Source organism: Carex rostrata, chromosome 2, assembly GCF_964058835.1.
Source record: "Carex rostrata chromosome 2, lpCarRost1.2, whole genome shotgun sequence".
In the NCBI taxonomy this organism is placed as follows: domain Eukaryota; kingdom Viridiplantae; phylum Streptophyta; class Magnoliopsida; order Poales; family Cyperaceae; genus Carex; species Carex rostrata.
This window is the reverse complement of record NC_135919.1, coordinates 3,057,882-3,201,756: the sequence shown is the minus strand read 5'-3', so window position 1 is coordinate 3,201,756 and position 143,875 is coordinate 3,057,882. Positions and strand designations below refer to the sequence as shown.

At 33.7% G+C, this 143,875-nt stretch overlaps 12 protein-coding genes and 3 long non-coding RNA genes across 18 annotated transcripts; 6 read left to right on the top strand and 9 right to left on the bottom strand.

Moving 5' to 3' along the window:
• The first annotated feature begins 1,629 nt into the window (after positions 1-1,629).
• On the top strand, positions 1,630-2,023 carry LOC144567449 (uncharacterized). Its single transcript, XR_013515413.1, has 3 exons — positions 1,630-1,702; positions 1,756-1,867; positions 1,954-2,023. It is a non-coding gene; the product is annotated as an uncharacterized LOC144567449 (long non-coding RNA).
• A 17,096-nt stretch (positions 2,024-19,119) lies between these two features.
• On the top strand, positions 19,120-24,210 carry LOC144566952 (putative disease resistance RPP13-like protein 3). Its single transcript, XM_078316983.1, has 3 exons — positions 19,120-19,812; positions 21,270-22,037; positions 23,028-24,210. Exons 1-3 carry the CDS (start codon positions 19,181-19,183, stop codon positions 24,208-24,210), a joined length of 2,583 nt encoding a protein of 860 aa, XP_078173109.1. The 5' UTR covers positions 19,120-19,180.
• A 3,705-nt stretch (positions 24,211-27,915) lies between these two features.
• On the bottom strand, positions 27,916-32,633 carry LOC144566936 (uncharacterized). Its single transcript, XM_078316982.1, has 7 exons — positions 32,397-32,633; positions 32,059-32,202; positions 31,465-31,515; positions 28,805-28,882; positions 28,578-28,670; positions 28,400-28,501; positions 27,916-28,290 (listed from the first exon to the last, which is right to left on the bottom strand). Exons 1-7 carry the CDS (start codon positions 32,631-32,633, stop codon positions 27,916-27,918), a joined length of 1,080 nt encoding a protein of 359 aa, XP_078173108.1.
• Positions 32,634-39,309: 6,676 nt separating this feature from the next.
• LOC144569210 (N-terminal nucleophile aminohydrolases (Ntn hydrolases) superfamily protein) lies at positions 39,310-43,682 on the top strand. 2 transcript variants are annotated; one of them, XM_078319456.1, is made up of 11 exons: positions 39,310-39,541; positions 39,626-39,676; positions 40,122-40,242; positions 40,343-40,427; positions 40,517-40,598; positions 41,020-41,101; positions 41,229-41,356; positions 41,583-41,749; positions 42,152-42,272; positions 42,573-42,677; positions 43,396-43,682. In XM_078319456.1, the coding sequence occupies exons 1-11, from the start codon at positions 39,383-39,385 to the stop codon at positions 43,474-43,476; spliced, it is 1,182 nt and encodes a 393-aa protein (XP_078175582.1). In that variant the 5' UTR covers positions 39,310-39,382; the 3' UTR covers positions 43,477-43,682. The 2 variants fall into 2 exon arrangements, with proteins under 2 accessions (XP_078175582.1, XP_078175579.1); XM_078319453.1 differs by having other exon boundaries at positions 41,017-41,101.
• An 822-nt stretch (positions 43,683-44,504) lies between these two features.
• LOC144569209 (K(+) efflux antiporter 2, chloroplastic-like) lies at positions 44,505-57,983 on the bottom strand. Its single transcript, XM_078319439.1, has 22 exons — positions 57,669-57,983; positions 56,533-57,557; positions 55,876-56,312; positions 55,120-55,285; positions 54,763-54,853; positions 54,369-54,505; positions 54,040-54,099; positions 53,833-53,952; positions 53,672-53,740; positions 53,415-53,480; positions 53,219-53,308; positions 52,938-53,042; positions 52,727-52,855; positions 51,823-52,032; positions 51,267-51,416; positions 49,969-50,022; positions 49,817-49,875; positions 49,556-49,622; positions 49,119-49,295; positions 48,936-48,992; positions 48,522-48,596; positions 44,505-45,007 (listed from the first exon to the last, which is right to left on the bottom strand). The coding sequence occupies exons 2-22, from the start codon at positions 57,544-57,546 to the stop codon at positions 44,882-44,884; spliced, it is 3,459 nt and encodes a 1,152-aa protein (XP_078175565.1). The 5' UTR covers positions 57,547-57,557; positions 57,669-57,983; the 3' UTR covers positions 44,505-44,881.
• Positions 57,984-62,523: 4,540 nt separating this feature from the next.
• Positions 62,524-64,202, bottom strand: LOC144548840 (putative F-box/FBD/LRR-repeat protein At4g00315). Its single transcript, XM_078297555.1, has 3 exons — positions 63,482-64,202; positions 62,925-63,077; positions 62,524-62,832 (listed from the first exon to the last, which is right to left on the bottom strand). Exons 1-3 carry the CDS (start codon positions 64,055-64,057, stop codon positions 62,650-62,652), a joined length of 912 nt encoding a protein of 303 aa, XP_078153681.1. The 5' UTR covers positions 64,058-64,202; the 3' UTR covers positions 62,524-62,649.
• A 2,067-nt stretch (positions 64,203-66,269) lies between these two features.
• Positions 66,270-68,378, bottom strand: LOC144569196 (cyclin-dependent kinase B1-1-like). The gene is made up of 8 exons (XM_078319420.1): positions 68,103-68,378; positions 67,736-67,880; positions 67,580-67,641; positions 67,368-67,479; positions 67,182-67,275; positions 66,963-67,032; positions 66,634-66,772; positions 66,270-66,552 (listed from the first exon to the last, which is right to left on the bottom strand). Exons 1-8 carry the CDS (start codon positions 68,297-68,299, stop codon positions 66,460-66,462), a joined length of 912 nt encoding a protein of 303 aa, XP_078175546.1. The 5' UTR covers positions 68,300-68,378; the 3' UTR covers positions 66,270-66,459.
• A 2,359-nt stretch (positions 68,379-70,737) lies between these two features.
• On the bottom strand, positions 70,738-70,931 carry LOC144569204 (uncharacterized). Its single transcript, XR_013516021.1, has 2 exons — positions 70,836-70,931; positions 70,738-70,805 (listed from the first exon to the last, which is right to left on the bottom strand). It is a non-coding gene; the product is annotated as an uncharacterized LOC144569204 (long non-coding RNA).
• A 3,928-nt stretch (positions 70,932-74,859) lies between these two features.
• LOC144566919 (uncharacterized) lies at positions 74,860-101,748 on the bottom strand. The gene is made up of 13 exons (XM_078316967.1): positions 101,730-101,748; positions 101,544-101,615; positions 101,077-101,247; positions 100,691-100,812; positions 100,481-100,520; positions 100,280-100,419; positions 100,090-100,176; positions 99,735-99,863; positions 99,384-99,536; positions 99,085-99,276; positions 98,861-99,031; positions 98,323-98,402; positions 74,860-75,147 (listed from the first exon to the last, which is right to left on the bottom strand). Exons 1-13 carry the CDS (start codon positions 101,746-101,748, stop codon positions 75,108-75,110), a joined length of 1,416 nt encoding a protein of 471 aa, XP_078173093.1. The 3' UTR covers positions 74,860-75,107.
• On the bottom strand, positions 81,930-90,128 carry LOC144550635 (uncharacterized). Its single transcript, XM_078298622.1, has 10 exons — positions 89,993-90,128; positions 89,091-89,259; positions 88,727-88,858; positions 88,320-88,463; positions 88,126-88,212; positions 87,766-87,894; positions 87,363-87,515; positions 87,126-87,227; positions 86,961-87,010; positions 81,930-82,203 (listed from the first exon to the last, which is right to left on the bottom strand). Exons 5-10 carry the CDS (start codon positions 88,171-88,173, stop codon positions 81,930-81,932), a joined length of 756 nt encoding a protein of 251 aa, XP_078154748.1. The 5' UTR covers positions 88,174-88,212; positions 88,320-88,463; positions 88,727-88,858; positions 89,091-89,259; positions 89,993-90,128.
• Positions 101,749-110,470: 8,722 nt separating the features above from the next.
• LOC144569189 (uncharacterized) lies at positions 110,471-116,336 on the top strand. Of its 3 annotated transcripts, XR_013516001.1 has the most exons (7): positions 110,472-111,115; positions 111,526-111,703; positions 112,352-112,451; positions 113,240-113,306; positions 113,500-113,547; positions 114,380-114,498; positions 115,616-116,336. It is a non-coding gene; the product is annotated as an uncharacterized LOC144569189 (long non-coding RNA). The 3 variants fall into 3 exon arrangements; XR_013516000.1 differs by having other exon boundaries at positions 110,471-111,703; positions 113,500-113,543; XR_013515999.1 differs by having other exon boundaries at positions 110,471-111,703.
• A 1,130-nt stretch (positions 116,337-117,466) lies between these two features.
• Positions 117,467-118,894, top strand: LOC144566911 (uncharacterized). The gene is made up of 2 exons (XM_078316957.1): positions 117,467-117,843; positions 117,922-118,894. Exons 1-2 carry the CDS (start codon positions 117,530-117,532, stop codon positions 118,892-118,894), a joined length of 1,287 nt encoding a protein of 428 aa, XP_078173083.1. The 5' UTR covers positions 117,467-117,529.
• Positions 118,895-119,997: 1,103 nt separating this feature from the next.
• Positions 119,998-121,907, bottom strand: LOC144569180 (proliferating cell nuclear antigen-like). Its single transcript, XM_078319398.1, has 4 exons — positions 121,531-121,907; positions 121,299-121,451; positions 121,100-121,197; positions 119,998-120,358 (listed from the first exon to the last, which is right to left on the bottom strand). The coding sequence occupies exons 1-4, from the start codon at positions 121,853-121,855 to the stop codon at positions 120,140-120,142; spliced, it is 795 nt and encodes a 264-aa protein (XP_078175524.1). The 5' UTR covers positions 121,856-121,907; the 3' UTR covers positions 119,998-120,139.
• Positions 121,908-127,364: 5,457 nt separating this feature from the next.
• Positions 127,365-134,257, top strand: LOC144569159 (uncharacterized). Its single transcript, XM_078319370.1, has 4 exons — positions 127,365-127,664; positions 130,589-131,569; positions 132,324-132,967; positions 133,498-134,257. The coding sequence occupies exons 1-4, from the start codon at positions 127,451-127,453 to the stop codon at positions 134,224-134,226; spliced, it is 2,568 nt and encodes an 855-aa protein (XP_078175496.1). The 5' UTR covers positions 127,365-127,450; the 3' UTR covers positions 134,227-134,257.
• Positions 134,258-137,244: 2,987 nt separating this feature from the next.
• LOC144566901 (U-box domain-containing protein 33-like) lies at positions 137,245-139,264 on the bottom strand. The gene is made up of 2 exons (XM_078316947.1): positions 138,420-139,264; positions 137,245-137,949 (listed from the first exon to the last, which is right to left on the bottom strand). Exons 1-2 carry the CDS (start codon positions 139,089-139,091, stop codon positions 137,245-137,247), a joined length of 1,377 nt encoding a protein of 458 aa, XP_078173073.1. The 5' UTR covers positions 139,092-139,264.
• Positions 139,265-143,875: the final 4,611 nt, after the last annotated feature.

Genomic DNA, 143,875 nt, shown 5'->3' with positions numbered 1-143,875 from the left:
TCGGTGAACAAGACCGTGAAGTTTCATCCAAAATCTCTAAACAGATCGTGAGATATTATTACTCAAAAATTGCCTAGGCCATTTGAAAAAAGCAAAAAAAAAAAAAAAAAAAAAATTCGGACCGCAAATATTCTAGGCGGTCCGAATTTTTAAATCCAAAAAAAAAAAAATTTCGGACCGCATATATTCTATACGGTCCGAATTTTTAATTCGGGCCGCACAGAATATATGCGGTTTGGGTAGAAATAAAATTTTTCGAAAAACGTGATTATTTATAATAAAATTATTTATTTTTTGGGTAAAAATAAAATTATTTATTTTTTGGGTAAAAATAAAATTATTTATTTTTTGGGTAAAAATAAAATTATTTATTTTTTGGGTAAAAATAAAAATCTCAGTGAAACTCTAACCGTAGGTTAAAAACGCTACCGTAGGTATCTATATTTCAGGAAAAACGGAGCGGATATCCGCGCTATCCGGATTCAAATTTTCGACTTTTCTGGTGCTCGAATCCGCACCACAGCTACAATTATAGTTTTTCGCTTAGTATATAGAGCTTTCAAAATTATTTTCCTTTTAGTAGTGGGACAAACGTTAAAGCTTCGATCCGGAATTTCTCTGAGACCTGATTCCAATTTTGTCTTGGTCCGTGGGCTTTTTACTTTTTGAAAAGCTGATAGTGTGCTTTGAAAGTTTCAATGCTACATATGCAAGTCAATTTCATACGTCCTCAATCTACAATTATTTGTTTTACTCTTCTCCATTTAAATACTCATAGACATCTCCATTTATTTATATTTTTTAATATGTTTCAATTACAAAGAACAAATCAATATTTGTATAATTTTGTTTTAAAAATAATTTGGTATATACAACATAAACGGAAGGTATTATATTTGCATAAATAAGTTTTTTTTTTCCTGATTTCTTTTCTTAAAGTTCATATGACTTGATTATCCGACCATTATTCATTTTATATCGGTATTCAAATCCGTATCCGTGGACTATTCGTTTCGTATCCGTATCCGTTTAAGGCGGATTTAGTTTTGAATTTTGATATCCGTTTACTATCCGTATCTGTATTCATATCCACTCATTTTCTGACGGATGCGGATATGATATCAGCATTATCCGCTCCGTATCCGCTCCGTTTTCACCCCTAATACTTATGCCACCTCCAAAAATCAAATCCATTTTATAATCCTGGCTTCTGACAAAGAAAGATAGAAAAAATATAAATTTTAGTTCTAAGGTAAATTTTCATATAAATTAAAGATAGATAAAACTAGGCCCAGTCGTGGCCCAAAAAGTAAAACTTAAAACTCGTCTTTACAACTTTTTTCTTCTTCTCCAGCTGACAAAAAACAAATTCCACTTCTCCCATACTTCATTTCAGAAATTGAAATATTGTAACTGAAGTATCTGTAATTTGATTCTTCTTTAAAGCAAAACCCATGGCCCAAAATTAACGATAGATAAAACTAGGCCCAGGCCCAGCCGCAGCCCAAAAAGTAAAACCTAAAACCCTTTCTTCTCCAGCTGACAAAAAGTAAATTCCACCTCTCCAGTACTTCACTTCAGACCTTCTTTCTTGCCTTCCAAAAGGCTCATCAAACCAGAATTGTCAAATTGAGAAAGCAAAGGTCGGAGAGAAGATGACAGGAGAGGTTAAAGAAGAAAGCAACTCTAGTATGAATAAGAGGTACTTCGTTGCAATACGGGCCAGACCCATATTTTTCATCAAAAAAAAAAGAGGTACTTCGTTGCTGTTCATGTGGGAGCTGGATATCATTCCCCTTCTAACGAGAAGGCCTTTCGCCTTGTCATGAAGCGCGCCTGCCTTGCCGCTGCTTCAATTCTCCAAAAGGTTTCCCTTCTCTTTCTCCCGTCACTAGTCGATTCAATGGGGTTTTCAGTAATTGTTGCTAATAACAGCAAATTCTGTGAATTTAGGATGATGGTACAAGTCTCGATGCTGTTGCAGCTGCTATCCAAATGTTGGAGGTTTGTTAGATAGAACAATAGAACAATTCATCTAGGGTGTTCAAACAGTCGGTTCAGTTAAAATCAAATTCTAATAGTCAAATTAAATTTTTTATTGATTTTCAAAAATATTCCTGAACCAACCGAATTAAACTTACCAACCGAATAACAACCGAATAAAAAAAAATCGAAGTAATTTTCGGTTTGTTAATTGAACTAAAATAAAATAACTTTAACTTCAAAAATTCAAAACTCAATAAATAGTTAAATACACATATAATCTTAATAATTGTAGAAATAAATATCAACATATATGCCGGTCAACAAAAACTGTATGAACAGATATATTCTTCAAACTATCTCGATTCACCTTCTGATCCGCGGACCCACCTTTTGATATATACGGAGGGGTGCCACAATTCAGTCAAATGTTCTTACTACAATTATGGAGCAACTCTCAGACTAACATCATTTTTTTTTAAATAATCATATTATATTTAGTGTAATCTTTTGTCTTACCAATTTTTTTGACTAATTTTTTTTACTACTATTTTCCTATTATTTTTGACTAATAATATCCTTATTCGTATCTGTCCGATATATCCAATCCGTATCCGTTTAATATCTGATCGTATCCGTATCCGTATATAAAAAACTATAACGGATAAAAATACGATTTGATCACTATATGATCCATGATCCGTATCGGGCCGTTTACACCCTTATCCTTGCTAAATGCCCCTCTTATATGTTAACAACCCCACAGTTGACAGTGAATATTTTTTTTAGTTTTCACATGTTTGTCCCTGGCTTTGTAGGTAATCATTCCCGATTTTTTTAAAAATACCCACCAAAAAAAACATTTTATTAAAAATAACCATACTTCAGCCAAATTTTTAAAAATACCCAAACCGCGGATTTTTTCCGCCCTCCGGAATTTTTATTCCGGCCCACGGAAAAAATTCGCGCCCCGAAAATTTTTTTTTTTTTTTTCCGAACGCGGATATTATCCGCGCCCCGGATTTTTAAATAATTTTTTTTTTTTTTTTTTTTTAGAGTTTGGAGAAAAAAAAAGTTTTTTTGGTCCAACTTTGCAACTCTGGTTAACACATCAAAACACCTTCAAAAATCATGAAAATTTACCGACATGCATTCTTGACTTCATAGAATAACACTGTGAAGTTTCATTCAAAATCTCAAAACAGATCGTGAGATATCGGCTCTCAAAAATTGCCCGAACTGCTGAAGGAGTGCTTCTGAGCCCAACTTTGCACCTCTGATTAACATATCAAAACACCTTGAAAAATAATGAAAATTTACCTACATGCATTCTTGACTTCATAGAACAATACTGTGAAGTTTCATACAAAATCTCAAAACAGATCGTGAGATATCGGCTCTCAAAAATTGCCCGAACTGCTGAACGAGCGCTTCTGAGCCCAAATTTGCACCTCTGATTAACATATCAAAACACCTTCCAAAATCATGAAAATTTACCGACATGTATTATTGACTTCATAGAACAAGACTGTGAAGTTTCATACAAAATCTCAAAACAGATCGTGAGATATCGGCTCTCAAAAATTGCCCGAACTGCTGAACGAGTGCTTCTGAGCCCAAATTTGCACATTTGATTAACATATCAAAACACCTTCAAAAATCATGAAGCTTCAGAAGCACTCGTAAATCATGAAGCTTCAGAAGCTTCCAAAATCATGAACCAGAGGTGCAAAGTTGGGCTCAGAAGCACTCGTTCAGCAGTTCGGGCAATTTTTGAGAGCTGATATCTCACGATCTGTTTTGAGATTTTGTATGAAACTTCACAGTCTTGTTGTATGAAGTCAAGAATGCATGTCGGTAAATTTTTATGATTTTTGAAGGTGTTTTGATATGTTAATCAGAGGTGCAAAGTTGGGCTCAGAAGCACTCGTTCAGCAGTTCGGGCAATTTTTGAGAGCCGATATCTCACGATCTGTTTTGAGATTTTGAATGAAACTTCACAGTGTTATTCTATGATGTCAAGAATGCATGTCGGTAAATTTTCATTATTTTTGAAGTTGTTTTGATATGTTAACCAGAGTTGCAAAGTTGTACCAAAAAAACTTTTTTTTTCTCCAAACTCTAAAAAAAAAAAAAAAATTTAAAAATCCGGGGCGCGAATTTTTTTTTTTTTTCGGGGCGCGGAAAAAATCGGCGGTTTGGGTATTTTTAAAAATTTGGCTGAAGTCTGGTTATTTTTAATAAAATGTTTTTTTTTTGTGGGTATTTTTAAAAAAATCGGTAATCATTCTCTGTTGATGACAAAGTTTTGGATCAGATCAAATGCTCATTCCTGACAAAGGATCTTGAGCCAAGTAACTTCACATTCATATAACCAGCGCCTAGACATTGAAATTTTTTTAGAAACCATAATTAAAAAACAAAAAAAAATTTATCAAACCAACTTGATTGCTTTGGTTTTTACAAAAAAACTATAAGAACTGAGATATCATTTCAGTCTGAAGTATTTTTTTTTTTTTCATACCGAATTGTTATTTCGGTCCGAGGTGTTTTCACAAGTTTTACCCAAACATAAACATTTTTTTTCGAAATTTGTGAAAACAGCTCGGACTGAATGACAATTCAGTCCGAAATAAAAAAAACAATTCGGACCAAAATGACATGCATTTCGGTTCTTATGGTTTTCATAAAAAACGAAACAATCAAGTTGGTTTGATAAATTATTATTTTTATATATGGTTTCTAAAAAAAATTTCAGACATATCAAATAATGCATACCCTTTTTTATTTTATTTTATTTTATTTTAATTCACACAAGTATCAGTGGATGTGCATTCAGATTCTGGCACACCTCAACCAAACGCCACAATATTTCTGAGCTGAAGAGGCCAACTTTCTGCAAGTAGATGCAAGAAAATTCAACTTTGACAGTACTAGTACAGTACCATTTTGATCATTATGTATTATAATTAGATGGGACTAATAAAGGTAATGGAGAATTGGGTGCGAAGGGAGGTGAAGAGGAAGAGGAGCAGACACAAGGGTAAAACAGACATTTTAGTTTTTTTTGTTAATATTAATTTGTGTTTTTTTTGTTAATATAATTTGAAAAACAAACAGAACCTCTGAAATTGTTCTTGAGAACATTGAAAGAATTACGCTGGATTTTCTACCGCACTTTTAATTTTTAACACATGGGAAGACGTTAAAAAAATTATTGAAGGACAACCTTTTCTCTCCTCAATTCATTGAATATATAAACTAGAAATTAATCTCATAATTTTTTAGATGCAATTTAAATATTGGGTGTTGCGTTGCTCCAGAGTATGATCATTTAAAATTCTGTGCTCCACAAATTTTCTAAAACTCTTTTTCAAAATATATCAAGAATAGGGTTCTAATATCTCATCATATCTCATATTTTATATATTCATTTTCAAAGACCAAACTATCCATCCGAATGACTCGACATAATATTCATATTAAAATATGCTTGGGATAAAACTTTATAATTTTTAGAAACTTTTTATTATTTTTTAAGATAGGTACAAAATTAGTGTTTTTGGACCGTTCAAAAACAATGATTTTTTATCTATCTAAAAAAATAGCAAAAAATTTCAAAAAATTATAAAATTTCATACCTATGTATATTTTAGTATGGATATCATATTGAGCAGTTCAGATCAACAGTTTGAACTTTAGAAACAAAATTATAAAATATGAGGTATGATGAGATATATATGATCGAAAAGCATGAGTATGCATTGTGCCGGAGAGGATGAAAACTTCTTCGTCTTTGTGTCAGAACGCAAGCATTTTCACATAATGGAGAAAATAATTCGAGTAAATTTTGCTAGAGATAACTAAACTTTGTCATTTGTCACGAATTGGTTACTCAAGTTTGATTTGTCTCTTTTTAGCCACTCAACTTTGTCATTTGTCTCAATTAAGTCATTATATATTTTTCCGTCCAAAATCTTAACGGAATATTTTCATTTCGTCCAAAATATTAACAAAATATACCCATTCCGTCCAAAATAATAACGGAATGAGCATATTATATTCAAAATACTAACGGAATGATAATATTCTGTTAAGATTTTGGACGAAAAAATATAAAGTGGCTTGATTGTGACAAATAACAAAATTGAGTGACTAAAAATGAACAAATCAAACTTAAGTAATTAATTCGTGACAAATGACAAAGTCTAGTGACCTCCAACGAAATTTACTCAAATAATTCTAATACATAGTAAGTCAACTGGATGGCAGATGAGAGGTGCATTCATTTTATTTTGTTTAACTTGATATATATAGTCTAGTTTTTAGAGTTCATGACACAGTGCCAGCTGCTTAATTATATTTAATTCGTTAGTTAAAACTCAATGGCACATCTCGAGGTCCACCCTCCTTAATTTATTTGATTAATTAATTAATTCACTTGATTAATTAGTCGAGTTCAGTTCGCACATCTACATCCAGCTCCTCGTTTTTATTACTAAACAAGAATAGGAAATAGGGTGCAAACGGATCGGATATGGATCGGATCGATAGTGGTAAAATTATATCTATATTCGTTTTTAGTTTTTGGATACGGATACGAATCAAATATTAGACAGATACGGATCGGATATCGGATATCCATACATATATACATAAATATTTTCATAAAATATATTATACTAGAGTTTGGCTAGTATAACATCAGTGTCATTTCAACTTATATAACATCAACTCTAAAACTTATCAAATCGACTTCAAACGGTGAATCCAAACCGTTCAAACCAATCAACTTCATTATTAGTTGTGCGTTTACGTGCAAAATTTATAACTTTTCGAATTTATTTATTATTAAGTCAAGCGGTCAAATATGTGAGTTTTTAAATTAATTTTAATACATTCATTTTTTCAATATTTTTACCACTTGATTTGATACTAAAATAACTCGAAAATATAAAAATTTTGTATATAAACGCATCACTCATAATGTAAATCGGTTTGAACGGTTTGGATTAATCGTTCGAAATCGATTTGTTAGGTTTTAGACTTAGTGTTATATAGGCTAAAATGACACTAATGTTATATTAGTTATACTCATTATAATATATGGTATATATCTCACTCGTATAACTACAAATCTAGCACAAGATATTGATCTCAAGAACAACTAAGTTGATCAAACATACGATCAATGAGCGATCAACAAAACCTGGGCAATATATATATAAATATGAAATATCTAACCTTTTTACGAAATTCTCTGTATAGAACGAGGGAAGAGAGACGAGCAAATGAAGCCTTTTTGTTCTTTTCTTTGTTTTCTTTTTCTTTTTTGACAGAGAAATGAACTGACAAGGTTCAGTGCAGTCTAATTCACATCCTCTGAGATATCTCATATTTTGTGTGACTTTTTGGAGAATCACAACCGTTCAAATACATTCTGCATGAATCTCAAAGCTTACATAATACTGGCCCCCTGAGCTATCCCGAATAGGCACTGGACACATCGATCACGCAAAATATGAGATATCTCGGAGGATACGCACTCAAGTTTTAGAAGAGCGCGTCACAGTTAGTTTACAGAAAGAGAATCTATCTTGCGTTCTCCGTGTGACAATCCGTGAAACCGTTTGAGAAATGGTTCATGCAAGTATGTAACTTTTGGAAAAAGGGGAGGTAGCACAATTGGCTAGGAAGATCTCCTATAATTGTTATACCCAAAGGTCGAGAGTTCGATTTCCCTCACAAACCTAGGTAGCTACTACCAAGTTTTCAAAAAAAAGTATGTAACTTTGTTAATTCCAAAATATTTACTTTTTTGAAGATAGATAAAGGCCCATCTATGGCCCAAAAAGAATATAAAAGTTAAAGATAGATAAAACTAGGTCCAGATATGGCCCAAAAACTAAAAACCTAAAACTCGTCTTCACAACTCTCCAGCTGACAAAAATCAAGTTCCACTTCTCCAGTACTTCACTTCAGACCCTCTTACCGGAGAGAAGATGACAGGAGAGGTTAAAGAAGAAAGCAATTCTATCATAGCGGTAGCTATAACGGGTCTCATATAGCGGTAATAGCGGTCGTAGCTGAGTTAGCGCAATTTTATCTCATAGCTTAGCGTTTATGGTCCGGAAAAGCTATAGCGTAGCTATAACGCCGCTATAGCTAGCTATTTAGATGCTTGGATGGGACTAATAAAGGTAATGGAGAATTGGGTGCGAAGGGAGGTGAAGAAGAAGAGGAGCACGAAAAACTGATATTTTAGTTTTTTTTGGTTAATATTAACTTCTTCTTTTTTGTTAATATAATTTGAAAAACAAATGAACAACTTGAAGAGAATCGTGTTGATTAATTAGTTTACTTGATTTCTGATATAAAATATTATTATTTTGTGTTAATACGTACTCTTCAATCAATATTATTATTTTGTGTGCAAGAATGCAGATTCGAAATTAAACTCTAACTATGTACTAAAAAAGTAAAAGCGTGAGTTGAGTTTTAATTTCTTGAGGAGGTTCCAATAACTCATGCTTTTCATATTCATTATACCTCACATTTTATATCTTTGTTATTATAAAATAATAATAAACAAAAACAAAGTAGAGATGTTGTATTTTAGAAAATCTAAAGCAAATACATACTCCAACCAAGCTGCACAAAATTGAGATGTGAGATGTTGCCTTTATCATGTACGATAAAGATACAACTGTACAAAAATTTTTAAAATCTTAAAATTACAATATGCTTCTCCCTTTATATATATTTTATTATATTAATGGAGCTTCACATTTCAAAGAAAATGACACAAATATTCCGGCCATTTTTATTAATATCCCTAAAACAAATCAAAATTTTAAAAATGCCCCTGTGTACCATTTTTTTTTTAAAATGTCCTGACCGCCTGGGCCCAGGGCGGCCCAAAATACCCAGTGAGGCGCCATGCCCTGGGGCGCCCCATAAGGCAAGTGAGGCGCCAGTCCTTAGGGCGCCCCATGGTGTTTTTTTTTTTTTTTTTATATAGATCTTAGTATTTTGATTTGAAGAATTTTGTGAAGAAAAACGGATTAATCTGGACCGCACATCTTAATGGATAATTTGACTAATCTGGACCGTCGGTTAAAGGATTTTCGTAGCCTCAGACACCGCTCGCAGAGGCCTGCCGCCCCCCTGCCACCCCCTGCATACATAGACATACACACATACAGCCTATGTTCAAAAATTTCTAGCATATTCAAAAATAATGCAGCCCATGTTCAACCTAAATACTAGGAATTTAAAATTCATAAAATCCAAATACATTACTAAATAATACAGTACCGTCGAGTCCATAGAATAAGGTAACATAAAATGCATACAGCAACAACCAGTTCAAATAGCAATTATACAAACTGTTACAGTTAAAACATAAAATACTACAACAACATACAATTGGGGTCTAAGCCTTACGAGACGAGGAGCTTGCTCCCTTTTTTTCCTCAGCCCGACGGACGCACACAGGACACTCCCACGTAGTGAGACGAGCGTCATTCAGCAGATCTGCATGCGGGTCCATGCAATTGGGATGAACAGCTTTGCCACATTTATAACAGAAGAACATATCCACCATATCTCCGTTCAGCTCACATAAGCAGCACTGTCCCCATCCAGGTGGAGGGACCCTGTCCACCCAGCCTTCCATCAGCATTTTTCTAATTGATGGATCAAGAGTGCTCAGAAATTCTTCATTATTTTTGGGTGAAAACAATCTTTCCAAATTCCTCATCGCGTAGGCTTCAGCCGTCCAAAAATTATTAATGAGTGCTCTTTTTGCTTCGCGTTCGATTTCAGTTCTTCCTCTATTTTTTCCAACTTTGGGTGCCATTATAACTAGGGTTTCAAGTGACAGCAATTGATTAGGAAGGCTAATTATGTGCGTAATTAAATACTAACTGTACAGTAATCAACGGCTAATTAGAAAATAATTAGAAAATATATAAAAAATAATTGAAATAAATATTTTAAAAATAATTAAAAGAAATATTTAAAAAATAATTACAAAAAATATTTAAAAAATAATTAAAAAAATATTTAAATTACCTGTAGCTGTAGTAGCCCAAAAAATCGCCCGAAATCGCCTTGAGCGCTTTCTCCCTTCTCTCTGCCTTTGAGGTGGAAGGTAGACTGATGTTGGAGTGAGAAGAGAGAGAGAAAAAACGAATAAATAGGCATCCCTATAGGACCGCCCGTGGCCCAGGTGGTCAGGACCCTAGCAAACTGCCCTTGTCACAGGCGGTCTACTGGGAGTGTGGGTCGCAAATAGTGAAGAAATTGTAATTACTTGAATATAATTTCTTAGTTTGAATGTAATTACTTGAAGTATATTGTTAAGCTTTTAATTATATTGTTGAACTTTAATTGTATTGTTGAACTTTAATTGTATTGTTAAACTGTGTTATAATAATGAAATGTAAAGTGCAAACAACATAATACCAACATGAACATAAAATAAAAAAACGTAATGTCAACATAATACAGCAGTCCCATAGTCAAAATACTACAGTCAGAAATATATCACAATAAACAAAAACTCTACAATCATCATCTTCGTCTCCTTCCGGATAGAGACAACCTAGGAGCCGCTACGCCCTTGCCATGCCTGTGCGGCTGCACGCGCCTCTGCGGACTCACATCTGGATGGTCTGAGATGCCACCTATGGGGTCGCCCTCGATACGTAAACCCCATAAGGCGCTCACATCACCAAGGGTGACTGTCATCTCCCCGACCGGGAGATGAAATGTATGAGTCTCAGGTCGCCATCTCTCCGCTAGACCGTGCATCAGAGACACATCGATCTTACTCTGCGGCATGGTGGCAAGCTGGTACAACCCGAGGTTCAAGATGTATCGCTGCATTTCTTTATGGGGAACGAACGGAATCTCAGACCTGCGGTGCCTCACCGTAAGCATGACATCATCCTGTATTTATTATCAATTTGTCATACTCAAATCGTGCCATTTTTTTAGTAACTCAACAGAATGTCATTTTTTTAAGTATAAAAATTACGTACCTCAAGAGATGCCAATGAGACGCGGTGCTTAACATGATGGGTCCATAGAAGAGGACTAAATGTGTCAGGATCATGCACACCATCTGGAAAATCGGCCTGAGACGACGGATCCGCTCCAGTCGGATCCTCAAAACCCCTGCCAGTCGTATCATCATACGACGACGGGCCCTCTCCAGTCAGATCCACCGAGGACGTGCCAGCTCCACTCGGATCCACCGAAGACGTGCCAGCTCCACTCGGATCCACAGCATCTGCACCCTCTGCAGGCTCAGCTCGTACTCCCCACCGTCTAACTCTAGGCATACTACATTTGCCAAAAAATATTAATCAAAACATACAATTTATATAAAAAAATTTTAATAAGAAGCATATACAATTCTAGGTTTACTTTTTGGGTGTATATGCAATTTGTTTACAAAATTAATTTTGCATGTGCATGCATTTTTTTTGTAAACAAATAAACTTTACAAAAAAACAAAATTAATTTTTAAACAAAAAAATGCATATACATGCAATTTACATACAATTCTGGGTTTACTTTTTTTAGATTTATTGAAAATCATATACATGCAAACATACAATTTATATAATTTTTTTTAATAAGAATTGCATGTATATAATCCCAAAATAATTGTATGTAAATAAATTGCAAGTATATGATGTTAATGCATATACAGTTAATTTTGTTGCATGCATATGCATTTGCATGTATATACAATTAATTTACACTTTGCATGTAAGTAAATTGCATGCATATGATGTTAATGCATATACAGTTAATTTTGTTGCATGCATATGCATTTGCATGTATATACAATTAATTTACACTTTGCATGTAAGTAAATTGCATGCATATGCATTTTTTTTTTACAAAAATTAATTTTGTTGAAAATAAATAAACTTTACAAAAAAAAGGCATATACAATTCTGGGTTTATTTTTTGGGTGTATATGCAATTTGTTTACAAAATTAATTTTGCATGTACATGCATTTTTTTTTTGTAAACAAATGAACTTTACAAAAAACAAAATTAATTTTAAAATATTTGCAGACCTAAATTTTAAAATTAAAAAAATGAGATATACATGCAATTTACTTACAATAAAAATATATATATATTATTTTTAAACAAATATTGATATACTTCAAAATAATTAGTTTTACTTCAAATCTTTTATATTCATATATACATGTTTTTTATGAACTATCACAAAAATAATTTTCAAAAAATAAATATGCATATTTTTAAATCATAAACCCAACAACTAAATTCTTAAACAGTTCAACCATTTGAACCATAAATTCTAACCCTAAATTGAACCGTAAACCCTAAATTTTTAAGTAATTCATAATTCACAAACATAAACCCTAAATTTAATTATAAACCCTAAATTTTAAAAAAATTCACAATTCACAACTATAAACCCTAAATTGAACCATATGGCATTCAAGCAATTTTACCATAAATCATAATCCTAAATTCAAGCAATTGAACCAATTCAAGCAATTCAAGCATCTAATTCAAGCAATCAAGCAATTCAACCATCTAATTCAAGCAATCAAGCAATTCAACCATCTAATTGAACCATCTAATCGAACCAATTCGACCAATTCAAGCATCCAATAGAACCAATTTGAGCATCCAATCGAACCAATTTGACCAACCGAACCAATTCGAGCATCCAATCGAACCAATTCATGTCATTGCCACAATTCAAGCATCCAATCGAACCAATTCGACCAATTCAATCAATTCAACTAATTACTCACATTTAACCCTAAATATCGAATCGAATCAAACCGAATCACATTACACAATTCAATCACATTTAATCTAAAACCTAAACTCTAATCGAATCAAAAACAAATAAAACTTACTTGTTCAACCGAGGAAGAAGCGAATCGAGGCCGGACGTCGTGCGAGGTAGAGGTGCGTGGTGCGGAGCTAGGGCGGCGATTAGGGTGGCCGGTGGGGGGTGGGGTGGGGGCAGGGGGGGCTAGGGTTTTTCTTTTTGGGGGGGTTCTGGGCGGGTGAAACGCAGAAGGGAGACAGAGAGGGATGGGGCGCGGGGGGGGGGGGGGGGGGGGGGGGGGGGGGGGGGAGGGGGGGTTATGTTGGGTAGTGGGGCGCCTCACAGGGTATTTTTGGGCCGCCCGAAGCCCAGGCGGTCAGGGCACTTTTAAAAAAAAATGGTACACAGTTGTTTTAGGGATATTAATAAAAATGGCCGCAAATATCCAACTCTATATCTTAAACTATATAATTCTCATCAAAAAAAATTCATCAGAAATCTACTGTACTGATTTTCTTATTAACCTTCTAAATTTTTAATTAACTACATAAGAAATAAGACAGAAAGAAAAGTTAAATTTATTTTTCATCATTAATGAATCGTCCAAATTACAAGAATAAGTTAATTAAATATGTTAATCTTTCTTTCTATTACATTCCATTCTCTTCAATTCTTCACCTCCCCTCTCTTCCTTTACTCTCCATCCAAACAAGGTGTAACGTACGGATGCAAGTTGGATTTTCTTTCTAAATAGCCTATGATGATTCTATGAGACAATTAACTTATTTCTCAACAATTTTCCTTCCTAAGTGCTGAGTTGGTAGTTATACTTCGTTCCTTTTTTATGGTTAATTAATATTTGTTTCGTTTTATGTGTGTGGTTGGATCCACGTTTTTAGGCTCACCTCATGACAAGAAAAAACAAATTAACCATAAAAAAAAAAAATGAAGTGCAACTGCTAACTAACAATAATGGGAAACGATTGATCTAAAAAGTATGTTTAATTTATTCTTGCAGTTAGACTAAGTGAATCAGTTTGCTCAGCAATGATGCAATTCTGATGCAACTCCACAGTGATCTACTGCAACCCAGAACAGCTGGAAAGTATATATGCATATATATATATCCATGTGTGATCAGTATGATTCTCAAATTTATTCTTGATTTTGACATCTCTAATCTACTGCAACTCAGCACTGATGCAATTCTGATGGGAAGTATATATCCTAGAGTGCTCTGACTATGAAGAAGTGTCCCTTGTTTAAGTGCAACCTGAGAATATAACAATGATTAATTTGTCAAGAAAAAAATTACAGATGCCCACACAAAATAGAACAAAAAAGACTCTAGAGCTGTTTTACTTGCACAGTTCGTTCCTCTAGATTTCACACAGCTGAATAAAAACCAGACAATCCGTGTGCTATGCAACATGCGTTTGCCCCTCGCTGACTTTTCTCTTAAGATAACGTGCTAATTAAATAAATACAACAATATCTTAATTAGAAAAGAATTAATATAGGCAAATGCCAGCTCTAATCTATATTGGAGAGATTTTATTCTAATTAGTCGTAAGCTAGCTCTAATTATTGAGAGGAAAAAAATATAGGTAATACAGCTCTATTATCTTTTTCTTATTTGAAGGTTGTCGGGCATTGCCCATACAGCAATTGATTTCTCTATTAAAAAAGTGAAAGTTATTTACATCCCCTCATGGGCAGATCATACAATATATAGCTCTTAGCTCAAATTAATGGTAAATAATAAAGCTACCATATTTTATAAAATTAGCCATCTTGTCTGATCAAGATCGCCTCCTTGCATCTCCAGAACGCTTCATATCAGACAGAAATCTGCCAACACATTATTTGGTGTAACGTTTCATCTATTAATATTGGCACTGGTTCCGATTTATGAGACAATACACTTGAGTTCCTCCCCTTCCACAAGATACAGCTCTATTGCCATTTTCATCGTCACTTGTGAGATTTCATATACACCACTCAAAAACTATGAAATTATGTATTTATCACTCCAAATTCTATAATTATGTGTATATATATATATCATCCTAAATTCTAATAACTCACACATTTGCCCCATATAACTTAAATATATATTAAATATATTCAAAACTCAAATTAATTATGTTTAAGATTTTAGAAACTAAAATTAATCAAGAATTAATTAAAACTTGATTCATTCTCTCTGTGCCATGTTTCTCGGATCACCCCAACATGTCCTCTGTCACCATCTAATTCAAGCCCAATTGTGACAGTAGTCTTGGCCATGCCTTCTCCTACCACCCTGTATTGTAAGCTGCCAATGGAAACTGCTCACGCTCCTGCTCCTGTTGTCAGAAGCTGGCTGTAATAATGGGGGAGAGCGAGGGAGGTTATAAACATCATGCAATGGGCACATGCGAGAACTATAGAAGACAAAAGTCCAATCCAAATGTAGAGAATGATACTACCAAAATTTTGGTTTGTAGCACGGGTAGCAACAGTTAGTTGCATAGTTGTTAAGGGTTCATGTAAAATAATTTGCATTTCTGATTTCGTATACCTTTTTACATGGAATGTCTGCAAAACATAACTCTTGTAAATGTGTGTTGCTTATCCATGTAATTGTTTCTTATCGGCCCATGTAAATAATTTTGGGAGAGAGCTGCCAAATGACTCAGATATTATATTTTATTAAAGGTTCATGCAAATAGTTGATCATATGCCCATGCAAATAGGTATAAAATAGTGGGACATATTATTGGCATGGGCTAACCATGTAACTGTTTTGTTGATCCTTTTTTTATATTATTTTATATTAGAGGTTCATGTTAATACTGGGCCATCATGTCCATGTTAATAATCTGGAAAGTCGAGACTGGACATTGGCATGGATTGTCACATGTAAATAGTTTTGAATTAATGGACAGAGATTTCTATATATTTTATCTCCCGTGAATATTAATATCACAATCATTATATAAAAAATATCAGTTCGTTACTCTTCAGTTAAGAGCGGTATCTTTTGAAATTCTTGGTATATATATCTTTTGAAATTCTTCAGTTAAGTGCCAGAAATTCTTTTGAAAATTTCGTTACTCTTCAGTCAAGAAAAAGATAACAGATGCCCACACAAAATATAACAAAAAAGAAACTAGCTATAGCTAGAGCTCTTTTTACTTGCACAGTTCGTTCCTCTACATTTCATACAGCTGAATGAAAACCAATCCGTGTGCTATGCAACATGCGTTGCATCACTAGTGGAAAAACTGAAATCAGGATCGGCCTATTTGGATCGGCTGTATGAACCAACCGATACTAATACCTATCTGGATCGGTTTTATCAATAAAACCGATACTAAAAGCTAATGAAAACACAGCACATGAACTAATTGGATCGGTTCCTAGCTAAGAACCGATCTAGATAGTATCTGGATCGGTTCTAAGCTAAGAACCGATCCTAATACTTGATAATTAGGATTGGTTCTTAGCTTAGAACCGATCCAGATACTATCTGGATCGGTTCCTATATAAGAACCGATCCTGATACTATTTTTTTTCAAAGATGGGTCTGCAAAAAAAAAAAAATAGTATCAGGAACGGTTGTTTATAAACAACCGTTCCTGATACTATTTTTTTTTCAAAGCTGGTTCTGCAAAAAAAAAAAAAAAAAAAAAAAAAAATAGTATCAGGAACGGTTGTTTATAAACAACCGTTCCTGATACTTTTTTTTTTTTTTTTTTTCAAAGTTGGTTCTGCAAAAAAAAAAAAAAAAAAAAAAATAGTATCAGGATCGGCTGTTTATAAACAACCGTTCCTGATACTTTTTTTTTTTTTTTTGCAGACCCATCTTTGAAAAAAAAATAGTATCAGGATCGGTTCTTATATAGGAACCGATCCAGATAGTATCTGGATCGGTTCTAAGCTAAGAACCGATCCAAATAGTATCAGGAGAGTTGTATCTTTGAAAAAAAATAGTATTAGATTCGGTTGTTTCAAAAAACCGATCCAGATAGTCCATTTTAGGTTTTTATTTTTCCGCGCTCATCCCTTCTCTCCTTGCGTCTCTCCATTATTCAAAATTACAACTCTCTCAACTCCTTGTCTCCTCTAGCCGCAAGTCTCCTCCTCTCCCTCCGTCTTGCCGTCTCCTCTCAGTCCGATCGGCTCAATAAAAAGAGTGCTCGGTGCTCAACGCAAGTGTGCTCGGCGCAATAAATCCACTCACTCGCTCGGTGCTCGGGGATCGGTGCTCGGTGCTCGGTGCTTGGTGCTCGGCCCTCTCCTCTCAGTCCGCTCGCCTCTCAGTTTAGGTAAATTTGCTATATTAGTTTTGCTAGTTTAAGTAATTTCAAATTATCAAATCAATTCAATTCGGTTTCAAATCAATTCGGTTTCATTTAAATCAATTCGGCTAGTTTAGTTTTGGATTGAAATTACATGGGATGGTATTCTGTTTTATCAAATCAATCCGGTTTCAATTCTTTGGGTACCATAAATCCTAAAAGAATAATATTGCAATTTTTCTTCAATGAAATGACAAATGGAAGCAAGCCCGGTTGTGTGAATAAATGGATATGATATATGTTTTTGGGTAAATTGATATATATATCTCTGTGCTTAGATAAATTATGATCTATGTTTTTTGAAACAACTGATCCTCATACTATTTTTTTTCAAAGATGGTTCTGCAAAAAAAAAAAAAAAATAGTATCAGAATCAGTTATTTAACCGATCCAGATTATTGTAGTATCAGTGTCGCCTTCATCAGGATCGGTTGTATTCCGATACTGATATGCGTATATAACCGATCCTGATTCCATATTTTCCACTAGTGCATGTGCGGTAGAGGATGAGAAGTCCTCTGTCTTTGGCAAACATTCACATGGAGAATATAATTTTACTACATAGTAAAGTCAACTCTACGGCTGATCAGGGGTGAATTCGTTTTTTTTTTTTTTTTTTTTTTGCTTAATTAATTCAGTTGATAACTTGATATAGTGTACGTACTTTATTGTTAATGAATGTCATACATGTTTGCCCTCGCTGACTTTTCTCTTAAGATAGCGTGCTAATTAAATAAAAACAACAATATGTTAGAAAAGAATATCGGCAAATATATGCCAGCTCTAATCTATATTAGAAAGCAATACAGCTCTATTTGCCGAAATTTTTATTTGAAGGTTGTTGGGCGTTGCCCATACAGCAATTTTTCAATTAAAAAAGTGAAAGTTATTTACATCCCCTCATGGGTAGATCATACAATATACAGCTCTTAGCTCAAATTAATGGTAAATAATAAAGCTACAATATTTTATAAAATTAGCCATCTTGTCTGACCATGATCGCCGATCCTTACATCTCCAGAACGCTTCATATTAACGTTTCATCTATTAATATTGGCACTTGTTCCGATTTATGAGACAATACACTTGAGTTCCTCTCCTTCCACAATATACAGCTCTATTGTCACTTTCATCGTTACGTACAATTGAGATTTCATATATACCACTCAAAAACTATGAAATTACGTATTTATCACTCCAAATTCTATAATTACGCATATACCATCATAAATTCTAATAACTCACATATTTTCCCAATATAACTTAAATATGTATTAAATATATATACTCAAAACCCAAATTAATAATGTTTAAGATTTTGGAAACTAAAATTAATCAAGAATTAATTAAAATTGGATTCATTCTCTCTGTGCCTACTTAGATGATGGATACTATCATTAATTCATGTTTCTTCGATCACCCTAACGTGTCCTCTCTCACCATCTAATCTGAATGTAGAGAATGAGTCCAGTTTTAATTAATTTTTAATTAATTCTAATTTTTAGAATCTTAAACATAATTAATTTGAGTTTTGGGTATATTTGTAATATATTTAAAATATATTACATAAATACATGAGTTATTAGAATTTAGAATAGTAAATATGTAATTATAGAATTTAGAGTGGTAAATACGATAATTTAAATGTTTTGGGTGGTATATATGTATTAAATTCCCTCTAATATTAAATGCCAAGTCAATATCTGAAAAAGGAATATAATTAAATATATAATGGTTAGATGACTTATAAGATCCACGTTATTAGGGTCACCTCAGGATAAAAGGAAACAAAACATAAAAAAAAAAAAAAATACAATTGCCAAGCGGGCATTAATTTAAGAAATTAATTAAGTTTATTCTTGCTAGCTGTTAGACGAAGCATCGATCAGTTTGCTTTCCATCGCCTATATAATCAGACCATCTTTGCCTATGAGACAGACACCTGCGCTAGCTAATAATATCCTCTTATTTACACTGCTGAACATTTCCAAACAGAGAGAGAGAGAGAAAAATGACTGAGGCGGTTGTGGGATATGTGTTACGCAAGCTTGCCAATATCATTGAGGAAAAAATGGAGTACTTGGGTGGGGTTGGTAACAAAGTCCAATGGGTGCAGCGTGAGCTGACCCGAATCCAGTGTTGCCTGAGAGATGCTGATGCAAAACGCAAGGGAGATGCGAGAGTACAGAACTGGCTGAATGAGCTCCGTGATGTGGCCTATCGCATCGAGGATGCAATCGACACGCTCTTTATCGAAGTTGAAAATCACTGCCAAAAAGATCCCAGCTTTTTGCACAAATTGAAGAAACTGTGCCACATGCCTCTGGAGGTGCCTATCCTCCACAAGCTTGCGAATGAGCTTGGTGAAATTGAAAATGTACTCAAAGAGATCTCTAAGAGCAGGGTTGAGTATGGAATCGAACTACTGCAAGAAAAAGGCAAAGGAGAGGCTATCATACTGCCTTCCCGGAGAGCTGTTCATCAAGAAGTGGATGATGAAAGTGAAATCGTAGCCCTACAGGCTGACAAGAATAACATTCTAAAGTTATTGCGCCCAGAAGAAACACTTAGGCGGGTCGTGATAACCATTGTGGGTACCGGCGGTCTAGGAAAAACTACCCTTGCACATATGGTATATAGAAGGTAAGTGCAGATCTTCCTTCTTTTTTTTTAAATAAAAAAGGTCAAGGCCCATTTCATATTACTGAAATCATATAATTACATCAGTTCCTCGATCAGATCTAAAGCTCTGACAACAACAGTTTCTGCAAAAAAAAAAAACAAATTTTCCAATGGCCACATAGTAATGGACTGAGGTTATATATTTCTATAGTCAAAAAGTTGTTGTCTGTCTTCTTCTTCTTGAACATCTATGGAAGCTCAGGTGGATCAGCTAGCTGGTATACTACTACCTCCATTGGCATATACTAGTTGAGTGGTATTGCATCCTCAATAATAAGCATTCACTCCTCAGCAGCATCCTTGAACTTCTTCATATTACCTGTTCAATAATCAAGCAATGATTTTATTAACAAAATTATATTTCTAGCAGAAGTAATGTTACAACAGATCTTCCTTTTCAAGTATATAGTTTTTGTGAGATAAATAATTTCAACAATAATAATAAAATCTCTACGAAGTTGTTATGTATATTACCAATCAACTGATTTTACAATTATTTATAAATTACGATTTTGAAATTAATGGTTGTTGATCCTAACTGCTCAATTCATATAATAGTAGTAGTGATAACAATAAATAGTAGTAGTAGTATTAACACTGGTTTATACGAACATTTGGTGTTGATGTTAGATGTCAACGCAGCTATTATATTGTCTCCTAAATTATCTGTTACCTAATATATTCATAGAAATTACAAAGATGATAACAATGATTTTAAAAGATCCACATAATATGTACAAACATTAATAGTTTAGTTATTGACATCTATATATATATAGTGGTTTGCAAAATTTAGATACTCATTTTTGGGTAAAGCTAAGGGGTGCTATGGGTTGCATAGAGGGCTACGGTGCTACAGCTCAATATTCGAGTTTTCAAAATTCAAACGATCGATCCGAGCCGTTCATCTTGTTTTCCATATTAATATGTGTTTGAAGACAAAATTTTACATTTTTTGGAAATTTTTTACTATTTTTTTTTAGATAGGTAGAAAATCAAATATCTGAATGATGCGGAATTTTTTAGATGATTTTCTACCTATCTAAAAAAATAGTAAAAAATTTTCAAAAAATGTAAAATTTGATCTCCAAATACATATTAATATGGAGAACAAGATGAATGGTTCGGATCGATCGTTAGAATTTTGAAAACTCGAATATTAAGCCGTAGCCCTCTATGCAACCCATAGCACCTTAGCCTTACCCCTCATTTTTTAAGAAATAAGTAGGTGGATATATATTTATGTAGATAGTTATTGGATGGAGACGTCATCAACTTAAGTTTCCTTTAATTTATTGCTCAATAATTGCTTAGATCTTAATAATACATAGTTGCTTCACTTACTAAATATTGTTCAAAATTTAATATATCATGCTAGAAATCAATCTAATATATCTTTTCTTTGCTTATATATCCAGTGCGAAGGCAGAGTTCAAGTATCATATAATGCTCTCAGTCTCACAGCAGTTCAGTATAACTGATCTCTTGAGAAAGATGCTACGCCAGCTCAATTATTCTGTACCTAAGAACCAAGATGTGGGCAAATTAAGCAGCAAGCTCAAAAGTTTTTTGAGTACCAAAAGATATCTTATAATCCTTGATGATGTATGGGGGGTTGAGTTGTGGAGTCAGCTGAAAGATACATTGCCTGAAGTCCAGAACGGAAGTCGTGTTCTTATGACAAGCAGACTTATTGATGTTGCTTTGTCAGCTGACCCGAAAATGACACCATACAAACTCAACTTCTTAGATGATAAGGAGAGCCTAGATCTCCTCCTCAAAAAGGCTCTCTCTTATCAAGAACCTAATGAAGAATGTCCTAGCGATCTCCATGGGTTAGCATGCGAATTATCAAAAAAATGTAAGGGGTTACCTCTGGCTTTGATAGTACTAGGTGGTATCCTTTCAAATAAAGAATGCACGTACCCTGTTTGGAATAGGGTGTTGCAAACAATGGATTGGTACACAAAAGGCAAGGATTGCATGGAAGTTTTAGCCATGAGCTATGAAGATATGCCATATCATCTCAAAGCATGCTTTTTATATCTTGCTTCTTTTCCGGAAGACTATGAGATCTCTGCAAACCGTCTGATCAGAATGTGGGTCGCAGAGGGATTCATACCACACGAGGGGAGGGCAACAATGGAGGAAATAGCTGAGGACTGCCTTGAGGAACTTTTTCAAAGGTTATATTTTTTTTTTCCTTAAGTTAACTAGAACACATTTCATGAATTAATACTTGATATATATTCAAACCTTTTTTATAATAGAGTTGACGAAGTAGAGATCTTCCATAAGAAAGTATCCTAAAACTAAAAGAAAAATTCGAGTGAAATGAAATTTAAGATGAACAGCAATAAGCTACAAGACCTTATTAATACACTTTGCAACGAGATCAATCCTTTTCCCAAAAATACAAGTTCCTTCACCTGTTATCACAAGTATCATACACATTAAGTTTATTATTTCTTCTGTACTAAATAGCTTCTTCCTTGAAAACCTTCTACCAGTGTTCTCAATTTTTTAAAAATAGAGGGATCATAAGCTTCTTCTAAATTAGATATATCTTGACTTCCATAGCAAGAGAAATAGTTGATACCATTAATTTGATATTAAAACACAGCTCTAAGAATAAAACCAAAACTGTTGCTGACGAGATTTGAGGGTGCAAAATTATAATTTTGCATGAGGGATTAGGATTTCAAAAAATAGTTTGAATTTTATAATATTATTTCAAAATTTCAACCCCCATATATCTACATTTAAATGTTTCTCTTAATATATAGAACACAATTTACAAAAATTCTTATATAATATAGAATTACGTACAAAATTTATGAAGTCCATATTTTAATTTCATTAATTAATAATTAGCATAAATTTATTATATCTTTCAATTTATTAACTTATGACTCCAGTAAATTAGTATATATAATATTTGGAGTCGGGGCAGTCCAATGCCCGGTTGGAGTTGTTTGATCAGTATCAAAGTCCGTGCACACTTGATCCGCACAAATCTTAAAGTTGATCACACGGATCGAACAGATCCAACCGAGCATCAGACCGATTTCTATCTGATGCCCATCAGAATGCCCCCGTTTCCATAAACTTATATATATTATGCCTGCAATACTTACAATATTTTCTAACTTGTTTATAAACACAAATTAATTCAGGAGTATGATTCAAGTATTAAGTCGATCCACGAATGGTTCGATCAAGTGCTTCCAAGTGCATGATCTTCTCCGTGACTTAGCAATGCATGAAGCCGGGCAGGAAAACTTTGTTACGGTTTTATCACAAGCATCAGATGTCAACCAGCGCTATGGTGAAACTCGACGTGCTTCGCTGCAATGCTGCAAACCAGAATTTCTGGAATATATAGGTCCCAACACCCGTTCTTTACTATGGTTTGGCCTATGCTTACCCAAGTGTTATAATTTTAGGCTACTTAAAGTTTTAGAACTTGTGGGCATTAGAAATTACACTCCCGACTCGGTTAGGGGAATTGATAAATTGATTCACCTTAAATACTTGGGGTTTAGAAATTCCGGAATTGAACTAAAATCCTTATGTTCCTTTCGTCACATGAAGACCCTTGAAACCCTCGATATTCGAGGAACAGAAGCTACAGTACTACCTAATTCCTTGTGGAATATTAGAACATTGAGGCATGTACTGTGTGATGGCGTGGCTGCACCGACATCAGCAAGTAACTTAATAAATCTCCAGACCTTAAGATGGATACGGCCTATAGATTCATGGTTTAGGAAGTTGCCCATTTTAAACAACCTGCGTAACTTACATCTTTTAAACGAAGATGAAAAATATTGGGTTCCCGTGATCACTTTACTTCAAAGGCTGTATTTTCTGGTCACTTTAGATATCAGATTAAGGAGTTTCGTGGTGATTAGTTTACCTGTGGAGATTGTTTACCCAATAGTACTTCCAAATTACGAGAAGTTGCAATTTTTGTCCTTGAAAGGATCATGGTCTAAGAATGTTTCCTTAGAGGCTGACTTGTTTCCACCACATCTCGTTAAATTGACACTTATTAATTCCAAACTTGGTCGAAATCCAATGCCGGAACTTGGAAAGTTAAAGAGCCTAAAGAAACTTCGCTTAAAAGATGTGGTGGACAGGCTGGCTTCACTAAGAATGATCTGTCCAGCTGGATTCCCTGTCCTACAGCACTTGGAAATGGATAATAGCTGTAAGATGGATTTCACAGTGGCACAGGGAGTCATGCCAAGGCTTACATACCTCCTAGTGTGTGATAAAATAGAGCTCCACCTGCCTCCTGAGCTACAACACATTACCATTAAAATCGTTAATAGACCGATGCTCAAGTATTATTGACCACGTGCACTTTTTCCTTTCACTTTTTTTCTTTTTGGAACAAAATTAACGTCTTTTATTAATTTGTAATATGCATGGCGCATATATGTATGTCCTATGAATTCTTTCAAAAAAAAAAAAAAAAAAATTTAATCTTTCAATAAATATTGTATTGTACAACAATTTTACTTTTCTGAATAATAAAGAAAAACATTATTCTCAATCAGATCTGATTATAATAACAATATATTATAAGGGTGGAATTAAAAAAATTTAGATTTTTTTTTTTAGGGTAAGGTGGCAAGATGTCATCTTACGGTTTTTCATTGATTAAAAAAAGTATTTATATCGGCACTAAAAGACCGTAGTAACAAAACACAAAAATTCAAAATTAATTACAAAGGTTCTCTGCTCCCTAACAATATGTCAACCACTGTTGAATATCTCCGACTGTCTCGCCTAGAAGAATGCGGATCGTCTTTGTCTTTTGAGAAAAAAAAAAAATCTGTTGTTCCTCTCCCGCCAAAGAGCCCAAAGTCCCGCTGCCCAGACGACGTCCCATTCTTTTTTTTGTATCTTGTCCAAGGCCTGCAAATGTGCTATCCAAAAGGCCACGTGTGAAGCTATAACCCACAATGGAAGGGACCTCTGCAGTGATCGCATTAGTGCCCACCAGAATGCAACCGAGTAAGTACACTCCCAGAATAGATGTACACTTGATTCGACTATGTTTAGCCCACACATTACACATCCATCCATTGTGGGGCAGCCCCTTCTCATGAGCACTTCTCTTGTCAACAATTTGTCCTGAAATAAAACCCACATAAAGACACGGACCTTCGGTGGAGTTTTGAATTTCCATAGTCGACGAGCGAATTGACAATTTACTCCTTATGTGTAACACTTTGTATGTCAACGCCGCAGAGAAGAGACCTCCGGCTTCCCATTTCCACACCACCGATTCCGTCGGATGTTGAATCTCAGTTGATACCTCAACAAAAGGTACCAGAGATTTCAAATCCTTGAGGAAAAAAGAGTGGTTCGTGCTGATGCCCACTTGCGTGATGTCATCAATATCGTGTAAGAGTAATAGTGCCTCTGCCCAATTGCTCCTGCGGTCATGTTGAAGCACCTAGATCCATTTAGTGAGATCGATGTTCCTTGTTCTGTGTGTGTAGTTCTATAATTCCCAATCCTCCTTCCTGTTTTAGTGCACATGTTCTTTCCCAGTTAACCAGGCAGTTGATCGGTTTACACGGACCGTGTCCCTTCCATAGGAAGTTCCGTCTGATTTTGTCGATGTGTCTGATGACCATTTCGGTATGAGTAGTGCCTGCATGAAGTGCAACGGCATAGATGATAGGACGGATCTTATTAGTGTCAATCTACCACCATATGATAATAGTGATGATTTCCACCTCGCCAGTCTTCCTTCTACTGCCTGAATTAGCGGTAGATAGTCTATTTTTTAGGTTTCTTTACCGATAATGGTAAACCCAGATATCTGATGGGAAGTTCTGTACGTTGGCTCCCTAAAATTCTCTCAATTCCAAGTGTTAGGTGGTCTGGTATTGCTATCGGAACAAATGAGCTTTTAGATCTGTTGATCTTCAGGCCCGTCAGTTTTTCATATATTGAGAGAATTAGGGTCAAGATTTTCAAAGTTTCCGGGTGCGCTTCTGTGATAATTATCGTGTCATTCGCATACTGAATTGGCTGAGGTGGAAAATGGATTTGTGGATGCATTGCTGGTAGTGAGTTTTTGATTAGCCAATTCAATGAGTCCGCCACTAAAATGAATAATAGCGGAGATAACAGATCCCCCTGTCGCAACCCTCTCGTGTGTTTGAAATATCTCGTGTAATTACCGTTGACTCTTAACGCGGAGCTCAATAATTTCAGCATCTGTAGCACCCAAGCTATCCAATTTGGTGGAAACCAAGATTTGTTAGGAAGCACCAATCCACCAAATCAAAAGCTTTTTCAAAATCAACTTTGTACAAAACCGACGGAATCTTCCTCTTCGAACACGCCGACAAAAATTATCTAGCCACCAAAAAGGACTCCATAATCGACCTTCCTTTGACAAAAGTCGTTTGCTTATTTGAAATGAGCTCAGTAAGGAAAGGTTGTAGTCTATTAGCCAACACCTTAGTAATTATTTTGATGGTAGTGTTAATGACACTAATTGGTCTGACGTCGCCGATGACAACCGGGTTTTCCCTTTTTGGTATCAAGGTGATGGCCGTTCTGTTGAGCGAGCAAAAATCTGGCACTAATTAGTCTATTACCTCATGCAGACTTCGCACTGCGTTCATGAACTCTGTTTTAATGACATCCCAGAATCGCTGCAAAAATTCAATCGGGAAACCATCCGGACCGCAGGCCTTATTCTTTGGCATCTGTGAGATTTTGAGCGTACCTGAGCGGCGGATGTGGCTGATGGGAGCAGTTGTGGAGTTGTGGAGTTGTGCAGCTTAGTTCGTACTATTTCCGTCCAGCCATCTCCATTGGTGACCAGTCGAAATCGCCTTCCCATATTTCCTCTGGAAGCGTGCCCCTTAAAGTTTTTTGAATTTTGCTCCTTTTTGAGGAAACTTAGAAAAATTGAGATTGAGCTGAAAAATCTAATCTAATTTTATTTTATTTTATAAAGAGCCTGATAAGTATTGATACATATAAAATTACAAAATGTTAAGAATAAAATTATATTTATTTATTTATGGGGAGGATTAGTCTCCTTTTCTCAAATTGTGACTGTTCATCTATTATTCTACTTTTAATACTAAAAAACTATTATTTCAGCATCTAGTATTGAAGGTGAAACCCTAACCGTAAATATCTATATTTGAGGCTTGTCAATTTACTGGCTTTAGATCTTCAATTACTGAATCTATATCTTGTATCCATATACAACCTCCAAATTCTTCATTTAAACAAATCCATCCTATAACCCTGGGCCAGAAAGCTTGGAAGCTGTTAATTATCTAAGTTCATAAAATGACACATCAATCATACTACACCAAAATAGACTATTTGCAACAAATTATTGCAACGGTAAAAGAATTAGTAGCTATAAATTAAGGATTTTGCAACGAAAATAATCTGTTGCAATTAATGTTAAATATTGCAACCATTTTTTTTTGGCAACTAAATTAGATTGTTGCCCGAAAAATACTTTTTGCAACAAAATTATTTGATATGGCAACAGACAAATATGTTGCAAACAAAAATTCAAAACTTCCTAAAACATATAATAACATTCAACAGATAGCAACAATTTAGATATTATGAACTTTAATTGAATTACATGCATCAATTAACTAAATAAACAACACAAGAACAACCATAGCTATATAAATTGACAACAATATCCGTTTTTGCAGTGAAGCCCCTAGAGTTGTAAAAATATCCTAGCACACAAAAGAGCATGAAGTAGCCAATCTAAAACAGTAGCAGAATTAGAAAACATGAACAACATCATACAATAAAGCAAACAGACCCTACCGAAACAACAAAACAAATAAAAATCTTGGCATCCACAACAACAAAAAATCAGTACCAGTACCGGTACCACTACCCAGTACCAGTATCAATTGAACACATCTAACTCCCCATGCATTTAATTATTCTATAATACGCCTTGAACATACTTAACTTGTGAAAAGAAGAAACGAAAACCTGTTACTGTGATATCTTGACATACATTTAACTAATTATTTCACCTCATATTCTTTCTCGAAATGCAGCCCGAAGCTGCTCACGCACACTTTGACGGATTTGTTCTTGTATTAATTCCATTTGGCTTTCCATTTGCCTTTCTCTTGTGGCACGTTCTTCTATTACTAAATCTTCAAGTTTTCTCTCTCTCTCTCGGAGCTCCTCAACTAAAGCAGTAAGTTTTTCATTGGTTTCGTTTTGTTCCTTAAGTTGTTGAAGCAGATCTTCATTTGAATTGCATGATTTTTTCATGTAGCCACGGCCAGGAATATGACCCGACTCGTCACCGGCAAGATCCTGAAAAATTACAGTTCGTTCAACAGTGGACAATGGTTCTCGTGTTGCATCCTCTCTCTCTTTGATCATCTCGCAAACATTTTCCTAAGCAGTAGACGTTCAGGTTTAGTAAAAGTACATTGCATATGATTTTGAAAATTTTATAATCAAGTTTAACTAAATAGCCAAATGGATTTATAATTTATGTACTTACATATAATTCTTTGGATGCAGAATCCAACCATTTTCCATTCCTGCTATGGGTCAGTAACCATAAATCTATGTCATTGGGCTCCTCATTTGTTTCCTTGTCACGCTGTTATTAAAACATTTTTTAAGTTCAAACACAATTAATGGCTATAAACCAAAAGAAGAATAAAAATTGAACATACATTTTCATAACTTATTTGTGAAAAGGACTTGCTCCCACAACCGTGATTGAACTTCCTTTTTCCTCGATTTGCTGAGTTTGTTTCACTCTTCTTCTATAATAGATAAAAGTTAAATAATTAATATTATCAATTATGTGCTTTTTTATTATTCTAAAACAATATTTGTTTAAAAGAACTTCATACATTTAATTACTACTACATTAGTGATTTACAATTATCAGTAGTACCTTAAATTTATCTGTACCAAAAAAGTAAATGAGGTGCTTCCACACGTCCATATTGATTTCTTCAGGCTTTGTTACATTCTGTAAAATGCAGACGTGACAATTTCTCATTTAAAATTTAAAACACTAAATTCTCTAAGAATAAATCATTTCTAAATCAGTATGGTAATTAAACTATATATCCTTAATTTATTTATAGTACAATGTATCATTGAAATTTATTCAGCTAAAATAAATATATAATGTCAATTTCATGGTTGCAAATTATGTCGAATATTTTTTTTAGTGTAACAATGCATACAAGTACAAGAATTTAGCAATTGTGAAATTAACAATTTATATGATATGAAAATATTAGAATTAGAAACCGATAATGTTTACAAGTATCTTTTAATTATTTGTTTTAGGATTGATTTACAAAATCTAAAAGCTTAAAGGTTAACCATATAAAAATACAAAAGCTAACACGCGGCATCATGCATGAAGGCCAGCCTGTTTCTCATTTTTAATTTCCTTAATTATATATTTTTCTTTTCTCTATTATCCACGGTTTGACCTCTTTTCAACCCTTGACTTCCTTTCCACTTTGCTTTTATGTTTATTTGAACTTGAGTTAGGCTTTTTCCATCTCTCTCTGTTGCTTATATGCGCACGTAAAAAGAGTTTAATTTACTCTCAAATTATGGAGCATGATTCCAGTGGAAACTTGAGGAATTCATGGTAACCCTCTTCTCCTCTCAATTAGCGTTAATGACTATCTTTCCTTCTCTATGTGCTGCTAACTATTGCTATATAGGTTGTGATTTTGAATATGTGCATATATATATATAATAAGTTATTTGGTATGTTGTATTTTCAGTTTTTGATTTAAAATCTCAATCCATAGCAATTATATTTAGTACTGACCTCAAACGAAACTGCACCTGTACTTTATTGATCGTATTACCTATTGTGTTGCACAACCAAGTTATAAGGACTGATTTGAAAGAACAAAGAAAAGGAAGGGGTAACTTATTAAATTCCCATCCATGGGTAATCTTCTCTTGTCAGAGGGGTTAATTTGGATAACTATAAACATTTTAAACAAGGATGGAGATTATGAAAATGAAGATAATAATTGAATGAAATAGTAAAACTAAATTACTAATAGATTAACATGATAACAAAATTGTTCTCTTATGGGTATGTAGAATATCTTTATATTTTCTCATTCTTGTTTCTTTGAAAGGAGAAAGTTACTGACACTAGTGTTATCTTATAACCATATTTAACTAAATATTTGCATATCTGTTTAACAAGATACATATTAATTTTAAGGATGATGTTGAGTATCATATAAATTATATCTCTTATAAACCTTTATTCCTTGTACATTACATGTAAGCCAGTTGTATTGAAATATCATTTATCTATAGTTTCATATTACTTTGTACTAATCTGTTTATATAGAATAAGTCATTATGTTTTACTTATTTCTATATTTCAATAGTATATATTTGATGAAACTTTTATGCCCTATATGAAATAGAGGTAAACTGTATATATACATTTTTGACAACCTTTAATAATGAATAATGACTTTAAAGATGGGATTAAGGGTGGTTATGTTAATTGGTTTGGATTGCTGGGTTTATATCGAAACCCTCACACTTTATGAAATGGTTTATGTTGTAAATTAATTGTTATAAATTGAAATTATAAAGCTTATTTGTAACTAATATGTAAAAATCTGAGAGTTCATAAAAGAATTTGAATAATATATATTTTCTTCTTTGTATGATCTTGAGCTTATTTATTCCCTTCTCAATACTAGTATGGATATGTACCATATACATGTTATGAACCATATGCATATCCTTAGCTTCATTCTATTTTCCTTTAAGCTTTTCTTAAAATGAGTACCGGTTAGTATATACAGTTCTTCTTTGCTCTCTCGTGTGGAAACCTGCAATTTGAAATTATTAACTTCGACTCGCAATTATTTTTAGACGTGGACGTGAAAGATAGCGGAACTGAATTGAGTAACCTATAGGATGTGCTTGCGGAACGATGAACTTGATTTCGAGTCATATTGTGCCCTACGTTATCAGGTGCGGGGTTACTGGACTTGTTTGATATTACATTTTTAAGAATTAAATTGTTATTCCTTTGCCATGTCGAATGATTGTTTGCTGCATTATTTGAGATGTGTGAATCATGTGCATAGCCCAATCAAATTATAACTGAATTTTGTGTGATATTGTTGACCTATCATTTTGTACGGTTTACCGTTTGTATGAATCTCCTATTCTGAAATATGATTGAGTCACCACAAGTTTATGTTTATGGAAATCTGTTGAGCTCTGCAAAGTCTAGGAGCTATAGACTAGACTTTGGTTACGGAATCCTTATGCGCATATGGTGAACGGCCCTCGCTAATCCCAGTACCGGTTGGGAGGGGGAATCTGATTCTGATTCTGACGGTGAATATGGGTGACTATAAAGAGACGTCTGATTGATGTCATATCCAGTCTGGGACCGGAATGACAGGTTTGTTTAATGTGTTGAGAATTACCGATTCCGAGTTTATTGCATACGAAATATTATCTGACTATGAACCAGACTTTAAATAACGGTATAAGCCTAAGCACATCAAATGAGGGTCAGTGGATGGTACTGAGTACCAGCAGGTGTGGGTTTAGCGTGGCCACCTGCGTGACAAGCTGGTGGATCATCTGTTTGTGTTACCAGACATAATAATCTATGATTAAGCCAAATATATCTCTGTTGAGCTTCATTTGAGATTCTGTGAGTTGAGATTCGATTGAATACTGTGATTGAGCATTTGCATTCACTTATATATAAACTGAACTGTTAATGTCAAGTTGCAAGGATTTAATTCTAGATATGGATTGATTGCAAGTCCAGTGACCTGATTGTGGCAAATTCGCACTGGGAGATAATATTTATATTATTTCTCACCCCCACCCTTTGGGTTATTTTCAGGTTTATTACACGGATACGGAGAGATAGTTTTGGATTGCATCTGACAGCATAACCACATAATACTGAGGTTTTGGGTTGTTATAACTGACAGGATGCGGGAGACATTTCTAAAATATATAGTTTGCCGTATTATGTCAGATAATTTCATAAATATTGGGATGTGGTTAATATGTAATGGTGTTATTGGTAATGCATATAAAAGATCCACTGCCTTACGTATATGTTTTAATAAATATACGTGGCAGGCTGTTATACCCGATTTGGGGTGTGACAGTCTTGTTTTTAAGACGCTCCTCATCAGTTGCATATGCTCGGTATGTTGCTGCTAAGTTGGAGCGCCAAGTTTTGTACCTTTCACCGGCAATTTTTAATATTTTCTCTTTGGTACTTTCATCATCTTTCAATTCCCAATGATCCTGTAAAATGATATATTGGACAAAAAGCTTGCACAAACTTACATTTTACTAAGTAAAATTAGTCTATGACCTCCTTTTTTTTACTAGTAAAGAGTATGCACATCGATCACAAGTACAAATGTATATTTGAAAAAAAAAAAAAATTCTTACTAGAACTTTTTGTACTATCATCTCCTCTTGTTATTATTTGGTACTTGAGACCATGTTTCAACTCCTACAAGTGGAGCATTATGTCGCATTTGAACTACAATGTCATCAATGAAAGATCGTCGATTCGCACCAATCGCGCCACCAAGTGTTGTTGAGAACTGAATTGGGAGTTTATTTTGGTTATTTGCATGCCATTTTTTTACTGCCTTGTAGCCCTTAAGTGTTCCTCGTCCTTTTCTTACTGCTAAAATAAATAAATAAAAGATTGCATTGGATCTCATGTCGTTATAAATTAATCAATATACAAATACTAAACACCAATATAGAGTTTAATTTGCTGCATAGATATTTAACAAAGAACTGACGAATTTTAAATCTTAATTAATTAATGTTTGTATGATATATAGCAGATGTTTAGAAAATTGTATTTTTATGCCTTTTAAAATAGTAATAACAAAAAGGTCAATCAATTAGTCATTTTATGTGTATATGCTATTAATTTTTATAGCAAGGAAAAATAAGACGGAAAACAGTTGCTTGTGATAGATTAAAAACTCTAAATGTATATAATAAGAGAGAGAATACCAATTTCTTCGTCTTCTCGCGATTCTATTCTAGGCCGACGCGCATGTGAAGGCCGATTTGGTTCATCAATGAACATGTTGGCACCGTTATAATTTTGTTGAGCAATTGCAGAAATTGGAGATCAATTTGCCTCTGTGATATATTAGTACAATGATACTCCTGAATCTTAAATAGAGGATGATAAGTAACTTATGGTAATAAATTTCCGTTACTATTTGTATTTTCCAGTGGGCTCATTTGATTCTGCGCCAAAAATTTGATGTTGCGCCAAATTCTGTACATTGTAATCTTTTGTTAATATGTTATACGGGTCCACACCACAAATTCTTGGGTAAATTTCGCTGGAGGTCACTAAACTTTGATTTGTCCCTTTTGAGTCACTCAACTTTGTTATTTGTTCCAATCAAGTCACTCAACGTTTTCCATCCAAATTTTTAACGGAATATGCTAATTCCGTTAGTTTTTTGGATGAAATATGCTAATTCCGTTAAAATTTTGGAAGGAATGGGTATATTCCGTTAATTTTTTGGACGGAATAGGAATATTCCGTTAAAAATTTGGATGGAAAACGTTGAGTGACTTGATTGGGACAAATAACAAAGTTGAGTGACTCAAAAGGGACAAATCAAAGTTGAGTGACCAATTCGTGACAAATAACAAAATTTAGTGACCTCCAGCGAAATTTACCCCAAATTCTTTGGTATTAATTGCTCTCAGTGCCAAACTTAAAAAAATTTTGCCGCCAGAATTTTATTTGGCGCCAACATTAAAAGCCTCCAGCTCGTTTCCTTATTTCATAATATTTACTTTCCATATTTCATATATATGTGATATTGTGTTATTATCTTTTTTTGGTGAACAGCAAAGAGTAAAAAAAAAACTTTTTTTTTTTTTATATTCATTAGAAAGGATAAGCACAATTATTAGGCAAAAGTTTAAATATATCCATAGAAAATTTATAAGAATTATTTGACACATACAGTTCATACATGTCTATTAAAAATGTCACTTATATTGATAAATTGGTCATGACACTGTTCTCAAATAACTCCATGCTTTTGAGTAGATTAAAAAAAATTAGATTAAAAAAATGTCACTTATATTGATAAATTGGTCATGACACTGTTCGTAACTCAGCAATAATAAAAAAAATTAGATTAAAAAAAAATATATACATTTAAATCACTTAGTGTGATCAACAAAATATGAACTACTACTATTATTAATTATTATAGATATAAATCTCTTAGCAAGCTTAACTTCAAAACCTATCAAATTGACTTTAATAATAAATCTAAACAGTTGAAACCAATCTGCTGTACAAACAGTCGATATGAACCATTCAACATAATATTCATATTAAAATATGCTTGGAGACCAAGTTCATTTGTTTTGAAGATTTTGCACTATTTTCTTACAATAGCTACAAAATTATTATTTTAAGATAGTCTACAAATAGTGATTTTTAAATAGTTACATTTTTTTTTACTATTTAAATATGTTTGGGTCGATTTGTCTGATATTTGAAAATAGAGAAAAAAGATGTAAGGCATGATGAGACATGAAAGACATGAGGCATTTTAACTCTACTCTTTAACAAAAAAAGTTTAATATGAAGTTGATGCTATTAATTTTATTGAGTTGTATGAAGCAAAAAAGATTTAAGAGAAATATTTCGAATATATTATATGGTATTCGAAATATACTTGGTAATTAAATTATCAAAAATTTAGACATTTTTAATATACTTGCTAATACAACAATGTAATAATGAATCTTATATTTTAAAAAGATATTTAAGTACACTTTGAGCATGTATACTTAATCATTGGACATTTTTAACTAGCGGGGCTTAATTTTAAATTCATTTATAAAGGTTTCTATAACCATAAAACGCTATGTTTGATATGATGATAATGTTATTAATTCTATAGTGTACGAAAAACAAGGTTTAAAGATATATTTATAATCAAACTTAGTAATGTTATTTATAAAACTACATTTGACAGAATAATCAGTATCTTTAAGATTATTTATATGTCAAAAATATTGTGTCAGTACGTAAAAATTTAAAGAGATATTTAGAATCCACTTTAGTAACATTTATAATTAAAAACTATATCAACAATAATATTGTATTTTTAAGAATATTTATAAAAATCAGTATCAAATTTAGTAATATTTATATATCAAATGTTTTTTTTGGCAATATTATCAGTATCTATAAAATCAAATTTAGTAATATTTATAAGTAAATACTATATTATACTGTGTTCGAAATATACATAACTTGCTAATTAAATTTTCAACTAATTTGACACTTAAATATACATAGTTGATAATACAACAATAACTAAATATATATGAAGCAAGTCTTATTCAATTCAATGTTGGTCAACAAACGAAATACAATGCAACCCATTTATTTATAGGCATGATACATTTTTTATATAAATTATACTTACATTGTTAAATTTAATGTTTAAACTAGTATGGCTTAATTTTAAATTCATCAAAATGTTTGTATAGACGGTTGATCTTGTAAGCTTGGATATCAATAATCACATGATGAGTGAGGCTATTGTACTTCGCAATTCGCAGATCGTTATGTACATTGGACTCATATATATATATATATCCATCTTCAAAGTTCAAATAGTAGATCTGAACTGCTCAACATTATTATCATATGAAAATATACTTGGAGACCAAATTTTATATTTTTGGAAATTATTTTACTATTTTTTGAGACAATTAGAAAATCACTTGATCTAAAAATTTTGGACCATCCGAAAGTAGTGATTTTATACCTACCTCAAAAAATTGTAAAAAGTTTCTAAAAAATATAAAATTTGATCTCCAAGTATATTTTTATAGGATAATAATATTAAGTGATTCGGATCGACTATTTGAACTTTGAAAACGTAAATATTAATTCATTGCACAGAACGATCCCCGCATTGCAAAGTACCATAACCTCATAATATTGTCTAGCAATGATGTCGCACCGTTTTAATAAAACTACTGCCTATTCTTGTGGTTTCTGAGATATAATATATTCATGTGGTTTTAATATTGAGCTAAGTCTTATTAATTTCATATATCTAATATATTTATTAAATTATTGTATAAAATATATTTATAATAATATTAAAGATGTGATTAAATATTTTCATGAATTGGCAATGCGCCAGGTTGTACATCTTTCCATTAAATTCATTTAACCCAGCCAGAAACATCTTTCCATTAAATTCATTTAACCCAGCTAGAAATATCTTTCCATTTTATTGCATCTGGAAATGCGCCAGGTTGGTACAATATTTAGAAAGTGCATTTAAAATTGTTGCAAATTTAACAAGTCGCCTGGAGAAATTAAATGGTAAGAAAAATATCAACGGATGGGTCTCTGTCGCTCCATCAATCTCCCTAAAATCCTCTTTCCCCACTTACAAAGGTTTCTTTTTAAGTTCAAGTTCAGAGATATTTCTTTCTCATCAATTCCGGATATTTCTTTCTTAATTTCATTATTTATCACTGGTTTAGAGAAAGCACAACAACCTCCACGCCTTTAGGTAACATCTGTCATAATAAGGGCTGTAGAATTTTCTCCAAATTGTTTTTCATATTTCTATTTGTTATTCTAATGTGGTATATGTTTTTACAGATTAGGAGATCCCAACCTCGTCTAAATTTTTTGCAAAAGTGGGCTTCGTTCATATATGTGACAGGTTTGATTTTTTTTAAACAAGTTAATTTTGGTTTTATATTGTGTAAAAAAAATATTATATGTCATTACATGCAAAACAAGGTATTTGAAACAATAAAATATTTCTTTAAGTTAATTTCAAATGAGTTTATATAGTTAACATACTTTAATTTGTGCAGATGTGTCTGATGTATCCACTTATGAATATCTTCGGCAGAGATGACTACTGGTAAGGATTGGGGTGCGAGCCAATGTCGGGTACGACTTCCAGTATCACTGGTACGGTTCTGATAACGCAACTGGTCAGAGCCTAAGAGGTACTGACACTGGTACGGAGCCTGGAGATGAGATGAACCACACTCAAATTGGATAAGAGGCAAAGCAAGCAAATTTTCTGTTATATTTTCTAATTTTTTAGATTCATTTCATATTTTCCTTTTTCATGGGCTCCATAATGTCTCAATCCATTTTTTTCTTTTATCTATAAATGACATTGTAGTTTTAATTTATTATTATCAATGTAAATTATCTGATATATAAATGTTTAATGAAATTCATTTTGGAATTTATCTGTTTCTATTTTATATTATATTTACAGTTTGTGTTATAAATTGAGAATATTCATTTATATTAAATGAATCGAATGACGTACTAATCGTAACAAAATATTGATCAAAATAAATTGCATAGTAGCAACCATGTATTTGGTTGCAATAGATTTTTTCTAGACATTTCATGTAACTAAAATTTGGTTGCAAAAATTATACAAATTACAACCATGAATTTCGTTGTGATACACTATTTTATTGCTACTATTTTTCGGTTGTGTTAAATGCACATTACCAACCGTTTATTTGGTTGCAATATATTATTGCCACGCATTTCATGCAACTAGAATTTAGTTGCAAGAATTACACAAGTTGCAACCATTGATTTAGTTGTGATACACTATCTTATTGCTACTATTTTTCGGTTGTGTTAAATGCATAGTAGCAACTGTTTATTTGGTTGCAATAGGTTATTGTTATGCAACTCATGCAACTAAAATTTGGTTGCAAGAATTGCACATGTTACAACCATGAATTTTGTTGCGATACACTATCTTATTGCTACCATTTTTTGGTTGTGTTACATGCGCAATAGCAACCATTTATTTTGTTGCAATACCTTATTGCTACGCCGTTCTTGCAACCAAATTATGGTTGCAATAAAAAAAAATTATTGCAACCAAGCAATTGGTTGTGAACATATTGCAACGAGAGATATTGCAACCACCGGCAACCAATTTTCTTTGTTGTAAAATTATTTTATTGCAACCAATTTATGTCTATTGTAACCAATTTTTTGGTTGCCCGACATAAAAAATGGTGTACATATGTACTCTACAAAGAAAGTGCAATATGGAATTAAGCCTTTACACCTAATGACACCGCCAAGATCGCACCATATATATATTGCGATACTAAAATCCGGTAGGTCTCACCGTTCAATGACAAGTCATATATGGGACGCTTCAACAGGTCTTGAAAATATGGAGTTGTTAAAATAAAACAAAATATTTCCAGCAGTAGCAGTTTTATCCATCCAAAAGTGCACTTACTGACACGCTTCAATATTTCGGCCATAAGTTATTCATACAAGCTCCAATTAATTAAGGTGATTCAAAATTATATGAAAACCTGACAACAAGCTCTACAACATTTATGTGAACCAATATTTCAGATTCAGAATATATCATGGTCAAATAGGTGTGACAAGAGAACTGATCAGTTTGAATTATTAATTAGTTAAGTGAGAGTTTTGAGTGTGTTTTAATGTGATCAAAAAGGTGTTTGTATCTAGCTTTATTTTGTGGTTTCTAAATAGTCTTTTGAGTGTCTCTAATTAAGAAGTTAATTAAGGTGTATTTTGAGAGAATAAAAAGTAGTTGAAGTAATATTAATTGTTAGGTAACTCTTAGTGGAAAAATATGGCTATATAAGGGTCCAAACTCATTTTGTAAGAAAGCAATTGAATTAGAGGAGGGTTCTAATACCTCATCATGCTTCATGTTTTATATTTTTATTTTCAAAGTTCAAATTGTCAATCCGAACTGCTCAACATGATATCCATACTAAAATATGGTTGGAGGCCAAATTTTATAATTTTTAGTGATTTTTTTTACTATTTTTTAAGATAGGTACAAATCAATCTTTTCGTCTTCAAAATCGAAATAGTTGGTCTAAATCTTTCAACACGATTTCATATGAAAATGTGTTTGCAGACTAAATTATATATTGTTTAGAATATTTGACTATCTAAACAGAAAATCATTATTTTGAAATTAATGGTCTCTAATCTTTCGAATTGATCTTTTATATTTAAAACAAATTAATAAAAAATATAAATTTTAGTTTAAAGGTAAATTTTCATATAATTTAAAGACAGAACTAGGCCCAGTCGTGGCCCAAAGAGTAAAACCTCAAATTCGTCTTCACAACTTGTTTCTTCTTCTCCAGCTGAGAAAAAACAAATTCCACTTCTCCCATACTTCAGTTAAGAAATTGAAATATTGTAACTGAAGCATCTGTAATTTGATTCTTCTTTAAAGTAAAACCCATGGCCCAAAATTAACGATAGATAAAACTAGGCCCATCCACGGCCCAAAAAGTAAAACCTAAAACTCTTTCTTCTCCAGCTGACAAAAAGCAAATTCCACCTCTCCAGTACTTCACTTCAGACCCTCTTACCGGAGAGAAGATGACAGGAGAGGTTAAAGAAGAAAGCAACTCTAGTATGAATAAGAGGTACTTCGTTGCTGTTCATGTGGGAGCTGGATATCATTCCCCTTCTAACGAGAAGGCCTTTCGCCTTGTCATGAAGCGCGCCTGCCTTGCCGCTGCTTCAATTCTCCAAAAGGTTTCCCTTTTGTTTCTCCCGTTACTTGTTGATTCAGTGGGGTTTAGTAATTGTTGCTAATTACAGCAAAATCTGTGAATTTAGGATGATGGTACAAGTCTCGATGCTGTTGCAGCTGCTATTCAAGTTTTGGAGGTTTGTTTGTTAGATAGAACAATTCATCTAGGGTTATTCAAACAGTCGGTTCGGTTAAAATCTAATTGAAATAGTCAAACTAAAATTTTATTTGGTTTTCAAAAATCTAACCAAATGAAAAAGAAACGAAGTAAATTTAAGTTTGTTTGGTTGCGAAATAAGAGAAATTAAATTTCAAAAGGCCAAAACTCAATATCAAGAAATTAAGAGAGATTAAACTTAACCAAATGTAATAAACCGGAGTAATTCAAGTAAATATCAAGAAATAATTTGCTTGTTTGGTTGAACTGAAGTAATTCAAAATTTCAACCGAACTGAACCATTTAAACCAAAATTTGACAGTTTGGTTGAAAACCAAATAAACCGGATCCAATGAACACCTATAAATTCATCTACTGAATGTGCAAAAAGAAAGAAAAAAATTTATCTTATTTCTCTTATCTAGGATGACCCAATTACAAATGCGGGTAGAGGATCCAATTTAACAGAGGAGGGGCATGTAGAATGTGATGCAAGTATCATGGATGGTTACTCTGGCACATTTGGAGCTGTTGGATCTGTAAGAGGTACCTAAAAAACTAAATTGTGCAACCAAATTTTTTTTTACCGTCTCGTTCTCATTTATTACAAACCATTGGTCTGACCAAAGCTTCTATTGTAGATCAGGTGTAAAAAATGCCATCCAAATTGCAATGCTATTGGTCAAAGAGCAAATGACCGGGTCCTGCAAACTGGGTCGGATACCTCCAATGTAATTATTTTCTTTTGACATGTCTTTAGTTAGTTCTCTCATTAGTGAAATCTAATAATTGAAATGTCGGATTATGTATGTATTATCAGGTTTTTGGTTGGTGATGGTGCTCGTGATTGGGCAAAGTCAAAAGGGCTAAATGTACCGGCAACAGTACAAGAAGCAAATATGGTGTAGTTTTTATCCTTATCTTCTATTAGTAATTGATTTTCATAGTAGATGAAAATTTAGAACACCCCCATGTGATCATGAAATTGCAAAAGAAAGCCAACTTATTTATTATTTGCAAAGAGACCCTGATTTTTTGGGAAAATTAAAAGGTGTTTACTATCTGATGAATTTGGGCACAGTGGTCTTTTTTTTTTTGAGCTTGCTATTTCCTTGTGTTGTTTCAGATATGTGGCATTGAATGATGCTATAAAGCAATCAACTAGGTGGAATTATATTTTTTTTTTTAAATATTGGAAGTACAAGGTCTTCTCTATGATTTCAGGAAAACTTGGCTGTATATGCATGCCTCAATTAGAATTCATAGGAGTAAGATCAAGCATAGCGTTTATCTTTCCTTATAGTTTCTTTGGTGTAAAAGCAGTGGTTGGTGACAAAGAGAGCGAAAGAACAGTGGTCGAGATACAAATATATGCTTGCTAAGGCTACCTCATCTTCTCATTCAGGTTTCCTTATTGCTTTATGATAAAAAAAATGTGCATATGAACAAGTTCTTTTAAAGCTATCTATCTATATGTTATGTACTTGTGGTTACTTAGCATGAGAAATAATTCCCTGGTTTCACTGATACAGAGAAAATAGAGAACTCAAGTGCATCTACAAATGAAGAAGATATAACAATGGATACAGTTGGAGTAGTTTGTGTTGATAATTTAGGTCGTGTGGCCTCTGGGGCATCAAGTGGCGGTATTGCATTGAAGGTGCTTCTCGATTTTTTGTTTTTGTTTAAGCAACCTTCACTGCCTATTTCATTTTGACATTGACCTATGAATTTATTGTTTAATTATAAATTGATAAATTTGTGTGGTAAACTTAATACGGAAATAAACGCAAAAGTTGTGGAGGAAAAAATTGATGAATTTTTGAGGTAACTATTCTATTTCTGTATGTGTAATTAAAGTTTTTGTATTTTTCAAACCTCGTTAGATCAATGGTCGGGTCGGATTGGCAGCCATGTACGGATGCGGGTGCTGGGCATCATGCAAACCCGACCCATTTGGAGCTACATTTCCTGTTGGTTGCTGTGCAAGTGGGGCTGGGGAATACCTGATCAGAGGGTTTGCTTCGCGTGAATGTTGCATCTTAGCCACAATGTATGTTATTTCTCCACTCCCTTTAATGAACTACGCTACTATGCATTTTTTAAGGCTGTTGGTATTTTTCTGAAACCTTGATGTATATTTATTTAAAAAAATTATTAATAAGTTCTGTTAGAATTTGAGATGGAATTTGAAGAGGAAATATTTCATTTATTGAATTACATTGCTTATAAGAGTTTATATAAGCTAATTAGCCATTGTGATATTTTTCTAATTATTCTACTAGCTGTTTTGCTTTTCTAAAACACAAAATTCTAATCCAACAAATTGATTATAATTGATTGGATATTAATGTAATTGATATCGTAATTTTGGAAGTTAATATTGATAAGGTTTCATATAGCATATGCTGCTAAGTGTCTCCAAGTTTCTTATTTTTTTTCTCTCTCTGTTCAGGTCAGAGTCGGGCCCGTCGTCAGCATGCAGCAAAGTTCTACAGTCTATTGTGCTAAACAGTAGTCAGAATTCACATGATACAGGTGCCGGTTTATTATTGGTGCAAGCTGACCTTGTTAAGGTTGACCATCCTTTGTAGTTTTCAATTGTTAAAGATATTGATCACCTTATAACCATTAAAAAGTCGACTTACCATCCTCTGAGATATCTTAAACTTTGAGTTGATGTGGAAGATCTGGACCGTTCAAATCCTCTGCACAAATCTCAAAGCACAATAATTCTGTACTGCCCCTGCATTCCAAAGAGGCACTGAAAAAACATTGGCCTGGCTTTTGATAAACTGAAATTTTGAGATATCTCAGAGGATATGGACTCAAAAAGATTCACAGCTTTGATAGTGATAAGTTTATATTTTTATTAGGAAAATGAAAGTTATTCTCGACTTAAAGCAGTAGAACTCGCTGCGGCTTATTCATCTGCCTCATTTGGAGTTGGCTACATGGGAAGCTCTATGGACCGTCCCAAGGTCTCTCTCTCTCTCTCTCTCTCTCTCTAGAAAAATTGGATGTGGCTGTCAATGTTATATTAATAAAATAACATTACAACAGCAACAAGTTAAGACTTTAATTAAATTGAGAGAGAAAACAGCCAACAATTGAAACAGGTGCCTAGTACATGCTCTCACTCAATTTGTACCATATTGTCCAGCTTATCCTTTTTTGGTCATGTTTGATCCAAATTGCTATTTGGGCCCAATGGGCCGTGTATCCTGCTTATATGTACTATGTAATTTACTCTTGTAGAGAGAAAATTAATAAATTAAGTTTACTTCACATACATTGTCTCTCCTCTCTTCTTCCTCTTCGCACCGAAACCCTAACATATTTTTGGCATCTTATATAACTATAGGGGACCTTTTTTGCCATATGCATCTTGGGTCTAATTTGCATTTGTGAAATTTCAAGAGTGTTATATCTTGTTTCAACCATTCATGAATTAATGACATGTTTTTTTGCTTTGTCACTTGCCAGTGTTTTGATAAATTTTCTTATTTGGTCCTTGCAATTTTGTCCCTGGCTTTGTCACTTGCAATTTGGTCCTTGCAATTTTGTCCCTGGCTTTGTCACTTGCCAGTGTTATATCTTGTTTCACATACATTGTCTCTCCTCTCTTATGTTCACAACCCCACTGTAATCAGTAAATATATTTTAAAATTTCTTACAATTTTGTCCCTGGCTTTGTAGGTAATGATTCTCAGAGCTCCAGAACAAACGAGGGATGATCAGATAAATCATTTTGCAATTCGCATTAATCTTGATTATTAAAAACACAGCAGATGCATTATTTATCCTGGGGCCGAAGTTAACTGTTGTAGTGATTTTTTTTTCCATTCATTATTAGATTGTATTTGTTGCTCTTGCATATTAATTTCAAGTTCCTAGTCTTTTAAGCTCTATTAGTGGCTTTAGCTGTTAATTATTAGTTATTGCTGTTATGATATCTATTTGAGATTAACCGATCATAGCACTAATTATTATTAGTTCTTTTTAGCATTTAATAAGCTTATACTAATTAGTTGATAACTAGTAGATAACAGCTACCAGGATTTCCTTGTAAATACGTTTCTTATTAATACAATTGTTAGTGGCCAATCAGACCATTAACCTTCAAATAAAAAAAATTCATGTTCATCAGATGGTCATGTGTCAGAGGCCAGATGGGATTAATTTTTTTTTTTTCAAATTTGAGAAATATTTTTTTAGATATACCTTTTATGGAATCACCTTCCCTTTAGTTAATACAGCGAACAAGCACGAAAACTAACATCTAATTAGGTTGAACATTAGAGCAACTTCGTTTCCGTGATTGTTAAAAATAAATTTATTTGTCACACCAGTAATTTAACAATTCTTTTCACATTAATTTCAAAATATTTCCATCACTGCAATTTCAATTCCCGTCTCATAACCAAAAAAATAAAGTTAATTTTCAAATTAATTTAAACAATAATTTTTAGTAATTATAGAGATGGATATATTTATACTAATTACAAAACAATTGCAGAACATTATGTGATTCTTTCAAACATTTATAATTATTTTGCATGTAGAATGAAGATCCTTTTAGCCAGAACTACATCTTCGTACATACATTCACTCAAACGCAAAGTGGTCAGTTTAGTCAAAACATACTCCACACGTACAAATGTTGTAAACGGGGTAAAAAATTTAACACAGCAGTTTTGACTTCATGCAGCACACAAACCAGATGCAGCGATGTTTTGATTCTATAGGCCGTGCGATGCATGAAGTCAAAACTGCTCTGTTAAAATCATTACCCATGTAAACGTACCTTTAAATTTGACTTCCCACAAAAAACTGTGTTTGAAAATTTGCATATTAAAAGGTAAATCTGAGAAGCATAAAAATTTCAAATATATGTTGTACCCTATAACCCAGGGAATCTAAACTGGAGCAAAATCCAGAATCCAAAAAATACAAGGTTCCCTGAAAAAGCTATTAAATTTCTGACATGCAAAACTTTGCCAAAAATTGCTGGTATCAGAGAAAGAAAAGGGGCGCTCTTTTGCCAAATCAAATACCAAGCACCCCGGGAGAGGGGCTAATGATAACTAATTCCTATTATTATTATCATTATTATTACCACTACTAATCCCCTATTAATATGCTAAATTTTTGCAATGAATGTATCAACTATGTACTTTTCCCATTATACTGCAGCAAGCGTACCATCTACTGTACCATTTTCGTCAGAATCCAGGGCAGGTACTTTTGGAGACTTTGACATCACTCTTGAAAATCCATAACCTAGAGAGCTCCCACTAGTAGCACACAACTGTATTTAATGTACAAAGAAAAAGAAACAACAAACATTAAATCATTTAAATTCCAAATAGCCTAAACAAAGGTACTGTTACTGGTAATTTGGTATTACATGGTGTTTCAGTACAGTATAGCATCATCCCGGTTATAATTTTGACCATTAGTAGTTTCATAATGTACTGGCCCCTTGCGCTTTTAATCACTTCTCACTTTTTCTTTGGTATAAAATTGTCTACTCAACAAATTTGGTGACCAACAATTGACTGGACTAACTCTCGGTTACATTTGACTTGAAAAAAACTCTTGTAGAGTGAGGCTATGGCACTATGCATAGCGCAGATTGGATCAATATCTTTGTTTTCAAAGTTCAAATAGTTAATTTAAACCTTTCAACATGATCTACATATGAAAATATACTTGCTGACCAAATTTTATATTTTTTTTTTAAATTTATTTTTTAGATGGGTAGAAAATCACTACTTTTGAATGGTCTAATTATTTAGCTCAAGTGATTTTCTACCTATCTAAAAAAAATAACAAAAAAATTATAAAAAATGTAAAATTTGATGCAAAAGCGCATTTTCATATGAAGCTCATGTTGAACGGTTTAGATCAACTGTTTAGACTTTGGAAATAGAGATATGGATCCATAGTACGGACCAATCCGCGCTATGAACATCAATAGAACAGTAAGCCAGTTTGTTACATAATCTCAACAGTAAAGGAAGTAGAAAAGAAGAAAAGTACAAGAAGAAAAACCATACATTTTCAAAAAATTACAGAAAAACCCTTTATGTTCATTATGTTCAAAAAGTGATTAATATACAACAACATTCACAAGTCCCAACTGTTTGTTACATAATCGCATCAGATAAATGGAGTATGAAAAATATTTAGTGCAATAGATTAAAGCACTTCTTATTTTATGTAACATGGATTCTTCTCATTTATCACAGTTCCTTTTGAGTGCAAGGCAAAAACGGCGATCCAAACATAAAACAAGCTTAATTTGTGTTCCCTCAACAAAGTAGGAATTGTTTTCTTTGTAATTAATGAAAAAGGGAGGCTTTCGAAAATTTCAAATAATGCAAAACACTCCTTTTGAAATTCCCAAAAACATTTGAAACAGATTGAACTGTTTCTCAACATAGATAGCCTGTGATAAAGTAGGCTTCAAAACTAGTTAAAATCAAAGCACGAGTTGCAAAAGGTTAACAAGGAATAATTGCAAGGTGGTACCATATGTACAGTGAAAATTTTGCAAATGTTAGTGAGGTCGGGTCTTGGCACAATAAGTTTCAATTAGAAAATGCTAATGTCTGGAATTCCAAAAAAAAAAAAATTGTCATTGGTAAGGGTTCAAACTAATAGCTGTCCGACGACAATGTAAGATTTAATTATGGACAAGCTATGGAATCCCAAATACCCACCATATGGTACACTATCAGACAAATACTAATCTCCTATTAGAAACTAAAGTTCTAAAGCAAAGTTCATCATGATAAACATGTATATGTTCCTTTCAGTTGCAACTTCTAAGACAAAAAAAAAAAAAAGGTGCTTTCCGAAAATCTAAGTAACTGACTTAAGCAAACAGACATGTGGAAGCAAAGGCACAAAAAGACAAAAGAACTAATAAAATAAACATGTTTTGTATTAAATGATATGTCAAAATACGCAGAATTTGTACAATCACGCCTTGAGTGCAGTTGTCTGCTTTTCAAGGACTGAATAACAGCAGAAATATCCACACCTTATTTTTTAAGTAAAATACTACTTTGCTTATGTCAATCGCCCTTATAGCAAAATAGACATTTCTTATATTGCTTTCACGTGTTGCAAAACAAACTGTCTTTAATTCTTCAAATTTGATTTACAAATTGTCAAGATTAAAGTACGCAATAACTTCAAAACCTCATTGTGTATCCTAACAGAAAGAGTACCATTTAATTGCCGTTTTCAGTCAGAAAAGTTTGTACAAAAGAATATACTAATATCTAACCCTAAATTGCAAAACAAAAAAAAAACCTACATCCTTAATTATTGAAAAAGGCACGGGTTTGTTCAAAAAAGATTCCTACCATTAGTTTAGCTGTGACCATTATTATTTTGAGGACAAATTTATCAGCAAATTAATACTGGTTTCTGCAGTATAGAATACCATCCACTTCAATCATATTTTACGAAAATAGATTTAAGCTAAATTTAAGCTACTTACATATTAGTTCATAAAATAAAATTATCACTGTTTCATGGTTTATTACGTGGTTTAAAAACAATTTTGAAGGTTAACTAACAGAAAACCTTTAATTTTATTTTCTCCATCAAGGAGCTATTTTGCATTTATAGAAAATAATGGTTTTTTCCTTTGCAATTTATAATTAACCTAGGGGTTTTGATGCAATTTATCTTTTCTGAAAGTACAGTAATTTATAGCATTCGTCCTTAAATTCTACTACAAATTTAAGTACAGTCAACACAGAAAGGTATTTTCAGATGGCATTTTAATACATAAACTGAGTGCTAATTATAGAGAATACTGGGTCCTCTTTGCAACTTAGGGGTTTTGTTTCAGCCTCTCCTTGCTGAAAAGTATATTAAGTTATAGCAGTTGTCTTTAGAAACTACTACAAGGCACTGTTTAAAACACAGTCAACACAGAAAAGTTCGTTTTAGATGCTTACAGACACGTCACTTTAACACAGAAACTTGCTAGTTTACAACACAGCTATATGAGCATTCCAAAATCAGTCAATTTTTCTTTAATAAAATGAGTACTTGTTAATAACACAGCTATATGAGCACCCAAATCAGTCAATTTTTTTACTTTAAATGATTTAAAATTAACAAATTGAACATTCAATAATAGTGAAATGAAGTAAACTGGTTGAAACCATTATTACCAACTTCAAGCCCATGCTGCTGCGAAAATAAGATTCTTGCGAAAAAAAAACTATGTTTGATAATTTTCAAAGACATGGAAATTATGGAATCTAGGCAAGGGTGACTCACTGGGTGAGACACCAACAAAAAGGGAAAATTGAATCCAAATGCAAAATATGAAATTCCATTATATATAAACAGCAGAGAATTTTAAATCCGGGTCATTATTTCAAAAGTGCCCAGAATTCTACAGAATCCAGCAGAATTCTGGGCCACTTTTTGAAAGGACAGGCTTTGTTCTTTGCGGTTCTTTAAATGAATTTCTAATGTTAATTTAGAAATTCAAGCACAGTTATAGGAAAATGTAAAAGAAAAGATAGAGAGATGAGCATGGATATATCTCACAACTCAAACAGTAGTATAGTATGCAGGTATTGATGCAGAATTCAATGCAGGTATTAGTGCTTCTAATTACCACCATGCAATACTATCTACCACAGATACACTCAAGAGAGCAATAACACAATCCAAAGAAACAATAGTACTAATTCAGATGATACATTCAGACTTCAACGCACTAAAAGCGAAGCAAAATAAAATGGAAATTACTGAGACAAACTATATGTAATTATGTCATAACCAACCTCAGTGAGCTCGGAGAGATGGCGAGACCTAAATTCATTGATTGTTGCTGCAATCTCTGATGTTGGCATCTTAGCCTAATGTACCAGGAAATAAATAAACATATCATTGTACAAAGAAAATAATGTGCTAATAGAATAAAAGAACACAGGCACATTGATAATTAGTCCTCTGAATGTAAATGTGGTGGTGCTTATTTTTAATGAAACCTACCCAAAATATATATTAAGATTTTTAGATGCTTCGAAAACTGTCAGAAGTTGATAGAAGTAAGTTTGCACCTCCTTTCATGCCAAAACAATGAACAATTTCAAGAAGCTCTTTTTCCCCATTAAAATGAACATCACATCATGTGGTTTCAGTATAAGTTCTGTTGAAAACTATATATTAATGTCTGACCAGCACTATCACACTACCTGTGCAAGAACAGCAGCTGCCAATTGCAGACTTGGCTCCAAGGTTTCAGGGACAACCTTCAAAAAAAAAAAACAGAGTTCTAACTAGTTAGTAAAAAGAAGGTAAATGAAATCGATAAAGGAAAAACTTTCCTAGTACTAAAGTTGTATAACAAATTAATTAATTAAATAAAGGTAACTTACAGCAGATGCACCAGCTTTTTCCAAATTAATGCCATGGTCAACATCATGAGCTCGAACAAAGGTTTTCACATGGGGGAAATATTTGCTCAGTGCCCATACTGCTCGGTAGTTTGCACCGGGTGTATCTAAAGCTATGGCAGCAGCACAGGCTCTCTCCGCCCCAACTTTGTGCAAAACCTGTTACAGTTTCATTCAAATTTTGCACGATAAGGATGAGATAAAACAACAAATAAACATAAAAATGTCACATCAGATCTTAATTCTTAACCAAGCATTCTTGTACCAGCAACTGATAACAACAAATATTAGTATACTGATAGCGAACTAGATGTGTCTCGTTATAACAAGTAAAATTACTTGAACCATATTTTTTTTGGATGTCATTTATTGAAATGATAAATTGATAGTATTGCTCTTCATTGTTAGGAATCACATACCTCCCTGCTTCCAGCATCTCCAAAATACACTGGGAGGTCAAGAGCACGCCCAAATGCAACCCGATCACTGACAAAAATATTAAATAATTTCAATTTGAATTTACTGATGCTGCAAAATAATAGCATGCTTAATTTATACAAAGAATCTGGGCTACAAGAACATTAAGTTGAACAGATGTAGCAAATTCAAAATGTGAAAAAGATACTCCATGAATGCAAAACTAAAATGTCAAAAATACAGAAGACTGTAAAAAAAATTGCCTGCTAACATCGAGTGCAACAAATGGGATTAACCGCTCTGAAAGAAGTTGAGCAATGATCTGAAATGGTTGTCAGAAATCAAATTAACATCTCACAAAAAAATAATAATAATATTAGAAGTTCTCTATCAGTTTGCAGGTAATAGAAAGCACCTGTCCAACACGCCCAAACCCACATATGATTATGTGGTCTTGCAAGTCATCTGTCTGTAAACAAAAAACTTGAAAAATTATTAACACCCCACAAAAATATCAACTAAGGGACCATGGCTTGCAGATCTGGATTTCAGTCCAAGCTTGTACCAGGTTCTTGTGCAATGTAAGGGTTACTTTGTAATAGAGTTAGTTAGACATGTTAGTTAGACATGATGTTAGTTAGTGGCATGATTGTAAATAGAGCTTATGAGATAAACAGATCAGTTAGTTAGTTAGAAATGATTAGTTAGTGGCACAACATGTAATTAGCTAGAGATTAGGAAACTGATCTGTGCTCTATAAAAGAGATGTAATACAGCATTTGTAATTACACAATCAAAGATGAAATAAAGATTCTCTTTTGAAATCCTCTGTCTCTCTTATCTCTCTCTTTACTTTGGTATTGTTTTGTAGGGAGTTTAAAGCTAGTCTATGTCTTACTGGTACTAACTTGATGACGCATCTCCATACCCAATCTACTCAGGCACTTTATTAAGTCTCAACTCTCAACTAGATCTTTTTGCAATTTTGTTTTTGCTCCAAAATTGTAACTTGGAGATAAATTAACATCTTCTCAGGCAATTTCATAGCCAGAGATGAAGAGGGCATTTAACGGATCTACATATCAGAAGTTTCAGCACCAAAAAGACAATTATCGGTTAAAAATTAGTGGATCGAACTAGGGCAATCCGGGACGTATAAAAAATTCATAGAATCTGGATAATATGTTTTAAGAACAGAACATATTAGAAAAAGAGTGAGGGTACGGTACTATGCATAGGACATATTGGTCTGTAGTATGGATTACTATTTTCATTCTTAAAATTCAAATAGTCAATTTGAAGTTCTGAACTGTTCAACATGACCTCCATATGAAAATGTACTTGTGGATTAAATTTTACATTTTTAATTTTTTTTTTTTTTTACTATTTTCAAGAGGCAAACAAATCAATTGATCTAAAGATTCTAGACCATTTAAAAGTAGTAATGTTCTACTATCTACAAAAATAGTAAAAAATTCTAAAAAATATAAAATTTAGTCTTTTAAGTACATTTTCATATGGAGATCATGTTGTACGGTTTAGACTTTGAAAATGAAAATATTAATTCATAGTAAGGACCAATCTGCACTAGGCATAGAACCACAGCCTCACTTTAAAATAAATTCAGGCCACACAGGCACAAGAACATGTAACTGTATGAACCAGCTGGCATGCTAATTCATGCAATGCTTGTAAACTGAAACCACAACATACCTCACTTTCAGCTGGTAGTAAGCTTCTGACATCATGCTGCTCGAATGTTGATGCAAGTAGCTGGCCACCGGCAGCAAGATAGGGAGTAAGAGCCATTGAAATGCCAACAACCAAAAACAACAAGGAGGAAAGCTGTGATGACAGAAGGCCCTGCAATGTTTTTTACATCTGAAGGGTCAGAATAAAGAAGTAAAAAGACGATTACTGAGTCTATTCAACAATGAACGGACATGTATTTTACACGATTCAGCAAACATGACATTACTGTTTCAGTGTTCGTTTATTTCTTGGTTCATTTATTTATGTTGCTCCTTGGTCTTTCCTGTCATATCATATGACTGATTGACTGAAGCTTAAGCAAAGCTAATAATTGACCTATTTTGGAAGCATAACTAAGGTTTAATGAGTTTAAGAGTACAGTGCCGCACAACTATGTTTTGGTAGTACTTGAGTCAGTACAAAAGGAAGAAATTTCTGCTTAATTGACAGAATTTAGAATTACGGGTTCAAGTAAAAATTCACACGTAAAACCTGCATGAGAAAGAGAAAGTGAAACCTGATTAACAGCTTCTCCAAATGCAACAAAAGCAAACTCTCCTCCAGGAGCAAGCATCAAACCAACCCGTATAGCAGCTATGGAAGAAATCCCAAATAACTTGCCAACTAAGAGAACCAATAAAGTCTTCCCGGCTATTAAGGCACCCAGAGTTCCTAATACAACTGGGAAGTTTGAAAAGAGAAGTTTCGGATCAATAGACATGCCAACCTGAAAAACCATAACAAAAGCAATAATTTAGAAAATTGTATGCTATTCAATTAGAGCTTTTATTTTCTCTTACAAGTCATTGCCCTGTAGTTACGAATAAGAAAGTGCATCGTTTCCATATTTTTATATAACAATATATTAAGAGTGGGGCTATGGTAATATGCATATTACACATCAGCCCGCGCTATGGACTTATTTCTCTGTTCTTAAAGTTCAAAAGGTCGATCTTAACAGTTCAACATGATCTTCATATGATAATGTAGTTGCAGACCAACTTTTACAATTTTTAGAATTTGTTTACTATTTTTTTAGATTGGTAGAAAATCACTTGATTTGAAAATTCTGGACCATCAAAACGTAGTGGTTTTCTACATATCTAAAAAAATATAAAATTTGGAAATAAGGATCTTCCACTAGAGTTGTCTATTTTACCCAGACCTCTAATTAGCACATCTTTTTTTTATTTTCCTCTCAAGCACAGGTTAAACAAAACCGGTTTCAATTCTGTACTAAAATCTATGGAGCAATCTCCTCAAGTTAATCTAAATAGGAAGGAAGAAAATAGCCGAACTTTTGGATTGAATACACGTCGATTGAAACAGTAAACATAGTTCAAAAGATATCAGTCCATTTTGCAAAAGCCTTACCAAGACATCAGGAAAAGCAACAAATTGTTATAAAACCAAGCACTTACCGTCATAAAAAACAAACCTAAAAGGAGACCACGATACGGGGCAATGTCAGACTCCACCTGAAGAGAGAATTCTGTCTCAGCTAACAGTAGTCCAGCCAAAAACGCCCCTAAGGCCATAGAAAGACCCGCCTATGCAAGAAGTAATTATTATTATACTCTATTAAATTCACAAGTTGAGAAATAAAAAAAGAGGTGCTACAGTGCCACATACCCGAGCTGTAAGAAGGCTTGTGCCAAGAATAACGAGGAGGGTATTTGCAGAAAAAATCTCTGCATTTTGGTTTTCAGCAATTTGTCTATAGATTGGCCTCAAGAGCTGCCAGATTAAAAGGGCGATGGGAATATTTATTACAAAGCATCAGATTAAGACTTCAACACATAAAAAGAAAACTTTAAGCTTAGATTCGACCCTGATAGCTAGGAAGTATGCATTTTATGTAATTAAAATTTTCATATACAATAAGTCTATTAAAAATATCATATTGTAATTACCAAACGGCCCCCAGCAATAATAGCAGTTATGGCGACCATTGCCTTCACTGCTGCTTTTCCAAGTGCTTCTGCTATGGCTTGGAACCCAACCTAAAAATGAAGTGTATGTTGACATAGTTAAAAAAGACAAAGAAGCGAAAACCGAAAAGCATAATATATCAGAAAAACTCTACAGGGATAACAAAGAGAAGATTACCCCTCCTTTAGAAGAATTAGGTGATATAAGCGGTATGAGAATGAGCAAAACTACCACCGCAATATCCTAGGAGATAGCAACGACAGTGAAGTTAGAAACACAGGCCAGCAAAAAGGAAAGATGGTAAACATGCTCATACAAAATTACAAACAGATATCAAACAATCTGGTAAAACAGCAATACATCAAACACAGTACACAAATATATTACTGATGGTATAATGAGTTTGAATTTACCATTCATGGAAAAAAAATTACCTGAAAAAGCAAAACAGAAAAGGTGGCCCGTCCATAACGTGACGTACTTTCACCTCTCTCCTGAAGAACCTGTGAAGAAAGCAGGTAACAGAAATTCTCTCAACTAATTTGGAATATTCAGATTTGAGGGGTAAATAGGGAAGTATTGTGATGATGAGTACCTGCAATACAACAGCAGTAGATGATAATGCAAGACCGCTGCCGATTACAACAGCAGCGGGGCCTGGTTGACCACAGAAGGAGTGGCAAATCAATCCCACGGCTGTTGCTGTGGCCAAGACCTAGCAATATAATGGAACTCTTTAATATGAAAAGATGCTTGTACTTGTGATTTGACACATACTATTGTGATGGAGCTTTTAAATCACCTGAGCAGTGCCTAGCCCGAAGACATATTTCTTCATTGAGCTAAGTCTTTCAACCGAGAGCTGTAAAAGGTAAAGCATTAGACCACTTGTCAAGAGAAACAACCTCACTTTTCCAATTAAAAACTCAACATGTAACTGAATAAATGGGCTTGTTAATCCTACCGACCAAAAGCACAAGCTTTGCCTGTGGCTTTAATTAGATGGATAAAGGGCAGCACACGTTTTTTTAAATCAGATACTTTCTAAAGGCTTTTGGAGATTACTCCCAAAACCGCATAATGGCATCACTGCAATTTCATTAGATTTATCGAAAAGGTTGCAAAAAGTACCTCCAATCCGATATTAAAGAGCAGAAAGACAACTCCAAATTCAGCAATCTCCTTTGTGACATGAACATGACGAATAAAGGAGAACCCATACGGACCAATAAGAACACCTGCAGCAAGGTACCCCAGTACAGGACTCCCTAAAGAAAGGAGATGAGTGCATCAGCGGCGTAGAATGACAAAACAACATAACTTTTTACAGTTGACAAACGAATGACCCAATGCATGCATGCAGAAACCAAAAAAAAGAAAAAAGAAAATCATAGATGAACTACGTAACAAACTATTTAGAATGGGTCTATCAGACTGCAAATGGAGTAAGACAGAACCCAACAAGCCAAAGAACGAAAGTTACAAAACATAGAACTCATATTTCTATTTAACAGAGATGGAATACCTCCAGGGATTCTCTGGAAAATAGGCACAAAAATTACACTAGCAAGGAGCAACGATAAGATATCCAGTAGGGAAGCTTCTCCTTCCTTTAACTGCATAACAATGTAATCAAGTCAGTGTCGCAAAAGGTAAATTATGCACAACACACCCGAACTTTAGTATTATATCCACCTCAAAAACACACTCTTCTTCGGAAAATATTATTGACAAAATGATACACAGTATAAACTTAATGTCAGCACTTCAGATGATGATAATAATTAAATTCCATGCGGTCTATAAGCACACTTTGTATATTATTAAATTTTAAGCAGTTAGAATAAATATAGCTATTTATGTGAAGTTCTAAGAATATAACCTCCTGATGAGGTATTCGCTCGATGAGTTTCATTATCCTTTTTGGAAATTTTCTAATTGCTTTGACAACAGAGCCTGTAGTTGAGGTTACTTCTTCAATGCCTGTGACTACATCGGGCTGCAAGAAATAAGCATTCTTCTCTGCTCGATTAACTATGAAAAACACGCTGCAAGTAATAAGATGTAGGAATATAAGATGACCTGTAATACATTATTCATGATAAATTATTACACTACTTTTAGAGAACAGAAGTACAAATTAAAACCATATGTAAATCATTCCCAAAATAAGACCAACACTGAACTGAAATGAGTTTATGCCACATATAGAAAACAAGTAAAAAAATGATTAAATAAGCAACCGGAAAAAGAATTTGCGACAGAAGTTTCTAATTACAGCTGCAACTTGACCTAATAAGACACAAATGAGTACTGAACAACCTTGTTGCGAGCTTGTGATAAGTTGCAAGAAACCTAACAAGAGTCCCAGACAAAGGAGATGCTTTTTAAAACGGCTCACTATACGGCAAGAAATGCATCTTAATGAGATAGTAGTGACAAGAAAACTAGAGATAAATTGCAAGAAACCTAAAAGTCCCAGACAAAAGGTTTATTCTTAACATGACTCACTACACGACAAGAAATGCATCCCCATAAGATTACACTATAAAGATTTGGTTGGTTGGATAATACACACAATAAAGGAAATAAAATTAATTAAAGATTAATGTCTTAATGGTCACGCTATACTACTCACCCAATGCCAAGAAAGAGTGCCCCAAAAACAACCTTAAGAGCATGTGCCCTCAAGAACTTAGCCAACCCACGAAAAACTGAGCTTAGTGTGAACCCAGTGCCATCCTTATCAGAAGAGAAGAATGAAGCTGAGAAAAAACGGGAAGATCTCTTGATCAATGACTTAGGGGCACTTGTGATGGAGGTTTGTTGTGCCTCTTGTTTTTTCATTCCATCCTTGGGTTTCTCTGATTCAATTTCACTTTCCTTTTCAGGTTCTACAGTTGAAGTGTCAGAACTCTCTTGGATAAATTCATGTGAAGGTTCAATCTCTTCAACAGATGAGTCAACAGGAGTTGACGCCTCCGTGTTCAATATCTCGTCTATTTCAGATACAACATCATCTTTAATTGCTTTAATTGATTCTTCGGCAACCAGTGGCTCTTCAATGCTTGTACCCTGTGCACAAACCCACTAATAAGTTAAATAAGTCACACAAACTTCCAGTAGTGATATCTTGTTCATGCCCAGTCTCAGGAATATTGGTAATGTGATATTGAACAAAAATATAGTACAAGGAAGTGAAAGTAGCATAAAGTACTAGATTTTGGTATAATATCAGTCACTATTCACATCTATATAGTACCAGTACATACCAGTAGTTGCTACAGTTAAGTACCTGATTGTCAGCACTTGACAATTGTGGCTCTACAACATCAACTGAACAAATCGCCTTTTCAGCCTTCTGCAATGCTACCTCAGCATCACTGACACGCTGGGCCGCCTCCAGCTCAAGAGCTACGGCTTGTTCAGCCAAAAGCATAATATTTGCCACATCCTCTTCTGCCTTGGACGCATCTATTTGCGCATTTTCGGCTATCTCATTCAACCTATCAACCTCCTTTTGTAACTGCTGTCTCTTATCTTGCAACTGTTTCAGCTGCTCTTCACAAACTGACAGACTACCCTGCCAATCACTAATTTCCTTCTGACAAGATAAAACAGCCTTTTCTTCATCCGCGATCTCAGTTGAACTGGTGGCATCCTTTCTCTGAGCAAGGGTTTCCATGGCTACTTTCAACCTTGCTTCAGCCATGGAGAACGACATAGTAGCCTTGCGGACCGCTTCTTTGGCAGTATCCTCTTCCTTCATTATTTCTTGGATGTTAGAAACTGCAACAGTCACATCTTTCAAGGCACTCTCAGCTTTGTCTTTTAAGGCTATAGCTGTTTCAGAGATGCTCTGTGCCTTCTCTTCAAACATAGTGCTGTTCAATTGGGCTACCTCCAACTCTTTTAAAGCCCTTTGGAGAAGCTCGCGCAAGGTTTCTAGCTCAACCGAATTCTTTCCTTCTTCGACAGGGACACATGTTACAGTGTTATTAGTCGATTCGGGATCTTCATCAGATTCAGATTTTCTGGTACTTTCATCAGTGTAAGATGGTGAGTCATCAGGATTGCATTTTAGTTTATGTGCTTTGAATGTATTTCTACTTTTGGATAGGAATGGTGGATCTCTATCTATAGATGATATAAGTAGAAAGTTCGCAGAGAAAGTTTCTAGGCTTTTTTTACTGTTTTTGACGGAGTAAGACCTATTGTTGACCCTAGATTGGACAGGAAAGCTGCGGCCTCTCCCAAGCCAAGATATACTTGAACTCGAACCAATGCCACGACAGAGTGCTAAATCCATTTTCGAATCACCTGTCAAATTAACACAATCAATCAATCACAAAAGCTTCCTAAAAATCAAAATCATCGCGCCTATTTCCAATCAGCAGTGACAGTAACTAAAGGCAAATCAAACGAACTTACTTCTACTTGTCGACAAGATTTCCCAAATGCACCGAGCTCAAAATACCCTCTTCAAACCTAATTGAAGCTATCAGGAGCGACTGGAAGCCAGAGATGGAGCTAAACCGAAGGAGAAGGAGAAGAGCTCAGTGGAAGTGAAAAAGAGACATGCACGCGAATAGAGAAGGAGAGGGAGAGAGAGATTAGAGGAGAAATTGACAAGTGGCGCCGTTTATATAGTGGTTGTTGGAAGTGTCTCCGTCTCTCCGAGAAGAAAGAGAGGCGAGTCACGCGAGAGTCATGAATGAGAAGGAACGGTCCGCCAGAAAATTTGTCGAAATAACCAGTGGAACAGAATTCGAATGACCTAAGGTAACAGAATATTTCTCTTTGGATCTGATCGTTCAATCAGAATCCGCACCACTATTAAAGATGTTCGTGCGTTCCACCTCGGGCCAGATTGGCCCGGATTCCGATCGGACGGTTTACATATAAACATAAATATTCTGTTACCTCAGAGGATTTGGTTTCCAGGAAAATTTGTCGAAATAACAGTCGACCGAATTCGTATCACCTAAGGTAACAGAATTTTTATGTTTGGATCTAGATCGTCAAATCAGAATCCGGACGACTATTAAAGCAGTTCCGTGTGTTCCACCTCGTGCTGGATTAGCCGGATTCCGTTCGGACGGTTATGGTTTAAAGAGAAATATTCTGTTACAACAGAGGATATTGGTTCCAGTGGAACCGGTCTATGAAATTAAAATGTGGGTTCCATTCACCGAGTTTCCAGTCACATCTTGTGGTACGGTGTAATAGAACAATTCTATTTACAGTTTTACGAATAAAACACTCGATCGCTTCTCCTCTTCGTCGCGGCTCGCGTCGGGGTCTCAAGGAGGAGCCAATGGCGTCAATTCTTGATGTATTCACCTCCAGTTTTTGTTGATCAGCACATTGTTTTGCGCTTTCTCAAACCTGGAGCTGTCCGGTTCGGTCCTCAATGGCTCATGAAAAAAAAGAGAAAATAATCGTGCTTAAAAATACAGTAACACCCTCGAAAGAAAAATAAATTACATTACTGCCCTCGAGAAGTATATTCCCTGGGAGGGGAATATCAGTTTTAAGCCCAGGGAAGATATTCTCATTTTACGAAAATAGGTCGCTTTCATTCAAGGGTCAAGTTGTGAAATTAGTTTATCCGATTATATTTTGCACAATATGACAATATCACGTTGCCAGGCATAAAAACTGTATCTTTCTAAGGAAAGCTTGTAGGACCACCAATTAAGCTGCATTTTATGGATAGTAATTTATTGATAACAAATTAATTTGACGATTATGAGTTTATGACAACTGTTAAAATAAATTATAATTATAAAATCCGACAATTTAAACGTTACTTATATTTTTGCACATCTTATACATAGATAATACGAAAATTTGAAAATTTAATAAAACTTTTATTATTCATCAAACGATTCAAAGTTTACAACCTTACGTACTTAATGAGATATAATTATATTTAACGACATTAATATTATAATTAATGGTACGTAACTTTTTTCTACTATTAAAATACATTTTACGCTAAGTCAAATTTAGCACTAATATTGTCAGATTAAATCGTTGTCAAAGAGCTTTTAGACTGATTGTAATTTATCTTTCTTTTGGATATTTTTCCTTGAGAAGGTTTTTTGGATAAATATTTTAACAGAGTAATATTTACTTCATGTAGCGCAAAATCCATACACAGCACTGGTTTGATTCTATAGTCCGTGCGCTGTCTGAAGCTAACACTGCTCTGTTAAAATCTTTACCCGGTTTTTCCTTGTGCACTAAAATTCGTATGAGAAAAGAGGCATACTTTCATAATTATAAATTCATAAATAGAAGATTTATTTTACTTGTTATTTTTATATTTTTACACAATGAACAATGCCCACCTTTTGATCCTGGATCACTCGATCTGCATTAAATGGCTGTGATTTTTATCTTGCAAAGCCAGATGAAACCACAGTTCAACTTTTTTTTTTCTTGAGGCATCCACTTTTAGAGAGAAGTATCTCACTTTTGTGCTTAATAGGCTCTGATTCGCTTTACAATATGCGCACGAATATTAAAGCGGAGCACACAGATTATAAAGCAGATTTGACGAACTTAGAGTCTGTGGAACTCAAAGTATATCTAATATCTATCGGACCTACTCCACTCTAGTCCTCTTTAATATTTTTGTTCTCAATAAATGGAACCGAACTAAAAGTTTAGTCCCACTGAGTTGTCATAATTTACCGTATCACACAATATGGAAAATTAGTGGTATCAAATAATTGGTTCAGTTTTATTGACCTCTTCCTAACGGGGGCTTGGATGAAAGAGAGAAGATGAATGAGAGGACAGAATTTGCGGATTTCACAATTTTTACTGAGAAAAAATCGATAGTTTTATTTAAGTTATTTTCAGAAAACACATTGCAGAAACTGAACTATTTGATTCGGTGCTAAAAAATATCTCGATGAAACCAAATTATTGATTTAGTCTCATATATGAGATCGACAAAATAATAATTTTAACTCGTTGATAATTTGAAAGTTGAGTCTCCTTAGTAGTATTGTAGTTTATTTTTTCCATTGATAGCCATGTCTTTATTTATTTATTAAATATTATTATTTTGCCAAATGTGTCTCTCTCTATCATTTTTTTCAATGGCTATTGGATTCATCTAATGGAGCTCCATCGTCACAGCATTTTCGGCTGCCAATTCTTCGAAAGGCCATTTTTTCTTAGGTTGGCTCCTTTTTATTTAATGGATTTTCAATTGTTCCTTATTTGTTAAACGGGTTTGATAAATTTAGCGAGTTAGGATTAATTTGATTCGATAATTGTATGGATCTCTTTGAGAAATTCAATGAATTTCAAATTCTATTATATAGTTTATAACTTATTTTTATTAGTAGAATTTCATGCAAAAAAATCATTAAATAATAAAATTTAAGAGAAATAAAAAATAAATGAAATTTGGTTCCATTTATAAGCCACGAAAAATGTAGATATTCCAATAGGCCAAAAAATTAGAAGTTTAACAAAAAAAAAAATGTTTTATTATGAACACTGCTTTGCATACGTATGACGATTTCATATGAACACTACTATGCATACCTTATATTATATTATGGAAATATTAAATTTATTATTCAGTCATAATTACTATTTTGAACGATTTAGAATTTTTAGATCAAGTGATTTTACCTACATTAAAATAGTAAAACAAAAAATCTAAAAATGTAAAATTTAATCTACAATCACATTTTCATATGAAGATCATGTATGTTCATAATCATTTTGAACTTTATAAATGAAAATATTAATTCATAGTACAAACTACAAACCAATTTATGCTACGTATTATGGATATCGTTATGCGTACGTCATATTATGGAAATGCACTTTTATTAAAATTCTACATCAATTTGATATAATCTATATAGATTTGATTCGAGCTTTTAAAATATAATAACAAGTAGTTTTTAAGCATAAGTGTTTGTCCATGTTTTGACCCACAAGCTAACCGAATATTTTGATTATCATAGATACATAATATATAACAACATACAAAATTACAAATGGCCCGAATTCGATTTTTACGTGGACACATGATAAATGTTGTGAGTTTTGATATTTGAATTTAAATGGTAGAAATATGTGTCCTAGCTAGGCCTGTTAATGAGGAATTAAAGTAATTCAATTTTTTAGTTTTAAATCAGGACAGTCCATTTCAATTTACGATAATCCATTCGAAGTGGAGCGTACACATCCCAAACAACGAATCTAAATCCTAAAACAATTTCGAGTAACAGATTCAAATCAGAAGATCCCAATTCAAACCCAAAAGTTGGATTACTTCAGGGGATCCAGACTCCTATATGGGTTTGAGTCCAAACTCGGCTCGATTCAATTTATGAAGTCTGCAAAGCCTGTTTGAACTCGGTCTGAATTTAAGAAGAGTAAACCCAAACTCAACCCATTCAAGAGGGAAGGTTAAATGCACCATGATTGTGTTTCAATTATGCTCCACATCATTATTTCTATTTTTCAAAGTCCAAACAGTCGATCCGAATTACTCAACATAATCTTCATAATAATATATACTTGGATACCAAATTTTATATTATTTGAATTTTTTTACTATTTTTGTAGATAGGTACAATATCACTTTTTTAGATGGTCCGGAATATCCCGGAACAATGATATTGTATCTATCTAAAAAAAGTAGCAAAAACTTTAAAAAAAAAATACAAAATTTGGCCTCCAAGTATATTTTATAATGAAAATCACATTGAACAATTTGAATCGACCATTCAGACTTTAAAAAATAGAGACAAGGATGTGAAGTATAATTGGAACACACAATCATGATGCATTTGAACTATCCTCATTGACGAAATAATCATGAATAGTAAAATAGCAAACAGGAAAAAAGTTAAAATTGGCACTGTTTTTTATTTTTTCTCATAATTAAAATACAGGAAAAAAAGTTATGACAAAGCAAACAGGGACATAGAAGAGTTCAAGTGACATCAGAAAGAACATCTTACAGAGAGTTCTGCACTAGACTTGATTTAGTTACTACATTCCAAAAGTTTAAAACAAAGAACAGACATTTTTTTTTTTATAAAAGTGATTTAACACCAACGATTTCATTACCAGAACGAGACCTACAAAGTTAAGTATTTGGTACCAAGCTAATACCAGTCTTTACCATAGATCTACGTACCTACAACCCAACATTACACAAGCAAATGAACCGCCATCACATTTCCTAGTGATATATATCACAAAAACAACCATAAAAAAAAAACCAACTAAACACTACTAACAACCAGCCTATTAGTAGCATAAGCACAAAGCTGGATAACACAACTCAAAATCAGACAGTTTGTAGAGAGAAATTTGACAGAAACATAAAGACAGAGAATCCCTTGACACCTTCCGACAAATGTTATCAGTAACTTGACAAAATAATACGAACTCTATAGGGATCCTCAATGCTAGCAAGCAATACCCTTTCGAGTTGACGCACGTTACTACCCTCCGGACATTGAATTTCAACGGTCTTCAGGCATTTGCTTTTCAAAGTTCCCCTTGCCAAATCACCTCTCCCTTCCCCCGTGGCAATTTTCTTCGCCTTCAATTAACAAAGACATGCTTTAGAACAAAAAATGATAAATTATGCTATGCATTCCAAAATAAAATAAAAAAAACTTGAATTAGTAGTACCGCATTTCTCAGCACAAGATCCTCGAGATTTGGTAAAAGACAGAAGAATCTGGCTACCAAATCAAAATCATCAATGATGCATAATCCATCAATATATAAATACGTCAGATTATGAAATGTCGAGCAATTTGGTACTTCTTTTTCCAAAAGTGCCTAATATATCGAGACACAAGATAAGTAAGAATACTTCCACTGCTTGGAAGAATTAATCATGTACTACAAAGCAATTAAAAATAAGTACGACTACATAGACTAAAAAACAGAAAACTAAACTTAAAAGGCCAAACAACATATATAGATTGGTTTGAAGTTTGAACAGTGCCATACGTAGTATGAGAGCTATTAATTTTACTAGTTTTAGATTTGCATGTTTCAGCTCTGACTAATTGTTACTATTTTTGACTAATGTTCTTCAATGGTGACCTTTAACTTGTATGAAATTAAAATGTTCAGGTACTTTATACATATGTGTCATTTAAGCTATCCTTGGTTACTTAATGAAGGAAGCTCGCTTCAAATAATACAACAGTCTGCCAGAGAAACATACGACACCATACCTTTAGAACTACACCTGAGCCTCCCAATCGAAGACTTGTTACATTTGAAATCTTAGAGAGAAGCACAAACTCCCTTGGAATATTAGCTATGTCCAATTCAAATGAGAAGTCGGCTTCATAAAGGGATCCCATTTCTTGTAGTACAACTCCTTTTGCTACTGTCTCCTTTCTAAAACATATCTCCAAATAGTCAAGGTTGGGGGTGGATATGCAAAGCATTTTCTTCACATAGCAACGTTCAATAATCAGAGACTGCAGCTTCTGAGAATAAATATCAGAAAAACCTATATCGCACTCTAACAAATCAAGCACCTCCAGAATAGGGCAAGCTGAAAAGAAAGTATGAATAAATTCTTCACCAAGAGCTACTCTGCCGACCCATAAACTTCGGAGTCGAGGAAGGTTTATGATCTTTGGTATGACAAATTCCAATCCTTCATCGCTCACAAGCTGGAAACCTAAATATTCTAGTGAAGCACAAGTGAAAATGGATTGGGCCATATGCAATTTACTAGATCCACTGTATACTATCTCTAACTCTCGTGGGTTACACCTTAGAGCATGGCATATCCACATTCTCACAGCAGCCGTATTGTGAGAATGGTCATACCATGATTTGATAATGATACGATCCAATTTTGAGGCCTTGTGATTGAGAAGGACTGAATGAACGAACAGTTGAAATTTCAAGACCTTTTCTAGCTCATTTAAACTTGCTGAGTCAAATCTACTCATTTTTTTAAGAAAGGGAGCAACCTTATATTATTTCATTTCATTCGACTAGTTTAAAATTAATCACATGGCTTTAATTAATTTTTTCTTTTATATTAACATAATATATTAAAATGAATCAAATGTAATTAAAGCCGTGTAATTCATTTTAGAAAGTTCAGGCAGAAAAATAGAAGAGGAGCAGATTTGAATTCCGTAGAAACGGTTGTCTTTCAACAAAGCTTTATAAATTATGACTTGACACATTAGGAGCAGATTTGAATTAAAATGTCTTTCAACAAAGCTTTTAAGAATTGTAAAATCTGAATTGAAGAAATAAAGCAGGCGTTAGTATAAAATATGAAATTTCCCAGATTACTAATGACATAATAATTTATTATTAATAAATTGTAATTATCTTAGCTAATTAATTAATGTGAACTGTCCCAAATAATTTATTATGATAAAAAAATAATGAAACACTCATGGAATTGCCTTGGTCATGACCAAAAATTCTAGATTACAAGGGTCTGTTCGACTGCCACTGTGTTCGTAGAAAAAAAAAAATTCACTTAGAATGATTTTTTTTTTCCACGTACACAGTGTCTCGGCCATTCAAATTGGATTCGAATTCAAATCCATTTCCGTTTCCGTCTGGTAGCCAAACATGCTCTAAATATATGAGCATGACCAATAATCATGAAGGGAGAAGGTAATAAATTAATACCATGCCGGATTGTAAATAAAATTGATGTGAAAAAAAACTAAAACTAAAATTATACTAAATTTTAAGAAACGAGCAGAAAACACGGAGTTGATGTTTCTATTTGTCTTTAGAAGATTATAAATATGGCATTTAATTCTAAATAAAAAAAATTACAAATCTGTCCGCGGGTACTTGAGCATTGATTATTATAGATTTATTATGTTTAACAATTCAAATTAATGGCCCAAATTTGAATTTTACGCGGACTCTTAATTTTTGGGTGGATGCACATGATATCTGAATTTAAATGGTAGAAATATATATATTTTTCTTGGATGTTTGTTCATCTTCTTAATGATGTTGAGTTTTGATTCATGAGCCTCAAAATCTAGAAATGATCAAAATATATCCGAATATAAATAGCCTCAAAATCTAGAAATGATCAAAATATATCCGAATATAAATGATGTTTTAATTTTTGAGTGCATGCGCATGATAAATATTTTGCGTTCTGATATTTAAATATAAATGGTAGAAATCAATTTTTGCTTGGATATGTGTTCATTTTATTAATGATCTTGAGGTTTGATTCATAAGCCTCAAAATATAGAAATGATCAATATATATCCTATAAGCATATGCCTTTATTAATTAGGAAAACATCAATTTATCATGCAAGCAATACTTCGTAAAAGAAGAATAACAGTCAATTTTTGTTATCGAATAATTATTATAGATTTAACAATCAATTGGTTTTTATTATTATTATAGCATGCAAGCAATACTTCGTAAAAGAAGAATAACAATCAATTGATTATTATAGATTTATCATGCAATCAATTGGTTTTTTTATTTTCAAAGTCCAAATAGTCGATCCAAACTGTTAGATGCAGTCTCTATATTAAAATGTGCTTGCAAACCAAATTCTACATTTTTTGAAATTATTTTATTGTTTATTAAGTTAGTTTTGAAATCGCTGATTTTAATAAACAATGCAAAATTTCTGAATTATTGAAAACAACGATTATAAAATTGGCTTAATAAATAATAAAAAATTTCAAAAAATATAAAATTTAGTCTCCAAGCTATTTTATTATAGATCGAACGTGGAACAGTTTGGATTGACCGTTTGAACTTTAAAAATGTAAAAACTAAAACGTTTGTTTCATGACCTAAGAACAAAATTTTTGATATTAACCAACCTCTCAATATATATTGCATTAATTTTGATCTAATTAAACCGTAATAACTGGCTTGGTTCAAACCTGATAGTGAAATTATGAGATTTTTTCTTTTCTTTTCGGAGAAAGAACAAATTATTTCAAATCTGATATTCGATTCTCCGGCAGTTTTAGTGGCATTCAACTATTCAAAAGGAAAATAAGCAAAGTTGTAGCATTGAATTTGTTCAAATTTGCTCATATCATATCATATCATACAGTAAATAATAAGGCAAAAATATGAAAAACATCTCCATACTAACATGATTAATGCTTATTAATCAGCACAAATAAGTTATATATGATGAACTAAATACATATTCCATTCAAACTATGATGAACTAAAATTGGGACTTGTCTATCCCATCAAAGTAAGGATGCTCCATTGCTTCCTTTGCCGATATCCTCTCAGCCGAATCAAACCGAAGCATTTTCTGTATTTTTTGTTTCATAAAAAGCATTAAGAAAAACTACAACAAAAGAGGTACAAGAACAATATTTATTTTGGTACTTACCGAGAGGAGATCAACACCTTCAGGTTCAAGAGTCGGTACAGCTCGTGCCAGGCTCTGTGGCTTCCACTGCGGGTAGTCATGCCAGTCTCTTAGAGCAGTAACTCCAGGCCATTCCTTCTCTGTCGGTGTACCTAACATCCTTTAGATTCGCAAATTTTGATTGCGCAAGTTGAGTTCAAATCATTAAATCAAATTTCAAACAGGAGATTATGAATACACTTTCCATAAACAGGTAGAGTTAACATTTAATGAATGTGCAACATCAAATCGACATAAAGGAAAGACTAAACCATAACCCGTACTGGTACCACTATGTGAATACTTGGTACCTGAAAATGTGAAGCAGCTGCTGTAACTCCGAGTCACCAGGAAAAAGAGCTTGTCTTCTTGCCATTTCAGCTGCATGAACACATTGAAAAATAGAATTGGCAATTTTAGGCACTTGAGCATTGACCAAAGAAAACACAACCAGACAGGTTCTTAAGCATTGATTTTGTGGGCCCCGCAGGTACAAAAATGAGTTCCTAGAGAAGAGAAAGTAAGCGTACCAAATATACATCCAACGGACCACATATCAACGCCAGTGGAATAGTGTGTTGTACCAAGCAATACCTCAGGAGCTCGGTACCACAATGTAACAATCTACAATTGAAAAGGTTCAAAAATATAATCGAGTGAGCAAAAATAGAAACGATAAATTAGAATTAGGTTGTAAAGATATTTCAATTTATTACCTCGTGAGTGTAGCTTTTGAGAGGAATGGTAAAAGCACGACCAAGACCTAAATCAGCAATTTTTAGTATACCTTTCTCTTTGTCAACTAAGAGGTTTTGCGGTTTTAAATCCCTGCTCATTATAAAAGAAAAGAAAGAAAAACATTAATTTTCAAATATTAGTTTCTCAACACCAATTTCAAGAATATTGCCCCTATTGCAAATTTAACAACCTATGAAGCACACCGTGGCTATGACAGTGGGCCACGCCTTTCAACAATTGATACAAGAAACTCTGCAAATAAATTTAAATAAATCGGGAAAAGTTAAATCAATCCGAATTTAACAAACTTAGCCACAAATATCATATAATCTTTTAAAACAAATACCTTAATCACAGTAGGAGGTATCGGTCTTGGACTGGGGCCTCTCCTGTGAGAATCAATAAACTTTTTCAAATCGGTGTCTAAAAACTCGAAAACAAGATAAAGAAGCTGCTTCCCATTTTTCTCCACATGCTCCACACACAGCAACCTACAATTAAAGAACAACTTGAAAATCAAGACAGCCAAGAAAATTCTTTCCATACAAAATAATTTGCTTCATTTTTGTTTCTTTTCTCTTGCATGATTTTGACCAACAATTGAGAAAAATCTAACATTTATGAAAGAACCCAACTTTTTCTTGTCAATTAACAACCAAAAACACCTAAATTTGCTTTTCTCAAGAAAAATAAAAAGGAGATCCTTGAAATACCTGACAACGTAAATGCTCTTGGATAGCAACTGGAGAATAGAAATCTCACGGAGCGCGGTGGGAGGGATTCCTTCTTCGTCCATCTCCAGTCGGGTCTTCTTCAACGCCACCAGTTGACCTGACACATTGTCTTTCGCCTTGTACACCTTGCCGTAGGTCCCTTCTCCTACCTTCTCCAGCTTCTCGTACTTCTCCATTGCTTCTTCTCCAACTAGGGTTTCTTGTTTTTTTTTTTGTTTTGTTTTTTTTGAAATGGAGGTGAGAGGGAAAAGAGAGGAGAACGGCGTGTATAGTATAGTACGAGAATTTAATATGGGCTGTGCAGGATAAATGGGCCTTGGGCCCAAAAGATAACTGGAATTAAAAATTATTGTGTGTGAAGTTTGTAACTGATGAGCGCCTTGCTATGGTGTGGTGGGTTGAATAAGTATTCCTGACAGTAGTTTGCTAGAGGGAAGATTAGTACGTAAAAGCATCAAAGAATCTGACGTCTGGAATGTAAAAAGAAATATTCAGATAGATCTAAAGAACGGTCCAATTGTTTGAAATTTGAATGGAGGCGTGCCTCCATGTGAGGTTGGGTCCCGTTCCCCTAAAGTAACTCAATCTTTGGATTTTGGATCGGTACCGTCCGATTTGAATCCGTCGCTCTAGATTTCGAATTCATCTCTCGAAATGTGTGTGCTCCATTTTGGATAGATTATCTCGGATTCGAATCGAACGGTTCCGATTTAAAACTCAATCTTTGAATTACTTTACTGGATCTGAACTCGTGTGAGGTTGAGCTACTTTTCATATTCGTGCTCGTAGAATCTATATCTCTTAGGTAACATAATATTTATGTTTGAATCAAGGCCATCCAATCAAAGGTGGAATGCATGGGACTGCTTTAATAGTCGTGTAGATTCTGATTGGACGGTTCAGATCCAAACGGAGCAGGGTTGAGCTACTTTCTAGGTTCCTGCTTGTAGAATCTATATCCTCTGAGGTAACAAAATATTTTTGTTTGGATCACAGTCGTCCGATTAGAATCCCAATTAATTCAGTCTGAGATAGAACATACAGAGCCGCTTTAATAATCGTGTAGATTCTAATTAAACAATTCAGATCCGAAAAAAAATATTCGGTTACCTAAGATGATACGAATTCCCTGCAAATTTATTTTTATAGAGTGTCGATTCTCAAATACTCAAATGTTACCTGCAAAATTCTTTGTAGGCAACAATTGAAGATTTATTAGAGTATCTGTATTTTTCATTATTAGCAATTAATTACAACTGTTAAACTTAAATTTAATTTTACATCTGTTTTATTTATGAAATTTTTTAAAATTATTTTCAGCGTTACGACAGTGACGTTTCTCTTTTTATTATTGCAAGTTGGTGATGATCAAGTTTGTTGGATTTAAATAATTCAATTTATAACTTCTAAGTGTCAATATCAAATATTACGTACTAATTTATATTTATGAGTAGATTTGCGATGTTCTTCAGCTCCAATTTATGATTTTTTAAGCTTACAAGAGATTTGATGAACATAACTTGAAAACCTATCAGATTGAATTTAAATGATGAATTCGAACTGTCAAAATAGATTTACTTTCATTAAAGTCAAACAGTAAAAAATAATAAAAATTAAGAGGAGGGATCCAATTACACCCTTTTTTGATGACACGGATTACACTCTATATTTTCGAAATCAAAACAGTTGATCCAAATCGTTCAACATGATGGATATGTTAAAATGTGTTTTTGGATTAAATTTTACATTTTTTTTTGAATTTTTTTACTATTTATTAAGATATGTACAAAAATTCAATTGTCTGAATATAGTAATTTTGTAAAATACTTAATAAATAGTAAAAAAATTTCAAAAAATATAAAATTTGATCTGCAATCACATTTTAATATATCCATTATTTTGAACGGTTTGGATCGACTATTTGAACTTTAAAAATTTTGAAAATTGAGAATGTAATTTGGTGTCACCAAAAAATATGTAATAGGATCTCTCAAAAATTAAATACATTAAACATAACTTATGAAGCTTTTTTAATTAAAAAAAAATAGTAGGATGTGTTGGTGCGCATAAATGCATACAAGTCCATCTGTAAGTCGACATTAGACTCATGCCCTTTGGTTGCACAACCCATCTGTAATAGCTTTGTAGGTTATCACAATCATGTGTCGAGATATTCATCCCATCTTTTTTTTTCTTATATATATTTCACAAAACTATATTCTGAAATTTGTTGTAGATGTTCAATTTATTTTCTAAAAGCTAATATAGATGCTCGACTTAGAAATCATATAATGTGAAAAATCCAATGCCTTATCAATTGCACCATCCTTGCACAACTCATTTATAAGTGTTCCCTTTGGAAATTAAGATTTGTAGAAAACCCAATGCCTTCTCAGTTTCACCTTTCGACAATAACCCAACTGTAAGGATGTTGTAGGCCAGGACATTATGCTCATTCCCTTTGCAAATTATGATTTGTAGAAAATCCAATGCTTTCTCAGTTTCACCTTTCTAACACAACCCAGTAATTAGAGTGTCATAGGTGCATGCCCTTCGTAAATCATGTCATTGAGAGAATCCGATACCTTCTCAGTTTCCTTTTTCTTTTTCTTGAAATCCATCTATAAGAGCGTTGTAGGTCATGACATTAGGCTCAAGCCTTTTGGAAATCATGACATCAGGCTCAAGCCTTTTGGAAATCATGACATCTACCAAGAAAACCCCATACCTCCTCACTTACCCCTTTATTGCACAGCCCATCTGTAAGTCGACATTAGACTCATGCCCTTTGGTTGCACAACCCATCTGTAATAGCTTTGTAGGTCATCACAATCATCACATTACGTTCATGTCCTTTGAAAATCATGTCACCTAGAAAAGCTAATGCCTTCTCAATTTCACCTTTCTTGCAAAGTCGAATTATAAGAGTGATGCAGGTCACGACATTAGGCTCATGATCTTCGGAAATCTTGACTTTATAATATCCAATTCCTTTTCAGGTTTACCTTTCTGGCATATGTAAACCAGTAACCTTCGTAAGGCTTTATGTGCACATTTTTCTAATATAACCTTTTACCTATGATACTAGTATGAATTTAACGGATTATACTCTCTGTATCATATATATTTTCCTCACAATAAATTCTTGGAGATCTAAAATAATATACCAACATCTAAACTATACTACTACTGATGGGTACCAGTATTCGGATTGTAACCACAACCCTCAACTTTCTCAAAAACATGCAAAGGTACCAAACAACAAAATAAAAATCAAAGTTGTTCAAGCCTGGTAAAAAAGACATAGTTAAGGTTTCAACTCCAAATCAAAAATTGAAAAACCAATCAGTTATATAAGATTTCAACGGCTCAAAAATCACAATAAAAATGCAATATGACCTTTTACAAACAACATATGCTTTTTCCAACATCATATTAGATGTCTAAACATCACTGCTTAGTGAAAAAAATATACTAATGCGGTTTCTCATTTCTGCAGCGTGAGGACAACAAAGCAAGATAGATGGAAGGAATAACTACATTAGCTAATCTGGTCCGTTCGTTTCGGATCGGACGGACTGGATTAAGGGTTCACCAAATTTTGAGTTTTTTTTTAAATTCGGGCAAGATCTAATCTGGTCCATCCGATTCGAAACGAACGGACCAGATTAAAAGCTCCGCACGGAAAAACTCCGCAGATGATACTGCCCCATACAAGTAGTTTCACATATTTTGTTAATTGTAATTTTGTTGGGCGTCTCTGCATTGAGAACACTAGCAATCATTTTGTGAAGAAACTGTATAAAAAATTGTGTTTAGCAGTATCATAACAAAGGATAACTTGTTATTCCACAGTGCTTATCCCAGGCCGATGTAATAACGTAGCCTAATAATATAATATTTCCAGTTGTACAGTTTTTGTTATGTTCAAATAAAAGTTCAATTTATTTAAATTTGGGCACGCATGTGGTGAAGTCTGCGTGCGTTGTGTGGCACATGAACATTAGCTTATGTGAAAATACAGGTTATCTTTTTCACGCACGCATGTAAAAGTGAAAATGAGGATTTAAATAAATTGAACTTTTATTTGAATATAAATAAAATACAAAATAGCTTATGTGCACGATTTTGATTGATGATTTTTTTTTTTTAAATTTGAGGTGAGTCATCTGCTAGGTTAAAGAGAAAAAAATAATTATTGAGTTTATTAGTAACTTTTTTACTTTTTCTTTGATCCTTTTTTATTTACGAAAATATATAATAGAATATTTGTTACTAAAGTTTGCATTATTAGTATGGATACTATTAACTACTAAAGTTTGCATTATTAATAGAATATTTAGAACATTGGTCGTACGAGCAAATTCTCGATTCTAGCTTTTCCTGACACAATGTTATATAAATTTTCATTATTTTTGCAGGGTAAGATGGAAGAAGTGCGTATCCTCTGAGATATCTCATATTTTTCGTGATCGACGTGTCCGGAGCCTACTCGGGATAGCGCAGGGGCAGATTATTTGAGCTTTGAGATTCGTGCAGAAGTATTTGAACGGTTGTGGTTTTCCATAAAGTCACGCAAAATTTGAGATATCTCAGAGGATGCGAATTCAGATGGAAGTGACATCCCGGCATGATTATACCTGAAGCCTCTACTCGACGACTACCAGTGTAGCTCTTTGGCCTAATTAATATTTAATACCTGTAAATACGAGGCGCACGTCATAAGTCTTGGTAGCGTTGAATATTGTGCCAATGTCCCATTTCATCCAAGGCTCCAAGCTTTGGTATTTCATTTGATATGAACGGGACCATTTGCATTTTTATTTTTATTTTAACAATTTCGAATTTTTTTATTTTTTAAAATATTTTATTCTAAAGTTTTGACAATTTTATATTTAGTTTTTGAAAAAAAGTTTCACAAGTACATTTTTTTAAAGAGAATTCACAAATCACAAGTACATGCTAAAACCAAGTGACGTATGAATTAAAACAAATATATTATATTCAAATTTAATTATGAAAATATTCATTTCCAATTATGGTTTCCCAATTTAAAAAAAAAAAAAATGGAATTCCACCAGTTTCATTGATTTAACAATAAAACTGAGCAGCAATACACTTTGCTTAAAAGTCATATAAAAGTAATATGTTTCTAAGATTTGCGAACTTCACAATACGTAGAGTTACTAGTGAATAGATTTAGGAACAGAAAAAATATGATTTTCCTGTTTTATTAAGTCAGGTCCAAGATTAAAAAAAAAAAAGTACGTGTGGATTTTTTTTTTTTTTTTTTTTGTAAGATTTGTAAATTGCAGTGTTTAAGCTTCTTCCCTAGAGCTCTTTCAAGAAAAAAAATGTTCCCAATCTCATATGACTAGCGAGTTCAATTTTTCCCTCTATTATTTTTCACAATATCATGAGACTGTAAAGCCCAATACTTCCAAACTTTTTTCAAATAATTCATGACATGATAAAGTAGATTTAGTCATTGATGAAACAAATCAAAGTAAAATATCTTACCAAAAATCTTAATCAGAGTCGTAATGTTGAAAATTTTAGAGATATTCAATTGATAAGTTTAATCTCTGACGTTCATTAAATATATACTTACAAAAGAAACATTATTTTGGAATTTTCAAGGAAATACAAGCAACAATTTTAGCGAGGAAAAAAAACACTAAATGCTCGTTCCGAACAAATTCTTAAGAGTCTGACCAGTGCTGATTTCCAAAAAAAGAGGAAAAGAAAACACTAAATGCTCGTTCCAAACTAGTTCTTTTCAGTCTGACCAGTGCTAATTTACAAAATTGCGACATCAAATTTCGAAAGTTCTTCAAAATGTTATTAGAAATGATAAAACAAGACCTTAAATGTAAGTACTAAACCGGTCTAAGTTTACATTATTTTCTCTCTCCATAACAATAATAAAAGTGATTTCTTATGTAAACAGATACAAGAAAAATAAAAGTCACAATTGACGAAATAATGTATCGGACCTGATTAGAAGCCTAGAAGGGCACTTTACTGGCGAGTTCTACGAGTAGATTCTGGATTCTAGCTGGCACAATATTACCTGATATATCTGACAACTGGCTCCTACAAGCTTTCATTATTTATAGGACCTGATAAATTGCTTATGAAAATCCACACAGCAGCAACTGGTAACAGAAAGTTGAATAATTCCCAGGCCCCGAAGTTTCGAGAGATATATCTACACGACCAATTTGAACCAACTTTGATCTTGATCCAATATCCAAAATGTTCCCGAAATTTTTATTAATAGAAAATATAATAAATAAATATCCAAATTGAAGAACGCTTTTGGATTTTTTCGAGATATAGGGAAAACACGATGATTAATCACGGCCTCTGGCCGTTATGGTTTATCACGGCCAGAATTAGCGATACTAATCACACATATTAACTTAAAAAAAAAAAAAAAAAAAAAATTATGTCCGTGACTATCAATCACGGCCAAGCAAACTATAGGCAAATGCTGTTACTTCATGGGCAATTTCTGTCCGTGATTATCAATCACGGCCAGGATTTTTTTTTTTTTAGTTAATTAATAAGTACGGTGATTAGCATCGCTAATCCTGTCTGTGATAGATCATAACGACCAGAGGCCGTGATCAATCATCACGTTTTCCCTATATCTCGAAAAAATCCAAAAGCGTTCTTCAATTTGGATATTTATTTATTTATTATATTTCCTATTAATAGTTCATCCTTGTGACCCTGACCAGTGTCAAGCAAGTATTTCAAACTACGTGCAATGAGAACTAGTAGCACATGACTAGGAAACTAACACAGTGATCCGTATAATACACACATCAAAAATAACAAACATTAATGTAATCTTGCTTCATACATCACTAAACAAGTCTTACACTTCTACCCTAAAAAAAGCCAACTGTGTCAAACATACCAACATGTCAGTCCAAATATACCAAGTCCAACTTATGCTCTTTTCTCTAAATGCACCTACAGAGCATTAGATTTCTTCATGCAATCCAAGGCCTCCCTACAAATTTAATGTCACAACAGCAACATGTCAGATTTTGGGGCAATGATTGCATACTAGCATGTTTATTTGTTTGATCAATCTCCAACTGTTTCTTCTCTTGCCTATTCTCTTTTTCTGGTCAGAGCAAAAGAGGAAAATTCAAAATATCCGGAGTTCACACTTCCTGAATTAAGAAAGAAAGCAATACTTACAATAGAGCTTTTTCCATTTCCTTATTGGTGGGATCTAATTGAAATCCATCCAAAAGCACCTGAGAAGCTTCTTCATATCTCTTCCAACACCAAAAAAAAAATGAAAATAAAACACCATAAATAGGACAAATAATTTCCATAGTAAGCATAGTAAAGAGGACCACCACTACTATTGTAATTGTTTTGTGCCTTTCTAACCGCAGCTTTTATGCATGAAACAATTGAAAATAACAAACAACTCTTCCAGAAAGTGCCACACTGGATACGCAAAAATCCTTGTCTAGTATTATATGGAATGGGTTCCACTAGGCAAATTATATCATAGCGAAGTAAAACAATATCTAGTCATGAGATAGTACCATAGCCGTAACAAGAAATAAAACCAAGTGGGAACCAAAAAAGTGCAATCATAACTTTTTTATTATGAGCAGAGTAACCTTTAGTAACATGAATGCAGCACCAATACGGTAGTAGGCTTTGGGCCAGTTCGGCCTAAGGGCAGGAGTCCTCAAAGCATCCTTCAAAGCGACATGCCCATCCATCCACTAGTGGAAAAACAGGAATCAGGATCGGCTTATCTGGATCGGGTGTACTAACCAACCGATACTAATACTTACCTGAATCGGTTCTATCACTAAAACCGATACTAAAAGCTAATGAAAGCACAACACATGCACTATCAGCATCGGTTCTAAGTTTAGAACCGATTCTGATTATAAAGTATCAGCATCGGTTTTAATATTAGAACCGATTCTGATTGTAAAGTATCAGCATCGGTTTTAAGCTTAGAACCGATGCTGATAGTTCATATTTAGCTTTATCCCGAAGTCTGATTCTTCACAGAATCATTTTTCTTTCTTCTTCCTCCATTGCTTGGCGCAGCAGCTATCTTACTGGGCATTGATCAGCTATCTCACTCTTCGTTCTCAGGTTCATTAATTGATTAATCATCTCTTTTCTCAAGTTTGATGTTAGATCTAGCACAATTTAGGTTCTAATTCGGCCCATTTTATAAACCCTAATCTATCTTTTAGGTTTTAATACATTTTTATATTTTAAGCTTTTCTTTATATGTGAAGATGAGCAAATTCATGATATATATGAATTTTTGATATAACTATATTTGCACATGCATGCTATATTTGAGCTTTTGATATATACCAATATATACCCTAGCATGCATCATATATATGTTATATAGTATTTGGCTAATATGCTATGGGTTGCATAGAGGCCTCCCGTGCTACGGCTCAATATTTGAGTTTTCAAAATACTCACGGTCGATCCGAACCGTTTATCTTGTTCTCTGTATTAATATGTGTTTGGAGACCAAATTTGACATTTTTTGGAAATTGTTTACTATTTTTTTATGGTCCAGATTTGTATGAAAAACAACGATTTTCAATAAATCTAAAAAAATAGTTAAAAATTTCCAAAAAATGTAAAATTTGGTCTCCAAACACATATTAATACGGAGAACAAGATAAACGGTTCGGATCGACCGTGAGTATTTTGAAAACTCAAATATTAAGCCGTAGCACGGGAGGCCTCTATGCAACCCATATATAGCATCGTAGTTAAGTCCATGTTATATATATATACATCTCTTATTTAGGTTCCGATGGTTTAATTTTGTAGTTTGGCTATTATTGAGAGATTTGGTGCAGCGATCTTCATCTCACTCGGTACGGCATCTAAAAAAGTTGTAAGTACCACATAAAACTCATGTTTAATTAGTTTTGTGCATAAATGTGTATTTCGATAGCTAGACTAAATAGATTTGTAGTAAGTATGTAGCTAGAGTATTGTCTTGAGAGCCAAAACCGCATGATTAATGCATTTAAGTCATGATACCCGTTCAAAATTAATCCATTAGGGATTAATTTTGAATAGTCCCCGTTTTGGGACTGCTCTTTGAATACTTTGTCTCAATTAGGATGTGACCACTTGTTAGTCGTGTTTTAGTATTTAAGAAAATTTCGGCAGCATTTCTCCTTATTAGTTCCCCGAATACTCGGGGAACTAAGGGGAAATGCTGCCGAAATTTTCTTAAATACTAAAACACGACTACCAAGTGGTCACTACTGAGACGAAGTATTCAAAGAGTGGGATAGGATGGTAATCAGGCCCCATGTAAGCCTTACTGTGAATATAATTTAGTACCCCAAGCTTGTTCTAAATTAATTGTGTTCTACTATAATTGCAGATGGACCGCAGTTGGATGTACGAAGCATCACGTCTATCGGATGAATATACGACAGGTGTCGAGGAATTTATCAGAGTTGCTATGGAAGATATGGCGAATAAGGGGAGTACAATGATGTCGTGTCCTTGTCGTGATTGTAACAATGGTCAAAAATTTTCCAACTCGAACCAAGTGAGGAGCCATTTAATCCGTCGTGGATTCAAGCAAGGATATAAGTGTTGGATATGGCATGGTGAGAGTTTTCCAACCGACATAGGTACTGGTACTGAGCATCAGGAATACCATACCGTTGGGGATGAGGGGAATGACTTACGGGGATTGGAAACCGACGTAGGTACTCGTACTGAGCAACATGAGTATCATACCGAAGAAAATGATGATATAGTGGTAGATAAATGTGATAATTTTGATCAAATGTTACGTGATATAGAAGAGGATTTTGATAATGATAAGCAGTATTGTTTGTTTGAGAATTTGTACGAAGATTCTAATAAGGAATTGTATCCTGGTTGTTCTAAATTTTCAAAATTGAAAGGTGTATTAAAATTGTATAACCTTAAAGCATCTAACGGTTGGAGTGATAGAAGTTTTACTGAGCTATTACAAACTTTAAAAGAAATGCTTCCGGAAGGAAACGAGATACCACCCAATATTTACGAAGCGAAGAAAATATTGTGCCCAGTTGATTTGGGAGTTCAAAGAATACACGCGTGCCCAAATGATTGTATATTATATCGAAATGAGTATGAAGACCTTCACGAGTGTCCAAAATGTGGTGCATCACGTTACAAACCAAAGCAGATTGCCAGTGATAAAAGTGATGATTGTAAACCGAATAAAGGACCTCCTGCAAAAGCATTGTGGTACCTCCCCGTAAAACCGAGATTCAAACGTTTGTTCTCAAATGCTAAAGATGCAAAATTACTGCGTTGGCATGCCGAAAACCGGAAGAAACACGGGAAATTACGGCACCCCGCTGATTCTCCCCAGTGGAGGAATATTGACAGAGAGTTTTCTGAATTCGGACGTGGCCCTAGAAATCTAAAGCTTGGGCTGAGTGCAGATGGAATAAATCCGCACAGTAGCATGAGCAGCAAGCATAGCAGTTGGCCGGTTTTATTGTGCATTTATAATCTTCCGCCTTGGTTATGTATGAAGCGCAAATACATCATGTTGACCTTGCTCATATCAGGACCCAAACAGCCCGGGAACGACATAGATGTATATCTAGCGCCATTGATTGAGGATTTAAAAGAATTATGGCAACCCGGAGTGCAAATGTATGATGCATACAGCAAGGAGAAATTCACTTTACGGGCCATGCTTTTCTGCACCATTAATGATTTTCCGGCTTATGGAAATTTGTCGGGTTATAGTGTCAAAGGAGAGAAAGCGTGCCCTGTTTGCCTGGATGATACAGTCGATGTGTGGCTACCCAACTCCTCTAAAAATGTGTACATGGGTCATCGTAGATTTCTTCCTGCCAACCACGCACACCGAAAGAGAAAAAAAGAATTCAATGGAAAGACCGAGAATACCAGAGCAAATTACCCGTTGACCGGTAAGCAAGTTTATTCGCGAGTAAAAGATTTGAAAGTTCAATTGGGTAAATTTAAAAAGAAGGTGGTGAGAAAGAAAGGGGCTCCGAAAATATGTTGGAAGAAGAGGTCAATATTCTGGGATTTACCATACTGGGAGCACTTAGAGGTTCGACACTGTCTCGATGTGATGCATGTGGTTAAAAACGTGTGTGATAGCATAGTTGGAACATTATTGAATATTCCGGGTAAAACTAAGGACGGTATCAATGCTCGGAAAGACATGCAATTCTTGAACATAAGGCCAGATCTACAACCAGCAGAGAAGGAAAGAGAAAAAGGAAAAACTTGTACATATCTAAAACCCGCAATGCATACGCTATCGAAAGCAGAGAAAAAAAGCTTACTGGAATGCCTTCATGGTGTCAAAGTTCCATCTGGATATTCTTCGAATTTTAAAAACCTAGTTTCACTGGATAATTTAAAATTGACAGGAATGAAGTCTCACGACTGTCATGTTTTAATGACACAGCTTCTTCCTGTTGCAATTCGGGGCATATTGCCAAAGTGTGTTAGGCAGACCATTACGAAGCTTTGCTTTTTCTTTAACGCCATCTGTTGCAAAGTAAATGATCCTGATACGCTAGATGCTCTGCAGAAGGAGGTTGTTGTCACTCTTTGTCATCTTGAAATGTATTTTCCGCCGTCTTTTTTTGACATCATGGTTCATTTAATCGTTCACCTAATTAGAGAAATTAAGATGTGTGGACCTGTTTTCTTGCGGTACATGTATCCGTTCGAGAGATACATGGGATTGTTAAAGGGATATGTCAGGAACCGATATCGGCCTGAGGGCAGCATTGTAAGAGCTTACACTGCCGAAGAGGTTATTGAGTTTTGTACTAATTATATGGATGATGTCAAAGCCATCGGCATCCCTAAATCTCGGCACGAGGGTAGACTTCACGGGGTAGGAACAATCGGTGCGAAATTATTCGTGCCTGATAGTACAACAATGTCACTAGCACATTTTCATGTTTTGCAACACCTCACTGACGTTCATCCTTTTTGGGACGAGCATATGACTCTCTTGCGGCAACAGAATCCTAAGAAATCTAACAAGTGGTTAATCGGCGAACACAATAAAACTTTTGAAAGATGGTTTACACGTAGAGTCATGCAAGCTCCGGAGGGAGAAAACATTAAAGAAATTGTCAAATTGTTGGCTTTTGGTCCAGTTCATGTCGTGAGGACCTTCCAAGGATATGACATCAACGGGTACACATTTTACACAAGAAATCAAGATGCAAAGAGTACCGTGCAAAACAGTGGAGTGACGTTAGTAGCTGTTTCGAGTGATTTGTCAGATCCTAAAGGTGCCGGACCATCGCATGCATCGATGTCATATTACGGGTTTATTGAAGAAATTTGGGAGCTCGATTACATAAGATTTAATATCCCGTTATTTATGTGTAAATGGGTCGATAACCGTAGGGGGGTTAAAGTCGACGAAGATGGTTTTATTCTGGTGGATTTCAGTAAAGCTGGATATAAGGATGATCCATTTATACTTGCAAGACAAGCCACGCAAGTGTTCTACGTAACTGATCCCGCCGATCGTTCAAGACATGTTGTCCTCCCTGGTAAAAGACGTATAATCGGGATTGATAATGTGGAAGACGAAGAAGCGTACGATCATTTTGATGAGATACCACTGTTTTCTATTGGCATGGCATCTCTACCGGGCGCTGAGGATAATGAAACAGGTCACATGCGCATCGATCATGATGAAGGAGAATGGGTTGAAGAAGTTTCCATTGGCAAGTCATAATATTGGTATGTCATATATTTAATATTGGTATGTCAAAAAATATTAAAATGTGAGTTAATAATATTTAATATTGCTGACAAAAAGGTACGATTTTTTTTTTCAGAATGCACTGAAACACCCGACGATGAGAAGCATGCAAGTTATTCTTCAACACTTCTTGTAGCTTATTTTTTTTCATGTTATATGTAATTTATTAGCTTATTTTTAAATTTCTAATGTTTTTATTTTAGTAGCTTATTTTATTTTATTTTATAAGTAATTTTTAAAATACAAAAATATTAAATAACACATACACATCCTTTTTTTTAATATTTTAAAATAACATACATATTCAAAAATAAAAAGCACAATTTTAAATAAATAGCACTATCAGCATCGGTTCCTAACTTAAGAACCGATGCTGATAGTAATCCGCATAATTTTAAATATATAATTTTAAATATATAGTACTAGCAGCATCGGTTCCTATCTAAGAATCGATGCTGATAGGCTTAGCCTCTATATTCAAAATTATAAAATAACACATAAAAATCCTTTTTTAAAAATTTAAAATACAAAAATATAAAATAACACATAAACATCATTTTTTTAATATTTAAAATGACATACACATTCAAAAATAAAAAATAAAACATAAAAATCCTTTTTTTAAAATTTTGAAATACAAAAATATAAAATAAAACATAAACATCCTTTTTTTATATTTAAAATGACATACACATTCAAAAATAAAAAATAACCCTTAAAAATCCTTTTTTAAAAATTTTGAAATACAAAAATATAAAATAACATACACATTAATTTAAATAAAAAAGCACTATCAGCATCAGTTCTTAAGCTAGGAACCGATGCTGATAGTAATCCGCATTATTTTAAATATATATCACTATCAGCATCGGTTCCTAGCTTAAGAACCGATGCAGATTTGTATTAGCATCGGTTCTTAAGCTAGGAACCGATGCAGATAGTTCTGTACAAACCCTCCCTTCCTTAGCGAAATTCAAATTATTTTCTTAAGCCTCCACCGCGACCTCTTTCTTTCCTACTAAAACCCTTCCGCCGTGACCGTTGCATTCCTCCTCCTCCTCCTCCGTAACCCCTCCTCCTCCTCCTCCGTGATCTTTGGTCTCCTTCTCCTCCGTTGGCTCCATCTCGTTGGCTCCGTAACCCCGCCGTGACCTTTGCTCTCCTTCTCCTCCGTTGGCTCCATCTCGTTGGCTTTGTCGGCTCGTTGGCTCCGCCGCCCTCTCCCTCTCAAACCCCTCCCTCTCAACTCGAGTAAGATCTCTAAATTCATATTATGGAGTTATTAGAAATTGAAATTGAAGAAATGTGAGAAACGGGGACCAATTCGGGTATTGTTATGGAACTTAATTTTTTTAGAAACCAAATCGAATTAGAAACCAAATCTAATTGAATTTGAGGAAATGTGAGAAACGGGTACCAATTCGGGTATTGTTATGGAACTTAATTTGGGTATTGTTAGATAATTGTTTAGAAACCAAATCGAATTAGATATGGAACTTAATTTGTGTAAATAATTGGTTTAGATTAATTTGGGTAATTAATTGGTTTAGACACCAAACCAAAGTAATTGTTAGATTAATTTGGGTAAATAATTGGTTTACATATTTGGGTAATTAATTTGGGTAAATAATTGTTGCAAATTTAATTGTTGTGATACTTGTATATGCTTAGATCCCTTTAGATACTTGTATATGCTTAAATAATTGTGAATGTGTGTATCATTCTAGATGGTAGTGAGAAATTGTTAGACAAGAAGCATAAAGGTGATAGTTAGTGGATAAAAACCTAAAGGTAATTGGTTTGGTTTTATTTGTTGATTTAATTTGAATTGGTTTGAAGTTGGTTTGGATTTATTTGAACTTGGAACGATAAAGTTACAAGTTAAGGATGGTTTTCTTTGTGAGGATTAGGGACTTGTTTGTAATTTTTGGGGATTTATGGTGAAACTGTTGAAATTGTTAGAAACTGTTGAAATCTTTGTGAGGATTAGAAATTGTTAGAAATTGCAAATATAGAATGATACTTGTTATATTGTTAACCTATTTGCAAATTCAGATATGGAAAGCAATAGTCAGACAGCCTCGGCTAAGAAACGAGGAAGAGGGCCTAATGCAATCAAGGAGAAGTTTAACGAGAAAGGGAAAGAGCTGGAACTTGACAAGTTTCACAGGCCGGTTGTTACTACGGATACAACGTCTTTTCCAACGGAATTCGGTATATTGGTGAGAATGAATATTCCTATAAGTTTCGTATTGTGGAAAGATGTTCCAGAAGAGAACAAGCTGAAAATATGGGAAACACTGAAGGTAAATAACGTAGTACTAAGTTCACAAGCTTTCATTTGATATTAACTAACTCTAAATTTTGATTTCTATTTGTTTGGCAGCTGAGATGGGGTATAAAAGAGGAAGAAAAAGTGAGGAACTATTATTATCAGAAGATGGCTACTTATCACCGGAGGTGGCGAACCGAGATGACTAAAGTGTGGCGCGCGGGTGAGACTCCCGATTTTGCCAAGCAAAATATGAAAGAAAAAGACTGGGAGGTATTTGTCAAGTATCGAGAGACGGAGGAGTTTGAGGTATGTTTATTTCTGCGGATCACCTACCTTATCTCTAAGTAAGAATTCAAATACTCTTATAATTAAGGCCTACAATGATTGTCTTGACATATTAATTGTAGACTGCTAGCAAAATTGGAAAGGAGAATCAGGCCAAAAATGAGTATCCGCATTTCTTAGGATCTAGAGGTTACATGAGCGAGGGTTTTCGGAGTAGGCTTACAGATGTTATGCAGACGAGAAAACATCTAGTGATCCGTCTTCCCAAGGCTCAACAAGTGCATTGAAACCAGAAGAGGTCCTTGATATGTCGATTGAGCATAGGCACGTCACCTGGAGACTAGGAAGACAAAAGCTCGATAAGGAGACCAAGGAACGCTTTTATCCAGAAACATACGTACCGGTCATCGAGAAGATTGTAAGAATTTTAGATATTGTCATTCATTGAAAACTCTACTTTACTTTATTAGTTTATTGTAAGAATTTTAGATATTGTCATTCATTGAAACCTCTACGTTAATTTATTAGTTTATAACATGTTGTCATTCCAGGAAGAACAAGAGGCGGCTCTGAAAAAAGGCTTGTTGGCCGTCGAACGATACGACGATGTTCTCGGAAAATCTCTGCCAAATCCGGAACATCCTGGGAGGGTGAGAGGAGTGGGAGGTTTGGTACCTATCAGGAAAACATACGAGAAGAGCTCAATAAGGAGGAGACGCGCTCCCTCGAGTTCCGAAGCAAAAATGAGGGAAGAACTGAGGGAAGAAATGGAGGACAAAGTAAGAGAAATAGAGGTGAGACTAGAAGCAAAAATGAGGGAAGAAATGAAGTCTCAACTTGCACTTTTGGTTCAGCAGTCAATGGGCCAACAAGTTCAGACGTTTACCCCAACAGTCCTTCAGAGCAGCAGCCAGTCAGTCAAACCAATTGCAGATCTTTCCGGGTATACTGAGGTAATGCAAATTCAAATTCAATAATATTCAAATTTCACCATTTATTTTCCATTACATGTTGTACTGTTCATACGTTTTAGTTTATTCGAGTAAATACATATATCTGAATAGGAGGCAGAAATAAGCTGCAAACTCCAGGCAGCTGTCAATGGGAACACTGTTACAGTAGCCGTGGGGACAATTCATGTTCCAGTTGCACCCGGTGGAACAATTCACGGCAGACCGATGCCGCTCGACCATGCAAGAGTGATGGTGGATGGTATTTTCGATGCGGACTTCATAAATCACCCATTACCTGTACCAAATGGCTAGCAGGAAATCCTAAAGGATGCCCTCGGCAGTTTCACTGCATGGCCAATGTCCATGATAGCGATAGGTTCAGCTGAGGTATATTATTATTACAAGTTCTTATACTTCCGAATTAGTATCTATGTGATAGAGTTGTAGATGATTTTGGATTTTACTTCAATTTATTATGAAATTTTGCAGGAACCACGCAAAGAAATGATTATTCCTGGAGGTCCGAAAGTAACGAGTCACTGCAAGGCATTTGATGGTATCAATTTTGACAAGCTGGGACAGACATTCAAGCATATTCGTGATCGGTTTTCGGAGCTAGATGGCAGCCCAATCGAAATCGATTCCCCAGCTGATCTTTTATGTTCAGATGACTCCATATGCGTGTTTGCAGATGATTATGCGGCCTTGCTTACTCCACGGGAGTGGCTCACTGTACCAGTTGTTCAGATCTGGATGCTGTGAGTTAATATTTGTAATAATTGCAGATGTTTAGTACTTGTAATTCAAATTTCACAAAATTGAGATCACCTTTGTGTCTTTATTTTGTAGGTATTGGCACAAATACCTCAAGGAGGAATATCCCGATGAGCAGGTTGGTTTCATGGACCCCAGTCAAACGAATGCCACCCTGTTGAATGATGACCGAGGACGTGTTCTTCAATATATAGGGAAAGCACTCCGAGAAAATCAGGACAAGAGATTAATCTTCATACCATACCATCAGATGTTAGTGTTACATATATATATATTCTAATTTTATTATATTTCTTTCAATTCATATAAATTGAATAATATGACATGCTACAAACCTAACATGCAGAAATCATTGGATATTGGTCGTGCTTATGCCAAGAGAACGTGCATTGTACGTGTACGATTCCGATAAGAAAGGTAAAAGAATGCTGATGATCAGTGCTGCTATCGAGGAGTAAGTGTCTTTCCTAAATTTTACGTTTTTTAAGAATACTAATGATTTTATTATTATATTATCATTTCAAAAATGTATCGTAAGTACTGATTGTTCAATGTTTTCATATTTCAACAGCGTCTTCATAAAGGAAATGGGTGCTTCTTTAACAGTTCATAACGATTGCAAGGTAAAAATTCATATTGCGATATAATTATAATGAATATACATATAAGCCATTTGTATGCTCGTAATACAAACATTTTTTTTTTTGAAACTTGTTATGTAGTGCCCACAACAACCAGCCGGCTGGGAATGTGCATATTATACCATGTTGCTCATGCAAGACATAATAAACCACTGTCTCGATGTTTTCCGCAATTGAAGGTATATATGCATTTATAAATTTTTCAAAAATAAGAATTGTTGCTTCAAATATAATAAAATACACAATTTAATTGTATATATATGCTCTTCACAAATTCTAAAAATGCAGGATATTCCCGCTAAATATACGTTACAACGCTTGGCCGACTTTCGCCAAATGTGGGCCAAAGCCTTGCTGAAAGAAATTAAGACGAGAGGAAGTTAGGAACATGAATTTTTTGTAATAAGTTAGGATGTGTATGATATATAATTAATTTATGATGTGTTTTATTGATAATTAATTTAGGATGTGTTTTATTGAAAATTAATTTAGAATGTGTTTTATTGATAATTTAGGATTTGTGATAATTTCAAATTTCGGCCAGCTAAATAAATATGGAAGCTGGCCATTTAATAAAAAATATTTTTTAAAAATTCAATTGAGTATCAGCATCGGTTCTTACTTAAGAACCGATGCTGATAGTGATTTTCTTAATTAAAATACAAATCAGTATCGGTTTTTCAGTCAGAACCGATGCTGATACTCTATTTTCTGAATTTAAAAAATATAATTTGAAATATACATCTGTATCGGTTGTACAGTAGAACTGATGCTGATAGTTTTTCCTGAATTTTAAAAATTCTATTTACAAAATCTATCTGCATCGGTTGTTAATTAGAACCGATACAGATTAGTACCTATCTGCATCGGTTGTTAATTAGAACCGATGCAGATAGGTACTAATCTGCATCGGTTGTTAATTAGAACCGATGCAGATTGGTACCTATCTGCATCGGTTGTAACAACCGATACAGATTTGTTTGGTATCTGTGTCGCCCTCATCAGGATCGGTTGTGAACCGATACTGATATCTGTATATAACCGATACTGATTCTATTTTTTCCAATAGTGATCATACGAAGCCAGCACATACTCCTATTTCCAAATAATGCTGTATCAGTTGGTGCTATCTCTATTGCCTACATCAAGGGAAAGTGGAAACAATACCAACCAATTCAGAACTCGAAGATTTGAGAACGTTAAATATCAATTGACAAAAATATCAAATACAAAACTATCCAATAGCAAACTTACTCCAGTATAGAAGATTATGGCAGCTAAATATCCACTTCTCCTAAATGCTTGTTCACCTTTAACTTTCAAGTCAGCAAACCTCTCCTTTCTCCTAATTTCATGCTAAAGCATGCAAAATAATGAAATAAGGCATCTAAAATAAATTGGGAGATAGCACAGGTAACCTTAAGTAATTAGCTTGACATCAAGAAATAATGAAATACTAAATTCACAGAGCATTTAAAATGGACCACAAACCTTTTTCTTAAAAGCTGGACATTTGACATAATTAATAATTCCTTCAACATTCCAGTTTGGCACGGTAGGAAGCTGAGATGTAAAAGGAAGAAGCATTTCAACAAATCCCTTCTCACCACGCTCAGCTGCAACTTCTATTGGTAACATCCCATACTACAAAAGAAAAGATATCATTAAAAAAGAAGTCGCATTACTTCCAGAATATAAAGTCCAAAGAATGTTATTACAATAAAACATAACTATTGATATATTACTTGACCAAGCTTGCGAAGAGAGTATCGATGTGTAAATTTTTGATAATATATTACTTGACCAAGCTTGCGAAGAGAGTATCGATATGTAAATTTTTGATACAAGGTGCGATCTTTCAATTATAATAAAAAAATGATAACAAAAAACTCACATCATTGAGTATGACTTCACTGGGAATATTGGGGTCTGCCCCACCCTCCAACAAGCACTTCACTGTCTCAGCTGAATTAAAAACAATTGCAGTTGCTAAAGGACAGTACAAGTTTACATCTGCACCAGCCTATTAGTTATAAACACAATGGAAACTATTAAGAAAAAGGAGCAATAGCTAATCTGCAACAATAGAAACTTTTCATCAAGTGAAGCTAGAGTGACTCTAGCGATTATCAAGCTAAACATTTCTAACACTAAAATGCTGGGCTACACATTTTAAGCTTCATTAAAAGTTCCTACAAACAGGGTTCATGCCCAAAAGCTTCCAAAATGTTTATTACGAAGAAAAAAGTCATACCTTAATTAAAAGCTTGGTGCACTCCAAAGATCCACCAAAGATAGACATGCGTAGTGGAGTCAATTGTTCATTACTGACTTTGTTAATCTGGGAAAAAAAAACAGAAACTTCATTATTACAAGAAATATTTATTAAATAATTAAAATTTCCCCTATATATTAGTTTCGTACTGGAAAATAATTTAAACAAATTACATCAGCATTGTGCTCCAGTAAGAAAGATCTTCACAGCTTTTTCGTGGCAACAGCCTGCAGCAACATGAAGAGGTGTCCCGCGGTAATTTTCGGGATCCACAAGAATTCCTTTGGAGAGCAAGAATTCAATAGAGTTGCCTTGTCCTGGCGACGAAACATGAAAATTAAAAGTTAAACATAACTTACTAAAAATAAAATAAACCGTCATCAACAACTTCAATAATTAACCTCTACTAGATTGAACTTCCAAATTTGGAAAGGAAATGTTATGACAAAAGAGAGAATTTATTTTCCTTTGTATCACCAAGATAACCCATCAATCCGCTCTTATAATTTGTCTTTCTATTTTCCCTTTTGTGCGTGTGTGAACAAAAGAGGGAGAAGAAGTGTAAGTGTAAGAAAGAGACCGCATTGTGCTGCGTAATGCAGAGGCGTGTCGCCTTTTCTATAGGTGCATGTAGGATCAGCTCCACAATTACAGAGATAAGTCAAAGTGCCAGTTTTTCCTTCCATGGCTGCATAGAAAAGTGGTGTTCTACCTGTAATATATTCATTAATTAATAATTTTAATTTTATTTTGTTTCCGAAGATCTTATTCATGCCGACCACATAAATAAAAGCATTGCTTGTACAAACAATAACCTTAACTAAGACAGAATGTACCAATATCTCATATTGCTTCAGACAACCAAAAAGTAACAACCATAAATAAAAAAAAGGATAAAATAGAATGGAGTTTAGGAAATAAAAACAAAGAAAATAATTCAAAACCTTGATCAGACCGAAAATCTGGATCAAAACCCAATTCCTCGATCAAGTAACGACAGATATATGTTCTCCCGTAAGATGATGCACAATGAATAGCACCTACACCATTGGCATCCTTTGTTATCTCTATGGTCTTCTTGATCCCATCCCCTTTGTCTAACATCCTTGCCATCTCTGCACAGTTGAAATAAAGAAACGCAAAACAGAACCCCAGAGAAATGGAACAATTAGTTTCTTTAGAAAAAAAAACTAACAAACTGTCCAAAGCACACCCGACCCCCACCCCCCAATTCTCTCTCTTTTGAAAAGGTTGGCAGTAGCTGCTAACTCTCTCTCTCTGTAGTTTTTGGAAAGGTTGGCAGTAGCTGCCAAGCCTTATATTAATAATAGAATGTGAATAACAATCATACAACTACAAATTACAACACAACAGCCCTCCTAAACATCAGAAACATAGGTGACATCTTACAGTGCAAATATAAACTACAGTACACAACCAATCGTACAGTATCCTAAGATACAGATTGCACTAAACTGAATTCACATCCCCTCAGGTTACCTGACTGAGTACAATTGAATCGGACGGTCTGAAATTATAATTTTTAACTTGGCACGAATCTCAAAGCACAAATAATACTGCCTCCTAATGCCATTCCGAGCACCTACCGCCTCATTCTCTCTCTCTCTCTCTCAAACAAACACATCCACACGCACACAGACAGACTTCACTGCATGCGTGCAGAAAAACATCTATAATTGTCTTCGAGTGAGGCTATGGTACTATGCATAGCGTGGATTGATTCGAACTACAGATCAATATTTTTGTTTTCAAAAATCCTAACGGTATACGAACCACCGTTCAACGTGGTATCAAAGTTGCAAAAACAATTGGGCAAAAAGATAACCTAGGTTATTTTTTTTTAACTTTTATTTGTTGAAAAAAAAAGTTGAAAATACTCTTGAGAACTGAGAGTTGCCCCAACGCAGCAGCATCCAAAAGCATATTTTGCAACTCTTCTCGACTTCCGCCTGAAATTAGACGAAAACAAAAATAAGAAAAAGAGTGAGAGGAGAAATTCTGACGAATGATGGAGGTGACGGAGAAGAATGGGGCGCAGCGTACCTGAGAAATCTTGCGCCATTGAATTGAAGAATATTGAGTGGGTTTATTGGGTAGCACGAGCAGGAGAAGGAAATATATGGTAGAAGAAAGTATATTTTATGGAGTATGTTTAAGTAGCCCAGAAAATTCCAGAGAATTCGATTGGGATATCATATGTTTCGAAGTTGCCATTTTCTAGTTCATTCACTTTGAAATAGGGGCACAAGCAACTGAGCGAGTCGGGATTGAGTCGGTCGATATTTTATTGTATTTTTAATTTGATTCTATCTTCAATTTTGTTTGTTTACGAGTTTAAACTAGAAAAACTTTAATCAAGATATATTAATAATTGGTCCTTTTCAAATGAAAATTTGAGTCAAAATTCAAAAAGTTATAATCAACAAAGTCGAATTTCTAACTAGGTTCGAAATAAACAAGCCACACAATTACACAAATTATCAATTATATATTAAATTATTTTTTTCATTTACCCTTGAAACTTTTCCAACTTTTTAATTACCATTTACTCTTTATTAAATCTAATAAATATCTCGATTCTTTTTACCATTTTCTTGCCCACGAAATTTTAGGAATAACTGGAGGGGAGAGGGGGGTGTCCGATGCCCATCGGACCAAATCCTGTTCGATGGGGGGTTTAAGCCGTCAGATCTGCTTTAGGATTCGCACCCGCAATTTTGCGTCTGCTTTAAAATCCGTACATACGAATCCTAAAGCAGATCTGACGGTTTAAACCCCCCATCGAACAGGATTTGGTCCGATGGGCATCGGAAACCCCCCTCTCCCTAACTGGAGAGCTTGAACTTGGAAACTGAGAATTTTATTTTCCGTTTTGAACGAGAATTTTATTTTCCGTTTAAGAGAGAGAGGGCGACACTAGAGTTTATACATGATTTCTTATTAATAAATTATTTTTTAAAGTTATTAAATAAGAAACTCTTCTACATCTCTAAAACTTAGTTAGAAAACTGCCACGTCAGATTAGAAACTCTAAGAATTTCAGAGATATAGATGCTCAGTATCTCCGACTGAAGTCAAAAATATGAATTCCTAAGCCTCTAGCCCCGAATTCAATATCTTCTCCGTCTCTGCCAATGAGAGCTGATACAAAATTAATGGTCTATTGTTTATGTGATTTAAATTTATTATTGACATTACTATTCTCGATACTTAATCTTCTTTCACTCTTCTTTTATCTTTCCTTATATTGTTTTATGATTTTGAAATGTAAAAGTGAAAAAAATGGACTTTTATTTTAATATAAAATGCAAAATAGCTTATATGGATGATTTCGGATGAATGCCCTTCTGGAATTTTGATTTAGTTTTCCCTTTACCCTTTTTTATTTATGAAAATATATAAGAGAATATTTACTTATATAATTTGATCATTAGTATGGATGACTAAATATAATTGCATCTTATGTGAATTTCATACAAAAATATTTTTTTGCATGTGAGTGTAGACTAAATTTTATGAACTAAAAATTGTCGATCCATGTAACTAATAATTTCATGCAATTAATGTAGGTATTTATGTAATTAACAACTCTTTTATACTTATGTCAATATGTCTTCCAAATGTTTGAAATTTAGAACTGAATTATATAATTGCGTAATTCAAATTGCATGAGCACCATATATATAATTGACTCCTTGTGAAATAAATTTAATATCCATGCAAATGACTAGGCTATGGACATGTGTCTTGTTTTTTTACTCAAGATCATAATTTATTTTTCCAAAAAATAAAAAAATCTGGTTCATTCTTGTCTCTTAACTATCTCAGCTCATTTCCAATTCACTGTCTCCACCATAATTACAATGAGTGCTCTGCTTCAATCTCTCCTTCGTTGGTTTTTTTTCTCTACAAGCTAGCTCCATTGACTTATAAGCTCGCCTAGTAAGTAGTACCTAGTCTGACTGATATAACATTAACTCTAAAATCTATCAAATTGACTTGAAACGGTAAATCTAAACCGTTCAAACCAATCTACTTTATTAGTTGTGTGTTTACATCAAAATTTATAATTTTTCGAATTTATTTAGTATTAAGTCAAGCGGTCAAATGTATAAGTTTTTAAGTTAATTTTAATACATTTATTTTCAACATTTTTACCGCTTGATTTGATACTAAAATAACTCAAAAATATATTAAAAAAAAATTGTATCTAAAGACATCACTCATAAAGTAAATCCGTTTGAACGGTTTGAATTAGCCGTTTGAAGTCTATTCAATTGATTTTGAAGTTAGATATGACACCGATATTATACTAGCCGGACTTAATTAGTAGTAACTAGTAAGTGGTTATTTGTATAATTTTAAAATGATTCATCGATATTAATTGAAAAATTAATATTGGGCTTAATTTAGATTAAAACTAATTAATTAGATTGTATATATTATGTTTAGTAGTGCATAGATTAATTAATAATTAATTAGTTGAGTTGTATATTAATTTCAATAATCAGTCCAAATATGTGGTCTAAATTTTTTTCATTTGTGTACCAACTAAAATGACAATCAACCATACTTGAGCGATATATAATAATGTGAATTCATTATTCATGGACGGGTGGAAGAGTTTCTAAATTATTCATTTTCAAACCCTAGATGGTATTTAAACGAGATTGAAAAAATTACATTATATTCCTATTTACTATGTACTCAAGTCTTTGTGAGATAATATATAGGATATATTTCTAGAGCGGGGCAAGGTTGGCAAATATTTATTGAGCAAAATGGAAAAAGTAGCTCTGCTCCACTCCATTAATGATAATTGAAAATTTACATGCAACTTTCAACATCACATAATAGTTAATTTTTTTCGTTATTTTTGTTTGTCATGCAATGATTTTTATATTTAAAGATATTGTCCAATGATGATGTGATAACTTTACATAAAAAATATTGATATCGTACAAAATTATAATATTTAAGTTTATAAAAAAAAAAAGGTTGACGGATGAAATATTGATTTAGATAAGTTATTTGCATATTATTATTATAATTCCTAAGAAAATTAAGAAGGTGCATAATATCATTTTATAAAAGTAAATAATGTTGATGTTCTAAATTAAACACATTAAATTATTTCCTTAATTTTAATTTTAATGCATAATCTTATTTCTGTTTTAAAAAATGTATTAAATAAGAGCAAAATTGACACAGAAAAAAAGTTCTGAGCCCTGATAATAGTAAATTAAGATCTCAATATAGCACTTCTCTAAAAATAATGGTTAGAATACTACGGTGTACATGATCCAGCTGTATGACCTAGCTGCATCTTACCTTCTACATGACCTATATTTTTATTCGGTGCCTATTTGAAATGGAGGGGTCAGTTTATTGTGTTTTGAGATTCTTGCAGAAAGAATTTAAATGGTTCAGATTTTGTGCAGAATCGCTCAAAGTCTGAGATATCTCAGGGGATGCGAATTCGTCGTGTAAGACGCCATTGTGCAGGTGCAGCTAGACCAGTTACTTCAATACTTGGCAGCCACCAAAAAGAAAAAAGACCATGCCTACGGGCTTCTATTAAAAAAAGAAAAAAAAAATAGAGATAGAGAGAAAAGACCAGTTACTTCTAGGGGTGTCAACGGTTACGATACGGGTCGGGTGAAGATATTTTTATATCCGTAACCGTTATGATAACGAAAAAAAATATTTACTTTTATCCGTATTTTCGAATACAGTACGGATCGAGTAAACGGATAAAAAGAGTTTCATTAACATTTCGATTTGTGCTTTCGATAAAATATTTTTTAAAATAAGAAAAAAAATAATGAATACAACTAATTTGTATTATGAAAATTTAATAAAATACAAAATTTTATTGTATCATGTATCATCTTCATACAAATATATATCTATATATATAATTTTATTTTTAAAAATTATCTTATACGAAAACAGGTAAGATAACGGAAAAAAATCTTACCCTTACCGGTGTTTTTGGATACAATATGGGTCGGATAAACGGGTAAAAGGGTGCCATTGACACCCCTAGTTACTTCAATTAATACTTTTTTTTTGGAAAAAAAAATGTATCCATAGAAATTATAAAATTCGGACATACAAAAATAAAAAAATGTCTTGTTTCTATCAAATATAGTAAGATCAGACTTAATGAGTCTGATTCATTGATTTTTTTTTTTTAAACTACAGAGAGAATTTGAAAAAAAATAAAATTATGGATCGGATTCAATGAGTCCGATCCATAAAAGAGTTGATTTTATGTGACACAAAATCCTATGTATCAATTAGAAAATTTATGGATCGTGAACAGTGATTCCAATCCATAAAGGGATTGATTTTCTGTGGCACAAAACTCTCTGTATTCGTAGAAAATCAATAGTTACAGAGGTTTTATGCCACAGAAAATCAACCCGTTTATGGATCAGAATCACTGAGTTTGATCCATTAACTTTTTTTCCCTCTGCCATTTGCCGTAATTAAAAATAAAATTAATTAGTCAGACTCAATGAATCCGATCTTACTATATTTGATAGAAGCAAAAAACTCTTTTATTTCAATTTATGTAAATCCGAATTTTATAATTTCTATTAATTTTTTGTGTCAAGACAGAGTCTGATAAGACCAATAGACGTCCACACAAATTACTTACGCAAGTATACAAACAGTTGTCATAAACTCATTGTTGGAGAAGCGCTGCACGACCATAAGAATTCCAATTTGTCTTCTAGGTGTCTTCGAAAGAATCACGCCTATGTACTGGTGCACAGCACAGCTGGTGCCTGGTGATACTGTGATAGCATAACCCTAGTCCCTAGGCGTGATCAAGCTTTTAAGATTCATGATACTTTAGGATCGAACAGTTTAGATAATGTGTCGTTTAACAACTTTTGGGAAGGGAAAGAACAACGACTGACCAGGAATGACAATTTCCGGCCTTCTTTGTAAAGTGATTGTCACGGATGACAGTATATATATTGCTGAAATGTGCCAATACTGTTGAGCTCAAAATAAATTGTATGAATTAAAAATTGTCGATCAATGCAGCTAATAATTTCATGCAATTAATGTTTCAAAATATTTGTGCAATTAACAACTCTTATACACTTATACTTATTCAAACATATCTTCCAAATATTTCAAAATTCAGAACTAAATTATATAATTGTGTAATTCAAATTCCATGAGTTAAAATAATGTGGACCATAGAAATGACTCCTATGAAAATAAATTTAATATCTATGCAAATGAGGTTAATTATGCACATGTCTTTTTTTGTTTACCTCGAGAACAGAACTTATTTTTCCAAAAAAAAAAATGTGGTCATTTCCAATTCATATGTCTCCACTGCAGTTATAATTATAGCTTTGCTTCGTTCTCTTCTTGTTGGTTTTTCTCTCTCTACAAGCTAGCTCCGTTATTTGTATAATTTTTTAGATCATATAGAATTGTGATGAATCATCAAATGCAAAAGCAAAGGCATTATATTAATATGCTAGAATTAGCTGATGAGCAATTATGAAAAATCAAAGTAATTAATGGAGATAGCGCACCACAATGTTGATTAACTCGTTCACAATTATGGATCTAGCCACCAATGGGAGGATCTCTCTAGCGAACTATGAATTAATGAAGCATTTTTTTACTATATTTTACCTTATTTATATCGTAATTAGCAAGGTGCATATAATATTACTAGTATTTTCTAAAGGAAAAAAAATATATATTATTGTTTCATGTTGGTCAAACGATGGATGAAAACAAAGGTTCATGTACTTTTGTTTTGTTTCATAAACAATGCTCAAGTAGCGTATAATTATGTTTCGGCCCATAAAAGATATTTGTAAGAGGTTGTTTTTTTTTTATATTTGTGAAATATATATTTTTCAATTAGTTACTGGTGCACAAGCAAGGAGAGCATAACTTTAGTAGGAGCGGACCCATATTGTACTGGGATAATTGTCTCTTTCTGAATTTTAAATTTTAGTGGAAATTTATCGGTATCAACCAACTTTGCCTTCTCTTGATAACACTTTGTCACTCATCTGAATGTTTAATTTGTAATTTAAATTAAATTTAGAATTAAAACAAAAATATTTTTTTTAAATTGTGATTGGTAATTATAATTATAAACTAAAACATCAGAAATTATAAGTCAGAGCATTGAAAAATATTAAGTTAAAATCGAGTGCTCAATTAATTAATATATTTAAACTCAATTAGCTATTTCAATCCGGAAGCAGATCACCTGTCCCCCGGGGTGCAGGAAAATCCTGCCCCCAGGGGGACAGACGATTCAATCCCTTTCAATCCGCCCATAAACCCTAGTCCCAACGGGTTCGGATTCCCTAAAGTAACCTAATCTTTGGGTTTTCAATCGAGGTTGTCCGATTCGAATCCATTGTTTGAGATTGTTTTACAATTCAAATTCATCTCTCGAGATAGGTGTGCTCCACTTCGAATTAATTATTACGGATTTAAATCGACAGTCTCTGTTTAAAACTCAAAAATTGGATTATTGTTGCATCTGAACTCAGTCCCGACCACCTAGGCGTGATCATTGAACTTTTGCAAAAAGCGGAGAAGATTAATTTATTTTCGTTCCAAAGAAGATATTCCTCATTGAAGATAAAGACAAGCTGCCTTTTTCCTTCTAAAAGGAGGTTTCATTATTATTTGTGTTTTCATTTAAATGTAATTCCATTTGACTTCCGTTTAAAATATAGATGGTCTTTAACATTAGTGCGAATCTAATTTGTACGAATTTTGAAACTAATCAGACAGTCTAAATGCATTAACTCAAAAGATTATTTCTCTAGTTAATGCAGAGGATATGAATTCTTGAATTAATGGATCGAGTCGCCCGAACTTGGTGAGATCGGTGACTTGCTTGCCTCGCCTGATATTTTCCGAGTGCTTAAATAGAGTATAATTGTCACCTGTTGCTTATGCGGACCAAATATCAAGTACGGTGCATCAAGTTCATTTAGAAATAATATATACAAATATTTGTGTTTCCATCGAAATATAACTTTTAAAATGTCCCAATAGTTAATCCGAACATGCTAATTATTTTTATATTATCAAAATTTAGTATGATACTCAACTCATTATTTTTTTTAATAATGACCCTGGCATGACTGATAGTGCTTCAAGTTGTCCAATGAAATGAATCGTATATTGCTAAATTGTTTCGTTAATTTCCTGACAACATTTCTTTGTTCATTTTATTGATATTTTTTTTCTTTATGAGAAACTGTATGTAGTTAAAAGTTAAAACTCTCTTCCAATACTTGCGAACTTCACAGTTTGTAGAATTACAAATTAATAGATTTAGGACAGGTTAACAAAAATTTGGGCTCTTCCTTGAATCACACACAAAAAGAACCCAAGGTGAATCCAAAAATATCTACATGAACTGATCTATGGCGAAATGTGTTACTCTAATGTTTATCAATTTTGACCAATGCATTCCCTGTAAGTGCTAAAAACCAATACAACACAATCTATTGGTAAGATACGCCCCTAATTTTGAAATACAAGCATTTCAAGGAAATAGTAACACACACGACGAGAAACTAATACATGGGAGAAAGGGGAGGTAGCACAATTGGCTAGGAAGATGTCCTAGAGTTGTTATACACAAAGGTCGAGAGTTCGATTCTCCCTCACGAACCTTGGTAGCTACTACCAAGGTTTCAAAAAAAAAGAGAAACTAATACAAGGATCCCTATAATACAAACATCAAACGAAATAAATGCTTGTATAATCTTGCTCCATACAAAACTAAATAAGTCTTATGCTTCACCCTCAACAGAAGTTAACTGTGTCAAACACTACAGAAAATTTTAAACAAACCAAGAGGTCACTCCAAAATAGAGGAAGTCCAACTGATGCTCTTTTCTTTGAATGTACCTACACATCATTAGATTTCTTCATGCAATTCAAGGACTCCCTACAAATTTAATATCACAACAACAACATGTCATATTTTTGGACTGAGCCCGTCTATTCGTTTGAACAATCTCCAACTGTTTCTTCTCATTCTCTGGTCAAAACAAAAACAAAAAAAGGAAAATCCAAAAAAAAGGGAGATCAAACTTACTAGAAAACTTCAATTATAAAGGGAGCAATACTTACAATAGAGCTTTTTCCATATCCTTGTTGGCTGGATCCAAATTAAAGCCATCCAAAAGCACCTGAGAAGCTTCTTCATATCTCTTTGAACACCAAAAAAACAAAAAACATCATAAATACGACAAAAAAAAAAGACATGAGTGTTGATTACCTTTCTGTAAATATTTTTGGCTTATTACTTTTGTAAATAACTTTTTTTTTCTTATCAATAAAATTGCCAGTTGAGCCAATTCTCACTGACCTTAAAAAAAACATGTGACAAAAAAAATTCCAAAATAAGCACAGTAAAAAAGGACCATACTACTGTACTTGTTTTGTGTCTTTCTAACTGCAACTTTTCTTGCACGGTTATGCATGAAACAGACAAAGAAAGCAAACAAAAAAATCCTTGTCTAATATTTTATGCATCCCACCAGACAAATTATATCATAGAATTAAAACGATATCTACCTATGAGACAATACCACAGCCGTTTAAAGGAATAAGATCAAGTAGAATACATAACAGTGCAATCATAATTTTTTATATTGAAGCAAGTAACCTTTAGTGACATGAAAGCAGCACCTAGACGGTAGTAGGCTTTGGGCCAGTTCCGCCCAAGGGATTTAGCCGTCTGAGCATCCTCCAAAGCGAGATCCCCTTCCGCCATACGAAGCCAACATAAACTCCTATTTGCAAATATTGTTGCATCTGTTGGGAACATCAACATTGCCTACAACAAGAGAAAGTGGAAACAATATCCAATTCAGAAGTCGAAGTGGAAACAATATCCAATTCAGAAGTCGAAGGCTTGAAAGTATTAAATATCAATTGACAAAAGTTATCAAATATAAAACTATCCAATAGCAAACTTACAGCAGAATAGAAGTTTATCGCTGCTAAATACTCACTTCTCCTAAATGCTTGTCCACCTTCATCTTTCCAGTAAGCAAACATCTCTTTTCTCCTAATTTCATGCTAAAGCATGCAAAATAATGAAATGAGACGTCTAAAAAAAAATTGGGGATATAGCGCATTTAAAATGGAATACTACATTGACAGAGCATTTAAAATGGATCACCAACCTTTTTCTTAAAAGCTGGAGACTTTACATAATTAATAATTCCTTCAACAGTCCAGTTTGGCACAGTAGGAAGCTGAGACGTCAAAGGAAGAAGCATTTGAACAAATCTCTTTTCTCTGCACTCAGCTGCAATTTCTATTGGCAACATTCCATACTACAACAATAAAATACATCATAAAAAATAAGTCACATTACTTTCAGAATATTAAAGTTGAAAGAATGTTATTACAAGAAAAACATAACTATTGATATATCACTTGACCTATCATGCGAAGAAAATATCGATATGTAAATTTTTGATATAAGGTGCAAGCTTTCAATTATAATAAAAGGTTGATAGCAAGAAATTCACATCATTGAGCCTGACTTCACTGGGAATATTGGGGTCAGCCGCAGCTTCCAACAAGCACTTCACTGTCTCAGCTGAATGTTCAAAAATTGCAGTTGCTAAAGGACAGCACAAGTTTACATCTGCACCAGCCTATTAGTTATAAACACAATAGAAACTATTAAGGAAAAGGAGCAATAGCAAATCCGCAACAATAGCAACTTTTCATCAAGTGAAACTACAGTGACTCTAGCGATTATTAAGCTAACCATTTCTAACACTAAAATGCTGGACTACACATTTTAAGCTTCATTAAAATTTCCTACGAACTGGGTTTGTGCCTTGCAAAATGGTTTATTACAAAGAAAAGGAGTCATACCTTAATCAAAAGCTTTGTGCAATCCAAAGATCCACCAAAGATAGACATTCGAAGTGGAGTAAAGAGTTCATTACTGACTTTGTTGAGCTGGAAAAAACAGAATCTTCATTATTAGAAGAAATATTAATTATATAAGAAAAGTTTAACCTATATATTAATTTTGTACTGGAAGATAATTTAAACAAATTACATCAGCATTGTGCTCCACTAAGATCTTTGCAGCTTTTTCATTGGAATAGGCTACAGCATAATGAAGAGGTGTCCCACGGTAGCTTTCAGGATCCACAACAATTCGTTTGGGGAGCAAGAATTCAATAGACTTGTCTTGTCCTAGAGATGAAACACGAAAAATAGAAGTTAAACATAACTAACTACTAAAAATAAAAAAAACTGCCATCAACAAGTTTAGTAATTAATCTTACTAGATCCAACTTTAAAATTTGGAAGGAATATTTTATGACAAAAGAGGGAATTTATTTTTCTGTGTTACCAAGATACCAAGATAACCCATCAATCCATTCTTAACTTGTCTTTCTACTTTCCCTGTTGTGTGTGTGAACAAAAGAGGGAGAGAAAGTGTATGAAAGAGACCCTATTGTGCTGCAATGTGCAGAGGCGTCTCGCCTTTCCAATCAGTGCATGTAGGATCGGCTCCAGAATTACAGAGATAAGTCAAAGTGCCAGTTTTCCCTTCTTGGGCTGCACAAAAAAGTGGTGTTTTACCTGCAATATATTCATTAATTAAAATTTTGGTTTTCGTAGATCTTTTTCGTGGTGACCGCATAATTAGAGCTTGAACACTATTTTCAGGTCATACAAGCTGTTTGTGTGAAATAACCTGTAACAAAAGCATTGCTTGTAGAAACAATAATAAAGACATAGCATTTATCAATATCTTATATTACTTCACATAACCAAAAAGTAACAACTGTAAATAAAAAAAATGGTAAAATTGAATGGAAGAAAAACTAAGAGAAGAAATTAAACCTTGATCAGACCGAAAATTTGGATCAAAACCCAACTCCTCGATCAAGTAACGGCAGATATCTGTTCTCCCATAAGATGCTGCAAAATGAAAAGCACCTGCCCCATTGGCTTCCTTTGTTATCTCTATGGTCTTCTTCATCCCCTCCCCTTTGTCTAACATCTTTGCCATTTCTGCACAGTTGAAATAAAACAACCCAAACAAAACCACAGTGAAATGAAACACAAAAAGTAACAAACTGTCCAAAGCAACCCCCCCCCCCCCAACTCTCTCTCTCTCTCTAAAACAAACACATCCGCACACACGCAGGCAGATTTCACCGCATGTGTGCGAAAAGACCTCTACAATTGTATTTTCTTCCCAGACATCTTCCAGTAAGATGCATAGCACCGATGAGGGAGGATTATTTGAGCATTATTACAAAGATAATGGGGTAAAATTTTATTTATTGAAAATAAAGTTGAAATACTTTTGAGAACTGAGAGTTGCCCCAACGCAGCAGCATCCAAAAGCGTTTTTTGCAACTCTTCTCGACTTCCGCCTGAAATTAGACGAAAACACACCTTGCTTCAGAGAAAACAAAATATAAAAAAGGAGGGAGAGGAGAAATTTTGAAGAGTGATGGTGGCGGCGGAGAGGAAGGGGACAATAGTACCTGAGAAATCTCGCGCCATTGGAAGAAATTGAGGGGGGGTGATTAGCGGGAGCAGAAGAGAAGTGAATATGAGGTAGAAGAAAGTATTTTTTTGAGGTGTATTTCAGCAGCCGAGAGCCCAAGTAAAAGGGAATCCGTATGCTCTCAGCCTCTCAGGTATTGTATAGGATTATCCTCACTTTACGGTTTGAGATTAAATATCAACCGGTTTAAGATTCGGGTCACAAGTATTATGGCTTTGAGATTCGTGCTAAATTAAAAATAACGGTCCAGTTTAGTAATTGTGAAAGACTCCCTTATCAGGTATTGGAGAGGATGTTATTTCTGTAAAAGGTCGAATCCGGACAGACAGTAAACTTGGATGGACGTGGGCTTCGGAAGTAATGTAAACCGAATTTCTGAGTACTCCATTCGATTGGGATATGTTCGAGTCCGTTGATATATTATTATAGTTTTTTATTTTGTTTGTTTACGAGCTGAAATTAGAAGAATTTGAATAAGTTTGAACTCGTTCAGATAAATCATTAGAATTTTATTTGTATATTATCCAAAGAACTAAAGAGTCAAATATAATTAATAGTTGCTCTTTTATAGAGAAAATTCGTCGATTTTTTTATTTATATCCAAAAAAAAAAAAAAAAAAAAATTCAAATCCCGACAGTATTTCCAAAACTATTCAAACAGAATAAAAAAAATTCTTGTTTCAACATCAATAACCGGAAATTTTTTTTCCTTAAACTCAATCCTAAAATTGGAAAAAAAAAATTCTGGTTTTTGGTCCCAAAACTAGAAAATATTTTTCTGGAAATGAGATTTTTCAATTTTTTTTTTTTTATAAACTCATTTGTATATATACATATATGAGGATGGATCAAATTACAACAATTTTTGAGTTACAACAAGTTACAACAACCATTTTCTACATTTTCAAAGTCCAAATCGTCGATCCAAACTGTTAGATGTGATCTCTACAATAAAATGTGCTTGGAGACCAAATTTTACATTTTTTGAAATTTTTTACTATTTATTAAGATAGATACAAAAATTAGTCAAATTCGGACCATTGAATTTTGAACCCATCGTAATAAATTAGTCAAATTCACTTTTGCATTACTATTACCTACTGAGACTGAATTTATAAAATGTTTCAGCATATTAAACTAATTTAGCATTACTATTACCATATTTGAGTATATTTTGACATGTTTTAGCATATTTTATCCTAATAACCCTTTTTTTGCATATTAGACTAATTTAGCGTATTTTACCATATTTGAGTATATTTTGGCATGTTTTAGCATGTTTTACCCGATTTTTTGCATATTAGCATAATTTAGCATATTTGAGTATATTTTGGCATGTTTTAGCATATTTTACCCGAATAACCCTTTTTTTTGCATATTAGCCTAATTTAGCATATTTTTACCGCAATTAGCGAATTTTACCCAATAGTAGGTGAATAGTGTACGAATAGTATGTGAATAGTATGTAAACAGTATATGAATTGGTAAATACGTATACGTATCTGAACAATACATGAACAGTAAATACGTTATATGAATAGTACATACGTATATGAATATTGTATGAATAGTAAATACATACATGAACAGTACATGAATAGTAAATACGTAGTATATGAACAGTTGCAGAAAAAAAAAAAACCTGATTTAGCAGCTGAACGTCTCCTTCTCTTCCTCTCGTTCTCGTTCTCCTTCTCTCTTTCTCTTTCTCTCTGACTTCTCTCTCTGATCTGAATCCACCCTATTTATAGCAAAAAAATGTGAAAAAAAAGGTCCGAGCGCGGAAATTTTCCGTGGACCGGAATTATTAATCCGGAGCGCGGATTTTTTGTGCGGTTTGAATAGTTTTAAAATTTCAGTTCGAAGCTGGTTATTTTTATTAAAATAATTTTTTTTTTGGATATTTTTAAAAATCTCGGATAGAATCAGGTCAAAATAAATAAATAAATCTCTTAATACACAGAGACGAGAAAATAAAGGTTCCAACTTCCAAGGCTACAAGCTGAATCTCGATCCTATATATCCTTTTTTCTTGACGGAATGTTATTTTTGCAGAGCAAGGAAGTGGCAACCCGACATAATTATACTTGAAGCCTTTCTAGTTTCTACAGTCTACACTACCAGCGTAACTTTGCGGCCTAATTAATACTAGTAATTATGAGACGCACGTCATACGTCTTACTAGCGTTGAATATTGTGGCTATGTTTTTTTTATTTTTTGCTTGATTATTGTGCCTATGTCACATTTCATCTAAACAGAGCTTACTTTAGTCGTTGAAAAGTACGATAATTGACTCTGGCACAACCATCACTTACTTGCAAACAGCAGGATATAATGTTGTGATAAACGCTTTCATATCACAGATTAAGTTTCCTGTGGTTAACGGGTCTAATTTCGGTGCTGATTTATGCTTTTTAGCGCCATCGAACTCATCATTTAATTTACCAAAATTTGTTTTGCACTTTGATGGGGCAGATCTCGACCTTCCGCATTGTAAGTATTTTATCATTGACCCAAATACTGGTCTGCTTTGTTTGACCGTCGATTTCAGGCAACCTGCTGCAGCAAAATTTCTTCGTTATATATGATACTGGGGAAAATAAATTGTTGTTTTATTTGATTATATATTTATTTCCTTAATACTAATATTAATGTATAAATTCAAATTACATATTTACCATACTGCAATCTCATCTGATTGTGCGGTATTTTTATTTATATGATTGTATGTCTTCTGATTAATTGTTTAATATAATATATATGTTTTCAAAAAATTAATCATGTCTGACAATGCTTTTAATTGAAATTGTTGATGCATGAGTTAATTAGAGGTGCATACGAGATTTATATATATTGTATCATATGTTTGTATTCAGATTTAAGATGCATCAATGTTAGTCGCAAATTCTGCTATATATATTATTGTAAGACAACTACAATCAATTAATCAATTTATAACTGGGTCTAGACAAATGTAATGGATGCATACTTTACATGCTAAACTTAGAATAGTCAAAATAATAAAATAAAAAAAGTTATATATATTTTTCCTGATCATACAAGGAATAAAGCACACCTCTCTTTCGGCATAGCCATGAGAAAATTATACCTCCCATTTTATTAAACATAATTAAACAAATTCGTACAATTTGAACCTAATACATTCGCAAAATACAACTTATTCATAAAACTTAAGGATTTATGAAAGTGCATTTAAGAAAAAAAAGTTATATATATGTTATGGTGCCTAAGAGACTATTTTGATGTGCGGAAAATAGAAGTAATTAATTTAAAAAAATATGAGAAATATTTTTTTTAGATTTATGTTTGTTGTGTTTTTCGATAAAATTAAGATATGTACACACTAGGCTGATGTGCCATTTAGGATATGTACCTATTGCTTTATCCAAAGCAATAGAACCACCCAGGAGATGTGCCATTCAGGCTGAAGCAATAGCACTATGGAGGGCGTCTCTTATGGTATTTGACAAAGGTATCACCGATTTTTTTATATATATCCAAAAAATAAATAAATTTTTTTAAAATAACCAACTAGCTATTGAAATTGCAAAACTACCCAGACCGGTTAACCAGTAACCGGACTCAAATCAAATTTCCGGTTAATCATTTTCCGGACACGTTGAAATAGTCCGGTTAACCATTAACCGGAAATTTGATTTGAGTCCGGTTATTGGTTAACCGGATTTGTGCATTTGTGCATTTTGCTTTTTGTTTTGTTTTTTTGAAAACAAATTTTTTTTTGTATTAAAATATTAGAAATGTTGAATATATTTCTTTAAAAATAGATGGAATACAATATAATTTGATTTATTAGAAAGACTGCAACAAATAACCCGGATCAATATTTTTCAGATCGGATTTTTCGCTGCTGTAAGAAAAATTAATATATTTCTTTATGTGTTATTGGAAAAAAATAAAAATGCTTAGATTCCGAGTTATTGATCCCGGTTCAAAAGTCATTTATAGGTATTCTAGAAAATATTATGATCTTTATAGTACATTTAATTTATTAAAAGTTGTATCTATTTTGAAAAAAAAAACAAAAATTTTAATTTATTTAATGATTGTTACTCAAAAATAATTCTCAAAATAAATACAACTTTTAATAAATTAAATGTACTAGAAAGATCATAATATTTTCTAGATTACCTAGAAGTGACTTTTGAACAGGAATCAATAACTCGAAATCTAAGCATTTTTATTTTTTTTCCAATAACACATAAAGAAATATATTAATTTTTCTTACAGCCGCGAAAAATCCGATCTGAAAAATATTGATCTGGATTATTTGTTGCAGTCTTTATAATAAATCAAATTATATTGTATTCCATCTATTTTCAAACAAATATATTCAACATTTCTAATATTTTAATACAAAAAAAAAAAAATTATGTTTAAAAAAAAACAAAACAAAAAAAGCAAAATGCACAAATGCACAAATCCGGTTAACCAATAACCGGACTCAAATCAAATTTCCGGTTAATGGTTAACCGGACTATTTCAACGTGTCCGGGAATTGGTTAACCAGAAATTTGATTTGAGTCCGGTTACTGGTTAACTGGTTTGGGTAGTTTTGCAATTTCAATAGCTAGTTGGTTATTTTTTTAAATTTTATTTATTTTTTGGATATATATAAAAAAATCGGAAGGTATCATATCCTGTGTATTCTACACACTGTCAAATACTCTCAGATGACAAATCTGCTAGAGCGCAAAGTCACAAGTGAGAGATGGGAGCTATCAAGGATTCACTTACCCCTTGCTGTTACCATGAAGCTAGTTACCTTTCTTTTTCTTCTAATCTAGGGACACTGTTTAGTCCAGGTTTTTAAATTGCTCTGATTGGGGCTGAGCTATACTCTACTATAAACTAATGTAATGGCCAAACCTTTGTGTTAATATATCTGCCTACGGGCTTGCAAATTGCAAAAAAAAAAAAAAAAAAAAAAAAAAACTTTGCTATTTGATATGGAGGACATTTTGCATTTGGTAACTCATACAATATAGTGACCATGGTGACAAGCGAACAGTTTGAATTCGGTTCAGTAGGATTAAAAATTCGTAATTTAGGTATAATTTGAGAATTATTTGGTACAATAAAGAAGAAAAAATAATTCTGCAAAAAAATAATCCTACAAAAAAAGAATTTAAAAAATTGGCATTTTTTTCTTGTTTTTCTCGTGAATAATTCGTGATTCACGTTTTATTCAGAGTTCAATTCGGAAACGTGATAATGACCCGTGTGTTTTATTCAGAGTTCAGTTCTGGAAAAAAACAAATTAAACGCCAATATATTGTGATTCTTGTCACTGTGATAATGACCCGTGTGTTTTTCAAAAAAACCACAAGGTCATGTTTGGTTGCGGAGTAATATGCGAAGTTAATTTCTTACTTCACATTTAAATAGTCAAATGAGAAATAAAAGAAGAAAAGGTGGAATAAGAGATGAGTTAATTGACTCAATTTAGTAAATTACTTTACTTCTCTAGGTGGATTAACTTATTTCACACTTACTTTATCGGTAGAGTTCACTGTCATAATTAGAGGTTCATTTTTCAACACCTTATTATATATCTAGATAGATTAATTTAAACCGTGAATTAAATTATCAAACAAAATATATAATATGTGGAGTAACAGAGAGTCCTTCTTAACTTCGCTCCACCATCAAACATGAGCTAAATTTTTTTCATATGTACATATTGAAGTTGTGTGATGTATAAATTAGAACACATATATTAATATATGAGTGAGTCTATGGTAATATGCATATCACGATTTGGCACCGTGCTACGGCTCTATATTCGAGTTTTCAAATCCTAACGGTCGATCCGAACTGTTCATCTTGTTCTCCATATTAATATGTGTTTGGAGACCAAATTTTACATTTTTTGAAATTTTTTTACTATTTTTTTAGATTTATTGAAAATCACTGTTTTTGGATGGTCAAGAATTTTCAGATCAAGTGATTTTCTAAATATTTAAAAAAAATAGTAAAAAAATTTCAAAAAATGTAAAATTTGGTCTCCAAACACATATTAATATGGAGAACAAGATGAACGGTTCGGATCGACAGTTAGGATTTAAAAACTTAAATATAGAGCCGTAGCACGGTAACAACCCGTGATATGCATATTACCATAAACTCACTCTTAATATATTATATTCAAATAGAATTATGAAAATACACATTTACATGTACTTTGCCTTCAGTCTATTTCGTTCTCTACCATCCAACAAAAAATGAGTCACCTCCTTTGTGCCAACAAATACAGTTCTCCCTAACAGTTTTACTTTGTGTGAATCAACGCTAATACCACAAAAAAAATTTAATAGAGAGTTTTTTAATTAAATGCTTATTAGCCAATACATCAACAATTAAAACCAATGTTGTAAAAAACGTCCGTTTAGACCGAATAATTGGTCGATTAGTCGTACTGTTATAGATTTTTCCGACTAATTGACCGATTATTCTCAGCTATAACCGATTATTTCTAATTAATCGTTTGATGAGACACTATCAATCCGACGACCGCATTACCGTTATTTACAACACTGATTAAAATAGTTGCAAATTTGCAATTGACCCGCTCAACTTTGCTTGTTATACCTCACTGATACTGTTAAAAAAAAAAAAACTCGAATGGTACTACTAGAAATATGAACACACAATAAAAATAAGCAATTTTGATATAAAATTGCTTATTCATATATAATATTTCTTCTGACTGGAACTGGTGCATCACTATTACTGGTACGCTAGTACATGGTTTAATATACATATACAGATAATTGTATGAGCTTTTATAATTCAAAATCATTTCAATCTCTACTTCCACCTACACTATACAAATATTTTTTTTATCGGAGAAGGATTCCAACAGCATATTTTTTTTTATCCACTACAAAATGCCACAACCTAAATTATTTATCTATATTTCAAATTTTTAAAAGTTACATATCAAATTGGAACCATAAATTTTCTTTGTTCTAACGAGAGATGTGTCCATATAAAATGTTATGATATTTTGAATTTAATCTATACTATACTAATTTGTCAAAAAATAAACGCATTAAAATTAATTTATCAAAATTAACTAGATTGGTCACTTGATCTAATATAAATTAATTAAAAAATTCACAGTATTTTTTATTAAAAATACAATGCTCATGAAATTGAAGAGGATCAACCGTTTAGATTTATCATTTTTATTTAAAATTTTATTATTTAACAGCTCAATTAGAAATTGTAGCCCCTCCCTCAGCTAATATATAGTGTTTTCTTTCCAATTTTCAATTTAAGGTGGCATATTCTATTTTTATTTCTCGGGTGTACAACAATTGCTAGAAAATAAAGTTTTTTTAAGGCAAACATTTTCTAATTGACATGTTGTTGCAAAAAGAATCGTTTTTATTTTAAAAGTAAAATATAAGAGAGAGACTAATATAAAAGACATTGAGATTTCATTTTATGGATGTTCAAATTTATAAATTAAAACCAAACTTAATTTCCATATATTACTTTATAACTGTTTTTAATTTCTCTATGATTGTTGTAATCGAGACGCTCCTAGTACATTTGGGTCGTGATGAACTAACATAACAAAACAAATCAAAAGTCTGTTAATAAAATCTTAATCCATGTTGAAATTTTGAAAATTTAAGAGTAATTCAATTGATAAGTTTAATCTCGTACACTCTTCAAACGCTCTTTAATGATTCAATTAATCTCTTTTAATTGCAACTTAATTTATAATATTTGTTGTCATATAAAGATGAATTCACATTATTTGATTAATCTATTAAAAGTTTCATGATATTGTGTGTTGCTTTAATATTTGAAATAAAATACTGAAAACCTTTATATGCTGTTATTCATTTGTATTTTCTGGTAAAGAAAGAAAGAAAAATAGATCTGTTTGATTCTGATCTGTTTTGTATGTTCATCAAGTTACTATTACATCGTTTATATAGAAAATGCAAATCATATAAAACAAACTAGTGTTGTACTGCAAATAAAACAAGCAAGGCACAACGGATCAATTACTGACAGAAACAGAAAATAATTCTTCCAAGAAGAATGAAACTAAGCTATTGTTCCTCTAGTAGGGAATGAAATGGAGGTCTCCATTTATTGTTTGATAAATACTTTGTTCTTTAATAATATTTATTTTTACTTAATAGCTACTTTAGAAGTTCCTTCGTACTTATTTTGTTTAACAAATTTTGATTGCTCCACAATTTTAAAAAATAAATAAATAAAAATAAACCCGTTAAATGAAAAAAGACGTGTTCATCTCACTTTATAAATTTTTTTTAGGATTGATGTACTGTCTTAAAAATATCATCAGCTATTTACTTAAGAGTCAAACAGTATACTTGTGTAAAGATGAATATTTAATTTAAATATTCGTAATGCATAAAATTAAATCTCCGAAGTATCTCGAGTGCGTATCCTCTGAGATACCTCATATTTCGTGTGACCGATGTGTCCGATTTCTATTTGGGGAGTAGCCAGTATCATTTCAGCTTTGAGATTCGTCAAGAACGTATTTTAACGGTTAGGATTTTTCCAAAAATTAACGATAGATACAAGGTACCTCAGAGAATGCGAATTCGATATCTCCTCGGATCTTTTCACCGCAAAAGGAAGTTCTCCGTATCTTTTTTTTCACCGCTCATTAATTAAAGAATAATTTCACTTCTCCACATTTCCTAATAAGCTCACTAATCGTGTTAAACAAGCTACCACTCTCCCTCTCCTGTCCTCGTTCCTTCCCCAAATCCATTTTTCCTTGCCCTTTTCCAAATTCTTGTTCTACCGCGCCTAAAGCATCGATTTCTCAAGCCATCCGACGCTGCGGCTCACCGACGCTCCGACGCTCCGACGCATCGATTTCTCAGCTGCAGTGAGCCATCTTCATGGTACTTGTAATGTTGCAAGACCACTAAAGGGTTTTACTGTGGTAATTTGTGTTCTGGTAACTGTTGCCTTGGTGGTAAGTACATTCTTCACTTTCTTTTTTCAATGAGTTGTTAAAAGTTGAGCTTCAGTATGGAGTGATTTATTTGGGTAATTAGGCTGTCCAGGGAGTTAGGCTGGCAGGAGCTTTGTGCATCATTGTTGTTGATTTGAAGCCAAACAAATTTGACCTATGTAAGAATTTTTTTGGTACGTCTCTAGAATCCAATATAAGATCTTCAGTTCACCTGGTTTGATTCTTGATTTGCACAATTGTCCCTTTCACTATGCACAGGGGCAAGAACAAATTTAGAGGAAATTGTATCAGAAAAACAATGCCAAGTGTGCTACTGACAATACCAACCATATAGCAAAAGCAGGTACAATATTAAAGCATGTTTATTACAGTTTCAAATTAATCTTATTTAATTGTTGTAAAATCATCTTAAACTTAAAATATATGCAAGTTGTATATAGCTATTTGAAAATATAGTGCCCTATGTATGACCAAGCAAAAACAATAAACAAAAATTATTGGTTTTCCTGTTTACCACCATAACCTACGAGTTCTGAATTAAGTTAGTTCTCAACATTACACATGCTACTTTATTTTCTTTCGCTCTATATTTTTCACGAAAAATACTTTTTTTTTTTATACCAAAAGTTGGAAGAAAAATTTACTAACTCTGCCACAAGAAAAAACAAAGAAAAAAAACCAAGAAAGGAAGTTGAAGAATTTGATTTATTGGAAAGTGGGCTGAATTTCAATTTGTGTTGTTGTGATGGGCAGGTTGTAGAGAATAATGGAATGAGGGATCCCAACTCTGCACTGAACATTGTGTACTCAGCCGAAACTTTGAAGCAGCTTCTCCAGGATCGAATGAGAAAGGAGCTTGGGATTGCATTGGCCTAACCATGACGATTCTGAAGCTGACTGTATCCTAACCCGTCTCGGGCAGCTTGATCAGGTAATCCCTGTTCTCAAGTCTACTTGCACGTGTTTATGCACAATTGCATTAATTAAAAATATTACCAATTACGTGCGTAGACTCCTGATAGGATTAGCTCGATGTCTTTGAGTAAAGGTTAGTGAAAAATCAAGGTATGGTGAGGGAACTTTATCCAAGAAATGAATGAATCTTTTACACACTCACAAATTCGCTCCGACGATTCTTCCCCCTTTCGATCCTTCTCAGAAAGAAATGTCCTTCCAGCTGTTTTAGTTAGTCCGAAGATTTTGCAATTAAATTAGTAGACTTTGATTACAGATAATGAAATGGCACGACAATATAATTTGGGTCCTGACAACGTTGTGTTAAAAGTAGGCAGGTCATTGCCACATGATATGTGGTTCATTAGCATTGTGAAATGTTATACTGGCTGGGGTTTGATCATGGCACCAAATGTATGCATTCTATCTTTGTTTTATACTGTTTTGAAATTCATTGTTCAATCTTGTTTTGTACCCAAAACTAGTTTGCTTGGATCTGTCATGCTCAACATCACATTCTTGGTGTATTGTGAATGTTGTATGAACGAGCCACATACTCTACTGATCTATTCAATGCATGAGCATGCAAAATGTTCAAATGGTAAATCTAACTTTTGAATTATAGACAGATGAACTCGGCTTGAACTTAAAATAAATCTCCGTTTCCCTTAGCGAGTCAATCTGATCCGAGCCAAGCTTCCCATTTCGATCTTCTCTCCTCTCAGGTGCTCTCTCTCTCTCCTCTCTCTTTCTCTGAGCTGCTTAAATTGGATAGTATACCATGATACTGGTACTGATTTTATTTTGTAGGTTTTGTTAAATTACAATTAGGTTCAAGGTTTTTAAGTGATTAATGGGTTTTGTTAAACCATGATACTGGTACTGATCCAATACAGTGATTTATCATTTACTGCCACATTTTGAAACTATCGAGTACCAATCCGATTCTATCTTTTTGTGATACTGGCACTGATATCCATGATACTGGTAAGCAAAAGATAAACTTAACACAAAAAATGTATGTTTTGAATTAAAAAATATCTGTATGTATTTGGAATAGAATGGTAACCAATTTTAAGTTATTCTGTATTTTTGATACTTTTGTACTGTACCAGCAAAGGGATTTTGTATCCTATGAGATATCTCAAACTTTGCGTGACTTCATGGAAAATCCCAACCGTTTAAATACGTTCTACACGAATCTCAAAGCACACATAATACTGACCCCCTACAGCACCCCCAAATAGGCACCGGACACGTCGGTCACGCAAAAGTTGAGATATCTCAGAGGATACGGACTCCAGCAAAGGCTGGTATGTATTAACTGGCAAGTTAGTGCTAATGCCCTCTTCTCTTTCCTTATTTTTGTTTAATGTCTGTTTTTTTATTGGGGCATGGTAATTAACTTGTCTTTTTTCGAAGTTTGACCTACAGTCTCATGAAAAAACAATGCTCATTTTGATTAAAAAAATAAAGTTGTCTCACAATTGAAGAAATCAATTTTTGTTTATAGAGTGAGTTGGAGAAAGAGAGAACCTCTCTGTAGTTGAAGGAAAAGAAGAAAGTGTTGGCACAAAGAGGTGCACTTCTTTCTGTTTTTTGTAAATAATTTTTCTCTCAAGTAAATCATATGTACAAGAAAACATAATCAAGATACAAGCAGTTTGATTTCCTCATGTAAATACGAATTTGATATGCAAACAGTCAAAGACAAAATGAGAATTATAGATACTTTTTTTTCTGATTCTTACATGTCACTGTTTCCCTTTGCAGCTCCAGACAAGAATAGCTTCAATGATAGCATTGCAGATAATCAAGTAGGTGTGACTTCCCTCCATGTTTTCCTATTGCTTTGTAAATTCTTTCTAGGATAAAATAGAAACTAGTCTATATTCAGTTCATACCATCTGAGCTACAAACATCTCAAGGTCCAATTTGCAAAGCTCAAATTTTCTGTATTTTATCATGGTTTGAAAGGTTACTGACAAGCAAAACTTTTGTTCTCTGAAATACTTTCTCTCTTATCAAAAGGTTACTGACAAGCAAAACTGGTTGTTTTAATTATTAAATGCTACAGTGTGTTTTGATTATAGTGTATCAGTGGTACCATGAAAGCAGATAATCCCATCAATTTGTACCTAGTTTGTTTTACTTTTACACACAGCATATGTAAATTTGAGACTACCATATATTTTGCTATTTACTTTGTTTATGGTTAATAAAGATGTATTAATTTGTTAGTGCATGGTGTTTGTAAATTTGTGCTTTTGGTCCTATTTCAGTTACAGGTTAGTCAGTTAAGCTTGTCAGTAAGTAGCTAGTACTCTAATATGTATATATATTTATATTAGGCATGGTGTGTATAACTTGTAATTATGACAGTATATGGAGGAGCTTAATGAACAATTGTGCATATGAAATGTTAGTTTTACACTTGTTGGCTATGACAAATTCATAATCTGGTATCTCCTGTAAATATGTCAGATGCTATTATTTAACCCAGTCTTGTTTTAGACAATTTTATACTGGTTGGTTGGTTTGCCAACTAACCTACCCTGATCTTCATTTAGGGGTAATTCATGCATGCTTCCTCATATGTTTTTTTTATTTTTCATTTTATTGAGTAATTGTATAATATTTTGTGTGTTGTCAGGTCTCTAGTATAATCTACTTGGACCCTCCAGCTGCAACTGGGTTGTCTTATTCCCTTGACCATTTGGATTACACCACTGGATCAAGACAGCTGCTGATTCACACAAGTTTCTTTTGAAGGTCACTTTTTTTTTTTTTTTTATTGTTGAACTGTACTTTTCTATTTTTTTACTTTAATTTTCTTGATAAGTCTTATTTGCAACTGTCAGGGACATCATTAGTCTTATGACTGTTAGGAAATTTGAGCATGTTGATTCTCATGGATTTTAATTAACATTTGATTTGTAATATGAAGAATGTATCTAATTGGGCCATATACCATTTTGAATTCTGGTTATTTTTTGTTTTTGAATTCATGGATTGTTTAGTTTACTATTATAATTTGAACTTATTTGTTGTTTTTGGATTTCTGTTATAAATTATGTTACCGAATTTTTAGTTTAGTTTACTGTTATAAATTATTTGTTTAGTATACTGTTATAAATTATGTTACCGAATTTGTTTAGTATCTAGAATAGCTCAACTTATTTGTTCAGTTTGCTGTTATAAATTATGTTACCGAATTTTTAAACATGTCATTCAAATATACTACAATTAATTGAGTTTGAGTCGAGTTCGGGCTGAGCTTAAAGAGTCCAATGGACTGAGCCGAGTCAGGCTTTACTCTTCAAAGTTGAGTTGAGCCGAGTCAGGTTTTAATAAAAGAATGAATGGGTCGGGCCAAGTTTTGAGCGAGTTTCCGCTCATTAGCACCCCTAATTGCCCAGCTCAATTTTTTTTTAAATGTAATGGTAACTAGATGGTGGAACAACAGTTGCATTGTTTACAAAGCTATATTAGGTTTGCATGAATATAAAAATTAACATGAAAAATGTTTCTCTAATTTGTCGAATCTATCACCTCTTGCCTTTATATGAGAAGTTAGTCATGGCAAGATTACGAGTCAGCTTCCAACTTCTTGCAGTAGTACAACTTCTATGTTCCTTATATCAAATAAAAATGGTTCGTATCTTCGTATTTTTTACTGACAATATATCATTTCTTTTTTTGTTGCACGGCTTAATTCTTTCCCTTCTGGTTGTTTCGTGTATCTTACTGGTAGAAGTCAGCCAAAGATGACTTGGCCGTTACTTATTTGAGCTGATAGGTCTATGTTATATTTTTTTTAGGGGGTCAAATCTCACAAGATTTACTCTTGTTTAGTACAGATATTTGAGTTATTCTTTTGTTTATGTAGATGAAACTTTTCTTGAAGTGTGCTGCTTTTTTGGAATGACACGAATGAAAGAACCACGACTTCCTTCCGGTTTCGCTTGTAAGATAAGTTTCCTTCACAATATATTCTTTTTTTTTGTTGCACGGTTTATTTCTTCCCCTATTAGCTGTTTGGTGTACTTAACCAGTAGAAGTCAGCCAAAGCTGACTTGGCTGTTACTTGTTTGAGTTGATAGGTCTTTGTTATAGTTTTTTTTAGGTTGTCAGATCTCACAACCTTTATTTTTCTTTTGTTCATGTAGATGGTTATTTTTTTTGAAGTGGTCTGCTTTCTTGGAATGACACGCATGCAACAACCCTGACTTCTACTGCTTTCTTGGTTGTTTTTCTTTTGTTAAGGTTAAATGAGAGGCAAGATCGGAGTACCGAAAATTTTATTAATATAAAAAAAAAAATTCAAAATCTACAGCCCTCTGACTAAGAATCTGAAATCTGCTCAAACCGAAAAAAAATTGGCGGTTCCAAGCTAACTTTCAGCAAATTTTATTTTCAATTTTGAAACCTCCGAAACTGAAAATTAAATTCCCGGTTTCTAGAACCGGGAAAAATATTCTTGGTCAGTGAGGCAATTTTTTTTTTAATTTGAAATTCAATTATGTTTTGTTTTGGCTTTGAATCATGACTAATGTTTAATTATCGGATGCATGTAACTAACAGTTAGTTATATCCCTTTTTTGACGGAATTCCTGCCCCTTTTTTTTTTTTTTTTTTTTGAGAAAACACTATTTTCATAAATCATGGTTGTTACATGTGATTGGGTTTCTGAGAAGGTTCCTTTTTGTTTTGTTTAGTTTGGGCGGTGATAAGGGCAGACTCAGGATTTTTGTAAAAAAATATTGAATCGGATTTAAATAACTTATCGGATTTAAACTTATTAACTAATTGGGTAGTCGATAAAAAAATAATGTTTTGACTTATATTTTTCAAGAGGAGGGTTCAAATGCACCCAAATTTTTGTGCACTCAAATGCACCCTATCCTTTTTTTCCGTTTTCAAAGTCCAAATAGTCAATCCGAACCGTTAGATGCGATCTACATATTAAGATGTGCCTGGAGACCAAATTTTACATTTTTTGAAATTTTTTTACTATTTATTAAGCCACTTTGAAAATCGCTGATCCAATGGTCCAAAAAAATGTAAAATCAGCGATTTTCAAAGTGGCTTAATAAATAGTAAAAAAATTTAAAAAAATGTAAAATTTGGTCTCCAAGCACATCTTAATATATAGATCGCATCTAATGGTTCGGATTGACTATTCAGACTTTGAAAACGAAGAAAAAGAATTTGAAAGATATGGTGCATTTGGGTGCACAAAAATTTGGGTGCATTTGAATCCTGCTCATTTTTCAATTCTCTGACTTATAATTTCTAATCCTTTAACTTATAATTATAATTACCAATTATAATTCAAAAAATTTATTTTAATTTTAACACTAAATTTAACTCGAATTACAAATCAAATATTCAGAGGAGGGCAAAAATTTTTTCAAGGAAAGACAAAGTCGATCAGTACCGGTAGATTACCACTAAAACTCGAAATCCAAGGAGGAGGGGGCCCCTGTTCTACTCTAAGTCTGCCCCTGGAAGTGACTAGCTAGTCTAGTGCAATTTTTTTTTTTTTTTTGTTGAGTTTCTGAGAAGGCTCCTTAAATGTAAAAAAATAGGAATGTCACAATGAACCAATTACTTAATATAATTATATATGTAAGAGATTAATAATTAGATCAAGTCTTCCGATGACGTCAAGGGGATAAGGGTTCAGGGTTTACGCGTTCTCACCCTTGACTTGGATTTTATAAAACCAAGTACCCCTGTAAATCATTTGAAAAAATCTCTTTAATTCTCAGTGGTTCTCTTTAAAAACAGAACAATATAAATGGCGTATGTAATAATTGACATGCCCTCCAGCCAGCAGCAGCATTCATCAGACTCGATGCAGAACAACAATGGCGACAACAGAAGCCTCGTGTCGACCGGTGTAGGAGCACAGGAGAAGTTCGTTCCAATACCAAAGCTACTGGAGAAGGGGGCCAGCAGGCTGGGAGTGCTGGTGTGTGGGTGGGTGGTGCTGATGCTGGTGCAAGGTGGGATTTTCGTCACTGTGGAAACAAAGGATCGTGTGTCCGTCACCGTCTTGTTCTTTTTAGTATGTTTTCGGTGGTGGCGCTACTTCTACCCCCCAGACACAGGGTATAGATATATGACAACTTTAATTTTGCTTGAAATTAATTATGAATCACTCTTTAATTTTTCTTATCAATATTTAAGGTCTTTAACTGAGGCTACTCAGTCCTTGTCAGCCGACAATATCCAACAATTGGCGATCCCGATTGGTTTCATCAGCAGACTCTTCTACTGGTGGAATCTTGTCTCTATCATGACTTCTGTTGTTCTCTCCATGATGCGGCTAGCCTCACAGGATTTCAGCCAAACAGAAGCAAATAAGGGGGCTCGAGACTTTTCTTTAAATGTCTTTTATGGCCTGGCATTCGCAGAAGCATTACTGTTACTTATTGCGCTCACGTTCGTCACAATAATGGCTGTGCAGCGAAAAGTCACAAAGGTGCTGATTGAGTGGGTGAAGCCTTCTCAGCCTGCACAAGCACCGCCCACTCACCAGAATACAACTCTGTTTGAGAGAGCGAAATGCCAAGTTCATCCAAACTCTGTGGGTTACTCCCACCTACCAGCATCCGAACCTCATGATTCGGTGAAGCCCTCTCAGCTTGCACAAGCGCCGCCCACCCACCAGAATACAACTCTGCTTTTGAAGGCACAATTCCCACTTCATCCAGACTCTGTGGGTTGCTCCCACCTACCAGAATCCGAACTTCATGATTTGTGTACAATTAATGAATTCTCTCAATTAAAATCCCTACTTTCATTAAATGCCCGAGTGCTTCATTTGTTCCCTGCAGTTAATTTGAGTACTCTGAATTCTAATCATTTTTACTTCGACGAGTGTGTGATCTGCCTTCAATTGATCCATAATTTGAGGAATCTGATTTTATCCTCTGGCTTTTGGAAAGAAATAAATAAGCTTATTGATTATATCCCAGTGTGTGTCCCCCGATCAGCGCATGATTTGTTCCGTACAATCAATTGGAGGAATCTGAAGTATATTTATCCTTCCTTAGAGCACGGCCTCCGCCGTAGAGTGTCGCGGCCTCGACAATTACTGCTGAAAGAGGATTACTCTGACGACTCTGAGGATAACCTTCCTCATTTAAAAGCGGATTGATGTATCAGTATTGTTTGTATTGGTTGTTTAAGTATTAGGGGATCCCCATTCAATCAATACTACCTAACATTGTTAGCTCCTTGCTGTTATTCAATTGCGGTGATATTTGATGTAAAATTGTAATAAAAGAGCTTCCCTCACCACTTCGCAACATCTGCGAGATTTTCAAAAAAAGAAAAATAATTGACACCAATGATATTGTTGGTACAAGTTTTTTTTTTTTGGAGAACTTGTCAGGGAATGACAAGTGAAATTCATTGAAATTAAAAGAGTATTATTGCCCTGGGCTTGAGACCCAACCCAGCCTGCAGCCCAAGGCCCAAGTTATTACATGAAAGAAAATATGGATATAATTAAAGTGAAGTAAAATAAAATTAATTTTGTAAAGCACACAGGGGACAAGAAACTAGTGCTATTGTTGTTTCTGATGATCGCCCCTGCGTTGGGAACCAGTCTGTGAGGGACAACCGTTTTGGGTTTACGTAGTGCACAACAAAGTTACTCTTTCAAAATCTTCACCCGAAAATGATTTCTGGAAACAATCCTTGTAAATTATACTAACTCTTACATTTATTCAATCAATCATCTTTTAATAGAAAATCAAATCAGAGATCATATCTCATTCTGACCTGAGCGGGCTTGGAGCCTTGGACCCAAACTTGAACATTCATCTATTTTTTATAATGCATTTTACTATATTTACAAATATTATTTACATTAACAAAAATATATTATAGATACATTTCAATTAATTAAATATTATGTGTATTAAATTTTGGCCTTTTTGAAAGACATTTATCTTTCATCAAAAAATTTAAATATTTAGCAGTAAAATATTAGTGGATAAATGACCAAATTTTAAATGGACTAAAATTTAATAGATGTATTATTTAAATAACTGATAACACATCTTTTTTGATAAGATTATTAATTTTTTTTATAAGAACTGATAGCACATCTTTAGTTTTTTTTTGTTAATTCAATATTTTTCAAATATATGTGTCATAACTCATAAGGGTTTATTAGATAGCAAAACAAAAAAAAACAAAAAAGCAAAAAATCACCACAAGGAAAAAAAAATGTTTACTGAGGAAACAAACATAGCTAAAATCACCACAAGGATTTAAACAAATATGTTACTAATTATTAATTATCCAATGGAAAAAATGCCTATATACTAAATATTTATAGAAAAAGAATATAATAATAAAATTATACAATACAATACAATAGCATAATAAATTGTTAAGCCTCCATTGCTTCATCTTCAACCTTAGGTGCCAAGTAAAATCTCATATATCCAGCACCTGAAATCTTGTACTCTACAACCATTGGCAAATCATGCGACATGCTTATAATTACATTGCTCGAAAGAGGTGTCGATTTTGTGAAGGAATTGAGGTATCGAAGAGGAAAGGAGAGCGAAACCGGTTCCTTCATCTCTATCACGGTCGATTCATCTGGCTGTAAAAATTGATCGGTTTATATTGTCAAATATGAAAGATTTCTCGCAGATTTTATGGTTTTATGAGGTTATCTCGGAGTAAAGATTTTAACAGAGAAGTTTTGACTTCATGCAATGCACAAACTATAGAAGATAAACAAAACTCCATATGGTTCATGCGCTGCGTGAAGCCAAAACTGTGTTGTGAAAAATCTTTACCCGTTATCTCGTTTCAACTTTTGATCTACGGTTCTGTGATCTCTTTAAAGAGTTTGTTTCAACATAGAAAAATATTAAATAATGAAAAATTTGAAATTTCAGAATTTATTACTGGTGTGTCTCAATACCAAGTATGACTGATGGATAGATACAATACAACAATCTAATTTATTACTGGTAACTTAAGGCGGACCCACGTTAGACCAGGTGGGCAGTTTCTTCCCTGAATTTTAAATTTTTACAGATATTTATTGGTCCGACCGACTTTTCTTTCTGAAAGTTTTTTTTATCCCCTCTGAAATTCTGATTTGTAATTTGAAATAAATTTAAGGTTGAAATTCTTATATTATGATTGGTAGTTAGAATTATAAGTCAGAGTATTGAAAATTATAAGTTAAAACATTATTTTTTATCTAGTATCCGATTAACTAATGGGTTTGAACCTAATTGGCTATTTAAATCCGGTTTGCTATTTTTCTGCCCCCTAACAAAAATCCTGAATTCACCCTTGACTGATATTGAAAATTTGAAATGCCTATTACCTTGACTACAGAGATGTTATGTCGACATATGATATTTGCATTCCCAATTGCACCACTTACTGAAAATTTTACACCTTCCTTTGTGATAGATATAACAACTGCCACAATAAAAGAACAGCACATAAGAAATAAGAACAAGAACAAGAACACAAATGATGCAGAGAAACAGTAACAACTTTAAACAGATAACAGTAAGTACCAGTATCTCCAATTGTGCTGAGATCCTTGCAAATCCGTGCAAACTCCTGTGAAGGCATTCTAACTGTTGCTTCATAACTTGTATCAGGAATGTGAAGATGCTCTGATTCAATATCCATCAGCTTCATTTCAAAGTCTGATATTCTGTCATGCTCTGAAAAAAAAATACTGGTAACAACTTAAATAGCTACATCTTAATTGATCACAGCATGAAAATGAAACTAAGAACTCACTCGGGTTTTCAAACATGAGAGACATTGTATCAGGATTTTGATCATCGGCCTTGATCGTGATTACATCTTCATTTGCTGCACATTTTAGAAGCCTTGACAAGTGTGCGAGGTTAATGCCCATGGTGAGGTTACGATCGCATCTGAACCTTTCAAAGGAATGGGGAAGCAATTGGAGAGATACGAGTGCCACGTGGCTGGAATCCATTGACTGGAGGCATAGACCATCGGAAGAGGAGCAATCAAAATTGACGTTTGAGAGGAGATCCTTCACGGATTCTAGAATCTTCTTGAGAAGAACACCTTGTGATAGCCTCAGTTCTAACATGCTTCTGACTTGATGATGAAGAGAGGTGAAGGGAGGAGTATTTGTACCAGAGAAGTAGAAGTCGTCGAGTCGAAGGAACAGAGAGGAGAGGAGGCGTTGAATTGAATCCTCGCCAGTGGTTCTATGAATGGTGAAGCCGGTTCTGTTCAATTGTGTAATTCAGGACGTATGATTGTAAAGAGCTCTCCAGTTAATTTTTAAAAAAGAGAGGGATGTGCATAGTCGAACTATGGTTCCGTATTTGCGACGGAAAAGCAGGAGGTATCAATTCTCAGAACTAGCTGATTCTTTCCAATAGTAAAGTAACACGTTGGCATGAAGTAAATATCTGTTGAATCAGTGCGTGGGAATAACGAATGTGGCTGCCTATTTATTTATTCCTTTTTTTTTTTTTGGGTCTGAACTCTGAAGAATGTGGGTGTGGCTGCTTATTATTTCTCAATATATATATATATTTGGAGCTGCACGTAAGCAATTTTCCTTAATATTAGAACTAGGGTGTTCTTAAGCTCACCAAAGTGTTTGGTGAGCTTAACTCCAAAATTTATCAAATCAGTTTTAAATAATGAACCCGAACCGTTGAAACTCACATATCTTACAAGTGATGGGTCTACATGTGAAAATTTTAAACATTCGAATTAATTTAGTATAAAGTTAAATAGTTAAAAAACGTTCAAAAAGTGAATGCACTAAAATTAATTTATTAACCTTCTAATTTTGACCAATTGACTTTATACTAAATTAATTTGAATGTTTAAAATTTTCACATATAGACGCATCACTCATTAGGTAGGCGGGTTCCAACGGTACGGATTCATCATTTGAAACTGATTTGATGAGTTTTGGAGTTAAACTCACCAAACACTTTGGTGAGCTTAAGAACATCCTAGTTCTACTCTAGATCTTACATTGCAGTTTAGAAAAATAATCTTTGAAATCACTAAATAGAGGGAACATGAAATGTCACAACCCAATATGTTGTTTTGAATATTTTTTTTCAATTTTTGAGTAATTAAAACGAAATTGGAAGCAACTTGAGAGGAAAAGAAGAAAAAGAAGAAATAAAGAAACAACTTAATTCTTAGTTTCTGGATAGTTCCTTTTAGTGTTTGGTAAATGCCCCCGGGGGTCCAACTCGGACCGGTCTCCTCGTGCCCGTGCTCGGACCAGACCGTGCCCGTGCCACGGGTATGCACAGGTACACGGGCACACGGGCACACGGGCACGGGTATTAAACGGGCCGGACCCAGTTTTTTGAAAAAAAACCCATGAGAACCTGGACCCCATACCCTTGAACCAATACCCGTGAGTCCGTGCCCGTGAACCCGTGCCCATGGCCCTACCCTTGAGCCCGTGGCAGATTTTTTTATTTATTTTTTGGTCTAAAATTCAAAATTTTAACTCAAATTCTCCCCATTCCCCCCATGCCCCACAGCCCTACTTCCTACCCGGACCCCTATCCGTTTTTTTTTCAATTTTTTTTTAAAATTCAAATTTTAATCCCTCCAAACAAAATTATATAAATATACACTCATTCCTTACAAATTTTCACATCTCTATCAATATTTTCATATCTTATTCTCTAAATCTCAATCTCAATATTTTTATTATTCTCCAATTTTAATTTTATTGTTAAAAAAAATATAGTTGTTAATTTAACAAATACATAAACGCAAACACGCAAACAGAAACAGAATTACGAAGGTATTCTCGAAGATTTTTCCGTGAAATTAAAAAGGTAACATTAATTTTTGGTAGATTATATTTTGTTAGATTAAATTTTGCTAGATTAAATTTTGTTAGATTGAAATATTGAAAGTTAGATTTATTTTTGTAGAGTAATTTAAAAATTAAATTTGATGTTAGATTTATTTTTGTAGAGAAATTTAGAATTTAAATTGAATGTTAGATTTATTGAATGTTAAGTAATTAGATTTGTTAGATTTATTGAATGTTAGATTTATTAAATTTGTTAAGTAATTAGATTTGTAAGATTTATTTTATGTTAGATTTGTTAGATTTATTTAGTTTATGTTAGATTTGTTAGATGTGTAGTAATTAGACTTGTTTTGAATATGTTAGATTTTATTTTTGAAATTCGGATTTATTTTTAATAGGCTAATAAAAGATATTAGATTTATTTTTTGAATATGTGAAGTAATTAGATTTGTTTTGAATAGGCTAGATTTTATTTTTGAAATTCGGATTTATTTTTAATAGGTTAATTAAAGATGTTAGATTTATTTCTTTGAATATGTGAAGTAATTAGATTTGTTTTGAATAGGTTAGATTTTATTTTTGAAATTCGGATTTATTTTTAATAGGTTAATAAAAGATGTTAGATTTATTTTTTTGAATATGTGAAGTAATTAGATTTGTTTTGAATAGGTTAGATTTTATTTTTGAAATTCGGATTTATTTTTAATAGGTTAAATAAAGATGTTAGATTTTTTTTTTTTGAATATGTAAAGTAATTTGATTTGTTTTGAATAGGATAGATTTTATTTTTAAAATTCGAATTTATTTTTAATAGGTTAAATAAAGATGTTAGATTTATTTTTTTGAATAAGTGAAGTAATTAGATTTGTTTTGAACAGGTTAGATTTATTTTTCAAAATGTTGGATTTATTTTTTAATAGGTTAAAAGAGGAGGGTAACTTTTATTTTTTAATCTATTGTTTTAAAATAAAAGCTTAATTATTTTTAAAGTAATTGATTTAAGAAAATTTTAATTTATATTTTATTATAACAAAAATTATTGAGTTCAAATATACAACCATGTCAAATGAATTTAAATTGGTATGAATTTGGATTTATAATTTATTAATTTTCAAAGAAAAAAAAAACAAAACAAAAAAACCGAAAAAAAAGAAACAAAAAAATAGAAAAAAAAAACCGGTCCGGACTCGGACCGCCCGGCCCCCCGTACCCGGACCGTCCTGCCCCCGAACCTGTGACGGGCACGAGTATTAAACGGACAGGGCATGATTTTTGAAAAAAAAACACCGTGATGCCCAGCCCGTTGTACCCGTGTGCCCGTGACGCCTGTAACTGTGGCTACCCATGCCCGTGCCCTGGTTTTGCCCGAACCGCCCGACCCAGCCTGTTTACCAAACACTAGTTCCTTCCATCTATTTTTTTTTTCCTTTTCTACTAGTTTGATGATGTCTCACTCTAACACGTCTCCACAGTAAAAGATACACGTAATTAACTAAGACAAAATGTTAAAAACAAAAGTAAGATTTGGAAGCAGCAGCTTTTACAAAATGTGTAGCCCATATTAATATCTCTTCTCAGCCCACAACAGAGTTGCTTGGCCCATCTCTCTCCTTCGTTTTCTTTACTTTATACTTCTCATCTTCTTCATTCACCAAATAAACTGTGACATGAAACTCTCTCAGCATTCAGAATTTTCGCTCGGAGGAGCGGCTAGGGGTTCAATCGAATTGGATATTATTTGTGTGTATTAAAAAATTAGATACATATATGTGCGGATATGGATATTTGTCTGTATTCAAAAATCGAATTGGGCTATGGTGCATTGCAATGTATAGCTCTTCTTGTACATTGGATTATAAACCGTTAATTCAAAGTTCAAACAGTCAATCTAAAGAGCTCAACATGTTCTCCATATTAAAATGTGTTTGTATACCAAATTTTATTTTTTTGAAAATTTACTATATTTTTAGAATTTTTGAAAATCGTTGTTTTATTAAAATCGTGATTTTCAAAAAAATTTAAAAAATAGAAAAATTTTCTAAAAAAATATAAAATTTGATATCCAAGCACATTTTAATATGGATATCAAACTGAACGGTTTAGACATGAAAAATTTCTAATATAAATTACAGATACAATATCTGATATGTATCCGTCTAATATATGAACAGTATTCGAAACAAAAGCAGATACATATATAGGTTTACCACTATTTGATTTGTTTGCACTCCCAAGGGGGGCAAAAAAAATATTGAATCGATTTTAAATGGTTAATCAAATTCAAACTCATTAGCTAATTGAGAACTAGATGAAAAAACAATGCTCTAACTTCTAATTTTCAGTATCCTAAAAGTCACTGTTATGGTCTTTTTCAAAAACAAAAAAAAATTCTAATTTTCAATGCTCTAACTTCTTATTTCCAATACTTTGACTTTTAATTCTAATTACCAATTAGAATTCAAAAAATTTATTATAATTCTAACCATAAATTTAACACTAATTACAAATCAAAATTATAAAAAAGGACACATAAAATTTCAGAAGAGGTTAGGAGCAAACGTTTGAACATGTAGATTTTCACTAAATTTCAAAATTCAGAAAGAACAGCTATCATGACCCTACTGGGTCCGCCCCTGCTCTTCATCGATCCCAACCAATTTCTCTTTCTTTGTTTGCTAAATAATGTATAATTTTTATCCTTTAACCTTCCCCGCTGAAGTACTGACATAGTAATTCTTTATTTTACTGGAAGATAATAGGAGATCGGGCAATATGTCAGCTTGACATGAAGGAAGAGACAATTCAAGTAATTAATCCAAGCCGTGGGTAAAATTTGAACGGTTAGGATGAGCTAAAGTAGAATCTTGTTTTTCTCAGAACGCATATTATGGAGTCATGAAAAAGGCAGCATGGACGAATATGATACTGTTTTTATAACATGTTATTAATTTTAGAATGCACGCTTCAATAAAATTTTCCTCAAAACAAAAAACGTACGTCAGGATCCTCCTACTTTTGAAAATTTTCAAATTTGCATTTTGAATCTGAATTTTGGATCTTCAAATTACCAAATGAAAAACTGATTGCTGGATTACATTTCTTGTCCATTCTATGATTTTTCATTTCATTAGCTCATGCTAAATTGCTCATGGTATCGTCCCATGATATACCAATAAAAATGAATTAATGAAGCAAAAATAAATTGTTTATTGTTACATCATGGGACGATACCATCAGCAATTAGCGCTGAGCAAATAAAATGAAAAATCATAGAATGGACAAGAAATAATGCATTCATGTTTAGAGTTAGAGAGAGACGAGGACCGTCATGCTAGACCTACATTTCCTAATATTCCATTTGTTTTTGTAATATGGGTTCTCTAGGTAAGCTTCCGATCTGCTTCTTTCCCTCAAGTGGTACTATTGGTACCCAAAATAATGATCTGATGGTTACATTAATGATAAAGACTTAATTGTGAAATTGCGGGGAAATTCATGATACCATTGGCTTGACTTGTAAGTTGTAGTTAAGCACATAGTAAATTACCTCTGAGAAGGACAGGAGGGAGTACACTTGGTCCAAATGGTACCTTGACTGTGACACAGAACCAAATTATAGTTTCAATATATAAATTAATTTGTCATAAAAAAAAATAATGGAATAAAAGAATGGCACAAGTTAAATAGACGAACGACTTGGGCATAAAGAATAGAGTTGCTCTTATTTAATAGTCCCTCTTACCCAAGTACGAAAACTAATTGGTAAGCCTGGTCCCATAATCGATCTTCTTTGAGTTAAAATTTCATGAACTCATTCATGTCTTTGAAAAATTAAGTTTCGACAGACACAAGCAATCAGCTTGAAGCATCTGAGCAATGGCATCAAGCAAGATGACACCGGCAATTGGGATCTATCTCGGCATAGACTATTCATGTGTTGGAGTATGGCATGATGGACGTGTGGAGATCATTGCGAATGATCAAGGCAACATGACAACCCCATCATGTGTTGCGTTCACGCCTAATAGGCGGCTGATAGGTGAAGCTGCTGCGATCCAGGCCGACAAAAACCCCACCAACACCATATTCGGTCAGTACTTTTCCCTGTCATGAACTATTGAATTTTTGGAAATGAAGAGAACCGTTGAACAATTGTTCTTACTGATTTGTTATGATCTTTAAAAAGGTTGTACATGAGTATTTATAGCCTAGTTGTGTCTTAATTACAAAAGATTTACAAGGATCAAGCTAGGTACCTCAAATAGCTTGACAGCTATGTAATTAAAAGCTAGCTTATTTGTTGCCTAAACTATATATGCCAATGATGAATATTTTCTAAGGCTAAGAATTTTATTCCTCAATACTCTCTCTCCAGTTGGGTTCAAATAAATTGATTGAGCCCAACTTGTCGAGTATGTTTACATAGCTGGATTTGTCAAGTGCTTTGGTGAAGACATCTACCAATTGGTCTTTGCTTCTAACAAATGAGGTTTCTATTTCTCCCGACTGTACTTTTTCTCTGAAAAAGTGACAATCGATCTTTATGTGCTTTGTCCTTTCATTGAACACTGGATTTGATGCAATATGTTGTGCAACTTGGTTGTCACAATACATTTGCATTGTTCCTTTGAGCTTTATCTTCATGTCATTGAGTAGTTGTTTGATCCAGATGAGCTCACTTGCAGTGGATGTCATGGCTCGATATTCTGCTTCCGCACTTAATCTTGCCACAACATTCTGCTTCCTGCTCTTCTAAGTGACCAGGTTGTCATCTACAAAGGTACAAAAGCCTGTGGTTGATTTTCTATCGCAGCTACCGACCCAATCTGCATTAGAAAAACCAACCATATCGTTAGAACTATTTTTCTTCATCCAAATTCCTTAACCTGGAGTGCATTTAAGATATCTTAGTATTCTATCAATTGCACTCAAGTGACTGGTGCATGGAGCATGCATGAATTGGCTTATAACACTAACTGCAAAGGCAATGTCAGGTTTGGTAACTGTAAGGTAAATTAACTTGCATACTAACATTTGATATTGTCCTATGTTAGGTAGTGTTTTACCATCTTCAATTTCAAGTTTAATATTGGTTTCCATTAGAGTATTGGCTGGTTTAGCTCCCAATTTACTTGTTTTTTTTGACATATTTCCTTTGGGATATAAATAAGCCTTTATTTGAGTGAGATATTTCTATTTCAAGAAAATATGAAAGTTTTCCAAGATTTTTGATATCAAATTCTTCCTTCAAATATTGTGTAACCCTTTTAATTTTTTCATTATTGCTTCCAGTGATGATAATATCATCTACATAGACAAGAATAATGATAGTGAAATTTTGTGAATGTTTGACAAACATTGAGGAATCAACTGTGCTATTTATGAAAATTAAGTTTTAAAAGAGCTTAGGTTGGCATACCATGTTCTTAGTGATTGCTTTAGACCATAAATTGCTTTCTTTAACATACATGTCAGTGTCGGGTCTGATGCATTTTGTGACCTGGGGAAAGGTCATGTAGAACTCTTATTCCAAAGTTTCTTGAATAAATGTATTTTTTATGTCCATTTGGAACAAATCCCATTCCAAGTTGGTGGCCACCTATAGCAAAATTCTAACCATATTCATTTTTGATATTTATGCAAAGGTCTCTTGGTAGTCAATACTATAAGTTTGGGTGTATCATTTGACTACTAACCTAGCTTTGTACCTTTTAACTGTGTCATCACAATTATATTTGATTTTGTATACAAACTTGCAACCTACATTTTTTTTGTTTTTTTGGTAAGTGAATAATTTCTCAAGTGTCATTTTTTTTTCTAAGACTTGAAGTTCTTCTATAGCCTTAAGCCAAATCAGACTTTGCTTGGCTTCATTAAAAATGGTTGGTTCAGTTTGATTATTGATGTAACCAAAGTAGGCCCGATATGTAGGTGATACATTCTCATAATAAATAAAATCTTGAATTGGATACTTTACCTAATGAAATACATAATCCTTTAATTTGATGGAAGGTTGAGTTTGTCTTGTGGATCTTCTAAGGAAGTTTCTTCTTGAATTGTTTCTTCACATCGATCAGTATTTGGTGCTCTCCTCCCTGTGCCACCCGGTTTGGATAGTATTAGGCTTCGAAGAGTATGTTCTCTGAAATTTGGGGTTGTTGTTGATTCATTAATTAGTACGTAGCCTTCTTGACTCCTCCCTTTTTCTATTAGGTCTGCTGGTTTGTGAGGCGATTTTCTCATGTGTGATTTTTTTATTTGTTATTTTTTTCCTGGTATGGTATGGTTTCTGGTACCAGTTCAGATCTAAACTAGGTTTTTCTTTGATGGTGCTTTTTTTTCTCAGTAACTGGTGTTGGTTTTTGGGTTTTCTAGTTTATCGGTATATGAATGGAATGATTAGAGTTGGTTTGATTTTTCTGGCAAACAAAACTTCCGGTTTGGGCAATTTTCTAGTAATGATGGTTTCTAAGTTACTTTTTTTTGGTTTTCTGATTTTCAGGAAACTGGTTTTTGTTGCTTATAAGAATGGATATTGCGGAAATTTATTGCTGGTTGATCTTTTGGCTAAGGAAAGGGTTCCTTGGCTCTCAGTTGCTCTTGATCCTATCTCTCTTTTGACATGATTTAATGATGCAGGATTTATCTCTACTCTGATACCATAATGAAATTGGAGGAAAAGAAGAGAAACGATGAACACTCTTTCTTATTGATTTGTTCTGATCTTTACAGAGGATGTAATAAGTATTTATAGTCCTACTAGCCGTTAGGCTCTTTCCTAAGCTATAGTGGCTGAAATATTTACCCTAATTGTGTCTTAATTACAAAAGATTTACAAGGATCAAGCTAGGTACAATAAATAGCTTGACAACTATGTTATCAGATGCTAGCTTATTTGTTGCTTTAACTATGCCAATGATGAATTTTTCCTGAGGCTAAGGTTTTATTCCTCAATATGAACTGACTTGTTAATCACATCAACATATGAACTTATTCTTTCTTTAATTGAAACAGACATGAACCGCTTGATCGGTAGGTGCTTCTCTGACCCAACTGTCCAAAGTGACAGAAAGCTATGGCCGTTTAATGTCATTGAAGGAGCTGGTGATAAACCAAAGATAGCAGTCCAGTACAGAGGAGAGGAGAAACAGTTCTTTCCAGAGGAATTATCTGCTATGATCCTTGCAAAACTGAAGGAGATTGCAGAGAAGTTCCTCAACTGCATTGTCCGGTATGCAGTGGTCACTGTCCCTGCCTACTTCAACGACTCCCAAAGAAGAGCCACGGTGGATGCCAGTGCGATCGCAGGGCTAAGGGTCATGTACATCATGGATGTACCCATCGCTGCTGCAGTGGCTTACAGCTTTAAATTGAATTATGTATATACAAAGTATGTCCTTGTTTTTAACCTCAGCATTAGCACCTTTGATGTCTCAGTGGTTGAAAACAATAAAGGTGTGTTCAAGGTCAAGACAACGGCTGGAGATATGCACCTTGGTGGCAAGGACTTCGACAACCGTTTGTTGAACTACTTCCTCCAGCAGATCAAGAGGGAGCACAAGAAGGACATTAGCGACAACCCGAGGAGCATTAGGAGGTTGCGATCTGCCTGCGAGCAAGCGAAAAAGACTCTCTCCTTTGCCGCCTCAACAACTGTGGAGGTCGCTTGTCTTTATGAAGACATTGATTTCAGTTCAAACATCACCAAGGATCAGTTTGATGAGATCAATATGGATCTCTTCGAAAGGTGCATGGGACTTGTGACCAAGTGCCTGGAGGACGCTCGCATGAAAAAGACTGACATTCGCAAAGTGGTGCTTGTCGGGGGTAATACACAAATACCAATGGTTCAGAAAATGTTGCAAGAGCTCTTTGATGGAAATGGTCATGAGCTTTGCAAAAACATTAACCTCAATTCTGTTGTGGCATATGGGGCAGCACTACAATCCGTGATGTCGTTGAACTACTGTAAACCACCTATTGTAGCTCTCAGAGGTAATTTCCTACGTATCTTACAAGTAGAAATATCCTTAAAGTGATATTATACTATGATTATTTACTATGATTTTTATCAGGTTTTATCTTAATAAGATGTGATTCGATAAATGTTATTTGAATCAAAACCTATATATTTAATTCAGGATCTTAATTGATTAATAAAATAATCTTAATTGATTATTAAAATACTAAAATACAGGAGTGTTCTATGGCCTTGTTTTTTTTCCTCAAAAAACTAATCTTACACAGTATTTTAATATAGATAATATATAATTAAATAAATATGTATTATATATTATCTATGATCTTATTTCCTTTTGACATTAGTGACAACATTTCTGATACTAATTTTAAAACATTGGAATCTTTTGAACGACTGTAGCTTTTACTTTATCAAAATTTCGGCTGTTCACTTCTTTTAACTTTTTAATCTGTATTTAGTTTGGTATTACTCTATCTTTTATAAAGATGGGTCAAGATGGTCAAATAAGGTACTCTACCTATGTCATTCATCAACTTTATGATTTATCCGATTTTATAAAGTTTATGAAAATAAAATTTCATTGAGTTCCTAATTTTAAGGTTTTTGAGGGATATATATATATGAAATTTCCCCTAAGAGTTTCAGCGTACGTAGATTGTCCGTAAATTTAATTAGAAGTTTAAACGTAACATTGTGCTTGGCAAAAATTGTTATGGGATAACGAAAATTAATTTCTGTTCTTTCTTGGAAACTATACTTGTGCTGCAGAAATTGGGAATGCAAACAAAAAGAGGGTTGCTCTTCAACGTGAACTTTCAGAGGCAAAAGAACTCATTGAAAAACTAATGTCTGAAAGAGATGATGCTAAAAGGCATTCAGAGGCGGCCCAAAAACTTACTCAACAACTAATGTCTGAAAGAGATGATGCTACAAAACTTTTAGAGGCAGCCCAAAAACAATTAATGTTTGAAAGAGATGATGCTAGAAAACTTTCAGAGATGGCTCAGAAACAACTAATGTGTGAAAGCGATGATGATACAAAACTTTCAGAAGCGGCACACAAACTCATAGAACAACTAATGTCTGAAAAAGATGATGCAAAAAAATGTTCGGAGGTGGCCCAAAAACTCATAGAACAACTAATCTCTGAAAGAGATTATGCTATAAAACAAGTTGAAGAGTTACACTGGCTAACAGAGCAGCAAGCTCCTTGTAGAAAATGTGTAGGATGTTTCATCGGATACAGCTATTCAGAGGTCGAACATGCAACCAATAATTTCCACGAGTCATTTAAACTTGGTGAAGGTGGATTTGGCAAAGTGTACAAGGGCATCCTGCACAATAGTACTACCATTGCGATAAAGATTCTGCATGAAGGGAGCAATCAAGGAGCAAAAGCATTTCACCAGGAGGTATTTTCCACAACGAGTATATTTTTACATATTTACTTGAACATAATTCGAACGAAACTTTTACTAAAGTACATAACAGCAAGAAAGGCGAAGATGAAAGCTTCTTCAACCCTTAGTAAAAAGCTCCACACTACAAAATTAATATTAGATTTGAACCATTATAATGTCTTGATGGCTTTTTTCTGCCTGCTCATAATATCACTTTGTTGATCCTTGATCCCTTAAATACCTCACATCTCAAGTGTATATTTTTTAAGTATGTAAAGAAATGATAAACAACCACCGATTAAACTAATGCAATGTACAGAAAGAATAGATCAAGAAGACAAGAACATGAAACTACATATATATATATACTCTGTAGTATATTTTGGTAAAGGTAGTTCAACCTTTGCATTGGAAATATGTATATTATTATTTTTTTGAGAAAAGGAAAATATGTATAAATTTTAAGCATTCATAAACATCTAGGTCTATGGAGAGTTTATATTTTCCAATTAACCAGAAGTTAATTAATTTTAACATCATAGGTTGAAGTCCTCAGCAAATTGCAACATCCAAACCTTGTGAAACTCATAGGGGCCTGTGCAGAGAACCATGCACTTATTTACGAGTACCTACCAAATGGTAGCCTTGAAGACCGTCTACGATGTGAAAACAACACTTCACCCCTCTCATGGCAAGCACGAGTTCGTATTGCATTTGAGATTTGCGATGCACTAAGATTCCTACACTGTAGCAAACCTCATGGTATTGTGCATGGTGATCTCAAACCCGACAACGTCCTTCTTGATTTGAACAATGTTAGCAAACTCAGCGATTTTGGCCTCTGTCGTCAACTTAACCAGACAACCAATGCAAGTCAACCATTCCACATTACAGATTGTCTAAAGGGAACATTTGGTTACATTGACCCGGAGTACTTCACAACAGGGAAGATGACTCCTCAAAATGATGTTTATTCATTTGGCATTATGTTATTGCAGCTTGTGACATGCAAAGACCCACGGGGTATAAGGCAATCGGTGGAGGAGGAACATAGGAAAGGTACATTAAAGGAATTAATTGATGCTTCGGCAGGTCCCTGGCCATTTAAGGAGGCCGATAAGATGATCTCATTGGGTCTAAGATGCAGCGATACAATGAGAATAAATAGGCCTGATTTGTCGACCGTAGTCTGGAAGGAAATGAAGTCCTTGGCAGATGTTGCTTCTGCATCACAATCGTCGTCATGGGCAGCTTCTTTATTCCATCGTTGATTTTGTAATTAATAGCTTTCTATACAAGCTTGTTTGTAGAGATCACTTGCACATGCAATAGTTGCTTAGTAGTCATTTTATTTGCTTGCTTGTAATAAGCATGGAGTGTTTCCATGACATACCTGTTGTTGGCTCCCTTGTTAGAGCCTTTTTGTTGTTTTTGTTTGTCGGGCACATCGTGGTTGCCTGACGACACTTTGCATGCTTTACTAATGCAAGCATTTCTGTCAGTTCTTAAAAAAAAAAAAAATACAAGCTTGTTTGTTTGTGCAGTTGGTTATTTATATTTATTTTAATCAACCGAGACTTTATCAAGTTGGCAAGTTCATCGTCAATATTATGTAACTTGGTGGATGTTTTTGAGTTTCATCGAGGGTTAAAATATCCCCTTGTAATGCATTACATCTATTCTTTATTCTTCGTGATTGTCTTTTGCTTGCCAGATACGCCCTTTATTTGTTCTCTTAGCTCTTGACATCCATTACCAAGCAGCAAAGTGTTTCATAATCAACTTGTACAAGTCCGGTGGGTGGGCGCAGCCCGCTTGCATTTCAGTAAGAAAGTACGTGGACAGCAGGTCGGTCGGTCATTTTTCTTTCTGGGAATGAGCAAAAGCATGGAGTTATAAAAGCATGGAATTATAAATTGGTATTTTATGAATTTAAAATGATTTTTAATATAAACGACAATTAAATGGGCAAATTTGTAAGTTTTTGAAGTTTAGAGAGAAAAATACGTAATTTTAAGTTTTAGAGGGGGGAATATGTAATTTAGAAGTTTTTTAGGGGTATACATGAAATTCCCCCTAAGATTAACAGGAACATGTTACCAGAATTTAGTGATGAAGATGGATGTGATCTCCGTCCTATTACTTGTATTGCTAATTTGGGACCAAATAATTTGTGCTGCTGGTATTGTTCCACCAGTTTTTGAAACGGCCCAAATAATATTAGGCCCTCGAGTTCAATATCGAGCCCAATTATAACCTAGCAATAAGCAATCTGAAATTAATTAAAACCAGTAAACCGAAATAAAAAGTAATACAAATCTTTGTCATGAACGCGTATCCCAGTTTTCTACATGCCGTTTAGCATTTGGACTACTTTGTCTTGCTAAAGTACGCTTTTCCTAAAATTCATTCCCTGATCTTTCGGTTTATTTTTTTTTACCTTCCTTTATTGTACAGTGCTATTGTGCTATTGATGCAATAATGAAGTAAACTGAAGAAATCTCATGGGCACATCAGGATATATATGGTATTAGTGATTAGTCTGTCTTTGATAAAGGCATTTTGGATGTCATCAATGAGATATGGCAGGACTTTCAGAGTCTGTCAGCTAACAACTTAGTTATAAGTTTAAAGCTACAGTTTATAAGGCTGATAGGCCTAAATTGGTAATCAATTTAGGATCTTCTTTCTTGGATATGAGGCATATAGTAGCAAGATTCAGTTTAGAAATGTCTGATTGGTTGAAATAAAAAGCATTAAGAAGTTTCTGTATATCAAGTTGAACAATATCCCAAAATGTCTGATAAAATAGAACGGAGATGACATTTTAATCTTCATCACAATTAGTAAGATGTTCCTATAAACTTAAATAACTCAAAAATTAATTACGTATTCCCCCTCTAAACTTAAATAACTCACAAATTTGCCCATTTAATTGTTGTTTATATTAAAATTCATTTTATATTTATAAAATACCCATTTTACCCTTTATTAAAAGCAAATTTTTTTATTAACTTGTGGTACTGTACCCTTGAGGGAAAGTTGCGCTACAGTACTAAGAAAAGGTATCAAATCCCTCCAAATTCTCTGTCGTGAAATAACTAAGAGAAGATAAAAGGAAAAAAATAATGTCATTAATATTATCAGCAAATGATCAACATAGTTCCAAATCATTGTTGATTTGTTGCAATTTTCAAATGAGACCCCAATGTCCTATTGTTTGACTATAAAATATTAACAAAAGTTGCTACACATGTATCTTTAGGGGTGTCAATGGGTACGGTACGGGTCGGGTGGAGACATTTTCATACCCATACCCATTAAAATTGACATTATCCATACCCTACCCATACCCATTAAAAATTGATCTTACCCTACCCTACCCTTACCCGTTAATATTATCGGGTAACGAAACGGTAGCGGGTGAATAACGGATAATACTAGTATAATAATTAGTTTTATTATATTTTACAAATTAAACATCAAAGACTCATTCATTTTAATACATATATAATTGCATTTCTAATAAAAAATAAAATAAATGTGCAATCAATTCCAACTAAATTATTTTTTATAAAGAATAAAAATTTAAAAACATGAATATACATTTAAGTGGGTTGAAAATTGAATTAAGTATACATTTATGTGGATTGGAAATTTAATTGAATATATATTTGGATTTTATAATTACCCTATAGGGTAACGGGTACGAAATAGTCATTACCCATACCCTTACCCATTTATTTAACGAAAAAAAATTCTTACCCATACCCATACCCAATAAGCTAACAAAAAAAAACCTTACCCATACCCGTCTTATCGAATACGATACGGGTCGGGTAAACGGCTAAAAAGGTACCATTGACACCCCTATGTATCTTATTGAAAGATAAAACTTGCAAATATAGTTATATAGAGAAATAATCATAATGGTGCAGAGCTCAGGCTCAAAAAATGAACTTTAAACAAATTTTAAATTGATATAAATAATTAATCGCTGATGATGAAAAGAAGCAATCACAAATCATCACATAGTTATGTTTCTTATACGGAGCAACATCAATTTCAGAGGATTAAAAAAATGACAGAAAAAAGGAAAAAAATAAAGAATAGATGTAATCCATTACAAGGGGAAAATTTAACCCTCGATGAAACTAAAAAACATCCACCAAATTACATAATATTGACGATGAACTTACCAACTTGGTAAAGTCTCGGTTGATTAAAATAAATATAAAGAACAAGTGCACAAACAAACAAGCTTGAATTGAAAGCTATTAATTACAAAATCACCGAAATAGAGAAGCTGCCCATGACCATTGTGATGCACAAGCAACGTCTGCCATGGACTTCATTTCCTTCAACACTGCGGTCGACAAATCAGGCCTATTTATTCTCATTATATTGCTGCATCTTAGGCCCAATGAGGTCATCTTCTCGGCCTCCTTAAATGGCCAGGGACCTGCAGAAGCATCAATTAATGACTTTAATGTACCTTTCCCATGTTCCTTCTCCACCAATTGCCTTATACCCTGTGGCTCCTTGCATGTCACAAGCTGCAACAACATAATGCCAAACGAATAAACATCATTTTGATGAGTCACTGTCCCCGTTGCGGAGTACTCCGGGTCAATGTAACCAATTGTTCCCTTTGGATATTTTGTATAGTGGATTGGTCGACTTGCGTTGGTTGTCAAGTTAAGCTGACGACAGAGGCCAAAATCGCTAAGTTTGCTAACATCGTTCAAATCAAAAAGGACATTGCCAGGCTTGAGATCACCATTGCTAGAGTGTAAGAAGCTTAGTGCCTCGCAGATCTCAAATGCAATACGAACTCGTGCTTGCCATGAGAGGGGTGAAGTGTTGTTTTTGCATGGTAGACGGTCTTCAAGGCTACCATTTGGTAGGTACTCGTAAATAATTGCATGGATCTCTGGACAGGCCCCTATGAGTTTCACAAGGTTTGGATGCTGCAATTTGCTTAGAACTTCAACCTATGATGTTAAAATTAATTAACTTCTGGTTAATTGGAAAATATAAAGTCTCCATAGACCTAGTTGTTTTATGAATGCTTAAGAACTATACATATTTCCCTTTTCTAAAAAAAATATATATAAATAAGAACTATACATATTTCCAATGCAAAGGTTGAACTACTACTACCAAAATATACTGCAGAACATATATACATATATATATGTATGTAGTTTGATATTTTTATTTTCTTGATCTATTCTTTCTGTACATTGCATTAGTTTAATCGGTGGTTGTTTATCATTTATTTATTTACTTTAAAATATACATGCACTTGATATGTCAGATATTTGAGGGATCAAGGATCAACTAAGTGACATCTTAATGGTTCAAATCTTCCTCTTTCTCGTTGTTATGTAATCTAGTAAATGTTGCGTTCGAATTTTGTTCAACTAAATATGTAAATATATATACTCGTTGTGGAAAATACCTCCTGGTGAAACTCTTTTTCTCCTTGACTGCTCCCTTCATTCAGAATCTTTATCGCAATGGTAGTATTGTGGAGGATGCCTTTGTACACTTTGCCAAATCCACCTTCTCCAATTTTGAATGACTTGTGGAAATTATTGGTCGCATGTTGGAGCTCTGAATTGCTATATCCAATGAAACATCCTACACATTTTCTACCTGGAGCTTGTTGCTCTGTCAGCCATTGCAACTCTTCAACTTGTTTTATAGCATAATCTCTTTCAGAGGTTAGTTGTTCTATGAATTTTTGGGCCGCCTCCGAATTTTTTTTTGCATCATCTCTTTCAGACATTAGTTGTTTCTGGGTCATCTCTGAAAGTTTTCTAGCATCATCTCTTTCAGACATTAATTGTTTTTGGGTCGCCTCTGAGAGTCTTTTAGCATCATCTCTTTCAGACATTAGTTGTTCTGTGAGTTTTTTGGTCGCTTCTGAAAGTTTTCTAGCATCATCTCTTTCAGACATTAATTGTTTCTGGGCCGCCTCTGAAAGTTTTTCAGCATCATCTCTTTCAGACATCAGTTGGTTTGTGTATTCTTTGGTTGCTTCTGAAAGTTTTTCAGCATCATCTCTTTCAGACATTAATTGTTTCTGAGTCACCTCTGAAAGTTTTGTAGCATCATCTCTTTCAGACATTAGTTGTTGAATAAGTCCTTCAGATTCATCTCTTTCAGAAATTAGTGTTTCTGTGAGTTTTTCTGCCTCTAAAAGTTTACGTTGAAGGGCAACCCTCCCTCGGTTTGCATTCCCAATTTCTTCTGCATAAGTATAGTTTCCAAAAAAGATAGAAATCAATTTCCCGCCATAACAATTCTGTTAGTTTCAAACAGTTTCTAATTGCGAGACCATTTTTTTTTCAAACACAATTCTGTTTCGTTTTATCATCTCAAATAGGTGGGCCCTACTAAAAAAAAATGTGAACATCTGATCAAATAAGAAATTTCCTATTAATTTTTTTTTTATAAAAAAGGTGGGTCCTATTAATTTTTGAGTTTAGATCTGGACCGTCAGGTTCAAATCGGGTGGTCAGATTAAGCGCTCCACTTTGGATCTGATTCAAATCGGACAGTCTGGATTTAAACTAAAAAAATAGGTTACTTTAGGTGATACGGACCCATTCGCTAAGGGGTGCGGTTTCAAAAAAAAATTGCGGTCCAATTGGGTGGAACTGAAACTTGAAAAAAATAAAAAATTTGTAGAAAAGGGGTTAATTGGTTTTTGTTTTGTTTTGAAAATGGTAAAAATAATTTTTTCGGAGGTTGCACTCCACAAAATTTTACACACGTACAATAAATTATTATATAATAAATAAAAAAGCTGGATAAGGAAGGCACATATGACATATGGCCTTGTAAAATTTTATATCCGTAAGCTTTTAAATATGAGGTTATTTTTCTCTCTCCTCAAAAAGAGAAGGATGCAGTTACATCATTTTATGGTGATACATTTTGACACTATATTTTATAAGTCATTTTTTTATTTTAAAATCCAAACAGATAATCCGAACCATTCAACATGATCTCCATATTAAAATGTGCTTGGAGACCAAATTTTACATTTTTTTTGAAATTTTTTAGTATTTATTAAGATGTGTACAAAATTATTGTTTTCAAGCAATTTGGACCATTGAAAAGCAGCAATTTCAAAAAATTCTAAATAAATAGTAATAAATTTCCAAAAAAATATAAAATTTGATTCCCAAGCACATTTTAATATGGACATCACGTTGAACGGTTCAGATCGACTATTTGAATTTTGAAATTGCAAAAATGACTTATAAAATTATGATGTCAAGATGTGTCACCATAAAATGGTGTAATTGGATCTCTCCTCATATATAAAAGCTGGATAAGGAAGGCACATATGGACTTGTATAATTTTATATCCGTAAGCTATATATTATGAGGTTATTTTTCTCTCTCCTCTGTATTAGGAGTGTTTTTCGAACTTTGCTTCAACAAAAATATTTTTTAAAATAAATTTAATTTTTATAGTGGTAGTTTTTGTAAAAAATCTTACGGTCAACAAAATTTTGGAAGTACATGTATAATGTTTTAAGCTCTAAGACCTACATAATGAAAAACAACACAATAAATTACATGAGAAATGCGTGTACAAAAAAAAATACAAAAAAAATGTTCTTTCTTCAATGATAAGAAGAATATGCGGAAATATGAGCCCTCCAATCATAAAAAATAAGACGAGATAATAAAATCGGATAAATCATATTGTTGATGAATGACACAAGTAGAATGCCTTAAAATTTAATCATCTTGAACCATCTTTATAAAAGATAGAGTTTCACCAAAATTATATACTGAAATTTTTATTAATATCCAAAATAAATAAATAAAGAATTTCGAAAACTACCCAAACCACAAAATTTTTTCTGCAGTTTTGGGCCTACTTTCCGCAAAAAAAAAAAAAAAAATTTGCAATTTTGTCTTTTTTTTAAAACAGAAAAATTTATAATTTATTTATATTTTGTATTGAAATATTAGAAATATTTAATATATTTCTTTGAAAATAGATGAAATATTATATATTTAATTTATTAGAAAGACTGCAACAAATAATCTGGATCAACATTTTTCAGGCCGGATTTTTCACAGCTATAAGAAAAATGAATATATTTCTTTATATGTTATTGAAAAAAATAAAAATGCTTGGATTCGGAGCGGCCATTTTTATTAATATCCCTGAAAAAAAAGAAAATTTTAAAAATAACCCTGTTCCTCATTTTTTTTTAAATATGCCTTGACCGCCTGGACCAGGGGCGGCCCAAAACACCAAGTGAGGCGCCCCAGGGCCCGGCGGCCCATACCCCAAGTGAGGCGCCACCCCCTGGGGCGCCCCATTAGTAATTTGGTTTTTTTTTTTTTTTTTTTGAGAAATCTTAGTATTTTGATTTGAATAATTTTGTTGAAAAAAGTGTTGGGTTTATGTATATGTGTATGTCAAAAAATAAAATATTATGTATATGTGTATGTGTATGCCAAAAAATATAATATTTGATATATTTACGAAGTGATGTCGTAAATTTTTATAACTTTAATTTTTATTTTTATTTCTTTGGTGAACTATATGTATAATATACACACATACACATACACACATGCACATACACATACACATACACATATACACATACATATATACACATACACATACAAAAAAACTCACACATACACATACACATACACATACACATACACATACACATACACATACACATACACATACATATACATATACATATACATACACACATACACATACACATACACATACACATACACATATACCAAATAAATCAATTCGCATAAGCAAAATAGCAAGTTTATCTGCCACCACGTCTGAATAAACCTAACAAACGACTAGTTCTTCTGGTACCAGTGGCAGGTGCGGCATTACTTGTAGAGGCTTGGCTACTAGATGATTGGCTTACAGGAGGAGGGGGTTGTGTTCTACCGGTTGCTTCAGCGACAACTCTGGCATTTTCTCTTTCGTTGTGTTCGTTTATTGCATCTAAATGTAACAATGCAATTCAGTTAGTAATATAATTAAAGCATAAATAAATTTTGTACAATTCTACGTACCTGCCCTGCGCCTGTCGGAAACAGAACGGCGAGCCCGATTTCCCGACGGTCGCCTACCACCCATCTTGTCCATGGTCATTACAATACGCTTGTGTCTCCTCCTTCCCTTTCTTATCCATCCTTCTGAAGGTAATATTCTATCTCCGACATATGTAGGCCACTCATGCTGATCAGGATAAGAATGGAAAGATCCACCCCAAGTGGAAGCAAGGTAATCGGTACGGTACATGTCAGCAACATAGTGATCCTCACAGTAGTTCCTCACTCGGCATACCGCCATCACGTGATTGCAGGGTATGTGACTTAGCTGGGGTCCTTGGCATGTACAGGTTACCGCCCTTGCATCTCCGAATTTAACCACGTACTTGCAAGCCCTCTTGACAAACGCCATAGTGCCGTCTGGTTTACGGGTGGTAGGAACGTACTCATTTGGATTTTGCACTTCGAATTCTGTTCCATCGTTACCCATCGAGATCACGGTCATGGTTGCACCTTTGTCTCTGTGTCGTCTTAGTTTCTCCTCCACCCTTGTTGAAAATGACTGGTTCATCCTTATTAATTCTGCGGCCTTAGCACGCCGTTCCTGAAACCAGGCATTTAACTTGTAGAATGTGTCCTCTACAACTGCAGCCACAGGCAACATCCGGCTCTGCTTGAATACTGCATTCAGCGACTCGGATCCGTTGGTGGTCATAATTCCCCAACGCCAACCTCCATCCCGGGATTGATATATTTTCTCGTATGCTGGATCTTCGTTGACATCTCGGGGATTATTTTTCCCCACCTTCATTAAGTAGAGATTTGCCTTTGGCATGTACTACATAGAAAATAAGGAAATAGAATAATGTAAGTAAACAATTGTAGTAAAAAAAAATTGTTTTCTTAAAGTACAATAATATATGTAAACAATTGAAATGCATGTACCCTTGCAAAACTGCTAGTCATCTCTACCACCCTTCTCGGCTTTTTCTTTCTGCAATTCCATCTAAATGTATCAGTAACCCACGTGTCGCCTCCGGTTGCCTTGGAAAGGTTCTCCGCAACGTGTTGCATACACAACCTGTGCACACACTGGCCAGTACGTGTTGACCAACCGTAATCTTCACGATCAAAAACATATTTTATTCCTTTGTGCTGGTCTGATATCACACAGAAAAACTTCCCTTCCCCAATCACCCGTCTTCTTAAAAACTGCATAAAGAATCCCCAGTTCTCGCCGTCCTCTTTACGAACAATTGCAAACGCCAAAGGCAACAGCTGGTTCTCAGCATCATATGCGCATGCTATGAGTAGTCTCCCCTCGTAACGGCCAGACATGAAGCATGCATCAATGCTGATAACAGGTCTGATGTATGGCACAGCCTGGATACAAGGACCAAAAGCCCATGCTATGCCCTTGAATTGTTTAGCTCCCTCTATTAGTACACCGTCTTTATCAAAAAAAGGGCCATGCCATCGCTCATATACGGTGCCGACATTTGTACTTGCCATGGCCTGGAGCAATGGTGCCAGATAGCCATATGAGTCCTTCCAACTACCAAATATCCTGCAAATCGCAAGTTCACGACCTCTCCACAGCCTGTTGTATTTTGGAATTACATATTTGTATTTGTGTCTGACGGTCATAGCCACCGCCTTGATGCTCATCGATGGATCCAACTTAATGTCCTCCTCAATTGCATCGGCAATTAGTGATGCTGTCAGATTTGAATGGTCTGTCCTTGTGGACGCAGACTTGCATGTATGAGGTGGACAGTGCTGCTTATGTGAGCTGAACGGAGATATGGTGGATATGTTCTTCTGTTATAAATGTGGCAAAGC

Bases quoted from the DNA above. Each gene is read 5' to 3' on its own strand.
- LOC144569210 (XM_078319453.1), top strand. From the start codon at position 39,383: ATGACAGGAGAGGTTAAAGAAGAAAGCAACTCTAGTATGAATAAGAGG. The intron at 41,102-41,228 runs GTTTCCTTATTG...TCACTGATACAG, and splicing joins TACCTCATCTTCTCATTCAG to AGAAAATAGAGAACTCAAGT. The intron at 42,273-42,572 runs GTTGACCATCCT...TATTTTTATTAG, and splicing joins TGCAAGCTGACCTTGTTAAG to GAAAATGAAAGTTATTCTCG.
- LOC144569180 (XM_078319398.1), bottom strand. From the start codon at position 121,855: ATGTTAGAACTGAGGCTATCACAAGGTGTTCTTCTCAAGAAGATTCTA. The intron at 121,198-121,298 runs GTACTTACTGTT...TTATTGTGGCAG, and splicing joins CAGCACAATTGGAGATACTG to TTGTTATATCTATCACAAAG. The intron at 120,359-121,099 runs GTAATAGGCATT...CAATTTTTACAG, and splicing joins ATAACATCTCTGTAGTCAAG to CCAGATGAATCGACCGTGAT.
- LOC144569196 (XM_078319420.1), bottom strand. From the start codon at position 68,299: ATGGAGAAGTACGAGAAGCTGGAGAAGGTAGGAGAAGGGACCTACGGC. The intron at 67,642-67,735 runs GTATTTGTTTTA...ATTTATTTGCAG, and splicing joins TACCTCCTACTGTGATTAAG to AGTTTCTTGTATCAATTGTT. The intron at 67,033-67,181 runs GTACGCTTACTT...GTGTTCATGCAG, and splicing joins GTCCGTTGGATGTATATTTG to CTGAAATGGCAAGAAGACAA.
- LOC144566901 (XM_078316947.1), bottom strand. From the start codon at position 139,091: ATGTCTGAAAGAGATGATGCTACAAAACTTTCAGAGGTGACTCAGAAA. The intron at 137,950-138,419 runs GTATTTTCCACA...TTAACATCATAG, and splicing joins AAAAAGAGTTTCACCAGGAG to GTTGAAGTTCTAAGCAAATT.
- LOC144566911 (XM_078316957.1), top strand. From the start codon at position 117,530: ATGGCGTATGTAATAATTGACATGCCCTCCAGCCAGCAGCAGCATTCA. The intron at 117,844-117,921 runs GTATAGATATAT...TCAATATTTAAG, and splicing joins TTCTACCCCCCAGACACAGG to GTCTTTAACTGAGGCTACTC.
- LOC144566952 (XM_078316983.1), top strand. From the start codon at position 19,181: ATGACTGAGGCGGTTGTGGGATATGTGTTACGCAAGCTTGCCAATATC. The intron at 19,813-21,269 runs GTAAGTGCAGAT...TTATATATCCAG, and splicing joins GCACATATGGTATATAGAAG to TGCGAAGGCAGAGTTCAAGT. The intron at 22,038-23,027 runs GTTATATTTTTT...AAATTAATTCAG, and splicing joins CTTGAGGAACTTTTTCAAAG to GAGTATGATTCAAGTATTAA.
- LOC144548840 (XM_078297555.1), bottom strand. From the start codon at position 64,057: ATGTGGATATGCCATGCTCTAAGGTGTAACCCACGAGAGTTAGAGATA. The intron at 63,078-63,481 runs GTATGGTGTCGT...TCGATATATTAG, and splicing joins GCTCAGGTGTAGTTCTAAAG to GCACTTTTGGAAAAAGAAGT. The intron at 62,833-62,924 runs GTACTACTAATT...TGTTAATTGAAG, and splicing joins ATCTTGTGCTGAGAAATGCG to GCGAAGAAAATTGCCACGGG.
- LOC144550635 (XM_078298622.1), bottom strand. From the start codon at position 88,173: ATGTCTATCTTTGGTGGATCTTTGGAGTGCACCAAGCTTTTAATTAAG. The intron at 87,895-88,125 runs GTATGACTTTTT...TATAACTAATAG, and splicing joins GCACCAAGCTTTTAATTAAG to GCTGGTGCAGATGTAAACTT. The intron at 87,011-87,125 runs GTAAGTTTGCTA...CCCTTGATGTAG, and splicing joins CCATAATCTTCTATACTGGA to GCAATAGAGATAGCACCAAC.
- LOC144566936 (XM_078316982.1), bottom strand. From the start codon at position 32,633: ATGAGATCCAATGCAATCTTTTATTTATTTATTTTAGCAGTAAGAAAA. The intron at 32,203-32,396 runs GTACCAAATAAT...ATCATTTTACAG, and splicing joins GAGTTGAAACATGGTCTCAA to GATCATTGGGAATTGAAAGA. The intron at 28,291-28,399 runs GTAAGTACATAA...TCTACTGCTTAG, and splicing joins CTGCATCCAAAGAATTATAT to GAAAATGTTTGCGAGATGAT.
- LOC144569159 (XM_078319370.1), top strand. From the start codon at position 127,451: ATGGCATCAAGCAAGATGACACCGGCAATTGGGATCTATCTCGGCATA. The intron at 127,665-130,588 runs GTCAGTACTTTT...TAATTGAAACAG, and splicing joins CCCCACCAACACCATATTCG to ACATGAACCGCTTGATCGGT. The intron at 131,570-132,323 runs GTAATTTCCTAC...CTTGTGCTGCAG, and splicing joins ACCTATTGTAGCTCTCAGAG to AAATTGGGAATGCAAACAAA.
- LOC144566919 (XM_078316967.1), bottom strand. The intron at 101,248-101,543 runs GTATTTCAACTT...TCAACTGTGCAG, and splicing joins GCAACTCTCAGTTCTCAAAA to AAATGGCAAAGATGTTAGAC. The intron at 100,420-100,480 runs GTTTTTTTTATT...TTTCATCTCTAG, and splicing joins TACTAAACTTGTTGATGGCA to GACAAGACAAGTCTATTGAA.
- LOC144569209 (XM_078319439.1), bottom strand. From the start codon at position 57,546: ATGGATTTAGCACTCTGTCGTGGCATTGGTTCGAGTTCAAGTATATCT. The intron at 53,309-53,414 runs GTAATCTTCTCT...CTTCATTTTTAG, and splicing joins CTAATTCTTCTAAAGGAGGG to GTTGGGTTCCAAGCCATAGC. The intron at 52,856-52,937 runs GTATGTGGCACT...CTTCTTGCATAG, and splicing joins CAAGCCTTCTTACAGCTCGG to GCGGGTCTTTCTATGGCCTT.